The 139,201-nt window shown below is 47.2% G+C and overlaps 16 protein-coding genes across 18 annotated transcripts; 7 read left to right on the top strand and 9 right to left on the bottom strand.

Moving 5' to 3' along the window:
- Positions 1-19,766: 19,766 nt before the first annotated feature.
- Positions 19,767-20,989, bottom strand: LOC128731391 (stromal cell-derived factor 2). The gene is made up of 4 exons (XM_053824507.1): positions 20,914-20,989; positions 20,479-20,677; positions 20,285-20,412; positions 19,767-20,216 (listed from the first exon to the last, which is right to left on the bottom strand). The coding sequence occupies exons 1-4, from the start codon at positions 20,987-20,989 to the stop codon at positions 19,954-19,956; spliced, it is 666 nt and encodes a 221-aa protein (XP_053680482.1). The 3' UTR covers positions 19,767-19,953.
- Positions 20,990-37,838: 16,849 nt separating this feature from the next.
- Positions 37,839-49,785, top strand: LOC128722135 (chitin synthase chs-2). 2 transcript variants are annotated; one of them, XM_053815972.1, is made up of 9 exons: positions 37,839-37,945; positions 42,453-42,982; positions 43,049-44,263; positions 44,347-44,937; positions 45,000-46,324; positions 47,038-47,214; positions 48,597-48,800; positions 48,884-49,246; positions 49,315-49,785. In XM_053815972.1, exons 1-9 carry the CDS (start codon positions 37,839-37,841, stop codon positions 49,537-49,539), a joined length of 4,737 nt encoding a protein of 1,578 aa, XP_053671947.1. In that variant the 3' UTR covers positions 49,540-49,785. The 2 variants fall into 2 exon arrangements, with proteins under 2 accessions (XP_053671947.1, XP_053671946.1); XM_053815971.1 differs by lacking the exon at positions 47,038-47,214 and adding an exon at positions 46,395-46,571.
- Positions 49,786-50,731: 946 nt separating this feature from the next.
- Positions 50,732-55,852, bottom strand: LOC128730650 (ubiquitin domain-containing protein 1). The gene is made up of 4 exons (XM_053823725.1): positions 54,954-55,852; positions 52,493-52,888; positions 52,320-52,423; positions 50,732-51,755 (listed from the first exon to the last, which is right to left on the bottom strand). Exons 1-4 carry the CDS (start codon positions 55,030-55,032, stop codon positions 51,600-51,602), a joined length of 735 nt encoding a protein of 244 aa, XP_053679700.1. The 5' UTR covers positions 55,033-55,852; the 3' UTR covers positions 50,732-51,599.
- A 1,133-nt stretch (positions 55,853-56,985) lies between these two features.
- Positions 56,986-58,713, top strand: LOC128730949 (transport and Golgi organization protein 11). Its single transcript, XM_053824041.1, has 3 exons — positions 56,986-57,295; positions 57,523-57,838; positions 57,921-58,713. Exons 1-3 carry the CDS (start codon positions 57,043-57,045, stop codon positions 58,135-58,137), a joined length of 786 nt encoding a protein of 261 aa, XP_053680016.1. The 5' UTR covers positions 56,986-57,042; the 3' UTR covers positions 58,138-58,713.
- Positions 58,714-59,282: 569 nt separating this feature from the next.
- LOC128730320 (26S proteasome non-ATPase regulatory subunit 1) lies at positions 59,283-62,504 on the top strand. The gene has a single exon (XM_053823362.1). The coding sequence runs from the start codon at positions 59,283-59,285 to the stop codon at positions 62,400-62,402; it is 3,120 nt and encodes a 1,039-aa protein (XP_053679337.1). The 3' UTR covers positions 62,403-62,504.
- A 25-nt stretch (positions 62,505-62,529) lies between these two features.
- Positions 62,530-64,151, bottom strand: LOC128732183 (cytochrome c oxidase assembly protein COX15 homolog). Its single transcript, XM_053825352.1, has 4 exons — positions 63,987-64,151; positions 63,771-63,915; positions 63,459-63,591; positions 62,530-63,385 (listed from the first exon to the last, which is right to left on the bottom strand). The coding sequence occupies exons 1-4, from the start codon at positions 64,149-64,151 to the stop codon at positions 62,530-62,532; spliced, it is 1,299 nt and encodes a 432-aa protein (XP_053681327.1).
- Positions 64,152-64,758: 607 nt separating this feature from the next.
- Positions 64,759-66,235, top strand: LOC128720609 (uncharacterized). Its single transcript, XM_053814288.1, has 2 exons — positions 64,759-64,804; positions 64,873-66,235. Exons 1-2 carry the CDS (start codon positions 64,781-64,783, stop codon positions 66,220-66,222), a joined length of 1,374 nt encoding a protein of 457 aa, XP_053670263.1. The 5' UTR covers positions 64,759-64,780; the 3' UTR covers positions 66,223-66,235.
- Positions 66,236-67,680: 1,445 nt separating this feature from the next.
- On the bottom strand, positions 67,681-68,823 carry LOC128730281 (fatty acid hydroxylase domain-containing protein 2-like). The gene is made up of 3 exons (XM_053823322.1): positions 68,682-68,823; positions 67,925-68,561; positions 67,681-67,828 (listed from the first exon to the last, which is right to left on the bottom strand). The coding sequence occupies exons 1-3, from the start codon at positions 68,821-68,823 to the stop codon at positions 67,681-67,683; spliced, it is 927 nt and encodes a 308-aa protein (XP_053679297.1).
- Positions 68,824-69,337: 514 nt separating this feature from the next.
- Positions 69,338-71,742, bottom strand: LOC128730271 (fatty acid hydroxylase domain-containing protein 2-like). Its single transcript, XM_053823312.1, has 3 exons — positions 71,592-71,742; positions 70,326-70,962; positions 69,338-69,479 (listed from the first exon to the last, which is right to left on the bottom strand). Exons 1-3 carry the CDS (start codon positions 71,740-71,742, stop codon positions 69,338-69,340), a joined length of 930 nt encoding a protein of 309 aa, XP_053679287.1.
- Positions 71,743-73,961: 2,219 nt separating this feature from the next.
- LOC128731544 (fatty acid hydroxylase domain-containing protein 2-like) lies at positions 73,962-77,573 on the bottom strand. The gene is made up of 3 exons (XM_053824669.1): positions 77,459-77,573; positions 76,692-77,328; positions 73,962-74,591 (listed from the first exon to the last, which is right to left on the bottom strand). Exons 1-3 carry the CDS (start codon positions 77,571-77,573, stop codon positions 74,450-74,452), a joined length of 894 nt encoding a protein of 297 aa, XP_053680644.1. The 3' UTR covers positions 73,962-74,449.
- Positions 77,574-78,849: 1,276 nt separating this feature from the next.
- LOC128731545 (fatty acid hydroxylase domain-containing protein 2-like) lies at positions 78,850-79,735 on the bottom strand. The gene is made up of 2 exons (XM_053824670.1): positions 79,621-79,735; positions 78,850-79,490 (listed from the first exon to the last, which is right to left on the bottom strand). The coding sequence occupies exons 1-2, from the start codon at positions 79,733-79,735 to the stop codon at positions 78,850-78,852; spliced, it is 756 nt and encodes a 251-aa protein (XP_053680645.1).
- Positions 79,736-83,535: 3,800 nt separating this feature from the next.
- Positions 83,536-84,498, bottom strand: LOC128730261 (fatty acid hydroxylase domain-containing protein 2-like). The gene is made up of 2 exons (XM_053823300.1): positions 84,345-84,498; positions 83,536-84,176 (listed from the first exon to the last, which is right to left on the bottom strand). The coding sequence occupies exons 1-2, from the start codon at positions 84,496-84,498 to the stop codon at positions 83,536-83,538; spliced, it is 795 nt and encodes a 264-aa protein (XP_053679275.1).
- Positions 84,499-87,033: 2,535 nt separating this feature from the next.
- On the bottom strand, positions 87,034-88,442 carry LOC128731387 (fatty acid hydroxylase domain-containing protein 2-like). Its single transcript, XM_053824503.1, has 4 exons — positions 88,317-88,442; positions 88,045-88,220; positions 87,490-87,941; positions 87,034-87,421 (listed from the first exon to the last, which is right to left on the bottom strand). Exons 1-4 carry the CDS (start codon positions 88,411-88,413, stop codon positions 87,280-87,282), a joined length of 867 nt encoding a protein of 288 aa, XP_053680478.1. The 5' UTR covers positions 88,414-88,442; the 3' UTR covers positions 87,034-87,279.
- Positions 88,443-90,927: 2,485 nt separating this feature from the next.
- On the top strand, positions 90,928-92,300 carry LOC128730775 (tubulin alpha chain-like). Its single transcript, XM_053823854.1, has 2 exons — positions 90,928-92,149; positions 92,221-92,300. The coding sequence occupies exons 1-2, from the start codon at positions 90,973-90,975 to the stop codon at positions 92,298-92,300; spliced, it is 1,257 nt and encodes a 418-aa protein (XP_053679829.1). The 5' UTR covers positions 90,928-90,972.
- A 116-nt stretch (positions 92,301-92,416) lies between these two features.
- LOC128720512 (uncharacterized) lies at positions 92,417-96,289 on the top strand. Of its 2 annotated transcripts, XR_008410766.1 has the most exons (4): positions 92,417-92,740; positions 95,465-95,516; positions 95,693-96,033; positions 96,141-96,289. XR_008410766.1 is itself a non-coding variant. In XM_053814186.1 (3 exons), exons 1-3 carry the CDS (start codon positions 92,417-92,419, stop codon positions 95,914-95,916), a joined length of 600 nt encoding a protein of 199 aa, XP_053670161.1. In that variant the 3' UTR covers positions 95,917-96,289. The 2 variants fall into 2 exon arrangements, 1 of the variants encoding a protein (XP_053670161.1); XM_053814186.1 differs by having other exon boundaries at positions 95,693-96,289.
- A 30,411-nt stretch (positions 96,290-126,700) lies between these two features.
- On the top strand, positions 126,701-127,499 carry LOC128731158 (uncharacterized protein DDB_G0271670-like). The gene is made up of 2 exons (XM_053824256.1): positions 126,701-126,813; positions 126,885-127,499. The coding sequence occupies exons 1-2, from the start codon at positions 126,763-126,765 to the stop codon at positions 127,362-127,364; spliced, it is 531 nt and encodes a 176-aa protein (XP_053680231.1). The 5' UTR covers positions 126,701-126,762; the 3' UTR covers positions 127,365-127,499.
- Positions 127,500-139,201: the final 11,702 nt, after the last annotated feature.

Raw genomic sequence — 139,201 nt, 5'->3', positions numbered from 1 at the left:
GCGGAAGAGAAACGTAAACATGAAGAAAAAATTGGAAAGATCGGAAGACATAAAATAGAGCGATGATTAGAAGAAAAGACAGAATGAAACACGTACATCAGTTAGAACGGCAGTAGATCGATGGAGGCGCCTGGTGTTGAGAATGAATCAGTCGCTAATTGACGTTTTTCGCTGATGAAACGTGATGAAACTTATTGCCTGTCGATTGAGTACGAACAGCGGAGTCTTATTTCAGGTGTTTCGATTTCAGCGAAACAGGCAAAAGAGATGAACATTCGAGATTAGTTTCTTCTTTGAAGAAACGTGTGTGATGTGCAGCGTTCACCGGAGATGATTATGTAATAGATATTATTAAAGGTGTAATTTGGAATATCTTCGTGTATGAGCGTGTGTTGTTGGTTGTAAAATTAAGAGTACATAGTTGGTGCCATTTCGTGCGCACTCGTACACGCTTGTGACATTGAATTGCCCTCTTGGTTCAAAACCGAAACACTCGGCACATATTTATGCTAACATAGAAAAAACGAACAAAACTTTTCGTCGCTCGAAGGGAAAAGAAACGTTGAAAATGCAATTTTCTTTTTGAATAGTTCAAACTTAATCAGATGCCAATTGTTCGATCCTGAAAGAAAAGAGAATCCGAAAATAATCGAAAGAGAAGAAACAGAAACCAAACAACAAAGAGAAGAAAATACAAAACGATTAGATTAGAATTTCAGTTCCACAAGTTTTGATAACTTTTTGTGGATAAGAAAACTACAAAGTTTAAATAGTAAAATCTAAAAGGAAATTTTACCAAGCAAAAACAAACATCATCTGGCAAAAGAGAGGAAAAAAAAAAACATTCATTCGCGAAAACCAACAGATAAGTGAAAACGAAATCATTCGCTCAATCTAAATGTGAACCTTTAATGGGACCAGCATGGTGCCAATAGTCAACACGACAAATAAATATAAACGTACATGGCACAGAAAAAGATGAGCCATTGGAGAATATTATTTACACAGAATCTAAATAAGTCATACGTAACATGAGATTGAAAGCAAAAGATCGTAACTAAAAGTGCATGAAGGTAAGAGTATCAAGTAGATAAATGCAGAAAATGTACACATCGATGCGGACTTGTATGTGCAATTTTCTAAGGCACAGCCAGTTTATATGGTGCTTATGTCTCTTAAAGACATTCTGAATATGTTGTAGATTTATGCACGCAGTAGAGAAACACAAATGTAGAGAAATAAATAACAACATATTGTGCAAGTGCTCACGATAACTTAGATATATATGACAGTAAGAAATGTAACAGACTTTATTGGAAAAACGCTTCCAATTTCCCATGGCAAGAACATAATGGTAAGGTACTTTTCTGAACCATACACATCAGCTTAATACGAAAAATCTTAGCAACAATCCTGCAAATACGTAAACAAAATAACACAAATAATATGATCCCCAGAGCGTCCTGAAACACAATAATAAGATCTTAGTTTAAGAATCACAATTCAATCTAAAATAGATAGACCAGTACAGACTTAATCGAAAACTTAAATATCAAATTATGTAAACGATTTGGGTAGGCAATCAATTATTTAATATCTTTTAACATCTATCCAGTAGAGCTCAATTGTCAGAGAGTTTGTCAATTTATTTGCCATTTATTATTCAATTTATCACAACCCCGATTAAATTCTTAAAAAAGAATATATCTATATAACACAGATAAGTAATGTTTGATTGGAATCAAAATAAGATGATAAACACACAGTAACATTCCTTATAATAAGACAGATCTACCATATATAATATATAATCAATATGTAATGCAATTCGATTGTGCGAATTGTTGGAGTATATATATACAACTGATGTGTTTAACAATAGATTTAGATACCAAAGAAGCTAACACACAGCACACAGAACACGTATTTATAGCTGCGGTTTTAGATGCAACAAAAACGTTTCATATTCATGCATGCATGTCAACCACTCCATCGATACTGAAGCTCACTCACCTGGAAAAGAAAGAAAAATTGTGGTTAGTAAACTATAACAATAATTTACTTATTTTTGTTTATGCTAGCTATCTTACGAGAGGCAATTACAATATCAGGTTCATATATGGGTCGAACTTAAAACGTACAACGAAATGCGCTGAAAGAATAGATCGCACAGAAACGGCGGATTTCCAATGAAGCGAAAGACATTGGCGTGACAGCTCGATAGCTCCAAACAAAACGTACCACTCCAAGGATTACGCCAACCGAAGGATAAACGGCGCAACAGTACCGCTGGATGAGGCAGACGTAAAAATAGCCATTAAACTAGTTTCACATGACAAGTGACATGGGAAACAATAGCATCGCTATCAAACGGGAATTATTTGCACCATTAAACACACCGCTGTTGTAAGGACTGATACACGGACCGTCAAACGAATGGCTGTTGGATCGGGAATCAAAAATAAATGTTGCACAGACACAATCGCTTATTTTTCATTTAAATGAACGCAAAAAAAACCATCCCCCAGGCTTTGGATTATGAGAATGAACAGAAAACGGTATGTTTTGTTAGAATACCACCGGTACGCGACGTGAAGGAACAACGCTCCTCGACGAGAAAGAGATTGAATAGCAATTTTATTATAAGTAACCGTCTTTCGCACCTGAGCGCCATGATCATCAGGCGGAAGGTTCCATCCCAACACCATTCCATGCCTTCAATCAACGGACCATTCATAGCACCGCCCGGAAGCGCGCCATGGAAAACCAGTTTGCTCGGGCGGAAATCTGGAAACTGCAAAATAAGTTTCATTAACTAAAGGGCGAATGAGAGAACGAGACAGGTGGAGAATGTAACGAAATATGAGAAGCAGAATAATAATAATAACAGGGCTTCAGGGCTACGGCCAAGCACCAGGCAAAAACAGCGCAAAGCGAGGCTTCCAATTTCCCTTGGTGCGGCATTTGTGAGCCACTCGATGCCACGGCAGAATCAGCGGAATCATTTGCATATCCCTCTTTCGCCACTAAATAACCATTCGCACGAAAGTCTGGCAAGGATCGACGAAGGGGGCTGTATCACAACGTAGACTCTCTGCATATAACGTGATCGAAAGAAAATATGTGAAGCGCGATAAATTGAATTTTTCGCACCTGAGTCTATGGTGAGGTTTCAGGAAATTCCAGCCAACGGGAATGATCAAACGAATTGCGAAAACATTCGTCAGCGTTAAAGCGAGTATGCTTGAATGGAATGGTTTGCAAAAATAAAACTTCACTTTCAATACCTTTATTCAAAGTATATTCGAACCGGATCAACACCCAGGTGGTGTAAGGTAAACTGAAAAATACGAAAGAACTTAAGTGGTGGCTATAGCTCTCTGTAAAACGTTCCGCCGATACTACGTTCATATGATGAATGACTCCGCTGGATGACGTTGACTGATCAACAATCGAAAATTGAATCGCATTTAGAAGGACTCGCTATGGGGCGGCATTAATAAATTATACAAACAGTCACCCGTTCCACCGTCGGAGTTTGTACAAAATTTGGTTCCTTCCGGCTTCGGCACGATCGATGGATCATTAAAACTTATCACCGATTTCTTGTTGAATAGGTCCACTCTCGGCCCACGTATTTATTCCACGAAACAGTGAGCGAAAGCTGCGGTGATGGGCAAAGTTTGACAAGGCGCAAGTTTTATGCCATTAGTTACTCAATGGGTTTAAACACTGAAGCCACATTGGGCACTATGGTGATGAAACAAGAAGGACGTTATATAATAGCTCGTTGTACAGCTGTCGGTAATTGTGAAGCGATTCAATGAATTTCTAGCCTTCGATCGATCTTATGTGGCATAAAGTCTCGCAAAATTAATAAACACGCGCACACGTGAGAAAATGTTTGTATTTAAGTTGATGGACTAAATATGAATTAAATCCCTATAATCGATCGGCAACCGGTGCGAGCACAAACTTGCGTCAAAGAATCGGTGAAATATTAGGAAACCTAACCATTGAAATTTGCCCAATTCCGGAGTGCGAATATGCGAAGGATAATAAATTCGCCGACTAACCTTCGCCCGCCTCGGTCTAAGTGGATCATTTTTCGTAATCTCATTTTAAACTTTTCCCTATTGTTCCCTGGGTTCCATTGGTTCGTTAGGCCCAGGTTCAGTTCGGTCGAGCGAATCAGCAGCAAAAACTAAAACCTAATAAACCCAGGATCGATGAAGCCATGCTCGGTCCTTCTCATACCGATCCGGGCTTCCCGAGGACCTTCGGCCTAAAATACCGAACATTCAGATTGTGTCACGTCCGATTTTGCAACGAAACGATTTCTGCCATGTCGCTTCCACACCGGTTCCGGGACCCGGCATCTCAAGACGCCAATCGAGCCGAACGATGCAAAGCGATGTTGTAACGATTTTTGGCCTTTTGGGCCGTTACTCCACCTTTCGCCGGGGGACCACTTCCGGTGCCGAACGGACGCGGGAAGAGGAATTACACCAGTAACCTTGTGGTGGTATGCATCCTGACCATTTCATCGCGTTCCACGTCGCAGGGTCCTCTGTTCCGGATGGAAGGATCGCGTCCGGAATGGGTCGAACGTTGTCACGGGCATGAGAGTGAGGACTACGGCCAAAAGAAAACCTTTTGATACTGACATTGACATTTTGAAGGCGCCACAAAGCTCAAGGATATTGAAGACACGATATCGTTAATGATGAAGCTGAAGCTCAAAGAGTGACACGCCATTCAAGGCCACTGCGGTAAAAGAAAATATATGTGCCCATAGAAGTTGGTTGTGTTTGGTTTTAGTAAAACATTTCCCTCAAATTCTCTAAATATGTAAACAAATTCTCACTATGGCACACACAAACGTCCAATATCAAATTGCAATCGAAACAAATAAGCACCCGTTTGGGGGCAGCTTTCGTTTTGGGGCTAATTTGCAAATGAATAACTCCGAAGGATATTGGGCATCGTTTGCGGATCGCGCCGGAACGACCAAAACACTGTGCCAAAACTTTGGTGGCTCTCGGTGGCGCCTCCCAAACATGGCTCGAGTCCTGGCGATCGGCCAATTACGAGCAACTGTTGAGCACCACTACACCACGCGAAAGCAAGCTCGAGTGCGTACTTGTTAGATTTTATGGGTCAAGGGCGATAAAATTAGCAATGTGCCGCCATGCCGGCTACTACCGGCTGCGACGAATTTGCTATGACTAGTGGCACTGCTGGCGAAGGTCGTTGGATTTTTTGCCATCATGACGTTACGTTTTATTTTCGTTCGACTCTGCTGTTACGAGGAGAATGTTCCGCATTTTGTTATATATAGTTTCAAACAAATATATTTCGGGATGCTAGAGCTAAAGTTGCACATTTCTGTGATTTGTTTTGAAATCGTTAACTGATGATATGAGAAACGATTGAATGACTTATTGAAATTATAGATATTAATAGTTGACATCCATGAAAACATTATTTATTTTCAATTGGAATTCTTAGCCCAGCATAAATAGTACTATAGTATGAAATTATGCGGCAGATATAACGTTAATTATCACGAACCGCCACATTTCTTCTTCATACCAATATAAGCTTGGTTTAGTAGCATAACCTGCAAGAAAAGCTACCTTTAAAGCAAAATCCCTACAAAGAAGATGCATAAGACTAGCGAATGTCACGTACAAAAAGGCTTCGCTCCTGAGTAAATCATTACCGTTTTTAACCATTTTAAATAAAACGCAAAAAATACGACCTAAATAAACAAAAACACGCCATACACTCTGCTTTAAACGTACGGTGTGGTTGAATGAGTTTCGTGCAGACCCAGTAAAATAAATTTGTTGATATTAGAGCAAAATGAGCAAAAGGAAGAAGTAAAAACACACAACGAATGAAATACCGCCATCTTTGCCCATCTGCCCGCAGCTCTTCGCGTCCACAATGCGGCACATTTATGCCGTCAAACCGATGGAAGTTTATCTGCTAACCATCAGCAGCAGAAACAGCATCAACGGGAGCAGTTTTTAGCCTTCTTTTACCTTTTTTTTATGGCAAACTCTCCCCACAGCTTCAACAGCCCACAGTGGAGAAAGCGAGAGAGAAAAAACTGAGCGAAAAAAAAAACAACATAAAAATCAACGACCAAGCTGCTCCAAGCGAAGTAATTTTCACCATTTTGTAGGAATACTCCAGCATAATCCTTTTTCCGTTTTATGAGTTTTTCCCACCCCACAGCGCAGTAGAGAAGGTTTGTGGAGTTTTCTACTGAAAACAAAACAACATCACCCCACCAATCACCATGGCAACGCAACGGTGCCTAGCGTGATTTGGCTTCACGCTGCGCCGCGTGATGGTAGGAAAAACGAGAAGCAGAAAAAAGAATCACCTTTTCACCGGAAAACCTCAGCACTCTGCTATGCGGGCTCTCTGGCCTGGGGTCGGTAGAATCGGTTGACTAAGGTCACGTTTTGTAACATCAGTCTCAATTAAATTAGGATTAGCGAGAATCAGCCCCGGCTCACGACGCACACCAGGGGGCCCTCGAAGTTGTTGGGCTCGTACGCTTGCTGACAATACACAGACAATTATGTTGCGTGGTGATAAAATTCAATTTCACTCGAACTCTAGAGCGCGAAGGTACTCTCCAGAAGTTTTCGAAACGAAACATGCCCGGCTCCAGCGTCGAAAGCTAGCTGAGGGTACGTTGTTTGGTGATTTTGGGTCGCACACGCCACCATCGCATGGTTTGTGCTGGGTTTTTAGGTGTGGTCTGTGGCCGTAGGGGCTTCGTCAGAAACATAATTAACTCCATTGCGACAGGTAATGCATTCATTTACGCTGATTCAATTACACGAGACGAGATCGATCGGAGCCTGCCGGAGGCATGGTTTCAGCAAAGCGAATATTTTTCGCCAAACAACCTTACACGTTGAGCGTCTTCTACCGAAGATTGGAGTGAATTTCGAAGAACATCAGATACCACGTGACGGATGTTGATGGTGAAAAGTTGGGTAGAGTATTCCACACTTTTTTTAATCTCCCATGCCCATAGGAGAGGACACGATGAATTTTAGGAATTTTCTTTTCAATTAAAAAAAACAGCCATGTCATTCGTAAACATCCCGAAACGATGATGTTCAATGATTGAAATTATCGGCTGACTCATGGTGCTCAGCGAATTGGGAAATATACTTGTTTTTCATTACCAACACGAAGACGCTCTGCGTTGTGTAACGCTGTGTGTGCGGGTGGGTACGCTTCCGAACGATTTTTTTTTCCGGTTCGGGCAAAGACAGCTCAATCCCCAACACGTTATGTATCACCGTTCGGCACCAGGGATCCGTGTCGCGTAAGAAGACAAATTGAGCGAAGATTGAAGGCAACCGGGAAAGGTCTACCGCTCGATCCGTTGGCCGAGTTTGGTGATTGTTAAGATCTTCCCTGCTCAAGTACCAACGCAATCAGTTTGAGCCGTAAAACCTACACGTGTGTTTGCTGACAAAAAAAAGGGACCCATCTTGGTGTACAACAAACAAGGCAATTCGCTACACGGACCATCGACGCACGTCGACAGGCAAATTGTGTAACGAATGCGCGAATGGTTGATGGCCCCTAAAACCACCCGGCAGGCGCAAATATGTCGTTTCCAAGCCGAAGCCGGAAACCGGAGAAGGCGGCTCCACCGAAGAACAAGTGAAAATTAATGACACACGAATCTTGACATGATTAATTGCACTTGCGAAAGACATGATGACAGCAATTCGAGTGGCATGTTGGAAACAAGCAATCAATAGCGCACGGGAATGCTGCCGTAATGGCGTACGATGGCGGTGGAAGGATGACGCCGGAACAAGCGAAATCCCAAGCGACCGTGCCGGTGCTGGCAAATGGTGATGAGTGTGGGAAGCTTTTGCTCACATCCTCCCACTCTAGGGTCGCTGGCTAACGACGATGGGCGCTTCTTTGGCGCGTCCTGGACGCTGGGTGGCATCGCGAAGTGGAGAATTTTCGCTTTCTTTTCCACCCGCATTTCGGATCTCGAAGATAGATGATAACAACGTGCCAGGGTGGCGTATTTCGTTGGTCAAAATGCATTCTTCGATCATATTCAAAAAGATTTCGCCAAAGATTTCATTTATACGAGATTGGAAACTGAAAAAAATCAAGCAAACTCAACTTTATAAAGAGCAATTAAAAAATTCTTATGCTATTGCGTCACAGCGCAAAAAAATGCCTTAAATCTTTAAGCTGGAAAACGCTTCAAATGCGAACTTGCTGCGTAGCTAACGACGGCTACACCCGCTTACAGTGGAAGGTGTCACCGGTTGCCCTTTGCAAGTTGAAGCGAATTTGCGGTTTCGTAAGCACCACTTGCGAAATCCTTACGACTTTCAGCCACATCAAGCGGTCGACATTGCGATGACGTTGGCAGACTTTTCGCTCCACTCCTTGGTGAGGGTGAAAAAAAATAATGTAAAAATACATCATCACCCGCACGGGAAGAAGCCCAACTCATGGATGGGGGATTTCGCCGGCCCTGATTATCATGCGCACGAAAATCAGCCGCCATTACCGCCACGTGTCCTTCGGCTCGCTACCCATTGCTCATCTTCAAGGATAAACCCTCGGCGACTGGGAGGGAAGTAAAAGAGCAGGACAGGAAAACGCGAGAAGGAAGAAACTAATGTCTTGCCTCGAACAAACACTCCTCCGCTGGAGGGAGCATTCCGGGAAGAGTGTTCCAACGCGTTGAGTAGCGAGTTCCAAGCACCAAAGCTGCAGGATCGTCCAGGGACAGGCACACACGCAACCACGCAGCCGTTAATGCCACACATGAATAAGCAGCACCGTGTGTATTTTTCCTTGCACCCCTGCCTGACTGATGCTCATTTTCACCCAACCTAAGCCACTCGGAAAGCCCACGCGCAGGCTTCGAACTCGTCATCGAACGACGTGGTGGTGGCGTATCAAAACAACCGCGTCCTCTTATCCTTGGCGCAATGCGAGCTTGATGGTTTCCGGGAGCAAGGACAAACAGGAATAAAAACGACCTCATCCATGATAATAAAATACGACATTGCACAATGAGGCAGGAATACGCCGTGGTGGCACGGGAAGGAGCAGCACGAGACCGAAACCATTCGCTGCGGGAAAGATGGAACGGTTTTCTTCGAGGAAAAGCTCTCACGTAATTTCCCGCACCCTTTGCGAGCCCTCCCACGGGCCACAAAACGGATGGATAGCGGGAAATCTTTCTCCTGCTGGGGGCAACAGCAACAACGCGATCCCAAGGCCTCTCGGAACCATTGTTCCAGACGATTGCTGCGCGGCACCGAGCGGCACCAAAAGTCATTAAGTGACGCAATTAACGATAAACGAGAACCGGCCACTTGGGGGAACGTACTTCACCGGAAGTGTCCAATCGTGGGAAGGATGTTTTCCTCCCACTTCAAGGCCCGGATGACGTTCGCACGCAGTGGGTTGGGTTGCGTTTAAAGTTCGACCGTGCGAAGGGATGTCGTAAGCATTTAAAGGCGCACCCTCTTAACGACAACTGCGTGAGGGGAGAAGAAAAAGGCCACCCATACGAGCTTATTGATTCTCTATTGATTGCTCGTGCCAATTTATTGATGTGTTTTTTCTTTCTTCTTCTGACAATGCTATTCTCGCACGAGCAAAACGGGAAACTTTTATGGGGCTATTGTTTTTTCTTTACGTAAAACCCCCCCATTTAAAGTCCTCTAAACACAAAAACGTAAAAAGGAGGAAAAGGGCGCATAAGGACGCATATGCGAGACATCGCCAGGACTCGCAGGAAATGGTGTTTAGTTGTTCAATCGATAAAACAACCGCTTCCCCAAACTGATACTATTCCCGCACGGGATATTCAGCACGTATCGATGGCATGTGCCACCTACGGAACCTGGAACCAGCGACAAACGCGTAGAAAGTAGCTATCGATTGGCCCCATTTGTACACTACACTATGCAGCCTTAAGGCCACAACGTGAGGCAAGAAGGGTCGCATGTGTGCAGGAAAAGAAGAACGGGAAGTCATCTTTTTCCCCGCATGGGGGAGCTTTACGTTTTCGAGTAAACATTCGTGGCCTGCCCTTGGAATCGCATATCGAAGCGGAGTGAGCAAACGATCGAAGCGATGTATCGCTGGAATGGCGAAAGTTTGTCATCCTCGTACGTGAGCGGGTGGTTTACTTGGCGCGCTCCACGGTGCCCACGATTTCCGTCCGGATTGGTTGCAATCCACACGAAACGCGAACGAAACGGCCACACAAGGCTCGTCTCGTGGACGATCGCTCTAAAACGGAAGTAACTTATCGAACGCGCCACCAGTTCGCCAGTGTATGGCATCGGCACGGGTCCCGCGGGCGAGTGAGCAAGGTGAGATTAAAGGCCACGGGCACGACCCAACCCATCGCACGTCCGGCAAAATGTCCTTCGTGGGAAAATGGGAAACTTTTCTCATCGACCGCTCAGCTCCTGCACCTGCCCCCAGTTCGTTCACTACTTCCAACGCCGAACGTTAGGCCGGGCCCTCGAAAAGCTGCAGAATGGCACCTTCTTTTTTGTCCCGCTTTGGCCCTTTTGCTTTCTAGATCACTCCACACGAGCCAAGGGCAGCGGAACTTGGCGACGGGAAAGCGCTACCGGTTGAAGGAAAAAGTAATTTTCTCACAGCGAAGATGGACCCCGGGATGGCATCATCGAACGGAGCAGAAAATTATCTCACGTACGAACGGACGGAGGCATGCGGCAAAAGCCCACGAAGAACGCGCCACCATCGACGGAAGCCGGGAAGGAAAAGAACGCGACCCTAAGGATCGGAGCAGCACAACGGAACACTCAGCAGGATGTGTCCGCGCGCCTCAGTGGAGAGGAAAATTTGCGAAGGTATTCATTTCAGTGGCTTTGCGCGGAAACAACACCCACACAAACACACACGGCGACAACATACACGCGCAACACGACCTCCGGAAAAACGGTGACAACTACACGGTGACCCTCCTCTCCTACCGACGGAAGCGGATGAGGTTGGGCCGAAGATCAGAACTAGGTCAGCGTGATAACTCGCACGTTCCTGTAGTTTGTCGCAGCCGGGGCTCTCAAGAGGCGCAGGGAAAAAGGAACAATTTCTTTCCGAAGTTGGGCCGTGTTCTTATGGCGTCGTAACTAGCAGAAGGATACACGCAAGTGGATCAGAATGTGTTAGCATCGACCCAACTTTAGTGATTTCATCGGCTTCAGCTAGCCAACGCCGGTGTCATTCCGATCAAAGTGGATTCGGCAAACTTGAGCTATCACTGTGGTTATCATTTCATAGCGAACTGTTATCCTTGCATATATGAACGCATTAGATATATAAACATGTGACAAATCAAACTGAAGGATGTCTACTGGAAAACTTGCAAACATCAATTTATTTTCGCCAGAAGCACATGACGAGCGTACGCCGATAGTAAAGCGATATCGATTTAAGAACACTTCAGTATTCTTTTCAGTTTTGTTTTTTTTTGGCTCCTGAAACGGTTATAAAAGATGGCCAAATACAACCTCCTGCACACTCGCGCCATCGTAATAGCTTCGAGCGTGCCATTATCGTAACCATAATCGTACCCATAATGGGAGCAGTTTAACCACAAAGCTTCGTCCTTACCCGTCTTATTCACAATGTGATAAGATAAACCTACATCCTGCTGTGTTGCTACCGCGTAATGTTTCACAGTAAGGGGCCTTCTTCCAAGGAATCCGACCAGGACCTTGCGTATAATGTGCAGTGCATTCGATAGATGAGATAAAACGTTGAATTCGTTTATCGGATTTTTAGCGGAGTGGCACGTAAATTATAACATTACAGTAAATACCACTTATGCTTTTATCTTTCAGATTACATTTTAGACATATCATTCCACAAGAGCCAAATTATTGTGCTGATAGAATCGCCCAAATCGACTTTATTTCTAATCATGTAGTAAACATTCCTAACACCACCGCTGGCGGTGTTAGTTTAACGACCACTATTCCGTCCGTGATTTTTGTGCATGCTTATTTCACACCTTCCGACGTAATGGTAAACAACCAAAGCCATCGTGATTGGCCTTCGCTGGGCGAATGTCTAAATTGTGGTGCTAACGTCTTGAGCAAATAGTGAGCGGCTCAACAAAATCCATAATCGTGGGAAGCAGGTTTACTGAATGACATCTTATTTCCCGTGTCGTATTGAAATACTCCGATGGTAAATCAACAAAGTAATGCAAGTGAAGATCAACAAAAATTCAAACATCATTTTTATTGTAAAAAAAATACATCTTTTTTAAAACACATTGCTCGCGTACATAGCTCCCAGTAAAACCCCCAAAACCGCAGGTATTGTGAGCAGGTCTAATTAATAACGACATAATTTACGACATTCTTTTCAGCGTCTAGTGACAGGAAAAACCCCACACTAATTACCATCAACAATTTATGCCAGCAATGTTGCCCATTGGAGACCTTTTTGGGTGTTTTTTTTTCTGCATGCGTAGGCTTCATCCTTCAGTTCGCTCAGCACATTACTCTTCGTTAAGATCGATTCAAACCGTAAGCCGTAATATCCGTCCTGTTTAGCACGTCGTGGTAATGCAACGCGCCGGTTCCGGATCGCGTCATTTCCCAATAGGACGCATTTTTCTCCCACATACCAACACTTTTTACAACGGCCCTTCAGTGCGGAAAACGCCCAACACCGTGTGACGTCCGCGTGGAAGGTTGATGGGAGCTTTTTTTTTTATATCATCCTTTTATACCCTTACCCAAAATTCAACGTCTTTTCGCAACCCCAGAACGCAAAGCCCACGGCTTAAGGGAGCGCCGGCAGGATGGAACGCAAAGGTGTGGAAAGGTGAAATACGGATAATAAAAACGGTTATCCTTTAATATTGTCGTTTCTCACGGTGTTGTATGCTGATTTTATTGTGCCCACGCTACCCTCTCGTTTTACTCTCAGGGTCAAAGTTTTGTCTTGCCGTCCAGTTAGCTCACCTATAGTGAGTGTATTTTATGTAGCTTCTGTACCCTAGCGATAAGCCGTCCCTCATCCGGACTGAAAGGATGAGCTTTATAGGATTGGTCGTGATTTTATTTTTGCTGCTGTTGCTGTTGCTGCGAGTTTTAACTTCCACTAGGTCAGCGCAACGGTGGTCGGTGGCGGCGTGGTAAAAACTCATTAAAATTTGATGAAAATCGTCCACACAAGATAGCACCTAACCCCGGTGGCGTATGGTTTTACGACACAAAAAAGGACCAAGGCTCCACCGCACTTAAGCTGCTGACGACAGGCTGACACCCGAGTGTTTGGGCTCGGTTTTTGGGAAGCTACCGGTGGTAAAAGCTCGAGATTTGAATTTTGCTACGGGTTTCATTTTGATCGAAGACCGAAACACGAAACCCCAAAGCATTCGAGCCCCACAACCGGACGCATCAAATATACATCAAACAGATATGGCTGCTTCCGTGAAGGCACGCATCGGAACCTAATTAATACGACTCGTGGAACTTTTCTTGATGGAGGCGCCTGGTAGCTGGTACCGAACACGAATGTTGCTGGATATCTATCGTGTTGCGTATCGAATGCCGTAAACTAGCTGCCTTGAAACGGAATAAAACTGCTCATCATGCTCGGACAGCATTATTCGATTGGCAGCGCTTGGTAACCATTTCTCAAGGGACAGTCGAAAATCTGAACTCAGCTTGAGCGGTCAGTGAGAGTGATCAAATAAACTGGATACTAACCCTGCCCAACAAATAGCAAAAAAAAATTTAACTCATATAATGAAGCCAACGTGAGGTCGAGAGTTTTTTCTTTCATTACATATATACTCAAAGCATCCAGATAAAGCACGAAGAATCGGCAGAAAAAGAGCTCAAAGGGATGGGAGGGAAAAAAGAAAGATAAGTACGAGCAAACAAAAGCGGAAAAGATGAAAACTCCCAACCTGTGGGGACGCTGTAAAAAGAACGCAATAAATATTCATTAGCCATCGAAGCGGCGCCATCGTTCGGTACTTAAAACGTAATCGAATTAATAAAAGCCCCTTCAACAGCCACGGCACACTACGATCGATGCTGTCATCATTAGCATGGTGTCGGCGTGGCAAAGCACATCCGCAAACCGACAAGAAATGTTTGCTGCCATACGACATCGCGCCAGAAAGGCAAAACGCCCGCGGAAAACCCGTGCGCATCCTTGCGAAGGGCGGAAACCAACGCGACATTTCGCGTTCGCATTGCCAATGCGCTTGTTGCGCTCCGCGATTCCGGCCACGATTGCCACGAGGAATGGCGATGCGGAAGGCGATACGAGAGAATGTGAATCTATTCCGTCTTTTCGCCGCATTTACATAATACCTTCGGATTGAAAATTATCTTCCACCGCGCAAACAAACCAGAAAAAAAAAGGTTGTGGGTGTGTATGTCCTCCATTTGCCACCGCTACGGCATGCGGGAGGTTACGTAATCCGGAGCAACACGAGGTTTGTGCTTTGTGTGGTGTGCAGTAATCGAGTGTGTGTGTGTGTGTGTGTGTGTGTGTGTGTGTGTGTGTGTGTACCTTCTTCCGGGATAGCCGAGATTGTAGCAGGTGAAGGAAGAAGAACAAGAAGCGAAAAAAGAACGCCACAATACATGTCAAACACGTCGAACGTTCGAACGAAAATCAAATCGTAAACGCACACATGCAACGTGAAGGCATGCCCGGCCAGCGACAGCGTAGAAAGCAAAGGACCAAGCGGAAAGGATACCCGCTCGCACAAAAGCTCGCTGTGTGCGTGCCGTTGTTTATGGTTGGACTTATATTGTGTTTTGTGCTGTGCGATCCTGCTGGTTTACTCAAGCTCTTCCGTTCACATCTGTTTCGTAACAGATAAGCGCCCGCTCCTGGGGCTGCCCGTTCAAGAGCGCCGCAGGAGCGATGGTTCCGGAAAGAGAAAAGCAAATATGCATACGGCGAGCGGGCACGGAAGCACTTCCAGCAAACATTACAGTGCGGCCGGATGGAGTGGAGCTACTCGAGAAAATGCTCAAGACCCGACAATAGGCCGCCCATGGGTGGGGGAAGGGGAGAAGGGTGAAGAAAGCCAGCAATTCGTAGCCGCAGTCAACATGGGGGAGAACGATGGAGCGCCTTCGTCGATCGATGACGCTCCCCCCCAGGAGGTCCTTATCGGTGGCCTTGGATTTGGGTTTTTGATTAGGTGCGCGAGAGAGCAGCTCGGAGAGCGACGAACGACATATATGTTGCCAGCTGGACCGTGTTTCTTGTGGCAGCAAGATGGAAAAAAAAATGCATTCCCAATGAAAACATGCAACAGAAGAGCGAGCGCGCTCTCGTTGAAGACGTTATCGAACGCACGAACACAACGACACACAGGCCATTTCCGCTTGTCGTCCTTAGCTCTTCGAAAGCTGCCCGTCCGGAGAGGACGAGCATCGGTTGCGCGTGTGGGGTTCGCTCCACACCATTTTGCTCACCAACATTAGCAGAATGCAGCGTATATACATTCGCTGTTTGGCCAAGTGTTTATACCGCAAGTCTGTTGTCCTCTCCCAGGATCCGCTCGAGTCGGAGACTATGGTTGCGTACGGTCAAATCGTTCGGTGGAAAATGGGAAAACCGATTGCTTTGCTGTCAGCTGTCACCATTCCCATGGGAGGTGCAGGAAACGTGTGTACGTGCACAAATCATTCTATGTTGGACCGCTGGACGTGTGTTTGAATGTTTAATGAGAGTGCCTTCAGAGGAGGTCGAGAAGGAGAGATACAATCGTAATAGCATATTGAAATCATCAGTATGGAAAATTTTAATAAGGTTATTTCATGGTTAAGTGACAGAAAATTATGTAATTCTGGTCGATAACGTGCGACATAACGTCGCTTCCACATTCACAGTCTTATTAGCCTGACCGAATGTGCCTTCGTTTACAGAGAACGAGAAACACATTAACTTGATGTGTTAAGTTACGATAAGCCTTTGTGCACGAGGTTGCACGCTTCAATAAAATAAATTCCAAACACCATTAATGTTGGGCTCAATACAATTCCTTGTTACTCATACGTAACTCGCAACAATCGACACACGTATTGAAAGTTATTAGAGCAGAATGTTATCTTTCTTATACCTTTTCATTTGTATTTTTAGCATCACTCATTAGCACTAGCCTAAACTCAAGATGTGGATTTGTTTCCAACACCAATCGACACCATGCATGTTAATTGATTGATTGATTTTATTTATATTTCTCAGACGTAAACTAATTTGATGCCTAACATGTGATAAATTGTTTGGTAGCAGGTTTTGATGACAAAACAAGAATGAAGCAGTTCATATTTTCAGCCAAGGTGTTAGCTGGCTCTAATGAAATGCTAAAATTATATTGCATAGTGAACGCATTGTGCAGAAATATAAATAAATGCTTGATTTATTTTTCGTAAGAAAAATTAACACCAAAACGCGCGAATAAGCTCGTTCGCATGGATTATACAAAGATAAGAAGGTCCTTCAAAACTTGTTAGAGACTGTAAGCATACGTGTACGTAAATATGGAAACTTAACTCAAACGTCGGAAAGCTCTCCAAAAGCTCTTCCTCCATGTGGTGGCCTTGCGCACAGTTGGAAAGACCGTGGAAACGATTTCCCACTCTGGGGACGAGGTGGGACATTATTTGTGTCACATTCCAGCAGGAAATGCGCCGGTATTTGTGTTAAGCGTCTTAGGTGTGGGCAAAAATGACGACGTGCTTGTTTTTATCCAAGTCTTTCTTCTCTTCGCAGGCATGTTCGGGGCACGAGAAGAGAGAACGACGAAATGAGCATGAGAAGAGAAAATGAAACCCGTTCTCTACGAACGGATTGTCTCTGGCTGAGAGAAAGTTTTATTAACTCCACTATCATTAACCATCGACTATGTATAAAGGTTTTATCCGATTTAATAACACTACTTACTTCTGTTGTATGATATTTTGCTTTTGATATCACAGAACAGTTCTTTTTACTAATTCAATTACATTGTTTTAGAGCATATGTTACGAAACCGGGGCTTTTTCATACAAAGTTTACAGCAATGCTAACCCTGTATCTTTTTACCTATTTGGCCCGCACTTTCTCTCGTCCAGTGTAGCTTTAACCGGGTTCTCTCTTCTTTTCTGCTATTGTTCTCTCTTTTTCTTTCTCTCTCTCACTCGTTTTCTCTATGTCAGATGTACATAATAGCTCAGGTGCGTATCGTTTCCCTATACCAAAATGAAATAAGAAACAACAATCCCGTGCTAATGCTGCCATTCCTTGGGAGGTATAAAACGAGTAACCATAATTGGTAGAAATGGCATCACCTGACGAGAGCGGGCACGCAAAATTGAAACAGTTAACTAAATGGTTTATTTGTAACCGAGCCCGTATTAATGAACTCATTAAACTTTCCCGGGTTCCGGTGGCAATGTCAACTAGAAGGAATTGCGGCAAAAGAAGCTTGACCTTGCTGCATTAATGCAACGCACTTTCGGGACTTACATTTTCTGTTTGGTGCGATTTCCGCCGAAGACGGGGTGAACCGGAGCGTGTTGGTGTGAAGAACACGGCACAGCTTTGCGGGTACAAAAACACTACTTCCCGTTTTTTTTTCAGGGCACTTCCCGCACTAATCTGCCTTCACAGTCGCACTCTAGGCCACGCGTACCACACCACAGCTGCTGCTTGATTGGTTTGTTATTGCACACGCTTGGAATTCACTACGCCACCGGCCCAACAGAGGCACCTCGTTTGACGTTCTTTCTATCGTTTCAGCAGAAATTGTACACCGAACCCAAAACCGAACTGAACAGCAACATAAAAATACCTCCGCCTACTTTGGAGCAGCGTCCGGTCCGGCCGGTCGGGTATTTAGCGTTAGGTGGATGGGATTTTTCGGTAAGGGTACTTTCGCACAATCAACACTTCAACGATTTATATGCGCAACAACGTGTTTGAGAAAGGGACAAAAAATCTAGCGACCAAAGTTTCGTCAAAAACGGTAAAATTCGACACTGCAAACTAGCGTGGTTTGCCGTGAGTTGGCTGTAATGCGATACAATTCCTTGGCGTAGGCTAAATGTACATTCGCGGTGGATAGATTTCTTTACATCATCTTCATAACATCGGGATCCGGGATCGGGAAAAATCGATACCTTCCCGCTGTCAAACACTCGCACACCTCACGCACATACACCCGACCGTACAGAAATGGCTCCTTCCTGCCACGGAGCTGCTCTCGCACACCAAACCCGCCCACCGCACAAACGCGCCCTCGTGGACACAAGCGTCGATCTGCACGTACCCCACACAGCGAATGAGAAACAGAAGCAATCCTAGTGCCAGTGGCACATTACAATGAACTAACGGAGGAATCCGTACAATGGCTCGGTAGCAGCTGTTCAAGAGCCACAACGCGTCGCAATTGGGCAGCACCCAACCAGCCACGGGTAAAGGATAATTAATCAATGTAACGCGAGAGTGTGTCAAACCAACACTTCGATTCAGCAGGTTTTCTTCAGCACGACGCTTCGGATGCTTCTTACCGGGGACACAAGACACACAATTGGATCGTCGGGTACGAGCACAACCACACAGTACACCACAAGTTCGCGAACTTTAACGCCAAGAAATGCAGCTCTGTTGCACGATGAGCCAAGTGCTTATTCAGTATATGATGGATAGATGCTAGCAATTATATCTCCCTGTTGAGGGCGGACTTCAGCGCAGCCCTCCGGAAGCGAACGCTTGTGAACCAAATCGTGTCTCAAATGCAACTGAGAGATTTTCGACACGCTATCCAAGAGCGGTCGATGTTGGCTCCCCAGCATAAGCGCATTGAGAGAAGCCACTCTCCGATTTCAGATCCAGCGGTGAGAGCGAAACGATGGATCGAATCAAAACAACCGGAATGGTTTGACTGATAAGAAAAAAAAGCAACTGAAAGTGGTGCTGAAGCAAGAAGAGCTTTCGTGGAATTAGCGGGTGTGTGATATCAAATTATTTCTAAATATTTTATCAACAATATTGCCACCCATCAAGCGTGCCATTATGTACCTTTTGTATTGGAGAAGTTTTACTTCAATCATTTTTCTTTTACTCGGTGGCTACCGCTGCTAGTAGCTGCCGTGGTATAGTAATCTAATATAGTCGCGAACGTAAGTCAGCCGTTCTTGAGCGTTATCCAGTGTTCCATAAAGTATATATGCTTCACTGGTGGCACAAGAATGGTTTGTACGTCATTAAGTTCGATCGTCTAGACAGATATATTGACCGGCGTATGCATACCTGGCCATAAGCCAGTATGCCAAAGCATGTGTTTTTCAAGGTTATTACTTATGCATATGCTCTTGTTGCAAAGAGGTTTGATATTTTGGATGAATTCCAAGGTGCACACCCACCTAGACTGCTCGTGTCTGATCAGTGTGCCAACACGCAGATTTGGATATAGACAACAATCCAACGATTCGGTCATCTGCAGAGCTTTTTTCTGGTACCTTCCGTTCACTAAGTTAAATGGTTGTTTTTAGTAGAACGTTGGTATAACGTAGGTAGTCAATTGTCATCATGTTTATATTTTTTATGAAAATTTACATCCGAATTATATAAGGTACTGCTGCTTTAAAAAGATTTAGTTTAAATCGACATGGCAAATTTGTAAGCTGTAAAACGTAGAATAAAAATGATTTTGTTGTATTGAGATGTTGTATTTTGCACAGTATTCATTGTTTCGAACCTACACAATCGTCTGTTGGACAATAACTTCGTGTAGTCCGGTTGTTTGCGTTAAAACGTATCATCCTTGATTGAGCTATTTCAATATTGCGTTAGGCTGGCCACAATAAATAATAATCGGTCATGCAATATGCATTATTATCCTCCTACCGCTCACAGCTCGGTATGCACTCGAGCACCACTATCCTTCTCCGTCGGATGGATGAAGAGCCCTTCAGCAGCGACCCATTCCGTGCCAGAGTAAGGATTCGGAATACCAACCACTTCCATCTGACCATTGATTGGCCGTCCAAAGGTACGCCCGGACACGCCAAGATACATGTCGGTATCGGTGTGCTGAAACCGGACAGGGTTCGCTCGCTGCCAACTGTCGCCCGAGCAAATTAACAGCCAGTGATCTCCAGAATCTCCCTCACCTAACAAAGAGCAACTTTATGCATTACATCGGCTCGAAAATTTTAAATTAACACTTTCAACCACCTACCTCGCTCATCACCATAGGCTGAAATCTCTTGGTTACCAGACAGCGGACTCTGGAAATGATGGGAATGAAGGTTTTTGTTCGTAGCTAGATGGTGCAGTCGAATAGTATCTCCACATTTAATTGGCTCTCTGTAATGGATAAATAGGTACTCGTAAATTTTTAAGGCTGACAAACTTCTTCATTCAGCGATTTACCCTCGATCACAATGTTTGCCTGTGGCAGCCTTCACTGCCCAATGGCTGTTAACATCTTCCTGCAGTTCCGTGGCGGTAACCGACTGTTGACCCGAACCCGTTCCATATTTTACATCATGCGAATGTAATCGCACCTTGTAGTCAGTATTGAGCAGTTTCAGTACTGTACCACATGTTACATATCGATTATTCCGGGCGGCTAAAAGATTGAACAAACGCTTAGATATATCGCGAAATGCCGACGTTTTGCGTCCTCGATATCACTGACGTGGTCGTTAGTGGCATAGAGCTGCTGGCACCGGCAAACTAGACTTTGTTTCTACCATGATCCAACACATGCACAAACACCACGCATGCACGGCGACCAATCACAGCCGACCAGCACAGCAGCATAGCAAAACAAAACTTTGCATCGAATCATCGAGGGCAACTTACCTACAACAAAATCCAATGAACACACTAAACTGAAGATCAAGACTAGAAATGCAATTGTGCTGCTATGGAGAGTCATTTTTGTGGATCTAGTATGATAAAGGCTTTTCAGAACAGCTAGCAGAACAGCTTAGAACCTTAGTCGAACAGGAACTGCGATTATGCTTCTCGCGGGCGTATGAATGGTGTGACTCTTAGACCGCTTTCATACTTATTGAGCTTCTTCTTCTGTTTTCTATTAAAGAGTTGTTTAGAATCAATTTGATGATATATATATAATCGCTAATAACTTGGCCAACATAAAATACCGACCGAAACACACACAAACTTTGGCATGACAAATGTCAGAAACCTCAAACGTCAGGTTTGATGACGTTAGCAAACTTAGATCTATATGTACATAACATATAGAAATGTACGGCCAAAGAACCATTCATCGAATGTGTAATTGTTACACAGGAATTTGTGCATTGTTCACAAAATTGAATAAAACAAAAAAAATTACAAAGCGTGAATATACTCTTCTACATTTAAATATTTTTTGTTGGTTATTCACTGGCTCTTTAAAATCAAATTCGTTATTACCACGTGTTACAGTGGGGTGACTCAGTGAAACAGACTGATTTTGAAATTTGCTCATGGATAGGTTTTCGATGTATTTAATATGCCTAAAAATTAATATTATTTTATTGCATTCACGTGAAATGCAACATATTATAAGACTTAGCTTTACAAAAATCATGCTTCAGAGCTTCTATAGTCAAATTTAATTGCATGCTATGGGTGACCTCGTGTGTGGGTGAAACTAGCCCTTTCCATCAGGAATATATGGATACCAGTTAAAGCAAAGGACTGCAATCTGTATGATCTATGATTTAAAAAATAGAAGAAAAAAACAATTCAATCAACTGAATTGGTTTTGTACTCATTCATTTTGATGGGCTGACCAATTACTTGTAATGAAAAGAAGTGTAGATATAAGCTATTTTCGCTATTGTTCGAGCAAACATCAATTCAAAAATATCTTTGAAATAGTCTTATGCTCTGATTGTACTATTATGTATATTTCCATTAGCCCGTATTGTATTGAATCATCACCCGGAGCTCGAATGATACCAATCAAATCATATCCAAGCAAAATTAGCAAAAGTGTCCTTCGGGTTTCGTTGGGCTAATTTCAATGAATCACGATAGTGTGTGAGTTCCGTGTGCGATGAGTGCACCAAAGGCACTTTGATCAGCTGCTGATAAGTCACGGAAACACCAGCAATACCCCAACGTAACTATTAACCGTCTTCAAGGATGCACCGTCGAAGAATAAGCGTGAATCACACACTACCACCCAAAGAAAGGGTTACCACCGTAATTGCATATCGAAGTGCACTCGCACACGTGCCCATTGCCCATGCTGCAGACAGTCTTCAGCAGCATCGATCGCATCGATTGCACCAGCGATTCAAACGATCACCAGCACCAACTCGCTCTTTCTTACGCCACGCAGCCTGCGTGCATTTGGGGCCACAACAGGTTTTACTCACCAACACATCGGCGTCCGGTGATCGCGCCAAGACAACGAACTCGCCCCACGATCGCTCTGCCGCTGCAGCCAGCGTTTCACTCGCGAACAGAAAGATTTCAACGACCAGTTCCCAGCGAACCCTGGTCGCATGCTGTCGCGTCGTTTGGCGGTGGCTCGTACTCGTTCAGGCAAAGTGGCCTTTCCTTTAAGCGGGACCGTGCAGTGGCTTTGCCAGCGCCGTACGCAGTGTGAGTGCGTTTTTCTCCTCAAACCGGGGACGATCGGGGATTGAGGTTTCACTTCGACGATCACTTTCCATCTCAAGCTCCGGGAGATAGCTCTAAGCGCCGTATCACTGCGCTTCGACTCGGCAAAAAGTGTTTGAAGCAGTGTGCAAGCGATGAGTGGCTGCCGGAGGTGATGGTGATGGTACTGTGAAGACGACGATTTGTTAAAACTTGCGATTCCAGTCCATCCAGTTCTGATGCGCTGCCTGGTGCTCTCTTGAAATGTCAAAGCCTTCACCTTTTCGGCTCGGTATACACTCGGCGGAACTGCGGTGGATGCTTTCGAAGTGGATTTCGCGGCCCTAACTTGATGCTTGTTGCCGCGAGTCAAGCAACAGCATTTAGAAAAAAATGAAACCGTACACTACTAAGTACATTTGGGGAGAATTGGTGTCGAGAAAGGAAGCAATCACAGCTCGTTGAAGATGGATACCGAGGCGAATGCGAACTCTCGGCAGCGAAACGAAACACTCAGAATCATGTGAAGAAATCTATAGTGGACAAGTTTTGTTTGAAATATATGGAGAAATATTCGGAATGCGACTGATCGCGCATGGTGAAAGTGTGGTGGCTTGTGAGTTGTGTAAGCGAATCAAGTTTTTGTACGTTTGCTCGCGACGAAAAGACCGAAAATAGAAACCCAGCTCCGACTCGATCAGGGTATAGTTCAATCATGATCAGCCGTAATCAGTAGGATGCAATGCGAGCAGCCGTTAATGCCATCTGCTGCTCATTTTTTTCCTTCAGCAGAGCTTTCGCAACACAAAAAATCGCTCTCCTCAATACAGACGAATCAACAATATTCCTCAGGGATAAGATCCATGGACGGTGATCGTGGTGACAGAAAGCTCGTTTCTTCATTAGTCATTCTAGCGACTCCGCACCAAATGGGACAAACATTTGGGGGTGGCTCGTAAAGCACGGTGGGCTGGCCACGCACAAGCTGAACGCGTGTGTGGGTGCGTCTGCCCGAGAATGTGGTCGTAATTAAGCTTTATTTTTTCGATGCCTACGTTGTGTGTCTTGAATGCTACCTTCAGCCGCCGCTGCTGCTACGGTATGCCACCGTTACATGGCATGGTTGCTTGTTTGATCGTCTGGTGCCCCGATCGAGCCGAGCTGGAGTCGAGCGAACCTGGCTTGGTGACCGATCTATGCTGGCATTCGAGTGTATGCGTGAAGAAGTACCCTACGATCACCGAAGGTCTCTGAGGGCTGCTACATAATGTCTTCTCCCTCAAGTACTGGCTCGGCGTGATGTTGGTAGTAGTTTGCGCGATGCATTTTGGTGCACTTTTGATTAAACGTCATCGGTATCAGATGAAGCAAATGCAGTTTTTTGTGTTAAAAATTCGGCGGTAGTATTTCACCACGTTGCGCGATGAACTGTAGATCACCAGCTATATATAATAACAATTTTACCATAAAATATATTTATTTTGTTATGGTGTTTAAAATTTGAGTGAGCTGGCTTAAAAACATTTATTTTTTTATTTTATTATTATTTTTTAATTATAAAAATGTTTGTTTGCTCGGGTGGGTGAAAGGTAGTACGTCAACCGAACGCGCGTCGTCGAGGATTGTCCATGTTGCGTAAGATAACGGGTGAGCGAGAAGAGTGAGAAGACCGAAAGAAAAATCATCAACCCCCGAAGATCAGTGTCTACTGTTGTTTGGCATTGTGGCATTGGATATCAGCGACAGCCCCAGCCGTCGCAGTGAAACGCCAAAAGGGCAACCCAAAGTCTACGCTGCCTAAGGTAGGAGAGCTCAACCTTTGATTGGAGCCCGTTGCTAGGTGAGTAATGTTCACTGCCACTATGATATTTTGTACGGTATATTAAGATCATTCGTAAATGATTTTCTTTATTCAAAACGTAATTGTCAACATTCGTTAGCTGTAATTATGAAGAAGGAAATGCAAATCATGTTTAGCGGGTTATTTAATAACCAACGCGTTATAACTGATTATATGAGTTTTAATATCAGCATCATGAATGTATTCATTATCAGTGTCGTAAGACACGAAAGTAAACAAAAATAAAACAAGAGCGTGAAATGAGGGAAGTCCATTCACGCTGCATGCTCGCGGTTTGAGGCGCTTGACAAATTTTGCAAAGCCGAAACGTAACCGCGCCATGAAGCATGCTTTTACGTTTGAAAGCAAAAGCAAAAGAAAAACGATGTCTAGCCAGCTAGCGGTTGTCTGTTCGGTGGGTGATTTTGTTGTTGCATTTTCACCCGTGGTAGCTTAACATGGCGTTTCGTTCAACACGTTACGATAAAATTATGCTTGTTTTTGGTGTACGAGCTTGTACCGTGTCGGGCCTATTTGAGGCGTTGCTTAATCTAGCTTCTGACTACCACTCAAAGCTTTATCTAATCGTATTAAACGATTCGAATCAAAGTGTAGAGAATAGAATTAGCAAACACTGTGCTACATTGGCTTGATAAATTTTGAAGCAATCAAAGTTCAATAGACTAAAGACGCGACCAATCCAAGGTCGTTCACTTAAGCTCCCTCAATCAGTTCTGCAGCTCTTCATAGCGCTTGGGGCGTTTAAGCAACTTTCGAACACCACTCTAACGATCCGTCTCTAACATGTACAGCTTGCATATGTCCCAACATCCTTCCATGATCGACAGAACAGAACCACAGCCAGCGCTACCGCAGCGAGCTGGCAAAACAATATCGCGTATTGTCTTCCGTAGGGCAACTTTTCCTCCTTCGGCCGGCGCGAAACGTTGGCCAATCCGCTCGTGAACGGATGTGGATTTTCCGGTGGAAACCCATAATTGCTTCGTTCCGTTTCTTTTCCCTTTTGCAATAGGCCAACCATAAGCGCTGTTGCACTAGGCCAATTGCAGCGCCTCTACGAGCGCACGCCCTACATGACCAATGCACACCACTGCAGGACATATGCTCGCCACACACTTGAACCACGCGCGCTTATAGCCAAGTACACGTACGTACAATTGCGCGCGTTTCTGTAGCATGCAGTGCATTTTTTCTCTTCACTTTTCCGAACGAAAATCGCTGAGAAAATCGAGCCCCACATCGATGGAGCCCCAAACGATCCGCGACCACGCCAACGAGGAGTTCCAGCGTTGGTGGCTGGTGTTGTCTCGCATGTCTTGCGCCAATCAGAACGCGATCAACCTCAACCATACGGTTTTTCCTTTGTTCGCTCCGGTTGCGCCGGATCGCGCTTAAATGGCGTGATTTTTATTGTTTCTGGTTCACGCAAACGAGTTCGCCGTTGGGCAGCAGCAAACCAAAAAAAAAACAAGCGCCTCGGACAAGAAACCGTCAGAATGTCAAACGCACGGAATCGGTGGCTTGGTCGTGTATTTGAACGCACTTCGACCGACCCCCGGGCGGTAGCCTTCGAAATTCGACACGTTTGGGTGGAGCTTGGGGTGTTCGTAAGCAGCGGTGGTTTTATGTCCCTTACCGACCAGGCTCCTTCGGCCCTGCTCCTAAGTTCCCTTCTAAGTTGCTGCTGTTTTTTGATTTTTTTTGTTTCACAAAGGTGGGCTATGTTTTGTATATCGCACCGATCGACGGTGTAAACGGTTTTGCGGTGAAGTGAAACCCATGCGGGCTAAAGAATTTTATTAATTCAACGTCCTTCTTATTCGCGATCACACCCAAATGTTTATAAGAGAATCCCTCAGTGCTAAGGGTGCTTTCAAATGGATTACGGTCGACCAACTTTGGATTAGTTTGAGCGAACAGAAAACTCAGAACGGATGGATTTGCTAATGGGTTAACAAACATGTTGGAAGCACAAAAAATATTGCCTATTTGGGAATGAAAAAATATTCTCGAAGTCCCCTTGAAGGAGAATCGTTAACACTGAGTGTATCAGCAAACAAATAAATTACTCATTTATCAACGATGCACGAATAACAAGCGTATGTCGATGGTTTTTTCACTGGTGCTGTGGGATTTCACATTATATTTTGAAGATCCCTAATTTCATATAAAGTTTGTGTAACCACTCATGTCGTTGAGCCAACCCCCCCATCAAACAATTGTAGCCCGATGGAGCTGAAATTATACCGCATACACTAGCTGGATGAATGGTTGTCTACTCGACGACCAATAAAACGGAGACCTTCATTGTCCTCCCTGCACCGTTAGCAAACTGCACCGGTGCCCGTGAAAAACGCCGAAAGAGAAAAGCAGTCCCAATAGCAGCATATCCGCCTGAATTGCGGCACGGCGAAAGAAAGGAAATTTCTTTCTTCTCACCTCGTCGGAGCGCAATTACGAGTAATAGGGGGCGTCGGTTTCGGGGCCACAGAGACAGGCAGATGCTGGCTAATGCGTGCGAGAGTTGAGCGTTAAAAATGGTCCGCTAAAAACACCCCCCACAAACTCACTCGAAAAGCGCCGAAAAGTGGCAAGGCTTTTCATCGATCATTTTCGTGCGCATAGAAAGTGATCATTTTCACTTACGGGCGGCCGTGGAAGCTGCAGGCATCGCAGAACGAAGTTTTGCATCAATGAATCGCTTTTCCTTCTGGCCTGCGATGACGTTCGAGTGACCGGTGAACCTCTGCGCGCGGCACATGAAAGCTTTAATAGCCACGGCTTGCAATCGGAAGTCCTTACCTCTGCAAATTGCACACCCTTAAAACGTACCCCCTCGTGCGTTGCAGCCTTGACGGCGTATGTGGGCGTGTATGCGTATTGAAGCTTTGCAAACGTGAGCTTTCCCGAGCCATAAGAAACCGTCTCAAGTCAGTTAACCAAGCCTCTGAAGCAGCACCGACTGCAACGCACGCAAGGCAGGCGAACCCGCTAATCGCATGGGTGAATTTTGGGTTTAAAAATTAAAAGCTTGCTTGGAAACTTTCCTTCCTAGGGCAAGGTAAGGGAAACCCATCACCGTACCAGGATGTTTTTTTTTCGTCGCACACGTTGAGAGGAAAACACACAGACGGAACCAGCCCGTACCGTATGGGTTATTTCACTCGCAAGTAGGCCAAGTTTTCGACGATCGAAAGGCATCCCAGCTAGCCCGGTATGCGTGTGTGTGTGTGTGTATGTGCCCGTTAGCCGTTCCGTGGTAAAGATTTGAAAAGTGAAAATCATTTCACGGATCGCAGCTGGCAGCAAGCAAAAGAGGACCACAACCGGTGCGAAACATACCAAAAGGGGGAGACGGCAAAACGATGAACCTGCACGGGGCGGATACATAAGAAAGTGGCGAAGATGGCGAAGCGAAAATGATGCAGATCGTCGACCTGGCGAGATGAGGCAGCAACACGGTTCAAAGGCAAACAAAAGTGAAAACGATGAAAAGTTAGATAAAATTCAGTGGTCAAGGAGTTATGAACGCTGGTGACACCAGATAAGGCGCCGGCATGTTGAGTGTGTTGAGTAATCGTGCAAATAAAGCGCAGACAACAAAAAACAGCTGCTGCTTTTGAGAAATAAGCCCGGATACGATCACTCACACAACACAGAATAAAATGGATCACAATCAGCCATAATGGTTCCGTTTCATGAAAAATCTCAATGAAGGTTTCCAACTCGTAAGATACAGCTCTTCAATATTCCGGGAGCGGTTTTCAAGTTTATTGATTGATCAACATCTCGTTGGGATGCTCATAACGTGGAGCATTGGGTGTTTTACAAAAGAAAACGATTCACCTTTACTGCCCCAGATGGTTGATGAAAAGAACTTTTGTTTCACCACAAGGCACGGAAGAGAAATGCTACCAAAAATAATGCTTTTAATAGTTGCTGAGGCATACGCTAAGTCAGTCAAAGCTTGAACGCGTAACGTGTAAGAAGTGGTTTAGCAAAGGTGTGTTTTATTTTGTACAATTTTAACCATAGAATTATGGGGGAGATATGTAGCAAAACAACGTTGAGTATTTAGTATTTTCTAGTGTCTGTCTACCATACAATTGGGCAAAAAATGAAATAATGTGCCCCACTATTCCAGTAAATAGTTAATCCATAACCCATTTATTGATAAATGTCACCAAAAAATATACGCTCTTCTCTACAAAGTCATAGTGACGGCACAAGCCGGAAAATCTGTAAACATAAAGGCCACAAAAAAAAGGCTTATAGCATAAAACGCTGAAAAGACCCACCCAAGATGAAGAAACAGCGCGTGCACGCGCTTTCACGCTGCTTTCCCTTCGGATCGGTGCGCGGGATGAAAAAAAAACCCGGAGGCCCAAAACAAAAGAAAACTGCTGCAATCCCGCAATTACTATCGGTTAGAAATAACAATACGCGGTGATTAGCACGCCCAAGAGGCGCCCTGGATGCGCACGAGAAGATCGTTCCCCGATCGCGCAGGAGGCGGACCCATTGGTTTTGATTGAGGAGAAAATTTTCACCTAATAAAGTGGCTTTTTTTCATTTACAGTTTTTGCTTACGCATGTAAGCAGGCTAGGTAGTTAACCGTAGAGTTGAAGGGCTATTCCGTCGTTGGAAAAAGAAACAAAATGTGTGGTATATAATTATACCAGCCACACAATGGCCGTGCATCGTAGGATCGTAAGGGAGAAAATTCTGAACCAAATATCAGCCCCTCTACGTTCGATTTGTCATTATGTAGGCTATGTTGGCCCACGCAATTCACCGCCGAACTTCTGCAACCACGTTGAGAACACTTTTAATTGGGTGGCCCTTCGGTCTGTGGGAGACTCAACGGAACAACGGATGAAAAATATTCAAATTCCCAAGCCCACAGAAACCGCCAGCGGTCATCTTTCCACGAACGGGACACATGTCGTGCGAAGGGCCATTAATCACTCGCCCGTAGTCAGCGCAAGAGGTTCACACATTTGTCTCGATGGCACTGGCACTTGGGGTTCGCGGATTAACCCGGTCGTATCGGTGCTATTCTCACGGTATGATATAATTCGTACCTTATGGATGTGCTGCGAAATCACCAAGCTACCAGAGCTAAGAAAGACCTACTGCGTTTCGTTGTGGATTTGTAGCAAACGCATGACTGCAGTTGATGGTTCGGTTGAGGATTTTTTAAAAGAAACTTATCATTTGTGGTGATAAGCTCGTTTGCAGACAATAACTAGCTTCACTCGCGAAGGAAGCTTTCCTTCCTTCGAAGGTAGCTTTCAGACTCTCGCCAGCAGCGAAACGTGACAGCGTGAGACAAAACTCGGCAAAAACTCACCCTTCGAGGTCAGTCTGTAATGTGGCCAATCATTTGTGGCCACCTCGGGACGGTTGTGCAGCATTGCTTTGCGTCCAATCGGTTTGACCCCACCCAAAACATGTCCCACTGACCTGAACCTCCACATTCGAGCCCCTCAGGCTCAAATATTCGATCCGTTCCATCGACATTTCGTTTCGGTGCCCCTTTACTGTGGCCTTCACGGGCCGCATCGTGTGAGCAGCATGCGAAGGGTGGTGGCTTTCGATCGTTTTTGTCGGCATCGAGTACCGCGACGGTTAAACAAAAAAAAAAGAAACAACGAAAAACAGCCCACCCCGATGTCAAGCTCTCGCAAAAGAATAAGCTCTTGACCGTCGGGAAAGTCGAAGAAAGACGCACTACCGTGGGGCCACACAATGATGGGCGATCCGGAACGGTTTGGGCGCTGTGGCGGACAGTGTGGTCCACAAGAATCGCATGGTGCGTTGCGCAATGCCGAAAATAAAATGCTGCCGAACATTAGGCTGCTTGGGGTCTGCGTGGATGAGAAAGAGAGGCCACCGTTTGTTTTGCGTGTCATTTGCGTGCCACAGCGGCAGAGATTGGATGTTAGATTGTGTTTTTCTTCTTCGCTGCTGCTGCTGAAGGAGGTACCATTATTGATGGAAGCAAACTGGAAGGTGACCAAAACGCTAATAACCATTACGGTAGCACGGTGTGTCTGTTCTCCACCGATGGACAATGACGTTGCACGACCTTGCCCGTTGCGGACCAGCTCCGAAAGCTGGTGAATGGTGGGTGTATGGAAAATTTTATTCAAATGCCCAAACCACGCGCGCCGAAGCTTCTATTAATGAGTGCACACTCAACAGCGATGAGTATTTTTGCACTAAGCCCAATTGTGTAGGTAAATGTGCTTTTTGTGTTCACCTCTGAGCTCCGGCACTATCGTAAGGACGCTTTGGGTGAAAAGTATAACAAGAACACCAAGGGCAGCAAATTAGAAACCAATTTCCACCCCATTGAAGAGCCGCTTGGGAGATGGTGTGAAGAAAAATTCACCCTCGCGTTAAAACTTCTATTTTGCATACTTTCTCTTATGCTGATTCTCTATTAAGCGGATGCATTATCTGAACGTTCATTCACTGGAAATGCGAGAAAAACAACACCAAACGGCTGCTCACCATGTGTTTTTGCACATTCAATTATTTAAAATCCAAATAAGCACTCTAACAGATGAATGGGGGTGCCTCTATACGGCGTGTATCATTAAAACATTGCGCGCATTTTAAGATGCATTCGGAAGGCGTGGACTTGGACTTGGAGGTTGGTCAACTCGTGCAGGTGCATAAATGGAAATGCACCCGTTGGCCAAAGTAGCAACTCGTTTGTGGTAAATCGAACGAGAGCTTGTTTCAGGATTTTCTAGGCGCAAACTGTTGCAAGTATGGAGGCGAATACCGGGGATACAAACAACTCGAGGCTTTGTGCTTCCGCAGCGAGCACATTTGTTCAAGGAGCATTAAAAAACAACAGCTCCAACTCCTGTTTAAAGGCACCCGTAGAAGGGAAACTTTCTCTGAAACACCGGTCTTTTCCGGGCGTTATTTGAACGCCATTTTCTCCAAACTACCTTCATCATTCATTTCACCTTAAGATCCCGCTTATCGCCTCTGTAATTAGCTTGTGTCTGTGCCGTACCGCACTTCGCTTTCGTTCGGAACGATCGACTTTTGCTTTCGGTCGCCATGTTCTCCATTCAGGAAACCAACCCGTGTCCGACCACCGAAAGCCTCATTACGAAATCCGATCAAATCCCACACGCCAAGGTTGCTGATATTTGAAGATGGCGATCCGCCATGTTACGGCTCTCGGGCTGGGAAAACAGGTTCACCATCGAAGGCTGGGCGGGAATCAGGTGGCCCTGGAGCTATCGCATCTTCGGTGGACTTGATCGCGACATGGCGCGATTTTTGCGCCGAGCTCGGTGGTTCAAATTTTCGACCGTATCGATGTTCCATCTTCAACGTGCGATGGAACGACATTTTGTCTCGCTGACGGTACCACAGATCGCAAAACGATAGTGAAATGGCAAATGGAAGGGTGCTCTGTTTCAAACGTTACGCCGCAAATCGGTACGAATGATGCATGGGTCTCGCACTTAGCCACCGGCAGCTTGTAAGGTCCTCGCTAATGATCTTCGCACCGCGTGCAGTCTTAACGATCGCCGATACGACGTCAGATAACGGTGTGATGGGAGGTGTAGCAAAAAAAAATAATGAAAGCAAACAAATCACGAACGCCGTTACCGCCATCCTTGACCCACATGGTCGAGAGGATCCGGCTTCTCTGTTCCTAGCTGAGACGAGCCAAGCGTTCCGGTTCGTCCACCCGGTGTGTGGCTGTTGGTGTAATGTTACCGAAACAATGTGTTACAGTAACGTGCAGTCACTTCTAACGGTAACCAAACGAACAATGCGCTGATCATCGCGCGTCATCGTAGATGAACGCGTTCCTTACGGTTCCGTAGATCAGCTCGCGAGAATGCAGGACAGTTGAATCATTAGGGAAAGGCCAATTAGGAGATTGACTCAACAGGGACGGCCAACCAGCAGCAGGAACTAACATCAAGCGAACCCTTTCTAATGACGGCCGCTACAAACGTCGAGTGGTCCTTGAAGTGAGACGCATTGTTGGTCACCTTTTCTAGATAGCAACGCCATGACGCAACTCGATCGCTCGCTGATCGTGCACCACGATCGAAAGAGAGCACGCCGAATTCGGTTATGTTTGCAAAAATCCTTTAGAGGCATTACATCACCGCTTTCACAAGCTTGCAAAATTTTTCACTGCTTATCCCGACCATTCGCTTGGAGAGCACTCCCACTGAAGGGATTGACCGCTCCATGCCCCCGTAGTTCGCTTCCTGTGGGCGTACCGAGTCGAGTCGCCAGCACCCGAAAACTACTTTCGAAAGGCAGCTAGTCCTGCGCTGCTGCGGTTGAGTCAAATGGAGCAATGCTCTCGCACGATCACTGACGCCAGCGTTTGCCCAACCTGGCCGCGCCTGGCCAGCTGTCGGAAAACGGGGTGGACAGAAGAAAAGAAAAAATAAATAAAATAAACGAACACTACCCCCCACCGGCTAGGGTAGCACCCCCACTGCCGGGCGGGTGGTAAAGCTTCGAAGGAAAGAAAAAGTTGTCTCGTTTATCGCTTTCGAGGGCGATCGGAACGATGCGAAACGAAAAATGGCTCTGCACTCGGGGCCGCAAAAAAAAAAAACCGCCAAGTCCGGGCGAAGCTAGAAAACTGGTTTGACCACTCTGAAGTGGAGTGAGGAAATCCATCCAGCACACGCCCGCTCGGTCGCTCGGTTGCAGCACTTCTTGTCTGCAGCTTTTTCCTGCCCTGCAAAACCGCCCCAAAGCCCCAAGAAAACCAGGTGGTTCCGTGGCTAGTGTCCTCACTACTACTGGCGTGGGTTTTGGTTCACTAGCAATGCGCTTTGGGGTCAGTTTTATGGAGCTTTGTGTGGGATAACAGTTCCTTTGAGTTGATATGTTACAGTTATTACCAATAGCGCTACACAGCTGCTGAAGGACAACCAAAAGTGAACCGTAAACTGAACGGTCCTGTTCATGGGATTTTTGTTCTCGTCATGAAAATATGAACCAGATATTCTGGTAAATGATGCGGTACTTATCAAGATTCAAAACTTATTTCCACTGAAATACCGCCCAACAGTAGGCGTGGAACGATCGCCATGTGTACGTGGCGTCGAGTGGCATTTTCCTCAGCTCGGGGCCATCGGTGTAGATCGCATGATCAAAATGCACTCGGATGAGTGTGAGGAAGAGGAACGACTATAAGCCGCCAGCACGCTGGAAATCGTGCCCATCAAACTGCGCTTTTATGAGCCATCCACGATCCGAAGCTGCCATCCCGGAAGGCATCATTCCGTATGCGACCGGAGTGTGCTTTTCTATTTGCTCTAACCCAAAACCCCACAACAAGCTGCATGATGCCGACATCAGGGTTGACATTTCAGCCGACACCTTTTGATGGGAAGTTTGTCGTCGTCGTCGTCGTCGTTTTCGTCGAACGATCACGGCAGTTTAATGACGTCGTTCTGACGACGGTTTTATTTAATCCGAAACGATGTCCGGACATTTCGTGCCGCAAATGATTGTGACAGTTGAAGTTTACCACGGCGTTTGGGTGCGTTTCAACTGCAAACGCACCCTTGTTGCTAGGGCAGCCTTTTTGCCAACAAAGAAACCAGTTCGGTGGGTATGAACTGGCAAACAACAATTCGCATCTGTTGAAGCCATTGCCTTCGCGAGGAGAGGCAATTCTTCCCGACGACGACGATGTAGCTGAACGGCCCAGAACCTCCACCAGGCTGGGTGTTCACGCAACGACGGCGAAAGCTAGCAGCCACCGGAGCGTGCAGACCACAAGACAAGGTCGTCTGCAGCACTTGGGACTCGATCTTGCGCATGGTGCACACCGAAGCGTGACGTGGAGCAGCAGCTCACTCACACCGGCGCGAGACTGACCGGTGATGGGAAAAAAAGGGAGAGTATGCGGCGAAGCTTTTCCGAGTGCGCTCCATTTGCAGCCATTTGCAAGCTGACAGTAGACTGGAATGCATTGCTGATTAATGGATTCGTTTCCATAGTAGTTAGCATTTGGATGAGACGGCAAGCTATTTGCTATTTGTACATCCTTTCCCTTGATCCGCAGGAACGGTAGTAACAAAAGCCCTCTTCCAAAAAAAAAAGGAAGCCCTCTTCCAAAGCCACATTCCGGTTTACTTAAACACTACAGTCGTTCGTTGGTTCCTGCATTCCATCTACCCTAGCTCTCTCACACCCCCCGACAATGCTATCGAAATCGAAAGTCAGCATCAATCCTGCGACTGCTGCACACATACACCGGTCCGGTGGGGCTCGTAAGCGGTTCACGATAAACGCACCCCGTGCAATGTGGAACCCTCGTCGTAAAGTTGAAGCAGGCCACCAACCAGCGAGACGTGGCACCATTTTAATTGACCCAACCCGTTTGGCTGCATATTGATCCGTTCTTCCTATGGGGCGGTCGCCGCCTGCTAGGCAAAAGGGACGCAGAACGGCCTGAGAGGGGCGAGGAAAAAGTAAAACCGCAGCAAACTAAATTATACCGGCCGTTCTCTTAGTCGGTTAGCGAAAAGCGTGAATTGGAGAGCAAAAAAAAAGCAGCAGAAGAATGTTAACTATACACACCAAATAAGAAGCGAGAGAGAGAGAGAAAAAAAAAGAACCATCGATCGACATCGATCGAGTACCCCACCTTTTGCCTTTAAGTGGATTGTCGAGGTGGTTGCGAGGTTGAAACACCCTCGTTGCGATCGCTTTTGTGTGGACCTCTTGGAGGAGGTACCGGTGTGGTGGAACGATCAAGGGATCAAGAAGCTGAAACAGGGAAGTTGGCTGTACGGCGCATGATCACTATAATTCTTGCCCTCAACCCAACGACTGAGCTGGGGGTGGGGGCATTCTCAAAGCAAGCTCCACCTAGTGGACGATGGACCCTAGTGTTGGGTTTTTATTACTTGTGAATACCGGCACCAACAATTTATGTTGCGCTTGGGCGTAGATCTGCGATAGGCGCACGTTGGCAAACCGCACCGTACGCGAGATTAATGGCTTAAGCCACATTCAAGACACATTCCGAGGGAGTGAAACGCACTCGATGCAAGCAGCAAGTAAATCCAACAGCTAAAAAGCCCACAAACTTGGGCGGATTCTACAGCATTAATCGTGTGAAGCGGAGCAGTGTCCATCGTACGCACAGCCATCGGTGAAGGTCAGCTCGGAGTTTACTGACATTTAGCGAGCAGGGTCTGTGCAGGAACGAGGACTCCCGACAAACGAACAGGAGTGTCTGTTCTGGAAAGGGAAGTTCAATGGCTTGGTTTAGCTTGGCCCCAAACACCAACCAAAGGTGCAAACGCTAGGAAGAACGATCCTGCAGGAAAGCTTTCCGGCCGTTCACTTTTAACTCACACCCTCTGTTGCGAGGGCTGTACTCGACGTTCCGCGAGAAAGGAGGAAGTTTAGCACGGGCGTTGTTCTGTCGGTTCGACCGGTTCTGTTGCCGTTTTGTTGATCGATATAAATCAAAACGCCCGCGTACAGGGGACTCGTTAGGTGCAGACCGATGGGGAGTCGATTTAATGGCACAAAAACGTTTTGGTTGGGAGCAAAAGTTTCTCCACTATTTGTTCTTTCAATCAACACATTCAATTCAACGTTACAGTGTTTGGTATAACTTGGGGTAAACCTTCGTTCGTGAAACGATTAGCAGGATGCTATAAATCAAATGGTACGCTACCGGCAATCTAGCTAGCACACGCTTTACAACGAATGCTTGTAAAAGATTCCACGAGGAACCAACCACAGCTTCCCAGCAGATTGCTTCAATATCGTTCATACCGGAGTTCAAGTTCGGAACATCGCGAGCAAACGGAACCGACCCAAAAGTTCTCAATCTCATAATTGGTCGATTTTTTCCATTTAATTCGGAAGTAGGAAGTCGGCACGGTTCCTGCCATTGTGTGGGCAGAGGTTTTTCCTGGTCGAAAAACAACAAACTCGCTCCTACGATCACCCTTCGAAGTGTATGAATTATTAATACGCCAACTCGAGCCCCTAGTGGCCGCCGGATTTTTGGAGGTACTCCCGAGAGCAACGAACGAAACAAGACGATGGCTGACCTGTGCGCTAATGTCGATCAATTGTGGTGTTAGAAAGGGAGCCGACAACGCTTCGCAGCGCGTTAGGTGCGAAACGCGCGTTCGCGTGGGAGTTGCCTGTCAATCTGGCACAAGTATAGACGAATCTATGGCCGTCCTGTTCAGCAGCGTGGACGTGAGTCACAGTTTGCAATGAGCAGAACACTTACGCTTCTTGGAGGCTGAGAAGTGAAACAGCGTGCTAAGGATAGCCTTTTTCATTACCAGCTTTAAGGGAGCTTTTATCGCGATCGCGAGCTGTTGCAAACTATTTCTAGCCCGGAGGGGTTCGGTTTTATCCATTCACCTAGCACAGGACTCGAGCGAGTCAGAAGTAAAGCGTGCTTTTTTGTTTGGTTGCTGGCACGGAACTAGATTTATTGAAAGTCATTCAACGTCCACTCCCGTCGGCCAGAGGTGTGGCCAATTGAAAGGAAACCTCAGCTGGATTATGCTATCCAAATTTGAACGCGTGTTGTTTTTTTTTTCCTTCTTGGCATGAGCGCTATATAAAGCGTCGAGGTGTTATGATTTCATTTCGAACGGTACCCACACCTGGGATGTTGAAATTGGGACGAGGTAATGGCAACGGTTTATCGAAATGACCAATGGCTTCTTTCGGTACCTAATGGACTATGACTATGTTTTGGATCGCGTGGACCGCCTCAAATTATGACAGCCAAAAATTTTAAATTTATTTTAATTTGCCTCCACCAAAAACACGATCAACCGGTTTAGCGTGCTAGCCTGAGGTTTGCCTCTGCAGGAAGTGGCGACCCTTTTGCATGCTGCAGGGTACCGCCTCGTCGAAGATATACGATACGTGGCGTGTATGAGCGCTACCTGACCGATCGTCGTAACCTTGACGAGAGTGAAAAACCTTTACACCAGAGAAACCGGACGTTCTCGAATATCCACCGCTCGGTTGGTCTTCTGTCGTGTATTTTCTCCATTCTTCAACAAAATACTAGCACGACGACTACCACGAGTTAGGTTGTGCGCGGTTTGTCTTCAGCCGTCCGACTCCTCAGGCTTAAATGTCACCGGTTTGACCAGTTACCTCCATGTGGGCATTGTTTCCGTTCCGTCGTGTTTTAAGATCTGCGTGTAGCTGAAAGCACCAACAAATAACCCTCTAATAATCTAATTTGACATTTGTTGTATCTTTACAGAGGCTTAAGCCGAGAAGATGTCTGCTATCAGACATCGACCTCTGGCAAACGGTCCCAACGAGAGTGACGATAATTTTTCCGATGACGAAAGCACACCCTTGACGCACGACATCTATGGAGGAAGGTAAGAAAGCACAGTATTCGATAATAAGTAGCCATCGAATTAAAAATTTGCCCCCTGAAGTGCTCGTGAATGAAAGCAAAAAAGTAGGGGTTCGTCGCTTCTTGCAGCATTGAAGTCTCTCGTTTTGCTCGCATGTTTCTTTCCTTTTTTCCTATGGTGGAAGGTGAGAAAGCACTACATTTGATAATGAGTAATTATCGAAATGAAAACTACCCACTAAAGTAGCCCGTGAATGGAAGACAAAAAGAAGGGTTTCTCGCTTATTGTAGCATTGAAGTCTCTCGTTGCTTATGCTCGCAAATGCCCGTGAGCTCGCGCGCGTAATGGTACGGCACGCTAGCTTTCTCCTCACGTATCGACTGTCACGCGCTATCGATGGAAGAAGCTAGCCATTCAATCCACCTTCGCTTGCCCATGCATAATGGATTCGACCTTGTTTGTTGGATTGCGGGTTTGTTTTGCTGCGATAGCCCCACTCTGGTACTGACCGTGGCCAAACGGGTGCCATTCGCAAACATTTAGTACTCCCGATGGAGCGAGCGTGGTGCATGTGTGTAATTTATGCAGCATTACCAACGATCGCACCGTGTCAGAAGTACACGCGACGGATTTTCGGGAATCCGGCCGAACGAATCGTTGCTACCAAGCGGACCAAAGTGTGTCACAACCCGGATCTTAAGTGGTTTTGCTAGGTTACACGCAGCACTATTCACCGACAAACCTTGACGCCGATCACCGACAGATCTCTCCGGCGGTGGCTTATCTTTAGATTTTGCACAAAGCTCGATAGCATCGTATCTCCCATTGAAGAAGCTCGGATGCGGCTTCGATCATGCATCGTTTGCAGCGGCAATTATTGCACGCCACCGTTCTGAGAAAAAAGTCCACGCCACGAGGGTTTAGCATCGGGCTAGCGCGAGTCGATGTGCCCCGGGGGAAGGGATGCATTAAACAACAATTATGCAGCCCGGTGGAGACTGTGGAGCCGTTCCATCGCCGGGCATCCGTGGGACAGCATAAACATCATCATTTGGAGCGACAGCGTGCCGTCGCCGTGTGGTGGGGAGCGCGATCTTGCGGGCAAAGTGTCTGTGCAACGAAGGAAGATTGCGTCTGAAGATGGTTATGCAATTACGTGGAGGTAGCTTGGGTCTGTTGTTGCTTCACCACGCGCGTCACCTGGCCGCGGTAACACTCACAACCCGACCGATCGACCGACTGTCTGTAGCTGACTGCAAAAACACCACACTAGCACCGCCAAGCAGTGGCATTAGCTGGGCCAAAAATTGATGGACCACGTTGGCCGTACTCCTACACCCAAAGAAGCTTCAGTGTCGCGTTCGTTTGCAACACCGCCAATTGCGATGCACCTCACCAGACGCACCACCGACGCAGGGAATGGCATTTGACTGGCATAGTTTTCTTCTGCCACCACGGAAGCTTTTGCGAAGAATGATGGGCAAATGCTTGGCGTAGTGTATTCGTGTGCGCACGGTGTTAAATGGTTGTAAACAAATTTTTGCTTCGTAGCTTTTGCGATGCCACCCGCCATCAATGCGGCATAAGTGGCGCTCGCATGCAAACATAAGCTCATAACATGGCGTGTGGGTCGTACAATTGTGTGTACTTTTTTTTTGTTCGATCATTTCTTCCCTCTGCAGCTAAGGTCTAACAGACACGTGTAATCTATTGAATGATGTTTTACACACGTGCAAATTGGTAACGTCGCTGGTGATACAACAAGTGGACGCAATTGATTTAAATTTTTTTGTTAAGTCTAGGAACTAAAGCCACTCAGAACCTTGTTCAAAAAAACCATGGAATGACAGAATGTTGGACAGTAAATATCTGCAACTGGTGTTTAATTAAGCGCTTGCAGAATAGTCGACATTTTTGGTTAAATGTGTTTCCTGCTCGTACACCCCTTTCCACTGGCAGTGATTCAAAACGACCGTCATCTCATGCCGGCTCCATAGCAGGACATGCGAATTACTGCGTTTGGCAAGCGGAAGCGTTGCGGGTATTAGCTTTCGTTAGCAACATTTTGCCACATTTTTTTTTTCACTCCCATCAACCCACCCGATTGCATCGAATGTGCAGCAAATTTGGTTACGTTACGTACCCGGCCACCGGGACCGCTTTGATCGACTAACCGAGACTAGCGACCGAGCGGTTACGATCGCTACGAGCATAATAGAAAATCTCGATCACCCTTCAATCGCTCCGCTTGCACCGGATTTGGCTCGGGTGGTAAAAATTGAATGGAATGAAATCGTTAGAAATTTAATCCGCTTCATACACGCCGCTCCGACTAAACACCTGCAACAAGCCGCGGCAGATGAAGGTTTTATGCAACGCCGGGATGGTGGAAAATGGTTTGCATCGTGCATTGGGCAAGAGCCCTCGTACGCAGGTACGAGCTAAATGTCTCGCCGAAAAACATGGACCAATTTTCGAAAGGTTTGATACAAATCGACGATCATTCCGTGTGCCGAGGTGTGCCGAGGAAAAATTCGAATGTATCCGCGTTTGGCGAAGCGTTGCGAACCGGCAGCACTGTGCGGAACAGCCGAATACGTGAGCGATACTTCCTGATTGTGATGCCGAGAATATCACACACAAAAATGCAAGAAAACAACCCGTTGCGGTAGTACACAAATTCCCTTCCCTCAGAGCCTATTTCACGGCGTGAACGGATGATGAACGCGCCGGGAAAGCATGTTGTGCACATTTCACCAGCTGCAATTGGCGGAGAAATCGCCAACACTTGAGGCATCGTGAAGGGTCCGCATTGCGCATACGTACCAAGGCATTATCCCCCAGCGTGATCGTGATCCCTAGTGGGCCAATGGCGCACGTGAAGCATTCAACACACACACACACAACATTTTTCCTAAGCGGTATTTTTCCTCTAGACCCGTCAATCAGCATAGTTTAGCTTCGAAATTCGACGAAAAAAAAAAGCAGATGCACCGATTCGATCGCACTCTCACTATCGGATGCTACGAGCGGCACGTGTTCGAGATGTTTGCTGGCCCCAGCTAGGGTGGCGTACAAGGATCGCAGTAGCTGATAGCTGGTGTGTTATTTTGTTGCTTTTGTACTGTTTGGAAGGTGCGTTTGTTCGTTGTTGCGTTGTTTTTTTTTTGTTGCTTCTTCTCTCTCACTTTTGGTCACCCACCGAAACGGTGCGATTCGAACGCCCCAATGGACAATGGTGGTATGGCGTGCCGGACCAATCAGCACCCCCTTGCCAACTGGAACCGGCCAAGCTAAACCGCCGTCACGCGAAAGACGCGCTCAGTCCGGCTCATCCATCGGCGTCGGAAGCAACGGTGGTGCCCTTCGGTGCGCAAAATTCGGTACCAGCGCCAGTGCTCATGTGTGACCAGTGCAGTGCAGTAGAGTGTTGAGCAGAAGCGCCAGAAGACCGTTTCGAGGGGCTTAGAAAAGGACTAATATTTATCTAAAGCTGTGCCCGAGAGTGACGGTGCCGATGAAGCACCCCGTGATATCCGTGCCGGATTGGTTGCATTCAATGTTTCGTTGACGTTTAGCCATCACTTCATTGGTGTGTCCTTAAGCATCGAGCAAAGATGTACCGTAAAGTGAGCAATCCAACGACAGGTGCTGCAACAGCAGCGACAACCAGTAGCAGCAACAGCAATGGCACCGGGACGGCCATGAACGGCATAGCCCTACCGGGTGTGCCCAAACCGCAGCGAAATGGTGCAGAACCGAGCAACTACATCAGCTACCAGAGCCATCACTACTGCCGAGTCGCCAACGATGACGACGAGGAAGAATATCTCATGTACGCTCGAACGTAATCGATCCTAAATCATCGTGTGGGACGATGCCTTTATCAATTGGTGGCTGTTTTGGGGGGTGGTTTTGATTGAAAAATCGTACGCATACCATAGGCAACTTTCACTTCTATTCGCTACCGTAACGGGGCTGGACGAGTAGCGCCGTGTTGGTTCACATATTCGTAAAGCTGTAAATGAAAGTGATTTACAATAACGTGCCGACGGTGCGTGGAAATCTGCGATGGTGCGATATGTCTGTTCGGACAAAGTGTCCCAAATGATTTATTGATTTTTATTCCAACAAAATGGTATCTTGAGCGAGATGAGGCGATTGAATATCTTAATCATGACAAAACGATTTTGCTGTAATATGATTTGAATCAAGTTGATAGATATTGTTGAGTTCGCATGAAGTTCGCTGAAATTCACTATTATTACATTCCATCGTTAGAGTTTTTTTCACGAATATATATGGAGTATAAAAGTAGCCGAATAAACAAACAATGATGGACTATAACACCAAAATTCTGGTGGCCTCGTAGCGTAGCCACCAGCGCATGAAACCAACCGTGACCAAACCTTTCCTACTTCAATGTCTAGTGTACCATGCTCTATACTTTAAGGCGTCTGCAAATTAATAAACATGAACACCCCAGGCTTCTATTAATTCTCACTTACATCTTCGCATTCCGTTGCAGTCAACGTACCGTGCAGGAAACGAAAGGATGGGACGTCTTCCGGGATCCTCCTATCAAGGAGGATACGGGCTCGATGGCGGACCAGGCCTGCCTGGATTTAACGATCAAAATCCTAAAGATATTTGCCTACCTCTTCACGTTCATCATCGTGCTGCTGGGTGGCGTGGTAGCGAAAGGATGCGTACTATTTATGTCCTCGCAGTTACGCCGCGATCGCAAGATCACCTACTGCAATCGGGACCTGGCGCGAGATAAGTCGTTCATCGTTTCGTTGCCAGAAGAGGAACGGATAGCATGGATGTGGGCGCTGATGATAGCGTTCGCCGTACCGGAGATTGGCACCTTCATCCGTTCGACTCGTATCTGCTTCTTCAAGTCGATGAAGAAACCACTCAAGTCGCACTTCCTGCTGGTCTTTCTGATGGAATCGTTCCACACGATTGGGCTGGTGTTGCTGTTCTTCGTTGTGCTGCCGGAAGTTGATTCGGTAAAGGGCGCCATGTTGACAAACTGTTTGTGCGTTATCCCAGGTACGTGTGTCGCAAATGAACTACGCCAACACCAGTAGCTAATGCTCTTTCCCGATTCTATTGAAGGTATGTTGGGGCTATTTTCGCGCACCAACAAGGAAGGCAAACGGGCGGTGAAAACGATCGTTGATCTTGCCGCGATCGCCGCTCAAATTACTGGCTTTGTCGTTTGGCCGTTGCTCGAAAACCGTCCCGTCTTGTGGTTGATCCCGATATCAGCGCTCCTGACGTCCTGCGGCTGGTGGGAGAACTACGTTTCGCCCCAGAGTCCGTTTTCGTTCGTACGCTCTTTGGGTCGCGTGAAGGAAGACCTCAAGCAAACGCGCTACTTCACCTATATGTTCCTGTCGGTTTGGAAGATCCTGCTGCTGTTCTGCTTCGTTACAGTGATACTGTTCGTGCGCGGTGATGAGGTAGCGAACCTTTTCTCGCTCTTCGGTGCAGGTTACGGACCGCACAAGATCGTGGTGGAAGAGGTCGCTCTGCCGTTTAGTTCTGCTCTGCCAGATTTGGTCGAAGCGTCCCAGGCCGTAGACACGATTGACATCGAAGCGGCCTACAACACGGTCACGTACGTGCTCATTATCCAGATTTTGGCCGCCTACCTTTGCTACATCTTTGGCAAGTTCGCGTGTAAGATCCTGATCCAGGGATTCAGCTACGCGTTCCCGGTCAATCTTACCGTACCGGTTGCCATTTCGCTGCTGATTGCGGCCTGCGGAATTCGCAACGACGACCCATGCTTCTTCCATGGCTCCATTCCGGACTATCTGTTCTTTGAGAGCCCTCCCGTGTTTCGACTGAACGACTTTGCATCGCGCCAGATGGCGTGGGCTTGGTTATTGTGGTTACTTTCGCAGACCTGGATCACGCTGCACATCTGGACGCCCAAGTGCGAGCGTCTCGCCAACACCGAGAAGCTGTTCGTGACGCCAATGTACAACGCGCTGCTGATTGATCAGTCGATGGCGATGAACCGTCGGCGAGACGATCAGGCCGACGTGAAGACGGAGGATCTGGCCGAGATCGAGAAGGAAAAGGGCGACGAGTACTACGAAACCATCTCGGTGCACACGGACGGGTCCGCTTTGCCAAGACCAAGTGTCAAGTCTTCCGATCACATCACGCGCATATACGCCTGCGCTACGCTTTGGCATGAAACGAAGGAAGAGATGATGGTGTTCCTGAAGTCGATCATGCGAATGGATGAGGACCAATGTGCGCGTCGTGTGGCGCAAAAGTACCTGCGTATCGTGGATCCGGATTATTACGAGTTCGAAAGTAAGTATCTCGCACGTTATTGACAGATAGAGCGGCAAAATATAATAAATGATAACTTATCAACTTTTGCTTTCGGTTTACAGCACACATCTTTTTCGATGACGCGTTCGAAATTTCCGACCACAGTGACGACGACATCCAGTGTAACCGGTTTGTGAAAATTCTTGTCGACACCATCGACGAGGCCGCTTCGGAGGTGCACCAGACCAATATTCGTTTGCGACCACCGAAAAAGTACCCAACGCCCTACGGTGGACGTCTGGTGTGGACATTGCCCGGTAAAACGAAGATGATTGCGCATCTGAAGGATAAGGATCGCATCCGTCACCGTAAGCGCTGGTCTCAGGTGATGTACATGTACTACTTGCTCGGCCACCGGCTGATGGAGCTACCCATTTCCGTCGATCGCAAAGAGGTGATGGCGGAGAACACCTACCTACTGACGTTGGACGGTGACATCGATTTTAACCCGAGTGCAGTGACGCTGCTGATCGATTTGATGAAGAAAAACAAGAATCTGGGAGCCGCGTGCGGTCGTATTCATCCCATCGGTTCAGGACCAATGGTGTGGTACCAGAAGTTTGAGTACGCTATCGGCCATTGGCTGCAGAAGGCGACTGAGCACATGATTGGTTGTGTACTTTGTAGCCCTGGATGCTTTTCGCTGTTCAGAGGTAGGGTTTGGCGCGACCTCAAAGATGTCCAGTGTACTAATATGGCTTTGTTTCATTTGCAGGAAAAGGCCTGATGGACGACAACGTGATGCGTAAGTACACGACCCGTTCGGATGAAGCACGGCACTACGTTCAGTACGATCAGGGTGAGGATCGTTGGTTGTGTACGCTACTACTGCAGCGAGGTTATCGTGTCGAATATTCCGCCGCATCCGACGCCTATACACACTGCCCGGAGGGTTTCAACGAGTTCTACAACCAACGTCGCCGATGGGTCCCATCCACGATCGCCAACATTATGGACCTGCTCATGGACTACAAGCGCACGATCAAGATCAACGACAACATTTCGCTGCTGTACATTTTCTACCAGATGATGTTGATGGGTGGCACGATCCTTGGCCCAGGAACGATCTTTCTTATGTTGGTGGGAGCGTTCGTGGCCGCCTTTAAGATCGACAATTGGACCTCGTTCTATTACAACATCATACCGATACTGCTGTTCATGCTGGTGTGCTTTACGTGCAAGTCTAACATCCAGCTGCTGGTGGCGCAGATACTCTCTACGGTTTACGCACTCATAATGATGGCGGTCATCGTCGGTACAGCGTTGCAGCTTGGCGAGGACGGCATCGGTTCACCGTCGGCCATTTTCTTGATTGCAATGACAGGGTCATTCTTTATAGCAGCCTGTTTGCATCCCCAGGAGTTTTGGTGTATTGCATCTGGCATTATCTACCTCCTTTCGATTCCTTCAATGTATCTGCTGCTGATTCTGTACTCGATCATCAACCTGAACGTCGTCTCCTGGGGCACTCGGGAGGTTGTCGCGAAGAAAACGAAAAAAGAGTTGGAACAAGAGAAGAAGGAAGCGGAGGAAGCCGCCAAGCGAGTCAAGCAAAAGTCGCTGCTCGGCTTCCTTCAAGGTGGTGTTGGAAATGGTTCCGACGAGGAAGGTTCGATTGACATATCGATTGCGGGACTTTTCCGGTGCCTGCTCTGTACGCACGGGAAAACTACCGACGAAAAAGCGCAACTCATCCACATTGCCGACGCGCTAGATGCGATCACGAAGAAGATAGAAAACCTAGAGAAGCACATCGACCCGCACGGACATCATACGCGCAAACGCACAGCTTCGGCTGGTTCGAAGGATCACCATTTGGGCTCGGTGGCGGAGGACACCGAAGACGACGATGAGGACGAGGAATCGGAGACTTCGACGCTGCAGCGCGACGAGCGTGACTTCCTCACTAACCCGTATTGGATCGAGGACCCGGATTTGAAGAAGGGCGAGGTGGACTTTATTTCCAGCACAGAGATCCAGTTCTGGAAGGACCTTATCGACAAGTACCTATATCCGATCGATCAGAACAAGGAAGAACAGGTTCGTTGTCATTGTGCATGATGCAGCAACAATGTAACGTTTAATTGAACGCTTTTTTACTTCATTACAGGCACGTATTGCGCACGATCTCAAGGAATTGCGCGACTCTGCTGTTTTTGGGTTCATCATGATCAATGCACTGTTTGTGCTGATCGTTTTCTTGCTACAGCTCAACAAGGACAACATCCACGTGAAGTGGCCGTTGGGTGTTAAAACTAACATAACCTATGATGAAGCCACGCAAGAGGTAAACTCCTGGAGACACCGGTGCGTTCACTATAGCGAGCTGTTTGTTTTGGCATGCAGGAATCAAAAGCTGAAGAAAGCAGATGGCAAAACCATCCCACGCAACGCTATAGATCCACCGGGTGTCTCCATTCGGGACACTTTTCTAATGTTTAGTCTTGTTTTGTTTCGTTTTATTTTTTCTCTTTTACCACCATTACCTTATTACCTACTTGTTCGGACTGCGCGTGGATACTCGAAAACCAAACACCCGACACCCGCAAACTGCCTCACAATTCAAGAAATTTTCAACACACTATCACCTTTTCGGCCCACGACTCAAAACCAAAATTGAAACGCGAACGTACGCCTCAAACGCAACCACATAACAACGTAAAACATCGCATTTGCTCAATATGCTGCAACTGACAACAACGAATCGATCACAAATGCCGCCTCGAACAACATGCACATACCAATATATCCAGGCGAGAATAGCGGTCGATCTGAAAGAACTGCGTAACAAGTCAGTGTTTGCGTTCTTCATGTTCAACGCACTGTTCGTCCTGATCGTGTTCTTGCTGCAGTTGAACAAAGACAAGCTGCACATCATTTGGCCGCTGGGCGTTAAAACGAACATTACCTATGACGAAGTGACAGCCGAGGTTTGCAATTAGAATACTCTCATGTTCTTCCATGTTTTACTGCATTTTTTTGTTTTCTGTTGTATGTTCCATGTGTTCCGTTTCCTGGTGATCCTATTAAAATTGCATTTTCGTTTCATCAAATCACGCCCTTTCCTGAGGAAACATGGAAACAGCGTTTTTGTTTTGTTCCTGTTTTAATGTTTGTGTCCCCTTTTTCCCATTCCCGGCATTCCCGCCCACGGTTATGGTGAATGTGTTTTTGTTTCTTCTTATCTTCTAAACCAACACCACGGTGTTAAAGGAAACAATTTCTCTCCCCCTTTTCTGCTGGACCTAACCTCACGAGGAGGAGTGGAGTGATTTGCGAAATCTTCGCTACCACGGGCCAAATAACTGAACCATGGATTAATTTGTTGGAAAATGACAACTTATTTCCTAACTCCTGGGCGCATGTTTTTTTTTCTTCTTATCTGTTTTTTTATTTCTCTTCCAATTTAAAACTAAACGGTAAAATATGTGATTAACATTAAATTTTAATGATTTTTTGTACGTACCTTATCATCCAAAATGTTCTCCATCAGTTACTATTTAGGATTTTTCTACTCTTTTCAAAAAGAACAATTTTTAAATTTTGCAAAGAAAACGTCAATAGAAAAGTACTTAAAATCATATCAATCAAGATTAGAAGCATCGAATTAAAATTGAAATCCATCGGCGTAAAAATGGAGAAGACATTACTCATGAAGTGAACTAAGACTGCATTTATTTGCAGTACATAAAATACCCTTTAAAGTCTTCGTTTCTAATCTTTCTACAAGATTTAACATTACGAATGAAATAATGGAAACAAATGTGCATGTACTTCACTCTGTCAAGGTGCCATTTAAACAGCATGGCTTAAGAAAAAACCCAATTCTTCTTACCCCGGAAACCCTTAAACTGACTACTTCTGGACGAGCGATTCTGAATTAAAAAAGCTATAATGACAACCTGACGCTTGGTTTATCGTACTACAATTGCATGGCTATGTCTTGCATGGACGCAAAAAAATCACTTACGAAATACAATTCTGCCAAAAATTCAACCCCTTCTCTCCTCTCCCTATTTCCATTCCCTATCACCTCCCAATGAAATCCCTCTCCCAATGAATGATAACCAATCTGTTTTGTGCTAACTCACATTTCAAGATGTTCAAATTGAAGGACATTTTGATTTTTCCTCTCCTTCCGTAAAATTCCTGGGAAATATCCTACTTTCACAACCTCAAAATATTTGGCACAAAGTGTGATAACAGCTCAAAAAAAAATCTCAATAACCCAATCGACATAACAAATCGTGTGAATAAAAATGTTACTCCCAGACAAGAGCTTTCCTAATGCATGTTTGCCCTTGTTCTACAGGTACACATCTCCAAGGAATATCTTCAACTGGAACCGATCGGTTTGGTGTTTGTGTTCTTCTTCGCTCTGATTCTGATCATTCAGTTTGTGGCAATGATGTTCCATCGCTTCGGTACGCTGTCGCACATCTTGGCTTCAACTGAGCTCAACTGGGCTTGCAACAAGAAACCGGAGGAGCTTTCGCAAGATGCTCTCATAGATAAGGTACGCAAATAACCCCCAAATGTCACCGTTTCCAGCAAGCTTTAGAACAGAGATGCATTCTGTACACATATTTCTTTTTACAGCACGCTGTTGAAATAGTGAAAAATCTACAACGACTGCAAGGCATCGACGGAGATTACGACAACGATTCTGGAAGTGGTCCGGATCGCATTGCACGACGTCGAACGATTCAGAACCTTGAAAAAGCACGGCAACCAAGGCGCCAGATTGGCACGCTTGATGTGGCGTTCAAAAAGCGTTTCCTTAAGCTGACGGCAGATGAGAACAATACAGCAACACCGATCCTTACCCGCCGGATGACGATGCGCCGTGAAACGATACGCGCGCTGGAGGTGCGTAAAAATTCCGTCATGGCCGAACGGCGCAAATCGCAGATGCAAACGCTCGGTGCCAACAACGAGTACGGGATCACCGGTGTACCGAATGTAAGTTAAGATCAACCAGCATCCGATCGGAGAGATGGAAAAGTTCTAATACCATTTATACCATCTAGGGAAATAACAATGCACCGGCGCGACCGACACGCACGTCCAATGCCGGCGTTAGCGTTAAGGACATCTTTAACGTGAACGGTGGTCCTGGTGGGGAAATTTATGGCGTGACTGGACAGGTCAACCAAGCCTACGAACCGGTGATTGAAGATGACGACCGCAACTCACTGCGGATGCAGCCGCGGAACCAAGTAACATGGGGCAACAATGGCAACGCACGGTTGTGAGAATTGCAAGAACTTCACGAATTTGAGACTTATACTGACTTTCGGCGATGTGGACCATTCAGTCCAAATCAGATATCAGAGGCGTGTGTACAACGCGCACTAGCACTACCTGCGAACGAATGAGTGCATATGCATAGCGTAGCGTATACACTACGAGCTAAGTGTGATTGTTGCGAAGAATAATTTATAGACTCGATATTATGTTAAGGTAATGTGTGCAAAAGTTGTGAGACGAATGAGAGAGAATCGCTCAATGATGATAAGGAAAGGAAAAATGGTTACACTATGTTTGCCAATCGTCCAGCCGAATGTCTAGACTACTCTAGCTTATTCGATTGCCTAGGCTGTCTAAAATACAGGCAAAAATAACAAATTTCCATCATCCCCGTTCAATATTTGAGAGTCTTATATAGAACACAGAAAACAATTATAAAAGTTAGACTTGTAGTTGCAACATCACAAATACTACCACTAAATACTCATCGACGTAGAACAATTTATAGCATGTCAGGAAGCAGACGATGACAATAGATCGTCACAACGCCCATCTACTGCCTCATATTTGGATGGTAACTCGTTCCGAACCATCACTGCCTTACATCTCGTCAAAAAAAAGACATACGTCCGGCAACTATGTATACATGGCTGCTCGATGATCGGAAAGATGGGTTATTTATTTAATTGCTATCGTTGAAGAACTTACTAAGCGTGATGGTAAGTAATACAAAACAACGACAAAACCTTCGCACTGCCACGGGGTCCGCCAACGCACCGAGTAAGGGAATGCGTTCAAAATTAATGCGATTTCTTTGTAAATACGAACTACGCGCTCCCAGCCCGGTTTACTCAGCCTTGAACTTAAAGCGTGTGCTTTACTTCACTTTGCCCTTATAATAATTTACTATTCGAATATTTTGTCTTTTGTAACTTTGCATTAAAAAAAAACAAAACTCGATAGTAAACGTAATGGAACTCGATTGTGATGTTTACAGAAAATCGTACTCTTCAATAAAATTGATAGACTTATTTTTACATGTTTTATAAAATGGTAACCATTTTCTACGTTTGGTTGGAAAGAATACAAGTTGTAATTTACTCAAATAAAACGAACAAGAAACAAATGTTTCGGATATATTAAATCGTAATAGAAGATCAACGACGCCATAGAAGCTCAACGGTTCAAATTAAATAGTTGCTGTTATCTCCAAATATATTTTTGTTTAGCTCATTCATAAATGTATATGTATAGCCTGCCTGTTGGTAAAATTAATAACTATCAGTTCGCTTAAAGTAAACCTTGTTAATATCAATATTTATCCTCCACTAATGACGCTCACATACAAGTAGTATTGCATTTGCGCTAGTGGTGTACTGTTGCACTTGGTTTCCAATAGTTTGCAAATTTTGCACGTGCTGACATAAAAGCACATTGACTTTTCTTTTTCGAATGCGGCGCCACATCCGCCACGGGATACTCATGATTACAAGCCATCCAACGGAGCATTCGGACTGCAATTCTTTTTAGATCCCTTTTATCAATTTTGCGTGTCTGCCTGCACTGTTTAGCAAATAAAAAATAATAATGGAAACGCATCTAGTATTTGCACTCCGAGTGTTGGATCCCAGTAGATTTTGATTGTTTTCTAATCGTGCGGATTAGTATTGCGTTCCGGGGTTGGTTCTATGAGTAATTACGTTCATGCCTTTATATAATGTGTGTAGATGTATATATGCGGTCAAGTATATATGTATCAACGTAATGTGTGTACAGTGCATCCGAACAGGATGCTTTTGTAGCAGCATTTCCTAGCAATAACATTTAATCTACATTTTTCTTCACGCATTTTCTGGCATTGCTTCGCCAACGCTTCCAACAGTAGCGGTAGTAGTAACACTACTACAGCCACCCTTGTTGGAACGACAAACGGGTGCAATGCGACCGATAAGATACAGGATTTGTTTACAGATTTCGCGCACTGGTCGCATGCTAGAAAGAAGCACCCAATGCCGCTGTGTATGGTGGATGTGCCTCCGCGCCATCTATCTAACGATACCGCCGGCTAGCTGATGGCTAGTGACGATTGCTTCTCAGTATTTACAATGACCTGCACAATGTATCCGGGCTGTATGTGGGCCTCATCGATGTGCATTTTATCACCTAACAATTTACCACCGTAGAACCATCGCTGAGTAAATGCATCGATTCCCTCCTGAGCCTACATTGCCCGTGAAAGTCGTGCCCAAACACACGCCACAAGGTTGTTGGTCGTTTCCGATTTGTGACACAAATGCGAGGCGTGGAAGGCACAGGATACAAGATACAGGATAACAGGTGGAACGGCGTATCCCATGAGCGGAATCCGGGCACAGTATTAACGGCGACAGTTAATGAAGGGTACACACGCGATCGTAGAGTGAGCCCCAGACACAGTTATCGTTCGTCGAAAGTCACCGGTACAGATGCAACGGAAGCAATTGATTTCAGACGGGGGCACGACAGACCAGCGGGCGCATTGGAGGAAAGGAGTAGATAAAGACAATGGTGAAGAATTAATTATTGACCAGCATGGTGGAATAAAAGGTTATGGTGAGCTTTAAGGGAGAGAAAATCGATAACTCAGTTTGGAGTCACGAAACGAAAACGTAAGCGGAACTAGCCATGGAAACTAATGCTTTTACTGCTGTCAAATTGTGTCAAATAATAACTGTGCATATGAAATTTGAGTAGAGACAGAATGGTACAGACATGATGTAAGGAAAGGAATTGGATGAATGCTTACCTGAAGTTTCTTTTTACATTGCCCAATAGTGTCTTTAGAATAAACTGGTAGCCTAACATCTGTACATGTCGATGATAGGCGAAGTTTTAGGGTCACTTCAGTACCTAGAGGAGTGTGAGAGATATTGCATAATTAAACACTTCGCTAGGTCGGACTGTCATGGCCAAACTTACCACCATCAACTGGTTCCGAGTATTCGGCTGGTGAGTCACACCCGTAATCTTCCTTAACAACATTGACAGGATATGATAAGCAGTAGATTGGTAATTTATACTGTGAGCCAAGTTCGTCGTAACACTCTGTGAGGTATCCGTTGGGGACCGAAATGTTGGCACCATCCAGTATCGCTTGGGCAAGCTGAAAGTCGAGCGCCTCAGCAGCACTGGTAGCCGCCCGCAACGCGTCCCAAATCTCCTTCCGTCCCTCGAAAGCGGGAGCAGTATCCCAGAATTCATCTCGTTTGCTTCTTAGCTGCCCTTCCGTTAATGGCACTTCCGATTTCCAGCGTATTGTCTCGTGGCAGAGTGGATGATTTTTGCGCTGAACACCGACATAGCTGGATGTCGTTCCTGATTGAGAATCAAGAAACAAGAGAGTCGAAATGATAAAGGAGGATGTATTCTGGGCAAATCCGCGAAAATGTAGCATTTGAATATGTAGCATTTAAAACACACTTATTTAAAATGATCTTATATATTGAAATGATGCAGCCTCAACAGCTCAACATAGAAGAGAAAAATAGTTCAATATCTAGCCATAGCCAAAGTCACCGCACGTCGCTATGATTTCTTCGCCAAGTTGTAACCCTCATTCCAATTAGTGCTAACCGAATCGTAATAATGATCAATTACGTTTCAATTAAGTAATAAAATGGGTTGCATTTTCTCAAGTATTTGCTTGCGTCAGTTACATCCTACACGATGAGCGCCAATTTATTGTGTTATCAATAAAACGATAAGAGATTAGTACACAAAATGCTAACGATTCTTCAATACAGTCTCTATCAGCCCCAACCCCTAAGGATACGACATTCGTCGAACTTTTCGTCAAAATTTCAACACACTGAATGAACAGTAAATTTTCCATGCAGCATTTCTTCATAAACTTATAATTATTTAACGTCTAGTACTTAGGTTTGTATTGATTATCTACAGGACATTACCAAGTAAAAAAATGTCTACAGCCGAGAAACAAACGCAGCAAAACACAAATAAAACACCTAGCTACTCATTCCAGTGGGAATCACCCACATTCACGCTGATGATCAATGTTTACATAAATCATTTTCATGCGCCGGCTAACATCAGCCAGGCTGGTTTACATTGCTATCAGGGACATGCTTATCAATCATTTCCCATCAGCCATGGGAACAGACTATTCGTGTCAAACGATTTGGAGTAAATACCGCAAAAGGGACAAAAATACACATGGATGGTGTGCCTGTCCCTTGAAGCTCATTTACGAAGCTGACCTTTCGTTAATCGTTTCCTGAAAGATTTTAGACTGAAAAAATAAGCGTAGACCACTGTCTATTTGTATGACTCTACTAGCCGCATTAACGATCTCACCCACATGCACAAAATACGCAAATTTATACGCGCCCACCGCTCCTACTTTTGCATACTTCGACCTTCTCGCGCGCTCTATCTCTCACACTCTTTCTATATATATATTTCTCTTTTTCTCAGGCTCTCTCGTCCATGCCCTCTTCGATCTTTTAAAATGTGTCATTCAAGCACATTGCGGCTAGCTGCTGAACTAATAACAAAAATAGCACACCCATAGTGGCCCGCCAGTACTACCAGCTAGCAGCGAATGGCATCGAAACGCTCGCAGCGTAGCCGCGATATAAATGATTGAAACAAGTGTTTGAAGGACGCTGCGTCGCGAACGCACCAGCGACATTAGCGGGGTGGAGTAAAAGTGGTTTCCTTACCGCACAACCAGCTCAGAGCTACGCATTCCATTCCAGAGAGTGGCTCTATCACCTGGTGGCATATTACTAAGCGAAACCAGCTACTTTCGATCGAGCAAGCCAACAGAACGGCCGTTCTCCTTGCAGGGTAGGGAAAATTTACATCTCTAGCCGAGCATCATTCCTTTACGGGTCGCGTTTCGCGATCGAATGCGGTACTGCAAAGCGTGTTAGCAAAAATAGTGTAGCGGCGTGTATGGTTTAACCATTCACGGCATGCAGTAATGGAACGGACCTGCGTCGGAACGGATGCGTTACACTGAGCAGTCCAAAACGGAACGCAACGTGCCGCTGTCGAAACGTGGCTTGCTTCCCTCCAATCTTGGGCGACTGATACGGACGGCTTCCCTGTTGCACCCTTGCTTGTGGCAAATGAATATTTACACCCGGCGGCTTTACCCAAGCCTTAGCCAGACCGTATCGTGACACGGGACAGACTGCCTCTTTTCTAATGACGATTCAGTGGCGATGTGAATAATATGCAAATCCGGAATTTCCAACTTGGCTGAAACCAAACGACGAATGTTGTGATCGACACGGCGATAAATTTGAGAGGGTGCTGTATGCCAGCGAAGCTTTAAGACGTAGACAGTATGCGTTTCCAATCGATGCTGATTTTCTACAACCTACAACGAAACGACAAGAACCCTGCTACCTACCCGTAACTGGTCGGGAAACATTATTTGATCCAGTGTCCAGCGTTTCATCGTTCCGGTTGATGCCGATGCAGTTACCCATTACGATAGCCTTTGCCTTTGGTGTAAGAGTGTAGTTTTTTGTTGTGTCTGGTTTGTTACCTCGACGGTGTGTATGAGGTGTGTCCTATGAGTAGCAACTTGCTGATCGCGTTGCTGTATCGTTAAACTCCTCCGATACTCTGTATATGATCCCTGGGATTGATTTCCGCTTCCTTCGACGTGCGCGATCGGCGCTCGTTGAGCTCGAGCGGTTTGGTAAACGTTTATTCACAGCTTTTAGCTCCCTGAATTGGGCCGAATGAAATCCTTCAGTTTCCTCGTAGCAATGGCGTGTGCCAAAACGGCAACGGTTTCAGCTGATCAGTTTCGAGCCTGATATTGCTCGGGCTTGATCAATATACTACTTTGTTCTAGCTGTGCGTGAGTATTCACATTTCCTTCCGGCTAACGCGTGCACAAGGTCGGATCCTTGTGCCGGTTTATGCGCGGCTCGCTTTACGGTGATTCCGCGAGCGAGGCAGCAAAGGATTACACTGTTTCTGACGAACCTGCCCGTCGCTGCGGGCATCGAATGCATTCACAAAATAAAGACAACTTGTTTCACTCATTTTAATGCACCGTTCATAACAAATCACTACTGCGGCGGAGGTATTTTGCAAACAGTGCGCCTTTCGAGGCACAGCGTGTGTGGTGCGCCGCGGTAACAGAGTACAAACAGGGATCAAAGCAGATAGCCCAGCTTTTCGGGTGCGGGTTCGTTATTTACGTGCGCTTTTTTGACACTCGGGTCTTTCTCGCACGGCGATTACGACACGGTTAGTTGCGGATGTTTCACGAGGGCGTGCAAGAGGAGGTGGACGGGTGAAGAAAACGGACGACCGGACGGGTGGGTGAGGAAGGGCAATGAAAATGAACCGAAACGAAACGAACCAAGTAAAATATCACCGCACGATCAAAGCCACTACTACGGCAGGAAGGCGAACGAGAGCGCAGCGTTCGGGCGTATTAGCTCCTCCATCATCATCGACGTCTTCGTTTCCTTATTTTGCAACCAGCACCACCGTCGGCTGACATGCTCAATCGTCAGGCACGTAGCAAATGCGATGTTGCTACCATATTTTCCGACCGACCGGATGACCGACGAAATGCCACCGTTGCCGTGTATCACGAGGTACGCGCTAGGTACTCCCTTCTGCTACTAGGCTTCACGCAACGCCGTTCTACTGCACCGAGAAAAGGCAATGATGATGATGGCTCGCTGTGCCAAGCAAAACAGGGAAGCTGGTGATGAGGTACATGCAGCAAGCAAAAAGCGGGTCTTGCGAACGCGAGGTACACTTCACTTGGGTTCGTCGCGAGTAGAGCACCTGCTATTCACGCACGGCACTGCACTTTTTCACAAACACGACAACCGAGTACATGCGGAAAATGTATTTAATAAGAACGCACAATAATTTGCTGCTGCCTGCTTGTCGAACTTTACAACCTATCGTTTTCCTGTATTTCCTTGCGATGTCCGTGAGCCCGTTTGACAGTTAATCGTTATGTTTTTCCCACCACCGTAACGTAACGACGGCTGTCAGTGCTACCTTTCTAAGCCATAAGCAAGCCTAGATTTTTGCGCGCGATAGCGTTTCATTCCGGTAAGTTCTGCGTTCAAAATTTGCATGTTGAAAATTGTCGCTAATTAATAGCTTTACTTTTTTGCCAAATTTACCTGTGCACAAATCTGTAAGCAGCTATAACAAATTAGCGTTACCCTGCAAGTAATTTTGCTTGCTGCAGCTGTCACTGGCATTGTCATTGTCGAAACGCTTAGAAAAAAGAAGCAAAATAGTGAAAAATATTCATGTTCGCGCAACAAAAAGAATACTGAAAACATTATTCAATACGACGAAAAAAGCATTCGAGATCCACGACCATAGCTGTGCCGTGGTACTGCTTCATGTTCCAACGGTGTAGTAAGGTTCGGCGGTGTACACTACTTTAAAAATAGTTTCGCAGCGAGCTTCATCAAGTGCCCATCGGAATCTGCACTATCGTGTACAAAATGGCACGTTCGATAAGTCCTGGAGGCTACGGAAACTACGAAGACGATTCAATGTTTCAAAATGCGGCCTATGCCCATGATATCAGCGAACAGATGCGTGTTCCGAAACGGATTCGTGCAACTGGAGATTATTACGATGATCAGGATCTGCTGCCGAATGGGAACGGTGAAATTAATTCCTGGAACTATCACAACAAAATCGATATGAACGTTCCGGATCGTATCGTGGTGCTCGGACAAGATCAGCATTTGGGTAAGCCTTACTGGTTCGCTGATGAGGCGTTATGCAGAGGAAGTGACGAAATTATGGCCATTTGTTTCTTGCGTACTAACGTCTAGCATGAATCAGTTATCGTCTTCAAATAACATTTAAAATTCATTCTCGTCATACTAACATACATCCCCTCCATATGCACATTTTTACTTTCTCTGCGTACGAACACTGCGAATGGTATCTAATTGTACCAGTTCTCACATCAGGCACCAAATCGGCCCCCCGCGAGATTATGCTGGAGAATTCTATCTTACCAAAGGATCCCGGATTCGTGCGCGTCTCGACACCACCGCGAGTAATAACACTTTCGGAACATCACTTTCCCTCGGCTTGGGAGGAGCCGGAAGAGAATGCCAAAGATAACAACCAGGAGGATACGTACGGGCCACCTTCATTAGAGTCGGTCGAAGATCCTAACAGCAGTAATGCTTACTTTTCGAAGCCATCTTTCTCGCATGGCAGGGAGCATACCAAACGTTCTGCTTTTGCAAAGACAAACAATGAACTCACCTTAACAAGAAGGTAACAATTAATCCACAGTTGTCTAGTATTTTGCCATAACGCTTTAAGCAATTTTTTATTTTTGAAATATTTGTATTTTTAGCATGCGCGATGAAACACCAACATTTGGTGGCAGTGTTGAAAATTTGACACCTTCGGAGGAACTTACAAACCTGCGGCGCCAGGTGGCAAAAATAAATCGCCGACTTTTATCGATTGAGATAGAATCCGTGCAGAGGCAGCAGCGTGAAAAGATCATCTGTTGCGTCGGAATGGCGTATCTCCTTTTCAAAACATTCATGTGGCTAAGCCGGAAGTAAGTCTAGGTTGCAATCAGTGCAATATATTTCTACGGTAGCCATTCACGTGCCACCGGTAAGCTTGGGTGCATAATGTAACTATTCCATAAACTGGAACAAGCACAAGCATTAATTCGACGAAACGTGTTGGTCATTTAATGGAATGGTGCGTTGAATGAGACTAGGTCTTTGGTACTACAAAACTGCTCGCATTAATGAAATGATTTAATGTTGCTTCGGAGATAGTTGTTCTTCTTTTATGTGAATATACGAAAAGCTGTGTGATGAGGTGTTGGTAGTGAGAATGCGAAATAGAATCAGGATTAAGTTATGGGGCTAAAACATGATTTTTCCGAAGGATGAAAAACTAAAGTATTTTCATAAGTGTGCTAGTTGGTTAGATTTCCCATTTCAATTTCTTCAGCAGTAGGAATTACATTTAGTATTTTTTACAATTTTCTACCTTATTTTGATCATGATGGTTTTGTATCAATGATAAATGATTTCTTTTAGGATATTTTATAAAACTTATTCACGTGACCGATATGATAAAACAAAACTCACATGTAATGTAGCATCCAAATTTGCATAAAATATATGAACATCGTTAAGTTACGAAAGTGTGTAATATTATTATTCTATGACTTGAAAAATAGCGCAAGTTTTCTGATTGATGTCAATAAGTAAAACAAATATTACATAAAATAAAGGTCGGCCAGTTCAAGTTTCCTTTCTAGGCCGTTGAAGGAGAACAGTAACCGAATCCTTATAGGGTTGACTTTTGAATCGAAATGTGATATTTATTCTGCTTAGATATACAGCGCACAGAATAGAACATGAGTCCAAACCTGCTTGGTTACAATTAATGGGGTCGGTTTATTTTATTCAACATCCCTAGTTAAACCTAGATAACTAAAATACTTTGCGATCAAATGATTACTGGCATTAGTCATAGATTTGAATGACGCTCGAATCCTGTGCTGTCAGTAACAACAAATGTCAAAACGCACGAAAAAAGGTGTTTGATCATTTGTCAGACTAAACATTTTTGTGAAAGTCATCGGCGACGATATTGCTTGGATTGGAGTACATTTCATTGTTAGTGTTTGCCTGTGAGCAGTAATATTATTTGGCTAACAAAGTTACAATAAACGATACGTACGAAAATGGTGAACATCACCTCGGCCGCCGGCATCATATGCCTGTTGGATGAACCCGTCACGGAGCTAAAGGTATTTGCCCTAAACAAGCTAAACATGATTGTGGGTGAATTTTGGCCGGAAATCTCCGAAGCGGCCGAAAAGATCGAAATGCTGCACGAGGACAAGAGCTTCTCTCATCATGAGTTAGCGGCACTAGTTGCCTCAAAAGTCTACTACCACCTGGGCTCGTTTGAGGATTCCCTAACGTACGCTCTGGGAGCTGGAGATCTGTTCGATGTGAACGCTCGCAACGAGTACGTGGATACGATTATTGCCAAGTGTATTGATCACTACACCCAGCTGCGTGTGGCGTTGGTAGAGGCCCAAGAGAACAACCTGGTTGCAAAACCAATTGACGCCCGGTTAGAGGCGATCGTGAATCGTATGATCCAGCGCTGTCTCGAGGATGGTCAGTACAAGCAGGCGCTTGGCATTGCGCTCGAAACTCGTCGTATGGATATCGTCGAATCGTCGATCATGAAGGCGGATGATGTGCCCGGTATGCTGGCGTACGCGTTCCAGGTCACGATGGGATTCATCCAAAACCGAGCTTTCCGCAATACGGTCCTACGTTGTTTGGTGGAGCTGTACCGAAACGCGGGTGTTCCGGACTACGTGAACATGTGTCAGTGTCTGATCTTCCTCGAAGATCCTTTGGCTGTGGCCGAAGTTCTCGATGGGCTCACAAAGGAAAACGAATCCTCCGTCCTGATGGCGTACCAGATTGCGTTCGATCTGTACGAATCGGCCACCCAGCAGTACCTCGGTCAGGTTCTGCAAGCGCTCAAAGCTACCGCTCCGATTCCTTCAGCATTGATTTCAAACTTCAAACCACAAGGCACTACGTCAACTGACGCTACGACTGAGTCCGTAGAACCGAAAACGGAACGGACGCTTGAGAGCCTCAACGAGGCCGAAAAAGTTCACCAGAAGAACATTGAAAAGCTAGCGAGTATTCTTTCAGGTGAAGTCACCATTGAGCTGCAACTGCAGTTCCTGATTCGCAGCAACCATGCCGATTTGCAAATTCTCCGTGGAACAAAGGAATCAGTTCGGCTCTCGATCTGCCATACGGCAACGGTCATCGCAAATACGTTCATGCACAGTGGCACCACCAGCGACCAGTTCCTGCGAGACAATCTCGAATGGTTGGCCAGGGCAACGAACTGGGCAAAACTTACTGCGACCGCATCGCTAGGTGTCATTCATCGTGGACACGAAACGGATTCGTTGGCACTGATGCAGAGCTATCTTCCCAAGGAAAGTGGTCCCAGCTCGGGATATTCGGAGGGCGGTGGTCTGTATGCGCTCGGTTTGATTCACGCCAACCATGGCGCTAACATCATCGACTATCTGCTGCAGCAGCTGAAGGACGCCCAAAACGAAAACGTTCGCCATGGTGGATGCCTTGGGCTTGGATTGGCCGCCATGGGCACTCACCGGCAGGACGTGTACGAGCAGCTTAAGTTTAACCTCTACCAAGACGACGCAGTCACCGGTGAAGCGGCCGGCATTGCCATGGGAATGCTAATGCTTGGCTCGAAGCATGCGCAAGCCATCGAGGATATGGTATCCTACGCGCAGGAAACGCAGCACGAAAAGATTCTTCGCGGTTTGGCGGTGGGCATTTCGTTGACGATGTACGCTAGGCTGGAAGAGGCAGATGCGCTAGTGGCGTCCCTGTCGAATGATAAGGATCCAGTGTTGCGTCGTAGCGGTATGTACACAATCGCAATGGCGTATTGTGGAACGGGCAATAATCAGGCCATTCGGAAATTGCTCCATGTTGCTGTCAGCGACGTAAATGACGATGTACGTCGTGCAGCAGTAACCGCCATCGGATTTATTCTGTTCCGCTCACCGGAACAGTGCCCTTCGGTGGTATCATTGCTGGCAGAATCTTACAATCCGCACGTACGGTATGGTGCAGCCATGGCGCTTGGTATCGCCTGCGCCGGGACGGGTTCACGCGAAGCGATTGCTCTACTCGAGCCAATGGCCAAATTTGACCCGGTTAACTTCGTTCGCCAGGGTGCACTGATTGCGTCGGCCATGATCCTGATTCAGCATACCGATCAGACCTGTCCCAAGGTAACTTTCTTCAGACAGCTGTACACCCAGGTAATCACCAACAAGCACGAGGATGTGATGGCGAAATTTGGCGCGATTCTGGCGCAGGGCATCATCGATGCCGGTGGTCGCAACGTTACGGTTAGCTTGCAATCCCGCACGGGACACACCAACCTACAGGCCGTTGTGGGAATGCTCCTATTCACCCAGTACTGGTACTGGTTCCCGCTGTCGCACTGTCTCTCGTTGGCCTTCACTCCTACGTGTATCATCGCGCTGAACTCCGATCTGAAGATGCCGAAGATCGATTTCAAGTCTGCCGCACGTCCTTCATTGTATGCATATCCTGCTCCGTTGGAGGAGAAGAAGCGCGAAGAAAGGGAGAAGGTTACTACGGCCGTACTGTCGATTGCAGCCCGTGCCAAACGTCGAGAGGGTGATAAGAAGAAGGACTCAAAGGATAGTTCAGCTACTGCATCGTCCGCCACTCCAGCGGCCGATATCAAGATGGAGGTCGATGAGGAAGCGGTTAGTGGTAAAGACGATACGGCAAAGACGAAGGAGGAACCGAAATCTTCCACTGCCGCTTCTACTACGCCCGTGAAGGAGGAATCAAAGAAGAAGGATAAATCAGGCAGCTCTGGTGTTGGTTCGCCCGCACCTTCAACTGCTGCCGGAGAGGATTCGGCGGCGTCTAGCTCCGGTGGCACGGACAAGGCAACGGATAAGGCAACAACTGCGAGCAAAACTCCCAAGGAGCCGGAACCCAGTTTTGAAATCCTGGCTAATCCGGCCCGTGTGATGCGCCAACAGTTGAAGGTTATCAGCATCGCCGAAGGAACGCCCTACACCCCGTTGAAGGATGTCACTATTGGTGGAATCATCATGATGAATCATACGTCAGGTGGTGATCAGGTGCTGGTCGAACCCGTTGCTGCTTGCGGTCCTAAAAACGATGATCTAAAAGAGCCAGATGCTCCGGAACCGTTCGAGTATGTGGAAGATGATGCCTAAAACAAAACGCTTAAAATAATACTAGCGTTTGATTGAATGTTCTATGTGTTCGGGTTTGTAACTATTGTGTTTCGATATATGAAGCATAAATAAAGAAGTCTAAAAAACTTAACTAGTACGCTGTAATTTATTTGGGTAATCGCTTCACAAGTTTGAGCTCATGTGTCAGCCAAATAGCAAGCGATAGTAATATTAAAGAACCGGATTGATGACTAGCGGCTAGAGGGACGGGTACGTATGTAAGAAGTGTCGTTATGCCAAGAGCAACCTGCAGCCATCCCATAGCTGCAACGGCAGTCGCAGCTTTGTAAGCGCGTGGCGGAAGCAGTCGCCTGCGTGAGATTAGAAACATGCCGGTGATGAGCGTTAAGGTCGCGGTTCCCAGTACGCGATGGTCGAATTGGACGGTGGTAGGGTTTTCGGTAAAATTGCGTAACGTCGGGGAAAGAGCCAAAATGTCGCTCGGTATCCAACGATCAGCCATCTTCGGGAAGGAATTATAAATCAAACCTGCGTCGAGTCCAGCAACGAATGCTCCGGACAAAGCAGTAAAGAAAACGGCCGCTTTCGTAGCGTGCGCAAGACCTTTAAAACGGAACGTAGCAGCAGGAATATTGCCAATTAGTTTCTGTGCTGGGAGTAGCTTGTCTAGTGCGGACCATAAGAATAACGAATACAAAACAAAGGCGAATCCAAGGTGAGAGGCCAAACGATACTGTGATACGCGCGGTACGTCGCTTTCTTGGTGAAATCGGTCTTCTAGGCCTGATTTTACCATATACCAACCCATTAAACCCTGTATTCCGATCAGGGTACCGAAAGCAAGCACACGAGTTTTCATCGCCTTGTTAAAATATCCTTTACTCCAAAAGTAGACCGCGGGTATCGCGAAGAACGCTCCTATCGCCCGACCCCACATGCGATGCCCGTATTCCATGAACCAGATCAATTTAAACTCCTGGAGCGTTATGTCTTGGTTTTTGCTACAACAGAAACAATAGAACATACATATGAGTAAATGCACCTGCGTGCAATGATGAGTTTGCAAAAGCGTACAGTTTAAATTCGGGAAATTGTTGATAGCGGTTGAATTCCTCACGCCATTCTGCGTCCGTCCTGGGCATTTTCTCTCCCAGTAGTTTCCACGTGACCATTGATAATCCGGATTCTGTGAGTCGGGTAACTCCACCTGGGCCGATGTGCATAAATACGGATTAAAGTAAGTCATAGTTTGTTTTTGAACTTTTGCCTCTTAGTCGTGCATCGGTGCTCCCTTCAGAGAGGAAATTTATTTCCCAGTCATTTTTACAATTTCCTCCATTACAATGCACACACAATGGACGACGAATTCATAGTACACAATCCCACCTAGAACGACGGCGACGAAGACCATTCCGCTGCATCCGAGTAGCCAGTATCCTACGGATTTGCTGCCCTTTTCAGATACAGATGTTTTGGTGCAGTAACGACTGATGGGAGTGCGGAATGTTCTGCATATCGTTAGCAGGCTTTGCTATAAGTCGAAAAATCCTCGATAATATTAGTCTCACAAGCAGCATGCTACTAGCACTGATGTTAGAATACCTTTGTTGTATCACGAACGGTAAATCCCCTTAAAGTAGGTTTGACTAGCAGTGATTCAGTAACGATTGATCTGACGGGGCTTATTGTTTTAAACGCGGAACATTTGCTTAAACTACTGGTAGCACTTCGACCAGCGCACGTGGTTAAGCGTAAACAGTTGAACATTTTATATAAAATACTTTTGTGAATCAGTTTAAGGTAGCTTAACTTATTACTGTGGAAAAACTCACTTTCATGTTAAAATGTTGCGAAATGTTTTCATTCTACAGCACCGGTTTTTCTTTACGTCAAATTTGACGCAGCAAATGTACAGTACAGCTTACGCAATGCTAGACACTTGAGTTTTGTTAAAATATGCATAATTTTTATGAATTATATTCTGCAAAAAATTACTCTTTTGATGGTAAATTATCACTAACCATAAAAGAAAATATAAAATTGGTTAAAATTGAAATCTGCTAAAAAATTGTTGATCTTATAACGTAAAACAGCAAAAATGGAATCTCTAATTGGCCCTCCAAATACTTGTTCATATCACTTGCAAAAACTTAAACAGACTATTTTATAGCCTTGATTTTATAGAAACATATGGAAAATGGTTTATTTTTTGAATTTAATGTTATTTGAAATTTGATATTTAATTTACCAAAATTTTGTCATTTAACGCCTTTATTAAATATGTGTCATTTTGACTCACCTTTTTCCGGTAACACAATTGAATCTTCCGACCGGCTTGTTGATTACACTATCAGTTGAATTACGATTAGAGGCAGAATCACTAAAAAATCCCGAAGATGAGCACCAACACTGGAAGCAACGTAAGTATAGCCATTTTTTATCTATGTACTCTCTGTCCAACATCTACCTAATGAAACTATTTCTGCAGAGCGTCACTTTGCTAGACTGCCATTGCTATAGGGTGAACTCGGAATCGGGAACATTCTTGGCCTATGTAACGAAGCATAAGAATGCGCTTATCGATTCAGTTAAACTGCTGCCGAAAGAGGAAGCCACGTACGAAGTTGAACATGCGCTAAACTTCATGCAACACTACATGCATCTGGAGGATGATGGCTTGGTTGATAAACCTCATTCTAACCACCGAGTCCTGATCGATCGAAGAAAGTCGCTGTTTGAAATCCTGCTGGATCTGCACTCGGCTATGCGGGCCACATGTGTAGGCTTTAATTTGTTCTTCTATGGCGATAATCCGATTACGTGCGATTTCATCAAGCTGCTGCTGCAATTCCCCTCATTTTCATCTCGCGATGGCGACCAACTGGCATTGAACAATGAAATACCACTGCAAATGGCTTACTGCACCATGATTGTGTTCGATTCAAGCGATCTTGAATCGGCTAGCGATCGTCTTGCGCTCGCCTGGTCCACTAACAACGCGCCTTGGGCCATTCGTAACGTGTTGGTACAGGAAACTGTGAAAGAAGAGTTCTTGCTGCTCGTTAAATCCAAACTGAAGCCATTCACCGACAGCCAGAAGCAACTTCTACGAGATTCGTTGGTTAAGGCGCTTGAGGCAGCTAAGAGCTTTGGTGCTATGTTGACCCAAAATGTGTCTGACGCTAGCGACATCAAGCCAACACTTGCCTTCATTCCTGGTGTTCAATATCTGCTCTCGGGTGAAACCACACCCTACCAACCAAGTCCGATTGTGGCCGTCGACGTTTTTCGCACAGCTAAGGAAGCTGTATCGCTGGCAAATAGCAACAACGGGGGCTCCGTGTCGGTCTGGACCGAAGAGCTTTCACTAATGTTCGAGGTTGCCTACGGGCTACGCAGCCAAACGGTGTGGGTAAACAGCTATGCTGAGCTTAACCCAGAATGTCCTTACACCTTCCGTAAGGACGACTTCTGTTACGGCTCAGACTATGCCGTTTGTGAGAAGAAAGTGAAGCTGGTTTTTGCACCAACAAAGACCACGCCATCGAACTGCCTGGAAACTAATCGGGCTGCGATCAAAAGTCTAGGCACGTATGTGGCCGATACGCGCAGCTACAGGGGCAATACGGTGCAGATCAAAAACGGTATCCATTATGAGACCATCTCTTCGCCGGCAGATGTGGAAGCGTACGGTAGCACTCATCGGCTGGCAATTGTCGACAACTTCTGGGATACGTACGTGTCTCTCGATGTGATTGATCGACGACTTCTTTTAGATACGGTGCACAACCAGCGCAAAGTGATTTGCATTCCATTCGGCGTTACGTTTGCCAATTGAATCTCGCACATTCCAGTGGGTCGTAAGGGCTCGATGATATTTTTGTATTGCTTTTCTGAATAAAGTGTTTGCATTTTTGTTATATGCTATATGTTTGTCAATTCGTTTGTACTACCACGACGTACTGCGCAGTTTGTTTTTTAGGCCGATACTTTCTATTTCGGTCAGCTAATAGTTTTTGTCGAACATAATCGTTTTAAATGGCCTAATTGCATGCGGTAATAATGGGCTCCAAAGAGTGCGGCATGCAGGAAAGAATATAATTAATGGAGTGTCAAGGTGACCATCTACCTTCATTTTTAGTTGAACATCTTGCAAAGGCTACAAATCAGATTTGAAATTTGGGTTCGATCAACGACGATGATCGTAAGTGTACATACGAAGCCACGGATATTATACTCAATGTTTATGCCTTATGTTATATACCTTCTTTTGCCAGCTTATATAATTAATTTAATTATGTGGATGTTGTACATTAGATTGAAAAATACAATAGGACACAACTGCTTCGTTTTTGAGTTTAAGATTTCATAAAATACATAAGGAAGTCAAATCAGCACAACTTAAATTAGAAACATCTATCTCTCCAAATACAGATTTCACCTTTCACTTGAAGTGGCTAATAATAGCTTTAACCCTTGTAAACCATTATATCTTTGTTGCAGGCTGTGCTACTGCCATTCATCATCTTATTGCCTGATTTATTTCTCCTTGATCATGTTTTTGTCTTATTGATTCAATATTCAGAAATTTTATACGTTATGCTACTCATTACCATCTCGTTCCATTGGATAATGCTCGCTTCACACGTGTAGTGCAAGCTAGTTTGTAAAGCTACGCTGTTTGGTCTGAGCAAGCGTTAAACGTGCACAAACGTGGCGTAAGTGTGAATATGTCGTAACATTTGAAAATTAACTATTTTTTATGATCCGTAATGATTTTTTGTTCGTTCGATTTTCAGCTAAATCCATTCATCAGACTGAACCGTTTTGGGACCATCAATTTTTTACACATGTAGGCAAGGTGTTAAATTTTACAGTAACACAATGAAACTTTCAGCCAACGTCCCAACGTCGGTCTATAGTTAAACGTTGCCCATCGATGTGGCAACGGATAGCATGATGTGACGGTTCACTCAACATAAACTTCGGCAATAAAATACGGCATTGAACGTTTTTCTCATTACCTTGTGCACTACGGTGCATAGGATTAGGGATTCAGGGTCTTCAGTGGTGAAATTCACGACGGTTTACTTAATTAGACGACAGAATTACTTAATGGATTTACAACGAAATTTATATATTTTGTTTTTTGTTTCATTCATACTTTTTGAGACTATAACTTTGGCAGATTGTAGCTCTAGATGCTTAATTAATACGCCCTATTTTCTTAATATGCACGGCTGACGAGTTTCTTTATGCACCTGATCCATTTGTTTCTACATCTCCTATTGATGGTTTACTGCTCTTTATCTGGTATCCATTCTCGCGCTGATTGGAGAGTTAAAAGCCGATGGTGCCGCCGAAATTGCTTTTTCTTGAGAAATTCATTCGCAGTACCGTGAACAAGGTCCCACAGTCCGAAGTTGCCGAAACACTGGTTGAAGCTGTGTCGTGAGAACATCACAAAGGGAGCAACAATATAAGCACTTGCACTCGAAATAGCGATCATTCGCCTATTCAAATTCGTCTCGCCTACTTACTTGAGATGATGGTAGTCATGGAACTCGGAGCTCGCCAGAAACGGCAAATGGTAGTCCGAGTGGTCCGCTAGCGTGTCGATCATCACGTACGAGAACCAGATCATTATCGTGAACACGTGACTTCGCATGATGATCGGTCCGACGTACACCGGAAGCAGATCGCTGATGACAAATTCGACAGGATGCGAGTACATAGCGGCCAGTGCCACAGGTGAACTCCACTCGTGATGCTGCTTGTGAAAGTGTCGGTACACGTGGCGATTGTGCAGTAATCGATGGGTATAGTAGTAGGCGATCTCCCAACATATGATGCACACCAGCATGTCCTGCACGATGGTGAAAGGCGTGGGCAACACCCGTACGGGCGGGACTTCCGCCGTGACAAACTTACGACTGTGGAACACTAGATAGCTTGTGGGCACGCCGAACAAGAACTGGTTGCGCAGCACAGTCAGGACGAGACGTTTGAAGCGATCCCACGGGAGAGGCTCGTTGGTGCCGGGTTGGATTTTATACTTCCGCAGGCATTGCGGCCTTCCGGTCAAATCCATCGCGACAAACAACATTCCGACGATCCAAAAGAATGTGTATGTATACGTTGTGAGGAACCAAACGTACAGCACGTCGGGATCATCGCCTGGTGTTATAATTTTCAAATAACGATAAGAAACAAAAACACCCCAGGTTTGAATAATGAAACGGTTAAAGCAGATTCAAGAAACTCCATACTTCAGCAAACCACACAATCACTATTTACCGATAACATCGAGTAGTTGGTTCCACTTGCGTTCGACAAAGTTGGAGCCAACCGTTGGAGATAGTGCATCAAACGTTGATATATTTCCATTGTTCAACGATGCCATTCCGAGGTTGGCATCCAACGAAAGCTGAGGCTCCATATTGTTGTTACCCCGAAAATCACACCTCGGAAGTACAACAGCTTCTTCGATAGTATTATCACTGATACTCCAAACTACGATCACTTTGCGGAGCTTTGCGAATGCTGGTTCAAAGATCGGTCTACAACCGACGTTGCCGTTGACAGTACTGCCCGAGGTTAGATATGATATATTTTCCGAAAGTATGAGATATCTATAACACATCCTTCTGTATCTCTTTTACTCTCTCTTTTTCTTTGCTGGGAGTTTACAGCTTCAAGCATCAGCAATTTTGACCTACCCCATAATATGTTCGTGAACGATAAGTAAAAAAAAAAGAAAAACTTTCAGTGAACTCAACCATGATTTAAAGTCATTACGTCACGTTGTTGATTTCATGGTCATAAAATAATCATATCCATTTTTGGACTGTCGCGATAAAACAGTGTTCATATCCACCGGTACATAAAGTGCCATTGAGCATATAGTTTCTCAAGCCATAAATCATTGCGGAACACGTCCTTTTTAAGTGAGTTTATTTTGTTGGAACAAGCTCTCTTGCGGATTTTAGGCTAAAAATTCGGTAGTGTCGCTGATACTGTTTCTTGCGCCGGAATTCACTATTTGTTCCATGCAGCCGATCGCACCATCCATAGTTTCCATAACATTGGTTGAAACTGAAATGGTGGAAGAAGCAGGACAAAAGATGAAGACTCGATCGATAATTAATGCTAAAATAGTATTTTATCTAATATCGTTAATCATAATATCATAATCGTTTTAAAAATGACAGCAAATGTTTTTACTTTCATTTCTCGCCAAGTCGCTATCACCACTTATTCGTAACTTGAATTGACGGTAGCTTTCACAACTTGGTTGGGAAAAGTAATTAAAATTCATTACATACAACTGTCTTGTGTAAATCATTTGAGTGTTTTCAACCGCAAAACGCAACGGAATAAATAACTACTCTCTCATGTTATCATGTACTTTACAAGCTAGTTTTCTCCACTGGATTTCCTATCAGTGCTTCAAAGCATGTCTGTTTATTAAGCGAAATTTTATGCCCGCGGAGACAAGCGTTGAGTCTATAGCTTTTATTAGTTAGCTTTCGATTTGTAAGAAATGGCTCAAAATTGAGTCAACATGTTTCAACAAACTTGATAATAGGATTGGCACTGCTTGAGATACAAAATTATTAGCTTGAAGCTCCAGAGACTAAATGTAACCCAAAGCAAAGAAGTTTTGATTTATTTTGGTTCAGTGCATCACAAATGCATCGGAACGACCCTATACCTTTCTTCCGAAATAAATGCAAATCATGATAAATAATGCTCAACGGAAAAATGTTACGCAACAGAATTTGAATGATGGTGTTGTCGGCATGACCACAACCAGGGGTACAATACATTTTTCATTCCCTTGATTATCAGAAAGGTCGTAGTTTTATATTTCAAAACTATCTTTTGCATTACTAACACTAAATCCTGTTTGATGAATGTAAAAATATTACAGCAACTTACGTCATATGGTGGAAATCGTGTGATTCCGAGCTTCCTAGAAACGGTAGATGGTAACCGGAATGATCCCCCAGCGTGTCCCACATTACAAAAGTGAGCCAAAGGGCGAGTGTGAACACGTGGCACTTCATAATGGCTGGTCCCAGGTACACCGGCAGCAGATCACTGACGACGAACTCGAACGGATGCGCGTACATGGCCGACCAAGCGACTGGAGCTTTCCACTCGTGGTGCTTCTTGTGTATATGCTTGTACAGGAAGCTGGAGTGCAGCAGGCGATGCGTATAGTAGAAGCCGACTTCCCAGGCGATGATGCACACCACCATGTCGCGCAGGACTATGTCCAGTGTGGGGAGAACGCGCACGTCCGGTAGGACATCTGTGATAAGTTTGCGCGCGTGATACGAACAGTATGTCGTCGGAACACCATACACCAGCTGATTGTAGGCAACTGTTCGGATGAGCTGCTTGCAGCGTTGCCAATCGAGTGGTTCGTTCGTACCGGGTTGGGTTTTGTATTTGCGCATGTACCGAGGCCAATTCGTCAAATCCATCAACACGAATAGACCTCCTAGGATCCAGAACAGACCGTACGAGTACAGCATCAAGTACCACACGTACAGGTTGTCGGGATTATCTCCTACGTACGATATCAGTCATAAAAAGAAAATAATGAGAATGATAAAACATGCCTGAGCAAAAAATGCTGCATGCTAGTGGTGCGAACTGATACTATACTGAACGCTGAACGATATACTGAACGCTGATAGGTCTCACTTTTCGCCTCGATCGCAACGATCGTGGTCGAACAATAGTTTCGTTACATGATTACGTGATCGTTACATTTCACCGTCTGAATATGTCCTGTAACTTTTTCGTCGGTTGGAACGTGCGAATACAATTAAGGACATTTCAAGGAAATCCATGAACAGCTGTGCATTACTGAGGTTATTTATATGATAGGTTTTGTGTAAAATTTAGGTAAAATGCAGTGCTTCACTCTATTTTTCAGCAGATGGTTCCGATAGCTTTTAAAATTTAGTATGCACCTAGGCAAAGCAGAAACACAAACGGTTTGATTAAGTGCTAATGAAACACCAAGGCTGCTTGCGGATGAGTGAAGAATCATTCAAAAACTGAACATAAACAACTCATAATTTGAAATATGTAGAAAACCAAATAGTACTCTTGTATAAGTGCAAAACAATCTATTAGATGGTAGAAAAATGGTGACAGGTTGTTGGTGCGTGTAAATTTGATTTGACATACCGATGATATCTAGCAGTTTGTTCCATTTATTTTCAATCAAACGATGCGGTACAAACGGTTCATGATTTAGCAAATCTTCAAAACGTGATTCTACGGACAGATTCACTGAAGACACTCCGTTAACAGAAAATGTTTCGTTCATGTTGTTCATTTCGATTCCGTTTTCAATTCGATGATATTAATATTAAACAGCACACCGCATTATCAGTCTCTATGCACTCTTCGTCAACTCGAACGTCACAGCACACACACACAGCACACGCCGTATTCCGCACGACTTAATGGACTTGCACCCGTCCACGTGTTCGAAGAGAAGTTACTCTAACGGTGGCTTTCGGTAGACTCAAATTTGAATACCGCCAGCAGACGCGTTTTGAGGCGAATGTGTTGAATGCCTCTCTTTCAAGGTGCACGGGAGAGTCTCAATTTTGAATCGGAACGCGTTGGAGTTTCTCATTTCAATTTTCCAAAGCGCGCGCCAGATGAAAGAGTCAAAGCCGAAAGCTTGTAATTAAGCCCATTACAACCGAGGACCTTGACAGATTGTATACGTCTATCTCCAACACGATGAGTGCATTATGCATTGGTTCGCTTGGACTCAAAGTCGTTCGGCCCAACCAACCCCTACCGGATTAAAAGCTTAGGTGTGAAATCTCTGAGGAACAGAGTGTACGTGTTGGGTAATGGAGTTTTATATACGTCGTACAGGCACCGTTTTGATGATCAATTTACTGTTTGTGGCATGAGAGCTAAGTGTGCAGTTTTTTTCCGGTTAATTATGGTTTTGACTCAGTTTTTGTTTTGTAATTTCAAAGTACGTATGCTTTTTTATGTTTTGTACAAATATTTGTTTTTTATTTACTTTTGGTGTTTAGTGCAAATATTAAATAAAAAAGATTAAACAAAAAATAATGCCATATAGTCCTGTATTCTTTAGTTCCACCCTATTCACGAGCTTAAAGCTTCTAATTGGAAAGCTTATGCATAGCGTCCCGAATGTAACGCATTCAGCATGTAACGCTAGTAACGGTTGCTAGATTATAATGATTGATTTTTAGACTAAGTCTTTTAAAACAGCTTTTTTTATGTTATCTTTGTCTGTGAATTCAATTAGATTACTTAGAATAGTCTATGACCAGTAGTTTCATAAAGTTCTATCTTAATTGTCCGCCCATTTGCAGGATAATCGTTAGGTGGCCATAAACTTTAGAACCAGCTTAGAACTTTTGACGAAAATACTGCTCAAAAATAAGATTTGGTATCAAGAACCTCTGTCAAAATTTGCAACCATGTGTTCTCAAGCAGTTTTAAAAGTTCGTTAACATTCCTGAAACAATTTGCGATGCAGACCGTTTCGTTTATCGCAGCGTTCGGCTTCAAAGACCACTTTGAAGCATAAGCGTTGGAAGAATATTCCAAAAAATGCAACTCGAACAGTAATTATTTAAGCGTGAATGTGATTTGAAGGGGCATTTCTTGTTAGGAAAATTATATGATTTGATATGACTTAGCAGCAATTTTGTAAAAACAAAAACTTTGCAATTTGCATGAAATTAACTCGATCTTTGGAGGCGGCGAAGCAGAAACTGAAGGCAAAGTGTTTGTTCAATCACGAAAAAAGTTGCACGGAGCTTCGAATTCTTTTTTATTTGTTATATTTTTTTCTTTCTACAGGTGACACAACAAATAGCACACTTTCTTTATTACAGCTTTCTTATCAGAGTATGTTCCGCTTATGAACTGTACCTACGTAAGTACATGTGTAAGTGCACCGTAGAAAGCACCACGTTGAAATCGTTGATGTGTTAAGCCTTAGCGCGATCGAATATTTTAAGACGTAGAACAGGACTTAAAGCAAAACAAACCTTCAAGCGAAACAAAAAAGCATTATAACTATATAACCACTCAAAGTACCTACCGTTCGGGTTTACGTACAATTCCCTATTATCATCCATCTCCCGGATCATTCGGATATAGCTTCGAGGTTAACGAGCAGTAAACAGGGGTTTTCAAATTAAACCGACTCGGAAAACGCTCGTCATTGCACTTCATTACCGCGAGTATTTTCTAGCTACACTCGCAGTCTTTCTACAAGTGTCCATTTGTCCCACATACGAAACGATTTGAAGCTAGCGTTTATGAATATGTGATTTTTTGTGTGCATATGCTCAATTTAATGCGGCATGATTTATTTTTAGCTCCACTTTTGTGGAAAAAACTCTGTCAACTGTTGATTAATGAAAATGTTACCGGGCTAATGAATTCATTGGCGGTGTGGAAGAAGTAAACAAAAAAAAATCGTGACACGATCAAGATTAAACAATCGTCAATCAGAGCGAAATAAATTCGTGTTAGGGCTTTGGGGTGGGATATTTGATTTGCTTATTTATTGATTGGTACGATTACTTCGTTACATATCCTTGTGCCCATCTAGCACCGCAGCATCGTAGCCATTTTGCTACGCCCTGTTGTGGTATCGCGTACCCACTGATCACCCGCCGTTGGTTAGTGCAAGCCTAACCGATATTCCTACCGCAGCTTACCGCTAGTTTAAAATCAGTTCCTCAGACAAAGAATGGGTAATGGTAATACTATTCCGTAATACTACATCCATGCATGCGAACCGCGGCGCTACCGGGTTACGCACTATAAGCGCGTCCGCAGTTACCGGCCGATGGCAACTGCATGATTGATTAGATATTAAGTATGCCCATTTGGAGTCGACTCAGACACGCACGTGGGAGCCGCAGTCCCGTCCGGCGAACCTTGGTGGTCGCCGCCATCGCCGTCGCCGTCGTCATTGCGCAGATCGATTCGGAGGTTTCCTGTCATCCTCGACGTCCGGGATGTCCGCTGCGCTAGTGCTCCGGTACGAGCTCGCGGGCCGACTTGAAGCTGAAGATGCGATGGTGCCGCTGGTATTGCTTCTTCTTGCGAAACTCGCTATCGGTACCGTGCAGACCGTCCCACCAGCCAAACAGTCCGTAACACTGATTGAACCTGTGGCCGTCCGATTGTCACGGGTGAATTGTTTGGATGTTCGCCAAATTAGAGAAACCGACGGACGCAACCGAGAAACAAAAAACCGATCAGCAATTCCGTCGATCGATGGCACATGAAAGAAATAAAGGGGAGAACAAGAAAGAAAGAGATGGAGAAAAAAGAGATGGAGAAAAAAGAAATACAAAAAAAAAATCGTAATTAGAAAGTGACCCGCGATTAGAGCTGCCCGGTGGCATCTTCACATCAGTGATCTAACGATTACGAAGCGTATGCGTGCGGTGGTTGCTGAACTGTTGCGATCGTGTGTCACGCCGTAAGGCTTCTGTGGATGCGTAGCGTGAAGCATCAAGGCTCATCGAATGCCACCGGTGGTGGCCTTGCGGTCTACTTCAGGACGGGGCACCGGCTATAGCCGAGCTACACGACGAGTTGCCAAATCGATGTTTCCGCCAAGGAATTGATCGCTGCTTGATCGTTGGGTAAAAAGGGTTAAAGGGACGAGTTTTGGGGGCTCATTTTCATTCGGCTGTTTTGGCTGGTGTTATGCAACCGAGCTGCTATTGCTGCTGTTCCCCCAGCGGCCCGTACAGGAGTGACCTTATGCTTCTTTCTCTCCGACGAACCCTTGTGGAGGTTAACCGGTTCGAGCATGCAGGTGGTGGGTGGAAAGCCGCATAGATGTTTTCGGTGGAATGCTCTGGGCTTGGAAGATACCAGGGCACAAGGATAGCCTAGTCGGGGAGTGCTATCGACAATAAATCGTCCAACCGCAGCGCCGTGTGCGTAGAGGTCTAGGCGATTGACTTGGCATCTGAAACGTTTCAGCCGAGGGCCGAGCGAGATTAGCCTGCCGGCGTTCGCACGAGAGGTTGACGTGACTGAAGCGGTGTTATTAGGGTGCACGCATGTTCCAACATTGTGCGGATCGTTGGTTATCGATGAAAAAATGTTTATATATAACCGTTTCTAAATGCCATGGTATCCAGCGGTCAAGGTCCGATCACTGGCTCTTTGGATGGTTACACGTTGAAGTCTCCTCCAGAGGAGTGGAGAGTTAAAGAAACTAACTGGATTTAGAGGCTGATTGTTAGGAAACAACCAGCAGTATCATCGTGGTATTGTAATAATTCAGTATCTTATTTCTCGAATGCGAGTGTTCAGAAAAAAAAACGAAGCAAATATAGTGTTTCTACTTTTTAAAATTCGCTACACTTGCTTCCAGGATGTTCGCTTTTTTTGGGGATCATATCGGACACAGCGTTCGATGACTTGTGTAACCTTGAAATCCTACACAGATGGCTTATGGATTATATGTGTGAGCGAGTTTTATGTAAATGGATCTATCGTTCGAAAATTCTGGAGGCGGAAAAGCCTTTACTTTCTGCTCAGGTGGCATGGGACGAGTTTGGTTTTTTTTACACAGAAACTTTCGTTGTTTTATGCATATTTTAATCTTCCGATTTCGTTTTGTGCTTCTTTCGAATCGTTCTGCATTCTTCAGCAACGTTCAAGCAGACAGAATCAGAAACCAAAAAGCGGATCGTGGTAAGCATCGTTGGCAGCAGTGTGAAGCTATATTCATGTATGACACTTTGCCGATGAAACGTCCGTTCATAAATGTTTACGAGGAGGACGAGTTTTTGAAAATATTTAGCATCTTAGAACGTGCTCTTTCGAGATCGTGGTGCAGCAGGTTTCTATAAATAGCATTTATTGCATCTTAAGCATCCGGAAGATTTGCCGAAGGCTGAAGGACACCAAAAGCAGAATGGGAACATTGAACGTTCATCACGGTTGCCAATGTCCTGCTGCTTGGAATTGCTGAATTGGCGTTGCAATCAAGTTTCGAACAAGGACAATAAGAAGGTTTGGAAGTTAGAGCACAGACAAAAAAAGCAAAAAGTTGACCGCTTTTACCAAACCGGGCGGTCGCCTTAATCAGCTTCGGCCGTTGATTAAATGCCCAAAGTTCCCAAGGTTAGGATCGCTTAGACCGGCCCATTCACTTTCGGGTCGCCTGGAACGGGTTTTCCGGCGGTTCGCGTCAGAGAAGTGATTTACCAAGCCTTCGAGCGGTGCGCTCTGTGACCGACTTACTTGAGGTGGTGGAAGTCGTGCATCTCGGAGCTGCTCAACACTGGCAAGTGGTACCCCGAGTGGTCCACCAGCGTTTCCATCATGACGAACGAGAACCAGATGACCATCGTGAACACATGGCAGGTCATAATGGCAGGTCCGACGAACACCGGAAGCTGACCACTGACGAGAAACTCGAACGGATGCACGTACAGGGCCGCCCAAGCAATCGGTGCAGACCACTCGTGGTGCTTCTTGTGAACGCGTTTGTAAAAGAAGCTCGTATGCAGCAACCGGTGGCTGTAGTAGGAGATGATCTCCCAGGCAACAATGCACACCATAATGTCCCGTACTATGATGTACGGTGATGGTAGCACGCGCGGGTCTGGGATCTTCATGACGGTGAGCTTTCGTGCGTATAACGACAGATAGGATGTTGGCAATCCATACACGAGCTGGTTGTAGGCAACGGTTTTCACCAGGTTCTTCAGCTTTGCCCAATCGAGCGGTTCGTTGACGCCCGGTTGGTTTTTGAATTTGCGCAAAAACTGCGGCTTATTGATGACATCCATCAGCACGAACAACCCGCCGACAATCCAGAAGAACCCGTACGTGTACGCGGTCAGGAACCACATGTACAGCGTGTCGGTATCATCACCTTCCAGGACACACCCAATAGTAGAACATACCCAGGAATAGAAAAGCAGATATATCCAAGGTTAGGGCACAACCAGGACGTTGTTTCAAAATTTCACTTATGCATCACTAACGTGACACAGCTACCGTACCGATCACATCCAAGAAGGCGTTCCACTGTCGCTCGATCAAACTAACACTGGGAGCTGAGAACTCCTCAAACGGCAAACGCGTTACGTTCCCCGCAAACTCAAGGATCGTATCCATGATTGCGTCTATTTGCTCGGTTGATCAATGTCTCCAAGGAAAGGACATCACAACAAAAGTGAGTAGAACTCTGAGAAATGCGAGAAAGATAAGCTAACGAGCATTACCCTCGAAGCGGTGCACTGCTTTTGGTATCTTGCGCTTGACTGAAGTTTTCTTTTATGTGATCCGCGCGATACTCCGGTCTGACCATGAATTGGCTCAAGTGATGCACTCCGTAAATCATCTAATACTGCGATGTGTGGTCAGTGGGCTCATCTGTGTGGCGGTTTTTGCGAATGGAAGATTTTTTGTCAATCCTCAGTTCCTTCGAATCGCGTTTGTTCACCCGCGCTTCGTGCTGGTTTGATATTCAAATTTAAACAAGTTCCTAAGGATAGCGGTTCTTTGCGGATGAGGAAATGTCTTCGTGATCGATAAATTGATGGAGAGTTTGATTTGACATTTCATTTTGAACAATGTTCAAGGTTGTTTTAGCAAAATGGCAGCGACAGAACGTGTCATTCACAACGCCACCTCCAACAAAGATAAAAGCACCCCTGGCACATCCGTTGTGAGTGCAGTCGGTGTGGATCTGCTCATAAAATTGGTCGTGTTTTACACGTACTGAAGAATCAGTGGGGTGAAGCGATTTTGGGGGCTGTCGGAGTATAGTAAAAATAGTTTCCGGTACACCAAATGGAGCGTGACGTGTCTTAGGACAACTTTCTCGTCGATAACTGAGAATGTTAGATTATAGAAGGATTGTCGGTGACAGAGTAGGAACATGTGTTGCTGATTACAGACTGGTATAGCTTTGTTCCAACAACCATATCCAGTCTCATAGTGCCTTTCTAATGCTACGCTTACGCACGATATTATTAAAATTGAGCTTGGTGGTGATAATGATTGTAAGATGCCACTAGGATCATTATAAACATAGCTGTAGCGATTAAAATACGCGTCGGAACTATGTGTTCACGCAAACACAAAGCTCACCGGAACACGCATCACGCAACCAAGGTGTTGATAGTCACTGGTACTAGCTCTGTTACTAGCCGTGCTAGGCAGAACTGATGGTGAAGTGTGACTTTTCGTAGCTAATTCTGAGGCGTAAATATTGATCACCAACGCTTCGGTTGCACGTTAGCTGATGGCCCATCAGTTTAACGCCAATTCCGAGGACTCGGTGGCCTTTGGGATTAGCACAAATTCACAGAACAACGGCCGCGTACGCATCGTTAGCACTCACGCGTGAAACGGTTCCCCGCGAGGAAGCGTTGCACTTGGCTTGCACTTACTTGAGGTGATGAAAGTCGTGCATCTCGGAGCTGCCCAACACCGGCAAATGGTACCCCGAGTGGTCCACCAGCGTGTCCATCATGACGAACGTGAACCAAATGACAATCGTGAACACATGGCAGGTCATAATTGCAGGTCCGACGTACACCGGAAGCAGATCACTGATGACAAATTCGAACGGATGCGCGTACATGGCCGCCCAAGCGACCGGTGCAGACCACTCGTGATGCTTCTTATGCACGCGTTTGTAAAAGAAGCTCGAATGCAGCAACCGGTGGCTATAGTAGAAGGTGATCTCCCACGCCACAATGCACACCATAACGTCCCGTACTATGATGTACGGCGATGGTAGCACGCGCGGGTCTGGGATCTCCATGGCGGTGAGCTTGCGCGCGTGGAATGACAGATAGGATGTTGGCAATCCATACACGAGCTGGTTGTAGGCAACGGTTTTCACCAGGTTCTTCAGCTTTGCCCAATCGAGCGGTTCGTTGACGCCCGGTTGGTTTTTGAATTTGCGCAAAAACTGCGGCTTATTGATGACATCCATCAGCACGAACAACCCGCCGACAATCCAGAAGAACCCGTACGTGTACGCGGTCAGGAACCACATGTACAGCGTGTCGGTATCATCACCTTCCAGGACACACCCAATAGTAGAACATACCCAGGAATAGAAAAGCAAATATATCCAAGGTTAGGGCACAACCAGGATGTTGTTTCAAAATTTCACTTATGCATCACTAACGTGACACAGCTACCGTACCGATCACATCCAAGAAGGCGTTCCACTGTCGCTCGATCAAACTAACACTGGGAGCTGAGAACTCCTCCAACGGCAAACGCGTTACGTTCCCCGCAAACTCAAGGATCGTATCCATGATTGCGTCTATTTGTGCGTTTGATCAATGTTTCCACGGCAAGGACGACACAGCAAAAGTGAGCAAAACTGCGAGCCAAATGCGAGCGAGATAAGCTAGCGAGCATTACCCGCGAAGCGGTGCGCTGCTGTTGGTGTCTTGCGCTCAACTGAAGCCTTCCTCCATGGTCGCAGCCGCGCGATACTCCAGTCCGGCCGTCAATTGGCTCAAGTGGCGCACTCTGCGAATCATCTAACGCTGCGCCGTGTGGTCAGTGGGCTCATTTGGATGGCGGTTTACGACTCCATTCGTTAGTCGCTCGTATGGGAGATTTTTTGTCGATCCTCGGTTCGTCTTTGTTCACACGCACTTCGTGCTGGTTTGGTAGTCAAATTTTAACACATTCCGAAGGTTGGTGGTCCTTTGCGGATGTGGAAATTTCTTTGTGATCGATACATTGATTGAGGGTTTCAGCTGGAGAGGTTGCGAACATTTCCGTGCAAGGTTGTGTAAGGAAAATGGCAGTGATAGAACGCGTTTTTCGTAACGCCACTTACAGCAAAGATAAAAGCACCCCTGGCACATCCGTTTTGAGTGCAGTCGGTGTGAATCTGCTCATAAACTTGGTCGTATTTTACACGTACTCTAGAATCAGTGAGGTAAAGCGATTTTGGCGGCTATCGGAGTATAGTAAAAATAGTTTCCGGTGCACCAAACGGAGCGTGACGTGTCCTAGGACACCTGTTTAAACGATAACTGAGACTGTTAGATTGTTGAAGGATTGTCTGAGAAACGAGTAGGAACATGTGTTGCTGATTACGGACTTGTTCTTTAAAAAAAAAATTAAATTAAATTGATTGCATCGCTTCCGTCATCAGTGTGATTCGAATGAAGTGCTATTATTCCTCACACAACGCCAATGTTTTAGAAAACTTGTCATCCTGTGGACATGTTTAGATTTGCGAGGACATGTTTGAAATTATCTTATTCACTGTCGCGCAAAACAATGACCAGGCCGAGGTCTAGCTCTAATACGTGTTGACGAGATGCTGGAGGCATGACATTCAAATTCCCTTTCTATTGTTGTCCACCAGGGGATCAAGTCCCCTCCAAAGTGCATGGATGCATGCCTTTACCTCTCGGTTTCGAAGTAAAAATTAAAAATAACCACAGTAGACCAAAAACACCGGTCTAACCCACGAACAAGGCCCGAACAGCGACAACTTCACCAGGCGAAAGGTGAATAAGTTGCATTTGGTCTGTGGAACGAAGGCCCACCGCCGACCTTAGGAATTAAGCGGAGCATTGTTTCAGCCTCCACGCTGGGCTTGCCGCACCAGTTGACGTTAAACTTGCACCCTCATGACAACAGCGCATACATATCTGAACGCTATCTTTTCTTCACAGGTCGTCACAGTTGGTCAAGGTTGCTACGGCCACCGGAAGATCAACGTTGGCGTAGTCGGTTCATAGTAATCGTCGTGCATCTCCAATCGTGTTTGCAAAAGGACACCGTGTTGTTAGAAATTTAGAGATATATTTAGCCACCCGGTGGTCTCGAATCGGGCGGTGCTGTTCCGTGCAGCTCCATTAATCCTTGACCAACGCGAAAGCGACAGATTTGAGAGTGAAACGGTGACCGCTGGTGTTTGCCCAACACCGGCAACCCCAGTTACTATGATGTAACGCACCAATCAATCAAGTGACATGAGCCACATTTTTCTCCACGACCCTTAAGCAGACGCGTTAATTCGCACGGGAGGGCTATCGAGGGTTGTCAAGCCGTTACCCGTTACGCGGACGGTCTTTCAACGCCCGAAGTGTTAATGGGCGGGCTACTACTTCCTCGAAAAAGTCCTGACCTTGGTGCGGTTCTTAGTTTATTTTTTCCACAATATTGATTTGTCACATCAGGCGTTAATTTAGCTGGTGAGAGGTCGCGTAGGATTGCCGGTCCACGGATCAAATAAGCCACACGCGTTTCATTTTCGTAAGAAACTGGTTCTGGCGGGATTAATGCGTAGCCTTTTCGTCTAGCGTCTCGTAGCCTACGATAGCGAAGGTTTTGTTTTCTTTCTTCGCGGGTTCCGTGTTTTCATTTTCAATTATCAGAGGCTTCGCGAAGAAAATGATGAATATTCAAGTTTTTAAACAAATTACCGTCCAAATAGTTGCTGATCAAATAGTGTTTCAATGAAAACATCAATCAGTGAGTATAATATTAGCTTGATCTTTGGTAAATATTCAACAACGGTTGGATCAAGCGCAATTTTAAACAACACGAGTTTTAAAAGAATATTTGTTTGAAATTTGTTGCAAATATGTAAACGTAAATTTGTGTTATATATTCTCAATATCAAATGTTCCTATATTAATTTAAGTATGGAACAGGTTGGCTTAAATTTACTGCATTAAAATTTGATTGCTGTGGAAAAATTTATGATCGAATATTAGCAATCTGATGCGAGAAGCATAACATAAATTTTCGGCATTGATTTTTCGGTAATTTTCAATACTTAATATCTACCGGGGTCTTGCCGATCGTTGTAAAAAAAGATAGTTGCCATATAAAATAGACCAATGTCTAAACATCGGTAAAGTTTTACGGCTTCTCATGCAATTAAAGCACCTTTTGGTCGGTCATGCGGAGCCTGATTTAACGCTTTCTTGGGCTCTGATAAATTCAGAGTTACGTTGTAATCCGTCCATTCGCGCGTCTTCTGTCGTAATGGGAAAATGAGGGCAAAATTTGGTAGATATTTGTTCCCGCAACCATATCCAGCCACAGCGTGGCTTTCTAATGCTACGCTCACGCACTATAATATTCAAATTGAGCTAGTATTGTATTGCCAAACAGTCCTTGATCGCTCAGCGGTGGATAAGTAAGTGATTAATCTACGATTAATCTGCGTTGATTGGCGATCATATAGCCAATATTAACGATAGTAAGATGCTACCAGTTTAAATATAAATAAAGCCGTAACGGCTAAAACACTCCTAAATAATATCACTTGATATCGTTTGATTTTAACACGATGACCCAACACAAATCACCATTATGTAACACTCCGAAATGATTATTCACAAGCTTGCACGCCGCGAGTTGTATACAATCTTGGATACAATTTTTTTCAAAAATTACTCCGAAGTAAAAAGAAGGGCGAACTGCAGGCGTCTCCTTCTAGCTGCCTTGTAATATGATCCGTTGCATCACCATCTGAAGGCATTATCTGAAGTAGATAATACATCAAAGTCCATTCTATCTTCACAATAACCGAACACGTTTACTGGGCGCTAATCCGTTGGGAATCACATGGCAGGACGTTTGAAGTGAAAATTGATGAAGCAACACTTTGCATAATGCGGTAATTTCCCATGATGGGACATTATTGGGTGTTTGGTCGCCTGTTTGGTTATTAATAATCGAAGATTGATCGTTCTACGCGTTCTGTAGATGCACATCGCGTTTGCGTCATGCACCACGCGCAGAAACGATGTGTATTCGCGCAAACACAAAGCTCACCGGAACACGCTTCACGCAACCAAGGTGTTGATAGTCACTGGTACTAGCCCTGTTACTAGCCGTGCTAGGCAGAACTGATGGTGAAGTGTGACTTTTCGTAGCTAATTCTGAGGCGTAAATATTGATCACCATCGCTTCGGTTGCACGTTAGCTGATGGCCCATCAGTTTAGCGCCAATTCCGAGGACTCGGTGGCCTTTGGGATTAGCACAAATTCACAGAACAACGGCCGCATACGCATCGTTAGCACTCACGCGTGAAACGGTTCCCCGCGAGGAAGCGTTGCACTTGGCTTGCACTTACTTGAGGTGATGAAAGTCGTGCATCTCGGAGCTGCCCAACACCGGCAAATGGTACCCCGAGTGGTCCACCAGCGTGTCCATCATGACGAACGTGAACCACACCACAAACGTCAACACGTGGCTGCTCATGAGCGCTGGTCCCAGGTACACCGGAAGTAGATCGCTGACGACGAACTCGAACGGATGCGCATACATGGCCGCCCAAGCAACTGGTGCTGACCACTGGTGGTGCTTCTTGTGGACGCGTTTGTAGAAAAAGCTCGAATGCAGCATCCGATGCGTGTAATAGAACGCAACCTCCCACACGAGGATGCACACCAGCACGTCACGGAACACGGTCCCGAGCGCAGGCAGTACACGTGGATTCGGTGGTTCAAAGAACACGATCCGGCGCATCAGAAAACCGAAGTAACTCGTCGGTACACCGTACATTAGCTGGTTACGCAGGACCACCTTCACGAGCCGCCAGCAACGGTGCCACTCGAGCGGTTCATTGGCACCCGGCTGGTTCTTGAACTTCCGCAGCGCCCGCGGCCAGTTGGTCAGATCCATCAGCACGAACAGCCCACCGACGAGCCAGAAAAAGGAGTACGTGTACACCGTCAGGAAGCCCACGTAGAGTGTCATGTTGTCGTCACCTTGAAAGACACGGAAAGCGAGAGCAGCAGCAAATGCCGAAAAGGTCCCCAAAAACCAGCGCCACGCGAGCTCGGACGTGTGTCAACCGGAGTCCGGCGTTAGGTACCGGCGTTAGGTAACCAACGGATGACGCCACGCCGACCACGACCGAAGCGACCCAACCCTACCGATGCGATCGAGAAAACCGTTCCACGTTTGATTGAACCACAGCACCAACGGCGACGCACCATCGTTATCGCCGACCGGGAGCTCTGAGACGCCCGCAAGCGAAACGTTGGCCGTGGCGTTGGCCAGCCACGGTGGCACGGTCGAGTGGTTCATTCGGCTGCGTTTGCTGGTTGCTCGCAGGCGCTAATCAAGTCCGTCTCTGGCTAACAGCCGTGCGTTCGATCGAAAATGACACGTCCAGCGTCTAGGACGATCGGCGATAAACTGACTGCGTACGGTCGCACTGGGCACGATAAAGAGTCCACGCGCGCGACGCATCCGCGAGCACCCAAGCCTGGCAAATGGGGGTCTGTCGAAAAGCATCACACCGAAAGCTTCGCCTATCTGCCGGTGGTGCGTGTATGCATAAGAGCCCGCAGCCTCCCTCGGCCATCTTGCCCCTGCCGTCACCAAACCAGGACCCTACATCGGGGTCGGTTGGTTTCGGGGCAAGTGTCATCGGTGGCATCGCTTCCATGCGTCTAGCAATCGGAATCCGCGGAATATTTGCATACCCAAAATGTGTGGAATATCAATGACTTGACTCGAATGTGTGCGAATCGTGGCCGGCCCGCCTGTGGCGGTTAAGGACACGGCCGGTTGCGCGGCGTTCGTGAGCCACGGGGACCCAAATACCCAAACAAGCCGGTCCCGGTGCGGCCCACTGGGAAGCTGAGCCGGATCGTTGACTTAGTGTTGTTGAGTGAAACAATATTTGGACATCGTCACCGGGACACCAACGTTCGTGGTTGCTTTGTTGAAGGATGGAAAGCTCTTCGGTCGTGTGTGTTTGTGTACTGGATCGAGCCAGTGCCAGAGTGTTTTGCCGGTGGTAAAAATGGCCCATTCCTTTTGACATGATGGCCAGGATCGGCGATTTGGTTCGTGATCGCGATCGCGAAGGTCAGCGGAATGAGCAAGTGGGTTTTTGGGTACACGTTCGAGATGGTCTTCCCTGTCTAGTCTGTGACTAGTGAGGCGGACGGTTTTGACGCAGTGCTGATTAGTTTGGTTATCGGTTGAGTTGATCTTCGCACGCCAGCGTCGCTGCTGGTTAGCGATGATGCTGCGGCAGCATGTTGCAAACATGTTGATGGGTATGTTTTATTTGTCATTTGAAGGGGTTTGAGATTCAATCGACTGAATCGGCCGAAACCGCACGTTAATTGTTTTCGAGTTCGCTTTGATCGTCACCCGTTTGAGTGTGTGTGTTGTTGATGGGTTTTTAAATGAGCATGGCTCAATACAATTCACCGAAATTTCGGATGTAAACAACGTTCACACTAGGGCGGTAAAAGGATCAAGAATTCAAGGAAAATCTCAACGTCGTTTTTGAAAATAAATTGCCTAGATCATTAAATAGAAATAGTAGCCGAAAGGTTACAATATAGCAATTCGTTATGCAAAAAAAATTATACTCATCGTTATAAAAAAAACTAAAATCTATAGCTGCAAACTCATCTGAAAATCCCATTTACGCAAATAAAAATGGGTAACGTTTTTTCAATTTGAGTCCTTTCATTTTTTTTACTAATGTTTAAACAAACACATAAAACATTTTTTTAATTGTTTTTGGTCTTTCACAGGATTTATATCACTTGGTTTTTCACAGGATGCCGAGGTTTGATCTAAAATGTATTATTAATGCAAAATAAAAGAATGGCGAGTTTGCTGAATAAAATAGAATTAATATGTAAATATAATCGCAAAACAAAATCTTCGCAAAAATTCTGCTCTTCAAATCCTTTGAGAATATTGCATTCGCAAGATAGTCGCTCCCATGACGTGGGAAACAATAAAATAGCTCTTAAATAAAACGGCTCGGATCTGCTGCTTTCCAGTCGGTGTCGGTGCCATTTACAGCTAACAAAACCCCAAAAAAAGAAAACAAAAGGAAAAATCTAAAAAAAAAAACATTCGTCGCTTGTAGCAATTTCCAAACGTTCAAACCTGTTTATCTGTGGGTTTGACCGTGGCCCACGACTATGCAAGCTGGAAGGGGATAATCGTGTAGAAACCACAACAATCACAATCGTGGAAGGGGAGATTACACTCTAAACGACCAAAACCGTCCACCGATTGTATCACAAATGGAGGCAAAATTCAAAGGAGTGTAGCCTAATGGCACAAAATGCACCGCCAGAGATTCTCGTGTGCTAAAAATGCACGACGCACTGCAGGACATGACAGAATCGTCACCAAAACGATCATAAATTTAAACGCATTAAAAGCCGCTTAAACGATAATTGCTTTATACGCCGGCCATAAAATACCTCCACCGAGTGCTTCCGATCCCATCGAGCAGCGACCAAGCTGCTTGGTGCCTTTCTGAAGGCGTCGTCAAACAAAAGGTCGTGGAACAGACAGAGGGCAATGCTGCGTGTAATTTCTTTCCAATCATCCATCATCGACGTTGGCCAACCGCGTGTTATAATACATCCGAACGAAAGGAAGGTCTTCCATTCTCATCTCTCTATGCCGTCGTGGCTTCATTGGAGGTTGACCCGCGTCAGTCATTGGCGATGGTAATGATCGTCTAACGATGATGCTCCAAGGAAAGGAAAAGTCGAACAACGGCAAACAACCAACACTCGCAGCGAAGGCAGCGAAGAAGAAGAAGCCAAACACCGATTTCGATTTGTAGTGCGAAATTTTGTACTCGTTTGCTTTTTTTATTGCGTGCGCATTTCCGCTCGCTGCTGTGCCTCCTCGTGGTACAGCGTGTATCGGCGATTGCTCTAATTTATCTACAAACATTGTGTGCAGCGAATGTGATGCAAATGGTGTGATAAGTATGGCCTTACAGATATAGGTCACCCCTGTTTGCGAACCCCATGCCAGGACGTACGAAGGCCAAGGTCGTGGATCGCGAGGCGCAGTCGACTTGTTGGACGCTCACTTGTCCGGTACGAGCTCCCGAGCGGACTGGAAGCCAATGATGCGGTGGTGCCGTTGGAACTGACGGCGTTTTCGGAACTCCGAGTCGGTGCCATGAAACCAATCCATCCATCCGTACAATCCAAAGCACTGGTTGAACCTGTCGGAAGAAGCCGGACATCAGAACCTGAGCAAAAAAAGGAAGTCTCTCCAAAGGTTGTCACTCACTTGAGGTGATGATAGTCGTGCGATTCCGGGCTCGAAAGGAATGGTAAGTGATAACCGCAGTGATCCAGCACCGTGTCCACCATTACGAACGCGAACCAGAGGGCGGTTGTCGCCACGTGGCACTTCATGACGGCTGGACCCGCGAACACCGGCAACAGATCACTGATGACGTACTCAAACGGATGTGCGTACATCGCCGCCAGGGCTACAGGCGCGGTAAACTCGTGATGTTTTTTGTGGACGCGCTTGTAGAAGAAGCTCGAGTGTAGCAACCGATGGCTGTAGTAAAAGGTGATCTCCCACAGTGTGATGCACACGGCAAAATCTCGAGCGATCGTCAGCGCGGACGGAAGTGCTCTCGGTGGTGGGACGCCATTTCTGCTGAAGCTGAACGCAACGTACGCTGTTGGGATGCCGATGATGGTTTGGTTGAAGAGTAGCGTCTTCACTAGCTGCACGATCGGTAAAGAACCGGGAGAAAAAGCACACACACACACGCGCGATTAGTAGACGATCATCACTCACGATCGGAGATTCTAAGTGCCCATTGCGTACCTTTGTAAATTTGGCCCAATCCAGCGGTTCGTTCATGCCGGGCTGGTTTTTGTATTTGCGCATAAACTTGGGCCATTCGGTGAGATCCATCAGCACAAACAGTCCACCCAGCAGCCAGTAGATGGCGTTCGTGTACAGCGTCAGTACCCAAACGTACAGCGTCTCCTGATCATCGCCTTCACGCCAGCCACCACGTTGAGGAGAACCATTTTGTTTTGTATTTAGCACACACATCGGCACCTTTTTCGACACAACACCGCGTCCTTACTTACCGATTGTGTCCAACAGGGCGTCCCATCGCTCGACGAACCATTCCCGGCTGCTGTTACTGTACGCTAGTGCCAAGGGCGTAGGCTCGTAGAAGTCCATTCTGAGCGGGCTCCGTCCGTGTACTGAGTGGTTCGGTGAGCTTCGAGCCGTTCGCGCCCAAAATCCTGCTCCGTTTGGTGCTTGCTGTCTGCCACGAGGCTCAACGCGCAATAGCACCGTGTCAGGTGAAATGGCGAGTACCTAGTCACGGCATGGTGTGAAGTCCGCACGCACGTGCACATCCCGTTCCGTCCGCGTTCTGCCTCACCAGGGCGAGCCTCGAAGTGCGCCGCAAGGTGGGAGAATAATCAAGTTCACACCTCAAGATCGCACGCAAACGGGCTTGTATGTTCGCAAGAGAGCGTACTTGCGTTAATGAGGCAATTGAGCGATGAGGAACGCGGCCGACGATGGTGTCCCGTGAAAAACGGCCAGTTGCGCCAGTGCGCGATACCGTGTTGTGTGCGTGTGTGATTGCGCATCTCCACGCGCCGCCGTCTAGCGAGGTAGGATGCCACACATGCGCCCTTTCCCGGCACAATATTATTAGCGCATTGTTTGCTTTTGTAGCGCAATTAATGCTACCGAAGCACAGATGCCCCAACGATACATCATCAGCCAGGAGGGGATTTTGTTCGGTTCGGTTATGCGAATATTCACGCGAAAGCTCCTTCGGGGAGTACCGTTGAAAAGAGAGGATCGAGCTTTTGGAAGGGGTTTGTTTTGACCGGAATTTCCTGCAGTGTGACCTTCGCACCCAAAGCGCGCTGTTTGCGATACGTGTTGGAGTGCTGATAATGGTTAGGATAATGCTCCTCTCGTTTCGCAAGATGATAAAATATTTTGTGGTGCGTTTCTCTCTCTCTGTCCCGATGGATGCCACAGCCTATGGTGTCCTATGTAACCGTGAATTCACTCTCGTTTTTCTAGCTTTTGCTCTTTCCACCTGTGCTTTTAAGCTTTCGCGAGTTAGCGTCGCGAACCTTTCCCGAAACGGGTTTGGATGGTGTGACGCAATTGCGTTAGATATCGGTGGCTTAGATTGGGGTTGCGCATGGATGGTCACGAATTTGAGGAAAATTGATTGATAGCTCGGAGATACTGCACACGGCAACCATTTGGTACCAGGTGTGCGGAATAATTCGCCCGGTGATTTTTTTGGTTGATTGTGACTCTCCACAATGGCACAGCAAGCAATAAAAACCGGCATAAGGAATTACTCATTTTCGATAGTCGTGTTTGTTAACTGCTATCGGGGACTTCTGGTTAAGTTGCCAAATTTGGTTCTATGGTGGATGGTAAAAAGTTGAAATAGGAGCTCAATACTTTTATTGCTAATTCCACGTTTCCGTAAGATAGTTTTTGTGGTTCTTAGAAGCGAAAAGGTATCTGTCTGATACATTTGACCAAGAAATCATGAGCTTCTACGACTCTACGGTTTTGCTTTTTGATTGCCATCGTAGGCCAAAAACAGGTTTGATCTGTGCAAAATTTAAGCATAGAACTGCTTTAATGGGAGAAAAAACAGGCTTTCCGAATATTCTATAATTTATGCACGAATTTTAAATTTAGCAAACATCGTTCGGGCAAGAAACTATTCGTGCTAGGCAACAAATTTATACATTCAAAAATTGCGATAGCTAAAAAAATCCAAATACATGTTTCAAACATGCACGTTTAGGTCTTCTATTTAGCGCAATTTTCAAGAGCTTTAAGCATGATTTGCTCCTACTCTTCATTTACTTCCTGGATTCCGTTTTATTGTTATCCCTTCCCTCTTTAAAATGCCATTTTTCATGGCTATCAAACATATTGTTCGCCTTCACCATGGTTCATTGTTTGTGGTTCACAGTAGATTTTACATCTATTCCTAATAGCGTGCTTTGTTATCTGTGGCATATGAGCGATCGTGATTTTAGCACGAAACCTGGTAGTAAGATGTAATGTGCGCTCTGTCGCACTTACGATCATTTTCTTACGACTCACATCTAAGCAATGAGCACTTTTTTACCTAAATCTTCTTCACAACCAGGCAATAAACATCAAAAGACTTGAATGCCGTACCAACGTAAAAAACGTAAGCGACGAACCCGACCAACCCTTAGAACTCCGTTAAAAGAATCCACTCTTCTACCGCACGAATAACCAGTCCTTGTCATACTTTAACACCTATTTTCAGCCACGCACCGGTTGACCGCAGGCATCGAAGTAGACATTGACCCGAGCCGATGACAACGGAGCATGCTATGACGACTGCGGCGACACTGACAGTGACGTATTGTTTGCATTTCGGCACGAAACCGGTTTCTAAATTTTTTGTGCATTTCTACATATTTGCAAGCGGGTGTGTGAGAGAAAAACATTCAAAACCAGCGATACAAATTGCTAGCTGCATCGACACAAGAAAAGAGAGTGGAAGTTTTCCTGACGCGGCCACTGCGATGGCCAAAAGTGTATGATAACCGTGGGGATGGAAGAATAGGGCGTCTCCATCAGTTGTTGGGTTTCGTTGGGTTAATCGAATCACTCACTTCTCTTCTTTGCTTGTTTCATTTCTCGTCCATCGACTCAAAACAGCGTGAAATCATTCAACTACACGTGGGCCAAGCCGGTGTTCAGATGGCTAGTGCTTGCTGGGAGCTGTACTGCCTCGAGCACGGCATCTACCCGGACGGTAAGTTCTGCGATTGCTCCATCTACGAGGACTGTAGTGCGTTCTTCCGTTGCGACCGGTCAGGCCAATGCGTGCCACGTGTGCTACTGCTCGACCTGGAGCCGGCGGTTGTGGATGAAATCCGCATCGGTGCGTACCGTGAGTTGTTCCATCCCAGCACGATGTTGACAGGATGTGAAGACGCAGCCAGCAACTTTGGCCGTGGCCACTACCGGCTTGGTCAGGCGATAATCGAACCGGCATTGGATCGAATTCGAAGGATGACCGAACAGTGCTCATCCCTGCAGGGATTCATGATGTTCCACAGCGTCGGAGGTGGAACTGGAGCTGGGTTAGGTACGTTGATGCTTGAGCGGCTCGGAGAAGACTACGGCAAGGCATCTCGCATGGAGTTCGACATCTTTCCCTCACCGAAAGTGTCACCTGTTATCGTGGAACCGTACAATGCCGTGTTGGCTTCGCACGTTGCCATGGAGCACAGCGACTGCACGTTTCTGCTCGACAACGAAGCGCTGTACGATGTGTGTGATCGCAACCTGAACGTTCCGGAACCGACCTACACCAACCTGAACCGGTTGATCGCGCAAGCTGTTTCGTGCATTACCGCTTCGTTGCGCTTCTCCGGTGCTATTAACGTCGATCTGCTCGAGTTCCAGACCAACTTGGTGCCATATCCGAGGATCCATTATCCGCTTGTTACGTACGCGCCTTTGGTGCCGGGTTGTACAGCTCAGCATGAACAACCTACCACCAGTCAGCTGACGTACGAGTGCTTTGAACCGGCCAATCAGCTGGTTAAGTGCGATCCTCGATCGGGTCGGTATATGTCCTGCTGCCTGCTGTACCGAGGTGCCATCTCACCGATCGAGATCAACCGTTCGCTGCAGGAACTGCGTGAAAACCGCTCGATTCGGTTCGTTGACTGGTGCCCAACTGGGTTCAAGATCGGCATCAATCACCAGGCGCCGATCGCGGTACCGGGCGCCGATCTAGCCAAGACTGATCTGGCTTGTTGCATGCTATCGAACAACACCGCCATCAAGGCACCCTGGTTGCGGATCGCCAACAGCTACCAGAGCATGTACGATAAGAAGGCATTTTTGTGTCATTTTCTCGACGAAGGTAGGATCGTAGGATCGTAGGAGACAATTTGAGAGACACGAAACTGAATGCATCCACGCAATCACCCGCAGGTCTTGAAGAGCGCGATCTTGCTGACGCGATCGAGAACATTCGCACGCTCATCCACGATTACGAGGAAATTGAAAAATAACCGCACCAGCGCCATTACCGGCACGGATGCAACGGTCGGCATTGTGTGAGGTGTGCCTAGAGCGGCTTGCTTTTAAAGCTCGGTGCTCGTCGCCAAGGCTGCATCAAACCCTTACCATGTGGCGATGGCGCGTAGTGTTTGCGGTACTTGTCGTGGTGACCTTAACCGACCCACCGGCAGCTTTGGCCATCTGTACGGCGTCTGTTCCGTCCGATCAGATCGCTGGCTGTGCGTTTAACCCGCTTCTGCTGCTGGTCGAACGGTCCGGTTGGGTGTTGTCGAGACAGAACTGTGGTGAAACTGTCGGTCCGGAAGCGTTTGAGGTACCACCGGTTGTGTACTATGACTACGCTGAGCCAGACCATCTGTACACGGTGGCGCTCGTGGAGGACACCGGCCACGGTCGGTTCTATCTGCAGTGGCTCGTCGCGAACATCCCGGTAAGTAGGCAAAGGAAGGCAGACGTTCGATTCGATTTGCGTCATCACGGAAGACGTAAAACCACCGAATGACCGATCGTTGTTCCGGGAACGGTCCTCTATCGGTTGAGTTGCAAACTGAGCCGCGGGATGAAGGAGCGCCATTTAAGGGTGGCGTTTTTTTTGTTGTTGTGGTTTGTTCTGCTGGCGAACCTTCGCAACGCTAGGTACTTGCGCAAACGAAGCGAAGATCATCCCTCTCGGTGTGGTGTGCGCGTGTTGTTGGTTTTGTGAGACCGTAGCTCACCGACAGGGCGTCGTTGTGACATCAAACTGACGAACCGTAAGCGGACCGGTCATGTTGCCGAAAAAATACCGTGTTTAATGACCTGCCGAATGTGCCGCACCGTTGATTGGGAGCCGATGTTGGCCGTTGTCGGTGACCACACGTGGTCACACGCGTGTTGTGTTGCGTTCCGAAATTGAAATTAAAACCGCAAACTTTCCGCCCGCCGCGTCACGAGCATCGCTTGTGTAACCGGTTGTCGTTTTGCCGCCTGTTGACGGTGGCATTATGCTGCGTGCCATTGTCCTATGAGGTCAAACATTTGCAGAAGCATTTAGATGGCAGCGGGTTTATGGGTTTATGTATATTTTTTGGAAGAATAATGCAACAATAGATTTAGCTTGAGAGTCAGACAATTCTCTTGTGACCAGAAATCATCCTCAGTTCGTATCGTGGCCACGCGTGGCTTTGGTTTCACGACGAATGCGAAGCTGTCGATGAATTTCGCACGTCAAGAAATGCTAATTCGTTTAAAGGTCTTCAATGTAGCCCCCGGGGTGGTTTAACTTTTTTCTTATCCCAGCTCAGCTTCCGTCTTCGGCTCGCTGCAATTTTCCAAAGATTAACCATCTATTATCGTTTGACCGGCTGCTGAGGCTGGCTTTTTTCAAGCTCATCTGCCAGTTGTGCCGCAAGGCGTAGCTTCACGGAACGATCGCGTCATCGCGTCTCCAGAATAGGTGTACGACGCAAATTGTCTACAATCAAGATGCCGCACTGTCCAAACAATGGCGCGAACCTCGTGAACAAACACTGGCACTATTTTGCTTTCACGCGCTCATCGATTTGGCGCGAAAAAATAGGCAAAGATGGTCATAGATCGGTGGTTTAGTCGCACACGAAAAATTCGTATCGTAGCATGATTTTGCAGGCGAAAATGTGCTCCGTTTGTTGCTGGGTGGTAACGAAAGCTAAGAACAAATTGAAATTGGTTTGGCATTCACGATGACCTTCAACTTGAGCTCTCAAAAATCGGACTCATCGATGAGGTCTGGTCTTGTATCGCAGTTATGAGAGCAGATTTTTTTCGAGGCCCTTCGAATCCATCTTTGCCTCCAGAGCATTGTGTGACGCAGGCAAGAAGAAGCGTAGCAACAACATTAAACTCAGCACCTTTGCGTGAATCTTGTAATTATAGCACTCGATCATGCTGTGGCGCGGATGATGTTGATCTTCTTCGAGGAGCAAGATCGACATTTTCAGTTTGATGTGTGTACTTCATGATCGAATCGAGATTACTGCGTCTGTCTCATTTGAGTTGTGCATTCAATTTTGGTCCTGTAAAACGGGTCGTGCGTTTTCAAATTTGACGGTTGAATCGCTGCTGAATATTATCATTATTTTTTTCTTCGTGTGTTTGTTTTCTGCCCGTCTACTTCACGTACCACTCGACACGGCTATTGGCGTCATTCGCAAGTGTCAGTAGGCCTGTGGCCTCACCTTTACCTACAGGTAACTTCCGGTCGGTTGGATAGGGGAAACGTTTCCGTGACACTTTGGCATGGTTTTGATTTGGCGTCAAGTGGCTTCAACCCGGTGGGGCGAACACCGGTGGTTGCTGCTCTTTTTATACGGATGACGATAGCAGTGTTGTGTTTTTTTGTGAGAACATCTTTCGTTAAACGCGAAACGTAAATATTTGCTGATACACTTGTTGGCACCGTAATGGAATGAGGAACTTTAACGTTACGGGATGTGAAAGCTGTGTTGAATTGTATTTGTGCTTTATTTGTGTGCCAATTGTGTATTGGCATTCAAAAAAGGACATAATTGTTAGGGACAAACGTTTAGATTTGGTAAATAATACCTCAAACACATCTATGATTATATTTATATGAATCTGGAAAGTAATTTGGTCTTATTGCTAGGAGTTGTCATTTGCTTTGGTTAAGATTCTAAATTAATATATTACAATATAATGACAAGCATGTTGCACAATCGGCAATTATATGTGAACTTATTGTTACAACCTCTGGTCTCAAGGGCTTGAAAAAACTTTTACTTGGGAATAATTTTAATAATTGACGAGTATTTTGAAGCGAAAACCGTTGCATTAAACCATTATTCATTGCCGCTTGATATTCGTTATTTGAAAACCATGCTTGCGTCTAACAAGGCCAATAAACTGTTATACATACCATTTGAATCTGTTCTAACTGAGCTATTTTCATAGCGCCTGAAAGTATGCAATTGTTTTGTTTTAGTACAGTTTCAAATTACTTTAGAACACTCAGTAAAAACCTCATCATGTTTTATTGAAATCAAACGATTTACCACTGAGAAAGTCTGCGTTTTACTCAGTTTTAGGAAGGAAAAGGAACGTAATGTGAAATTGAACATAAATATTAATCGTTTAGTTATTGTTTTGATCGTTTCCTCGTTATATTCTTATTTTGCAGGGCTCATCCCTTGTGAACGGCATGACGTACATGGACGGCGACACGATCGCAGGTAACTCTTTGCGTGTTTCTCATTGACATCTTTGTTTCCTTTGTCACTAAATCTGCACATTTTCCGCTTCCACCTCGATGCGCAACCCATCGGCTACATTGTTGCTAACGAATGATTTGATCCAAGTCGTGTTGCCTCGCTAATGCTTGAACTTGTTTCTCTTTGCGCTAATGCAGATTATCTATCTCTCGTGCCGCGATCTGCCGATGACGATGCTGGCGTACTTGATGGCCAGCCGACACGCTACGGATTCTATCTGTACGAACAGGTTTACGGTACGGTCTATCCCTCGATGCCGAATACCCGGCAGGACTTCGATTTGGACGGCTGGATCGGCACGATCTATCCCGCGGGGGCTTTGTGCGGTCCGGTGGCTTCGATCGGATTCGGCACTCCGTAAGCATGGTAGATTCCGCACGTTTAAGGCAGCCCTTCAATTGTATGCCCTATCAAACGCCAATCTTCAGCCGCAAGTACCACTTACGTTCCATGTCCGTCTGGTGGGGCGTATTTGGAAGTAAGTCCTTCGAAATAGTAATCCAGGAGTAGTGATCGCGAGTACTGGACGCTTTTTACCTTCATCTAGTGGAAGTATATTGGACTGATTTTATTTACTATCCCCAGCGAAAGAAATGGTAACACTAGATAGTGCCCACAACCCGGGGTGTATCTCGATTGGCGCAATTTATTCGACCATCTGATTCATAATTTACGTACGTGTAACGCCGGGCGGAACATGTATCGAACACACGCGATTACTAGGAAAGCAAGGAAACAGCAACGAAAAACTCACTCGCACACACTCGCTAAATAAAATTCATGATCGAACCCCACCATTTTTAGTCGTTCAAAATTCCAAACCCTCCAAATTTTCCTCAAGCCATTCGTGTGGGTTTCGGAACCGTTGCCCACGCCACGTCGTTCTGCCTTTCCACACAGCAAAAGGACACCAATAGCCGGTACCATGCGCACCATCGTTGTTGTCACCCTTCTGGTCTTTATCGTCAAGTACGCGCCTCTCAGTGCGTTCATCAGATATCGGCACTAAAGGACCGATGAAGGTGTAAAAAGCCAACAGGAAAACAGTTCCAAAGCTTCACTGCACTGTCCAGCCGGTGCTTCGAATAAGCGAGGGTTGATCTTTCACTCTTTCTGTCTCTCTCTCTCTCTCTCTCTCGTCTGGCTACACCTTGATCGCAATAACAGTTGTCAACATTATTTCCGTGCCAGTCGCATAAGTTTGTGACCGGCCGAGCTCGAAGCCACGCGGGACGGTTGTCAGCGAGTTGTCGCATAAAAACCGGGACAGGGCAGATAAGATGCGGATTGGAAATGGTCAGCGTCGGTGCGTCGGTGCAATCGGGCGCATGTTCCAAACAATGCCATTAAATCTTAGCCCAATCGAACCGGGAACGCGACAGGTCCGGGTGGAGTTCCGTTGGCGCGTAATCCTTCGGCGCACAATGCCACCGGGTCCGCGAGTCCTGGGCGCGATCGCGTCCGTCCGAATGCCGTGCGAGTGACAGTAATTGCGTGAGCGCTCGCAATGAAGTCATTTCCATCTGCAGCACGTGCTCGGAAGCCCGCGCGGGCCCGTTTTTCGCGCGCCAGGTTCCATGGAGGCGCACGTTCATGCGATCGTACGCCTTCGACATGAGCCAGTGGATTATCATCTGCCGATGGTGCGATGGCCAGCGCAGAGACAGTGAAATAATATCGAGACACTCTTCCGAGCGCGAAACAAACAAAAAAAGTAATGGAACGAAAAAAGAAGACAGCAGCGCCGGGCCTTGATGCGAATTTTGTGCGCGAACGATTTGACGTAATTGATGATTAGCGCAACGGTGCGCCCGGTGCAGTGATGGGAAAAAGCTGTTCGCTGTTCGCTGTATCGCGGTGATTTGATTTCTTATCTCAAATAGCCGTGGCGCGGAGCAAAGGTAGAACTGGCCGACGGAGTCTGGGGGCTTAGTTTTTGTGCGTTTCCAGGCCGGATCGAGCGGTGCGCGAATACTGCTAATAAAAGCAATAATAAAGAGTGAAATTCACTATCGTGTAATGGTCGCGCGGCTTATCGGATCACCCGGGATGTTGCGACAATGTGTTGAGCAGGAAATGGAACAATTTTATTTGAACTTTGAGCAGTTCGATTCGTGCTGCTTTTTTGGGCATTTTTTGTTGTCAATTTCCCGCTGATAGTATTCCATGGTCAAAGTAATTTGTTTCCACTTTTTATTGGAACTGGACTGACTTGATTTCCAGTATCTTGAATCCGATATGTGGTCGTCTCATGAAGCTTTTTCATTAAATGTTAATAATTCGAGAACAGGATGACACATGGAGTAGTTCCTGGAATCCTTTCGTTTCTGCAAACTCTACAGTTGTGCTTCAAGTCGTCAACTAATTGGTCGCATTCGCGGCTTCAACACGCCCGCACTCTAGCCCATAATTCAGAGGTGACCTCCGTGAGCTTTGATCACTTATTTTTTTATCCCCTCGCAGTGGGATTCAGCGGAATGATTCAACATCCAAACCTAAGCCAGTGGGTGACCTTCGCGATTCAGGCAATAAAATGGCTCCACCATGTGTTTCGCACCTTCTTTTTGGTGGCACGAGCACTGAAACCATGAAGTTCCATTGTAAACGTGCCAAGAGCCTGCCTTCAAACGCTCAGAATTGGCGCCATCCGCCTTCTCAGGGCTTGTTGCGGAATCTACCTTCCTTCCGGCGGACAGGTGGCACCGCGAGGTCCTCCTGACGGGGGTTTTTTATGTCGAACAGCACAGAAGAGGGCGCTTTATGGCACGATTTGGTAGCGACTGATAAGCGGTCACCACTTGCGGACGTCAATGCTGATCAACGGATAGCTGCTACCGGGTGAGCAGTGCGCTCGAATGCTGCGTAATTAGCACGGCTTGCTCGGTCGTGAGCGATGCAGGAGACCACCTCTTTAAATGACCGCATCTTGAACCACACGTCGTGGCTTGTGCGTGGAGAGCAACCTGCCAGCCATTCCCATCCATCACATCACTCGGGTATGCTCATGAAGCTGCCGTTCGGTCGTCATCACCCTCGAAGCATGAAGTTCTGCTGTCGGTCTCTCGAATGGTTGATGTTTGCAACACGCAAATGAACGATGACCGGTGTAACGTGAAGATCGGATGTTTTCTCAACCGACAACCGGTGGCTTTAGCGGTGGCCAGTGTTTGCTCCTTTCTCCTTTCTTTCGAGTGGCAAAATTATTCGGCACTTGAAGATCCATCTTGTCGGGAGGCATTTGTTTTCTTCTCCTCCTTTTCTTTCACTTATTTGCTTCGCTTTTACGTGTTCTTCTCCTCCGCCACTCGGTTGTCGATCTTCGCCGTTGATTTGAGCGGCCCAAAGGGGCCCCATTTCATTCATGTGAGTTGTGTAGCCTCTTCAGCTCGTAGGACACGCGCAAGTGCACCACGACCGCTGTGTGACATTCGAGTGCATGAGATTGTGCCCGTTTGCCACACAAAACCCCGTTGGAGCGGTCGGACAATGTTTTCGTAGAGCAAACCCACCGACGGCATCAGCCCGGCGTATCATGCGCGATGCTTTTCCAGCTGATCGCCTTTATAACGACCCATAAATCATCGTCGTGATTTTGAAGATTTAATTTGCATTCACCAACGGCAGTTTGCTGCCCGAAATGGCCCGTAACGATCGTGTTCGTTTAGGACATCGTTCGAAACCTCCCACGGAGTGGATCAGAAACGGGCTCTCGGTACGTGAGAACCACAGCCCATCCCGAAGGGTGCACCGGTTAAGAACTTAATTTGATTTCTGCAATCAAGACAATCCCACCGGGCGAGTGCTTAAAGGTTGGCCAAAGGACGAGCAGGTCGCTTGCGGCTTAATGAAGACATAAACCCTACGGACCCTCAGGACGAGCTGTGGACGCGGTTTGTTATCCGCCTTCTCCGCTCGTTGGATATGTGATTTAAAGTAACAAAAACAAAAGCCCTAATGATCGCCAGGATTGCGCACAAAATAAAGAAACTCACTTGAATGGCGCCCTGGGTCCGAGCAAATCCCGCGGGTGCACGGACGGATCAAAGGTTCGGGCGAAAAAAAGGGATACCGTATCATTGCGGCTAATCGAATGCCCGCCGGTTGTGTGCAGTCACATTTTTGTAAGCGTTATTTAAGCGGAAAATTATAATGAATTTTCTCCGATCGGCTCGCGCATAATATCGTATCATTTGTTCGACCGGCGAACCGGCCCGGGAGCGGGACCGGAGTCCGGGGTCGGGTGGGGTGCGGTGCGGGTAATTCGTTTGATCGCAGCCCGTTCATTATGCAACGAGGTATGTAATTTAGCTCGCGCGAGCGCAGTCAGTGCAGAATCAACCAGTTTGTTTGATAACGCGCTGGACCCCCGGCTCTTTGCGGTCCTTGGGAGGGGGTTGAGAGAGAGAGAGAGAGAGAGAGTGGGGGGGAGTGATAGTGGTGGTGGGTGACGGTGACGGCTGTTACTGTCCGACTTATCATTAAGGAAAATGGGAGCAAAAGTGCCGAACGATCGATCGGTAACGGACGGTAAGGATTGTCATTATCCCTGGGTAGTTCATCAGTTGCGAAGGTGGGCTGGAGGGGCTGGAGGTGTAGCAGAATGGGGGGAATGTCACGAGGCACAGGATACACTAATCGAACGCCGAGCGTGGAGTAGAACGACGGTTAAAGTGTCAGCCTACACGGTGAGTTTGTGAGCAATTGATCATAACTGGCACTTGTTGGTTTTGGTACATGGAAATAGGCGTTGGAGAGAGAAAAAAAACAACGATAACATAAGCTTTGAATGGAAATTTAACAAGATGGTAAAGTAATTACAAAAAGTTAATACATTTTCATTGGATATAAAATAGTGCAGCTTCATTTTGTTCATGAGAAAAGCGTTATAATTGAAATTTATTTATTCCCTACTGTCAAAAAATGTTCTTCATAGTGTAGCGTAGAAGTGAAGTGACATGAATAAGCGTTTTTTGGATAAATGTGAAAGCTTTTATGTGGCTCAATGAACATGTGCTACAATGAACAGATTATGCTTCCTTTAACATTGTGGTAATTCGTGGTGATTTGTTCCAACTTCGCTGTACGCTCGCGTAGTTTGATCGATGAAGCAGAAGAGAGAGAGAGAGAGAGAGAGAGAGAGAGAAATAAAAAAATAACAAAATGGTGAAGGCACGGCATCGATTTAATTTCTCCTTAAAGCCCGGCCCGAATCAGACGCAGGAAAAAGCGCATCGTCCGAGAGCTGCATCGTCGCCTTCAAGCCGTTAAGCATAACGGAACGATGCTCGGTACGAATGCACCAGGATGGCAGGGGATTTATGTCCCGTGCGAGGCTCAATTAACATGCTCATACTCACGACCTGACGCCCCCTCGCACTTTCCTCACTCCTTTTCCCACTCTTTACCAGTCCCACCCCCAACTCTTTCCCCAACGCACCTTCGATCCTTCCGGTCGCGAAACCAACCCGCAAACCATGTACTGTTCTGTCCTGTTTCTAGACAACAACATGGCCACCGTAATTTCGTTCCGTTTCGCACACCGTAAGGTCCTGGTGGGGGTGGGGGGAAACGGACTAGGGGGCTGTTGTTTGTGTGCATTATGCTTCGGGTTTGAGTTTCCACTCCGCTTTCGAAAAGCTCCGCTTGCGAGACTCGCTGCAATCGTTGTGCCACATGCATGCTGTGTTGCAGCAGCAGCAAGCACAAAAAGAAGCGAACTGAAAAATATATATATATTTATATACATCGCTGCATCGCCTACGCGACCGTGTATACCGGGCAGCACGCCGCTCTGGCCACGTCCTCTAGCACTTCAGCCAGTCCTTGATGTCACGTATGCTCGCCTCCCACCCTTAGGACCCGCGCTCGCGCGTGGCTCTGAGCCGCGCGGATTTATGAATGAAATCTTGACTCATTCGCTTGCTTCGTGAGGCGCTTTAGTGGGATGGCGAGGTGACCTAGCCTGTCGCTTGGCCCGTCGCTTCTAGTAGCGGGTTAGCGTCGCTAAAAATTGTGCATAGTGCGCGTGTGTGTGTGGCTGTGTGAGGGTTGTTTTCAAAGCCGTCACTCTGACGGGGCCGGTTCGTTCGTTTTATGAATGGTTGCGCGACGAGCGGACTTGTTGTTTGTTGCGAAGGAGTTTCCGCACACAGAAAATCCTTCCAACATGAGGCTCGATCGATCGAGCAGCGATTTGACCACTGTTTGGCGTTTCAAAACAACTTCAGTTTGTTACGTTGCCATTCAAAAGCTGCGGCTGTGCCGACTGCACAACATGAGGCAGTGTTTTATTGGCAGCACACCAAAGGGGGGTCTTTTAAAGGTTGAATGTATGCTTTCCGCGAGGATCGGGAGGTTTTGCTTTGTTTTGCCGATTGCTGCGAGCCAATTAATCATACCGGTTGGTGTTGGTTTGGTGAGGCCTCCCTCACGAAGACAATTATTGTAAGGCTTGGCACAACCTGGGCTGGTACCCCAAACGAGGCGCCTTTTTCGTTCTCGATCTTTTTTCTGGCGCGCACAATTTTACGCTGGCATTGAGGGTGGTTTATTATACGAAGTGTTGGGTTTGTAAAACGAAATAAAGCAACTAAGCACACATACACTGCGCACACCACCACAATTTTGTACGTATGTGTGTGTGTGTGTGTGTGTGTGTGTGCATGTTTGTCTTATAATCCATCTCACCCTCCCTGGCTGTCCGTGACGCCGTGTCGCGATTTGGGGTCGTATGGAACGTAGTCTGCGTTGATTGTGGAGCCGAAGAGCGAGCGGGAGTAAAGAGGGGCGGCGGGGGGGGACCTAGGTGGAAGAGACGGGGGAGTTAATTTCATTCATAAAACGAACCAAAGATGAAACCAGCACCAGCAGGGCTGATGGTGGTGGAGACATCCGAGAACCAGTTCCTTAAGCTCTTGCCAGTCCTTAAAGTTTTGGGGTCGGATGTAGTCGTTCCGGTGGAAAGGAGTGAGAAAGGGAAGGGAAGGGATGGGAAGGGAAGGGAAGGAAGGAAGGGTAGGTGGGTGGGGGAGGCACATGGGGAGGGCGTTAGCGTTTGGGCACGTCGGATTATGTTGCTCAAGGGGTGACGTTGCTGGTACAGCGTTTCGTGTTGCTTTTTTCTCTCTCTCTCTCTCTCGCTCTCGCTCTCGCTTTCCTTGTCGAGTCAACTTTACTAACGAACTACAGGTCGCTATGGAGCCTCTTTCGGATGGCAATGAGCCTGGCCTGAGCGTTTCACATCCACTTGGTGACCTCGCGAGCGGTTCGTTATGCGCGGTACGATTTACTTTAAATTCTCTCATTGCCTAAGCGCTCTTTTGAGCTTTCTTTTTGCATTGCGCACACGAAATCTTGGCCACCATGACAACGCATCTGGCTTTTTGAAGGATTTTTATTCAGTTTTATTCGTTTTTCTAGAATGCGCATCGGTAAATAACACATTTGTGCTTAGTTATAAAACGTTTTAAAAAAAAATGCTTTGAATATAGTCTCAAAGTTCAAGGCCACCCGGAAAAGCGATTGCGAATAGTTTGACGGTTATAAAAGCTGTTGTTTATTTGCAACGTACATCAATAACAACTAGTCACCGTACGAGAATAAAACGTTCCGATTTATAGTTGACATAAAATCCTCGTACAATGTTTCCCGCCTTTGAGAGCCGTATTTCATCAACATAATCGGGAGGGTTTTATTCGTCGCAACGAGTCGAATTGAATTGTCCCCGTACGGATATTGTCGCCTGTTTTATGTGCGTTTGCTCGTGCCGGATCCGATTTGGTTGTAGAACGTTTTAAAAATCGTTAAGCAATATAATGCATCCCACATGGCACCGGATTTGTTAACCACCGAACGTTACATGGCCGATTTAACGTCCCGAAAATGGCCCAACAATGATATTTTCACTTCGTTTGATGGTACGAATCCATGCACGGACAAACATCATCCGCCATTTTTATGTGCGAGTATAAAAAGGCACCAGCAACTTGTCTGTGCCAATTTGCTGCGAGTGCCGGTGACATTTCGACACCGATAAGTAAGTGCATCACATAAAAAAACCCAGCATTGCGCAAGTGCGAAAAAAAAAGCTTCAAAAAGAAATGGTTTCCGAGCGCCACGGCGCGGCAGGTCGAAATAAAAACCTTGCCTGACGCGGGGGAGACTTTCAGCGCGTTTTACGATCCTGTTTAGCCAAGATGGTCATTTTTTTACGGCCCGGCAGCTTCACCAAGCGCAAAACACCTCACGCGTTGGAAGGGCGGAAGCTTCCCTCGTAAAAGAGTCACTTTTAATCGAAGGACACCGGGCTGAAGGAGGTTGAATTAATTTCCATTACGCTTCGCCCACCAGCGCCCGGTGAAGCATTTTTCCACCATTTTTATATGCATTCGACACCACTCCGACCGGTGGGTGGGTTTCGGGAGGACCAAAAAGCAATCCACGTGCGATGATTTACCGCCCTTCGGTTCCAGCCCTTGGAGTCGAAATTAGCATTTGAAAATGTCAAATCGCTTCAACGCCCCACGTCTGAAGGGCGTGCAAAAAAGGGTTGTAAATGGTGTGGCATTCGCAAACCGAGGGTTTCGCACCTTTTCTAGCTTTCCGGCACGGTCCTGCGTCCTCCATTGGGCTGTGTCACGCTGTTTGGAGTCCGCGCTCAATAATACCTATTATATTAGGCAATTAAGTTCACCGATTCGCGTTTGCTGGCGAGGTAAATGAGCACCATGAAATATGGAAGCAATGAACTAGACTTAAACGGTCAACGGCACGCCCGCACCAGGCCCAGGATGCACCCGGAACTCGGATGGGATGCGACGGCACGGACGTTCAAAAATATATCCTCGACAATTTATGTTGATCGCGCATCGTTCGTACGCAACCATCCACGATCGCAAGTCAGAACCAGCGCACGATGGGCGGCCACGATGACGATTGCGACGTCTCTGAGCGCGCGCGCGCGTGCGCCACACTTTCGTTAATTCAATTCAATTTTTATGACGCTCGTAATGCGGCAAAAGGGCCACAGGATGGAGCCCTTTTGCCCATCCGATCGCACCACGCCGACCGATCCACAGGATTAGCCTCTTGTCGCTGGCTGTGGGGCTTTTAATTTAAGCACATTGTCTTGGGGGCACATTTCCACAAACTCCCTGGCCGAGGAGGAACCGATCGTCCCGACCGTCGGTTTGTGGTCCCTTGACACGGTGAGACCCCGTTAGATTTCCCCCCAGGATGCTTTATCGCCCGATTGGCCGGTCCGGTCGACGACGTGCATCGAATCGGAGACACCCGCCGGTAATTGGATAATGCTGCGGCTCGGCTCGTTTATTAAACTCGATAATTGTGCTTTTTCATTCCGGGTGCCCTCCCATCGCACCCACCCGCGATGGGATGACATATGTAGACGAAAGTGAACGGCTCAGGCCCTCGATCTCTCGTTCGTATGTGTGTGAGGATCGCGATCGTACGGATGCGGTGGAAATCACGCCGCCTTTGGAGCGTTTTCTGCCGCTGGGCTGGCCGTTCTGGCAAGAACCCCTTGCGAGAGGGAATGTTTAAGAAATGACAGTGCTTTACGTTCGGCGACGGAAGGGCTCGAACAAAAAAAGGGACCAGCTTCGGTTTGCCCCCGGAGGGACCGAAACGGTGGGCTTTCTCGGTGCACGGGCTAAAGCGAAAATGCAGCTGTAGCCCATAAACATGATTGGGAATTATAACGAGTATCACATCTTCATCATCATCAGGGCTCGGTTGCCGTTTTGCTGCATTAACCCACCGTTCGGCGAGGGACAATACGGTCGAAGGCTTAAATCCTTGGCGAGGTTTTTTCATTCGCGACTGCTTTGCAGGACGAAGTGAGCTGCGTCGGTACGATTGCCGGCGGGCGGCCATTGCTGCCATTTATCTCTGTTTCGCGCTTTAATGTGATTTACTCGCAAGCGCAGGGAATTAATTAAACCAACCGATCGAGCGGCTGCGAGCAGGAGGACGGTGGTGACGTTTGGTTGCATCCCAACTATCCCGAGGGCTTCCTGGATAGTGGTGTGTGAGAGTGCGTCATTCTCCCGACAAACTCGCGAATCGATCGCATTGGCAGGCTTGGTGTGCGTTAGCTTCTCTCTCGCCTCGATCAGATGCGCAAACGTATTCCCGGACACAAATTTGAATATTAAAATCTCCCTCCACCGGGTGCGAACTGATTAATCAGCGCTTGCGTAATGTGCCGTGGGCGCTATTTAATTGCCACCCGCGGAAGCTCGTCCGATTGCTCATCGTGGCGCTTCCGAGAAGCTGTGCGCGCCTGCTCGCTTCTGGCACCGGAAGTATGGCTTTAATTTCGTGCAAACGGCGATAAATTGTCGTGTCACATTTCAACCCTTGACAGGTCGGCCGGGTTGTGAGTGAAGAGGTTTGACTCATCCTCGCGTAAGCTCACATGGCTGCGCTGAGTAATCGGGCGCGTTTCGCGCGAATAGAGCTTAGCCCATTGGACTGCGAATGAGCACGTGTCTGCTTCAAGGATCGTTGAGATTTGGTGCGGGCTTCGTTGGCAAGCGCTTGTTCTAAGCGCGCTCTCAAACGCGCGTGTATGTGTGTGTGTGCTTTTTTGTTCACCTCATCTTCAACAAGCACCTTTTTGTGGAGTGTTGCGCGAGATTTACGAACAGCACCATTCATAACCGTTAATCATTAGACGTTCCGAGTAGATCCCGTGCTCGAAGTTCCAGATTCTATTTTGCGCGCAACTTTACCCACGGGGGGCGTCCATCAGCGTTGAGCTTTTTGAGGATTATTTGCAGTGGCCCAAAGCTCGCAATTTTTGCCTCTACACGCAAGGATGACTCGACAGCGCGGTTTCGGCTAGGTCGAGTGGCCATTCGCGTGGCCAAAGATGGCCATTCAAAGCGTGCGATTAAGCAGCGGGATGGCTGCGATCGTCTGCAAGCCCACACACGTACACGTCGCGGGTTTCTCGTGGGGTGGCCACGAGGATCCACGGTGGTGTTGCGCCATCCGGGACCACGGCGTGCAACAGATGATTGACGGCACGCGCGAGCGCGCGCTCGCGTGGACGCCCACTAGCTTTCGAGACGGGCACACAGCGGGACCGCCGGAGTTGGAGTCGTCTGGGGCGTTATTTGGGGCGTTTGTTGTGTCGTGGCCAACCCGTGCCTGTGGAAGATGAGCCCCCACGAGCGACGAGTTTTGAATGGTGCGTATCGAATCCAATTTGGGCGGAAAGTGTGTTTTAATTGGATCCATAAGTTAAGGTGTCCCCTTGGATGAATCCCCCAATGCAACGATGCATTTCGTTCCGTTCATCGATAGGCAATCGATCGTCGATCGGATGGCGATGGAGTGTCTGTGTGTGTATGGCTCTTCACCTTCTCTTGCTTGCTTGCTTTGATGCGCACGCGGGTGCGTTTTCGAAAACCGCCCCCGGAGGAATGAGCATGACGAATCGATGAAATGTCCTGCGGCAACGGTTGCACGGTAGCGGCAGCGTTTCGAACAGCCACAAAGCGGTGCTGCTAGGTGATGCTAATTTTTCACCTTCCTTCCGCGATGCTTTCGTTGTTTTACGTTTCGTTTTACACGCTCCTTCAATTCCGCCATCGTTTCCGCCAAGCAAACGGCGAGTCTCGTCAGATTTTTGCCGCACGTTTTTTTTTCTTTTTGCAGCCAAACTCGTGCCCCAACAACTGCCTGCTTGTAGGGGTGATCTTAAGAGGCTGCCCAAAAATGGCAAACTTCACACTTGGGCTTTAGGAGAGCGTTCTGTGGGCTACCGAACGGGACCGCTGTAATCGGCCCACGCCTTGCACCGCCAGATGGCGCTGCCAAAAACGTGACAGCTTTGGCGTTCCCGGAGTTTTCCACCACCCAAGCTTCCAGTGCGCGAACGTCGCAGGATTTATCGCTCCAGGGGCTTCTTTTTTTGTTGCGCGAATTGGACTTCCACTCCGAGGCAAGGGTGGCACGCGAAATTAATTATAACAATATCTTTTTATTGCAGTTTGGCAGCCCCCGAGGGGCCTTCGCGGGTACGCCGAGATGGAAAGTGTTTTTCTTTTGTTTTCGCGTCTCGGCACACGACGGCGGGTTGGTGTTAGTGTGTAGCAAAAAAAAAAACAAAAGTAACACAGCATCCGCAGCACGGCTGCACATTTTACAGCAACACGACACTCGGAACTCCGTGCACGCAGAAAAGGGCCGAGGCGAATGCAGCCGCAGTTTTATGAGCAGTATAAATAGAGCGCCCGATGCGTGGGTTTTCGGGCGCACGGGTTTCGCATTGGGACCAGGCCGCCATTGCGGACGTTTGTGGTTTGCGTGAGCGAACGGTGCATGTGGCTGGTTGGGCTTTGGCGAAGGAAATGACACCACCGGAGCAGCGAGTTGCATTCGCAACCCCAGCACCGAACCCGGAAGGAGGAGGAGCTTCTAGCCCGGGGACGGACATAATAATAATTTTTTGACACACCTTTATTGTGTTTCTCAACACCCGAGAAGGTGGTGGTGGTGGTTGTGGCTGGTGCACCATGTGGAGCTCCGACATTTGTCGTCGGTTTTGGTGCTGAACGCCATTGCAGAACGTAGCCCGGTTTTGGTGGGGTTGGAAGGCTCGTGTTGATTTTATTCACAATTCATTGTGCACGTTCGTCGCCGTCGTTCGCTTGCTGCAACGTCTCGGTTGGGGAGCTTTACAGAACGAAAAAAATCGAAAAAAAAATCGTTAAAAAGAAGGATGTGGCCACACGATCGAGCCGAACGATCGAGCCAAGAACCAAACCCCAACAGGCGTGAAGGGCGTTTGGGGACGGCAGTTTGAGTGTCGTTGTTTATATTTATCACTCACTTGCTCACGAGCGAGCAGGCGATCGAGGACTAAATGGCACGATCGAGTGGCATTCGTTATCGGCCGTAATATTCATGATCATGCGCATTATCTGGCGGCTCACCAGCTCGGTGCGTATCGTTTGATCGAAAATGACAATGTTCAACCTTGAGGTTTTTTGTTTCGAAACCCAGCCAGCCAGCGCTGGGTTTTGTACGTCGTCGATTATCGGGCCATCTTTTAACGGCGCATTAAATAAGTTCCGCCAGGATTGGTGGCGTCTGGTGCTGGTGTTGGTTGGTGGGAAACGTGGCACCATATCACTCGTCCTGCGGGCGCCGTACGCCGTTGGAGACGTGTATCGAATATTTACAACGTACATGATGCATACTTCGCGTGAATTGAGTAATGCGCGCATAACGAGCTGATGAACGCTCAAAATGATACGATTGTGAAGGGAAAGCGCAAAGTGACTTGGAGCAAACAAAAAAAAAAAGGATACGTTCCAAAGCACGGCTCAAAAGCTCTAACGATGAAACGCGAGCAAACATGCCATGCTCGGGAAACGCTGGAACGGCAAGCCAAGACTTATGAATGGACCAAACGATCCATTCACGTGAAGACAACGAGACTGACTTGCAAATCTGCCGCACGTCGAGTGCCGCAAACCAGTGACGAAGGATTGTCATGCCGGTGGTTTTTGCTTTTCCCGACGGCGTGTTGAATCAATTTTTTCGCTCAATTACTGTCAAACAATGTTAGAGCCAATATGGTAAATGAGGCAGCAAATGGCAAACGGACCCACAAATCGACTCTAACGAGAACGGTGTGTTGAGCTGATGTTACCGGTCAATACAGCGGTCCGGTTGGGTCAGAATTTGGCCGCCGTCGGCAGAATCGTGACTCTATCGTGGTGTTTCGTGTCGAACGAACGCGCAACCGTTCTATGTTCGTTCGACCGTTCATGCCGGCAGGATTAGGTAGCATGATTAATGGAAGTAGCATTATTATAGCGGTGACTGTTATTTCACCAGACGGGTGCTTTGTCGAGAGCCAACCGAAAACGCGATGCACGTCCATCACCGACAGAGCGCTGATGACGGTGATCGTCAGCATGCAACGTCCCTTCCAGGTTCGTCGCTTGTGATTGAAGTCTTTTGATTCGCGAGCGTGAATGCTTAGCGATTGCTTGAGTGGTTTGCTTATTTTTTCTGCTGCAAATCCCCGAATTCGAAACTTTTAGCACCACCGCCTCGCGGATCACGTTGTGACTGCTTCTCGTCGCCATTTTACAGCGTCCTTCGGGGTGGCTTCGTGCGCTAATAACATAAATAAACGACCGGAAATGACACGTACACCGGGGCTCGTTTTTCTTCCCGCGACACGGCGGTACGAGGCCTTGCCGCCTGAGGAGAAACGAACCGGGACAGGATTGAGTTTCGTTCCTTCATCTTTGTCGATTTGTGCACGCCGAACGCCGGGCGGGCGTACCATACTCGAGCACCAGCAGCGTATCGTTTTTGCCTCGACGAGATTTATTGTAATTATATGCACGCAGGGGGACAATTAACTTTTTCCTACCCGCTCGAACGGGGTGGGACGGTTCCATGAGCGATTGAAACGTCGCGGATGCGCGCCTCGTGGCCTCATTTTTTATACCATCTGTTCCGCGTGCGTTTGATGCGACGGTTTGATGAAGCCGAGGATGCAAGAGTAGCAGGAAGGCGGAAGATACGATAGAGATCGGTGAAGCATTTGCATAAATCGATGAAATCCACGCTCACGTTTCATAAGCGGCCGGTTAGGAGAAAAAAAAATTTGTTGAATAAAACCGCGCAACGATCGGGGGAGAATGGCCAAAACCGAATTACGGCATTTTGTACACTTTTTCGTTGCATTTTACGCTCCTCATAAAGCGAGCCGTTTATGATTATTACAGTGCGCATTGCACGATGCAATAAACACCGTTCAACGTTAGAAGCGCTTGTTCTGATGCTCGGTCAGTAAATGGTCAGTCTTCCTTCTATCCCAAACCGGTCCAAAGGATCGTTGAAAATTTCTCACGTAAATTACCATTCGTAAAGCTTCGCCTCGCTCGCGGGTAGGCCGCAGTTGTAACCTCATTTTCGAATGCGCGCTGACCACTAAACTGGGGGCGTGTTGCCGGCGTTAGCATCGATGGTCTCACGGCCCGTGTGTCGTTTCGGGACCATGTTTCCCATGACGCCCAAACAATGCGTGAGCCCCACCGTCGGTAAGTAAGTAGCTTCATTTTACACCCGAATTTCCGCGCACCCAAGAAAGGGGCGTTTTTGGAACGTCTCGATGGAACGGAAACGAACGACAGCGGGGTAGCGCAAAAGCGTGTCCAATGCACTGCGCTCATGCTCGATTGCCATCATTGCGGTGGGACACAACGTGGCTGGAAAAGGCTCGAAAGCTCTTGCAGCATCTTGGCACGAATGCACCAGTCTCACTGGTCTCCGTGAAGCCGAGGCCACCAGCGACCGACCGGTGGATGAAGTGGCAGGATGTACGATTTCGGCACCCGGAAAACAAGAGCTGAAGGGGAAAATAAACAAAGTTTAAAAACCTTCGACTACCGACCGCGGAACGGGATGACCCTCGCGGTGCCTCTCGACATTGCGCCTTTCCAAGCACCGATGGGAAGCAGCGATCGAAACGGGGAAAAACGGGGAAAGACAAAAAAATGTTGTGCTCGAAGTACTTGAGCAAATCGGGTTTAGAAAGAACCGCCATTCAATCAACGCGGGTCGTCTTAAGTGCCAGCTGCTCGAACCGAACACCGACAGCCAAATGAGCCAGCGAAGGAGAGAGAGAGAGAGAGAGAGAGAGAGAAAGGCAAGACAACAGACGCTCGTAAAAAAACTGTTATTGTTGATAATTTCCCAAGCTGTTTACATCATCGGCGGCTGTTAATAGGTTATTTCCTATTATACGATCCACCACTGGCCGGGTTGCGGTGTCCTTCTGGTTTTCTTGTTTCTGTGAAATGGATTGGCATCACCCATTTACCGTGACCAAGAGCCTCTTGAAGCCGGGCCATTGCACTACGAGACCTTCTTTGGCCACGAGTGCATACGAAAGAAGCGCCATTTAAATATACGCGATCACTCGCACAACTGGCAATGCAACTGGGCACGTTTTTTGTTCACGTTTATGGACAAAAAAAAAATGACTAGTGTATCGTAAATTAATCAAACATGTGTTGAAACACCCTGAAACCATGTCGCAAAATATCATCCATTAGCGTTCGTTTTGGCGGATGTTTTTCATTGGAATTATGCTCAAATCCCACCCTCTTGGTAGCGCGTGGAAATTTGTTGATCATCAAAATCAACCTTCTATAACTCTTTTTGGTGTTTTTGCGTTTTGAGCCAACGCTCGACCACAGTGTGCGATCGAGTCCGTCCCCTTAGTGGACAGGTTAATTTACATTCTTCCAGTGAACCGAAGCGCACGGGCTGAGGGAACCAACCCCAAGAGGGATACTTCTTGGTGGACGATCTTGAAGCACCTTCGCCGCCGGCGTCAGCCCCATCTGCGCCGTTGAAGCGTTTAACTTTAAATTATGCGCACATGAGTAATTTCGAAATTTATTGGTATAATTTAAATTTTCAATTGTTCTATGGATGGCCATTAATCATTGTCAATTGCATCATTAGAAGCTGGCGCTGGACAGGTTTTAACGCCGCAGCCATCGAGCGAAAGCCATCGAGATGCGGCTGATGGGCGCGCTGATTTGTGATGCACCGCAGAGCGAGGCCAGCCTTGGCGTCCTCGGACCTCGGAGCCATGGTTCGCCTTTCGGTGTCAAGCCCACCTGACCTCAGGGCGACGGAACGCGCACTGTATCGTGGCTGGACCTCCTGAAGTAGGCCGATTAGCAAGCCGCACGGTGCATTGTTTTTTGTTTTGAGCCACCAAAACGGGAACCCCTCGAAAGGACTCCGGGCTCCACTTGATGCCTGCGTCGGGGTGCGGTGGCGTGTGAACTCCTTTCGCTTTGTTTCTCGAACCGTTCCACTCGGCTGGGCACGTCCTCGGCTCGCAAATCACCCCGATCCGGTGGCGATGATTTCCGATGTCAAGTGGAAGCCGGGCCGAAAATTGATTATGGTAATATTATGTGAGAAACGGCCCGACTGCGGCCGATGAAGCGTGAAAGTACCGTGACCGGTGCTCGTTGCGCTTGGGCGCGCACGCACCCCTTTTGGGGTGGGTGACTTGAAATCGATCCACTTGAGGTGAGACAATGCGCGTGACCAACCTGATCGTGCCTTGACACTTGCTATTTTGTCTCTCGGTGCCACGAGACGGGGTTTTAGCTTTAATTTGGCACACGAGACCGATCGTGTGCAAAATGAGCATGACATTTATGGGCTGTTGCAGGTGAAGCTCGCCTAGTGTCTTTGCCGCTGTTCCTTAATGAGGTCCTTCTCTCGGTGCAGTGTGGCGGGAAATAAGCCATCTTGGATGGTTCCGAGAGCGAGCAACCGAACGGCGGCAAATTAAGCGTTGTAAAACACGCTTGTCTACAGCACTTAGCACGCGGGCAAGAGAATGAGTGTACTTGTTCGTTGGCATCGTGCTCTGGGAAGATGTGATGATCAGCATAAAAAGTACACACACACTCGCACCACGTTCTGAGTGTTGCAAGCAGGTTCACGCGGCGCAGGTGCGTCCGCGGTTCGTTGAAGAGCGATCCTCAGGGAAAGAGGACGGATTTTATGTGCGAAATTATGACCGCACGATCGGCGCCGTTGGCTGGGTGTTTGTCAACGGGTTTTGCCACCCCTTTTGGTTGTCCTTAAAAGGAAGAACTATGCGTGGCATGAGACGCTTCGAGGAAAGGGACGATTCTAGCCATCCATTTTTATCGCCAGCTCCGCTAGCAATGGCAGAAGGAGTGGCCCAGATGTTGATGGTGGTGTGTTCGTGCAGATAATGGTAATGGAGCTAGCGAGGTAGAGACAGACAAATAAGGACATGGCGTCAGTAAATTGATCGCCTGGTGTGGGATATCGTGTAAATGCTTCGCGGGGCAGCCAACAACCTGTCGCAGGGAGGCGTGTTTGTAGTCTGGGCGTGCCGTAGAATTGGACAGGGTTTATGTACACTGCGAGGGATGGGGTTTGTGTGCATGTTCAATTACAAAATGTAATTTAATAACTTTAGGCTACCCATTAGACTTGTGATACACTTAACTCGAACGATCTGAGGGTGTTTTAAATGCTACAGGAAGTTATTAAATCACTGTTAATGCAAATTAATATGAGCATATGCAGAATGTAGTAGAATCCTTGAGGGAATGAATGGTTTTCTCACAAAATGTTAAATGTTGATTCTTTGATTTGTTGTAAGTTTTTTGAATGGTCAATAATTAAGTCACTTTGGAAAGGCCCTAAGATAAACATGCTTTTGTGAACAAAATAGAAAGATGCGACATAAAACACGCAACATAAAAAATGTCTTAATTTTGAAGATGAAATTTTGGATAATAACACTATTAATCAACTACTATCACCATTTCGGCGTATCTTAATTACACCAATAGCACCAATGCATACATTAAATCCCTTTGCGTCGATTCGAGAGCAGCATCGATTTGCCTGGACCCTTCCCAAACGCCCCAAACATGCGTCCACCAGGCGGATGCGATAATTCTCCCAAGATAACGCGAGGGCACGTCCAGAATGCGTTTCTTCTTGTCGGTATGTGTCGCTGTTTGGAGTCACTCGTCCTACCCAAAACTCCCATCAAACGTAACCCACCGTACGCACGGCACGGGGCCAGCTCGATCTGTTCAATCTGCTGCTCGCTGGAGGAGTCCATGTCCACACGCAGTCCGCAGATGAGGATGGCCTCTCGGCCCGAAACCACACCACAGCGAGAGACACCGAGAATCGAGGTCGTGACCCGGACCCGGACGAGTGCGCTACCGGGTGGACATTATTTTACAAGAAAATATTGTCAAAGCCGTCAAGGTTGGGGGCTTTTTATTTATTTATTTATTTGCATAATTATGTACGTTATCGGGCTGCCATTTCCGATTTTCTGCCACAACGGTACGGCCGTCGTCGTCCTCATCGTTGTTGGAGTCCGTTCGTCGTGATCGCGACCGTGAAGGAGTGTTGAAAGTTATTGAGCAGCTCGGTACGCCTCCCGGCTTCATCCAGGGTCCATTTTGCTTCGGGCATGGGGTCATGTTTTTCCATTGACTTATCGCTCCGGTCCGAACCATCGAACGGGCAATCGTTGGAGTCGTGGCCTCCGATCAGCCCTTTTTTCCCTTCGGGCTCGAGGTTCTCAACTCCGCTCGATAAAGTTCAGCGTGCAGCTGGTTCTAGATGGGGTGGCTTTCGATGCTGCACGGCTCGCGGATGTCCGCGCAAGAAATCTGCATCTCGAAACGGTACACCTCCACCGTACGGTGGGCGTCCCGAAAGGAGGACCTTTTTTTTGCACCGGACGTGCAGTTGCCGCTGCCCAGGCGGTCCAAGTGGATTGTACAATTTATTCACCGAACCAGCGCAGGCGCAGTCCGGCCCGGCACGGGGCTAGTTGTGTAAAAAATGATGTTTTATCACGATTCCAATTCCGCGAAAGCTAATTGATAATTGCGCGTTTGACAAATTGAGCCGCGAGAGCCCATTGGGGTCCCTTTTAAGGGAGCAATGTTTTGATGGTTCCGATGGTGGTTCTGAACAAATCGAACGCTCGTTGAGGTCACGATGCGGGATGCATTGAGCTATGATGCAACCGAATGCATGATGCATGGACGCGGCATCGGCATGGTTGCTATTCCATTGACCAAATGGAAGTGCCGCTTTTGGTCGTGTGGGGTTTCGGTTTTACATATTTGATGTTGCCTGAACCCACCGAAGGCAGTGAATAGATGAATAAAGTGCTTGCGGCCGTGATTTAGAATGATGGACTCGTACAAACGATGTTTTCGTGTGTGTTAACAAACAGGGCAAGATTAATCGCAAAAAAAGCGGTGCGTGATTGGCGAGCGAGCGATTGGCTGAAGCATAAATCAGCATGCGAGTTAGATCGAACGAATGGCTCGGGATTTGGAAAGCTTTATTGAAACCATTCCAGAAAACGACACATTCGCTGTAATTGCTCGCCCCCTCCCAGAAGAACGTGTACGTGCGCGATCCGCCCCCGGGAAGGGAGTTGAGGATTTTTCCCAACAGCAATAAAACGACCGCAAAACGAAATGAAGCTGCTCGTCAGGGGTCCGCACAAATCTTCTTCCGCTCTCAAACACGGACGCCAGAGTCCTCGCCCCGGGGCGATCCATCGTGAAGGCAATCTGTCAAAACTAAATAGAGGGAGAAAATAACCGATCGCAACCCATGCACGCCACATATCCTCGAGCGGCTCATGGGGTTTCTGGCCGGCGCGGAAAGGATGCCTCTGGGAAGCGGACTTTGCCTTCATGCGCCCGCCGGCATTGTGCGGTTGAATTATTTATTTATGCGCCCTGCGCGCTTCACCTTGCCGCTACGGGAATCACTTTATTAGCGTGCACTTTGGCGCTCATCCTCGGGCTTCGGGGTCTGTGTCTTAAGCGTCCGGGCCGTCGGGTGCTTTGGAGCCCGATTTTTGCCCGCCTGTACCACCCTGGCCGCAACAATGGACGCGGTCAAACGGTCATCATCATCATCATCATCGTCGTCGTCGGCGGCATCGTGGCGCATCCTCAGGATCCAGGGATCCCGGGTCCCGATGCCCGTTGACGAAAAATGAGCACCCAGCACCAAAAGGACGGCACACGACTCGACTCGCGGCGGACTCGCACGCTGGCCTGTGGATAAGTCATAATTCACCCAAACACCACGCCGCACCTTAGACGGGCATCGTTCGGCGTGCCGCATGATCGCATATGATCGCTGTCTCTCGCGCGCGCGCGCTCGCGCCAGCATCTTTTCGCCCGGAGCCATGAAATCGGAATCGGATATGACATATGACCTTACCCGGGAGGGTCTCGTGGCGCACGGGACGCCCGGCAATCGCGTTTTGCACCAAAACGGCCACACGGCGTCCCTGGGGCGGAAAAGCGCACGTTTCTTGCGTGCCGTGTGGTGGCGAGGACGAAGATGCGATCCTCCCGCGCATTCCCGGGACCGTGAAGTGATTTTTCAATATCACACAACCAACCGCTCGGGCAACTGGGGGTGAGGCAATTTAATGAAAATGATCCCTCGAGGAAAAGGCACTGGATCACTGACGTTGCCAAACGGTGCACTGTGGGGGTTGGCCGTAACGAGAGTTTAGCCGATGTTGGTGATGAATAAAAATTACAAAAGTTAAGATCGGAATGGGTTTAATGTATTGTAAAATGCGCGTTGCTTTCCTAAGCTGCTGAGTCAACTTTGCAAGGAATTTTCCGTCGCTTGGAGCTATTTTAACCCATTTCAAACCCCACTGTGCCGGGAAATTCTGCTCACCATTCCGCGTAAAGCGTTCCGATCGATAGCAAAACCTCCGCCAGTGATGCCACACGACCGATCGAGCCCGCCAGATCACATGTGTAATTATATAACATTTATTTTTCGCGCATTATCCTTCGCTGTACCCCGTGGTGCATCGTTGTAGCTTTGTTTGCTCATCAATCCATCACGGGATCCCGCACCGAGGTGGATTATCATGAGGCCCGTTTAGTTGTGAGCCTTCCGCGTTGCTGCGTTCCGCGATTCGCGATGAGGACGGCATTTGGCGGAAAGGATGCACGTGACCCCATTAACCGGTGCCCTGGCAGACAACCGCCGGGCGTCGTTTATAATTTGCCATCCGTTGGCGGTTCGTCTAAAAACAAACACCGTCGTGGTCGCCGACGTGGCCGGTTTTTTGGGAAGCACCGCGAAATTGCACCGTGATGCGCTTTCGCTGGGTTGCACGTTTGGCGTGGGTGGGTGTGTGTTTTGTGTTGTTCGCTGACCACGCGTTAGAGGGACGATCCCGTGCCCAGCGGGTAGTTAGCGGGCTTAGAAGCGATTTATCCGCACACGTTCCGTGCGGTTGAAGCGTGTGAAAAGGCGTGAAATTAGTTTCAAACCAGCCGTAAATAAACAAACCATTAGGCGGTATAATGACGGCTTGGAGGGTGGAAATGTAGTGGGGGCCGGAAAATGGTTAATTGGTACGTGGAAAGTGCACAGATCAGCGTGTAGTTTTTTTTTATAAAAGGATTGATGGATCGCGTTTAAAAATTGTGCGAATCATTTCGCCCCCCAAATGTTGTGAGAATCTTTTGAAACTTACCAGGAAGATGAAAGCAGTGATTAGATGCAGGTTTTCAGACAATTCTAAGGAGCGGCTGTTAAAAGAGAGATGCACTGTAAATCATTCTAGTACTGTCGGCCATTTTACGAGCCTGCAATAGCAACACAATGTAGCATTAATACGCCAAACCAGCGTCGTGGAACAGCGGGGAAAAAACCGCGATTCGGACGTCGACGAGCGACGGCTATATGCCTTTAATAAATAAATAAATAAAGCAACAAACGATTGCCATCCGCTTCGCCGGGACAACGGTTGGTGTGAGAACGGCTTTACACTAAAACTATGCCCCAATCCGATCCGTCGCTTCTATGGGGCACACCCTTAAATGCGAGCTCGCCCGGCGCGAGAAGGCATCGTTGGGCCAAGCCGAGCCATTATATCAACCGGAAATTGTTGTCAAATCAAATTACAATATTTTATGTCTGATATTCCTCACCACTTTCTGCCTCCTGCACGGGACTGAACGCTACGACGCTGCAGACCGGGAAGTTGATAGCAAAAGAAAACGACGACGGCGACGACGACGACGATGACGACGATGACGACGATGATGATGCTGACGGGAATAAATGGGACGCGCAGCATGCGAATCAAATAAAATGTCCAAAGGTAACAGGCACGGTACAAACGTGGAAGGAAGCTGGGCGCGAAAGGCACGAATAAAGAAAGGAAACAAGTATGTGTGAACAAAAGTCACAATATTCACGGTCTCCGTATCATAACGACCGCAAACGGCACGCCAGCATAAAATGATGTTTCCTTATAAATTTTTTTTTCGGGTTGTTCCCCGATCTGAATGGTGAATTATTAATGATTGTGGTTGCCTTCTCTCACTCGTCTTTTGCGCTCTTCCCACCCCCACCCGTTCATCAAACACCTCGATTCCGGTCCCCAAATTGGCAACGCCCGGTTCGTCGCTTGCTGCCGAGTTCGAGAATCGGTCGAGTCTTTCGTTTCGCTCGATGAGTCAGCGGGTTCTCTGGCATGGAAGGAGGCTGCCATTTGCCGTATCCTATCTTGATCGGTCGTCAGTCGATCACCCAATGCTCGGTTTCGTGATCCTGCGTGCTCGGTGCTAGAGGTCCATTACCCGAGCGCTCCATCGATCGCGATCATTAAGATCTTCAACACCTCGTGGTGATTTGGAATTGCGATCACGCAGCAGCGGAGGCTACCACTGCCTAAGGAGGCGTGGTAGTTCATTCTCCCACCGACAGTGGCTTCCTGTTTGCAGCCGATCCAACCATCGGAAGGACTGCCAACGCGTGCATCGTCGATCGGCGTGCAGCGGCATCGAATGGCACCGAAAGTGCGATGTAATGCTGCCAATTAGCGGATCCGCGGATGGGAAATGATCGGTCGAAAAATGCACGCTCTCGCAAGGGCTCGGAATGCAGCACGACCATGCACGGCCATTAAGCTACCAGGCTGATCGGTGCAGCAGCCCATTCGCGCCAAGTTGCGATCTTTATCGCCACAATCTCTCTATCGCTGAAGGAGAGATGCACGCATTGATGTACTTTTCGATCGTGGTCTCGGTATCGTAGCTCGTTCCAAGATCGATTAGCACACGCAACTGCGTTTTGGGATAAAGATCTTAAAAACGCTCATTAGGAAATCAATCAATCAATTATCGCAATTATGATATTTCAACAACGGCTGAAATGAATAATTACCGCGTTCGTTGTGAGCGTTGTGTTTTTTCTCTCTCTCTCTCTCTCTCTCTCTCCCCATCCCCCAGGGCCTCGTGAAAGGGTTCCGCGCTGACGAACGTACCCTAATGGACTTGTTTCGAACTGGCTCGTCAATTCCCACACCCTGTTCGCTTGGTTGTTAGCTAGGTTGCGGGTTACCTAGGTTGCGAGAAAGGACAGCCGAACAAACTCTTACGCCCCGGGTACGACAACCGTTTGGGACCGAAATGAGCCGCAGCCCATCGCCAACTCCTGAATCGATCACTGAGGCGGCCCCAGGGCGGCTTCGGCTGAAGGCTTCTTGCCGTGACCGGGCCGCGCTAATTAGCGTACCGTGGAGGATCGCTTTGAAAGGCATCAATCATCGTTTCGGGACCCGGAGATGGACAAACCACCTGACCAAGGGCTGCGGCCCTTGGCTATTTTTCGGAGCCCGCCTTCTTGAGGCCGGGCCGAGATTTGCCGCGCCTTCGGAGTGTTGTATGATGAAAAATTTTAATTAATTTCTACCGGACCGCTGTCTCGCGTTAGCGTTTCACGCTAACCTGTCGCAGGCGAGCTCTCTCCGGTGCGGGGAACCGGATTACATGCACGGACAGGCGCATTAGGACGGTGTTATCTGATTTGTGCATAATTTTATTGGCCGTACACCCGTGGCTAGTGTCCGCTCGAAGGAGGAAGGATTATCGAGCCAGTGTAACTGACACCTCGCATTTAGAGCAAATGGGGTTAGTCCCCGAGCAATTAATCGGATCGGGATGTGAGTCCCCGAATCATTGATGAAATAACGCGTGCCAAAGCACTCTCGGAACGGGAGTCGGGTTTATTTTTAAATTGAATATCGTGCGTGCTTTAAATTGAACTTGAACCTGCCCAGATGGATTGCTCATCGGTGCGAAGATTCCTTACGGTAAACATTCATTTTTTAACGTCCTTTCCGTTGGCTAACATCGCGATATTCATCGGCGGCAAGTGAGCGGCCAAACGGTACAGCAAATGGAATGCATTCGTTTTGCTGCACTTCCACATTCGCCACAAACCGGGAGCCAAACATAGTATTCCTAATCTAGCCGAGATCGCAAGGCTCGCAAGGCTCGGTTTGGTAGAAATCGGCACAATAAATCATCCGAAACGATCCCGTCCCGTGCCCAGCCGGTCAGTTATAAATGCAATCTGCACAGTTTTGTATCGCCTTGCACCACGGCCGGTGGCTGCTGCTACCGGTTGTACCGAGTTTCGGTGAGCCTCGACCTGCCGCATTCATTAATATGCACCGGCTAATGACGCACAGCGGACGGTGGAATGACAACTTTGTAGCCGCACGCGTGTAAATCTATCAACCTGTCAATATTCATAACGAACTGTTCAATCTTTTCGGGTGACCCGGCTGCATCGGATGACACTTTCCTGGCAAACTGTCCCAGGAACGCAGCACCATCAAGCCTCTATTGAGGACTCGCTGGAAGGGAGCGAAAGATTGATTACCGAATGGCTGGGAGAAATGCGCTTGGAAACGAAATTCGTTCCGTTTGTGCGTGCGGATCCAATCGCGGTGGAAAAATGGGCTTACTCAGCTCACACGGGCCGGTTGCGGTGAGATGCATCTTATATGGTCTTATCTGGCCGAAGGCTACCAAAGAGACTCGAGCACCGGGGTCTGGGATCCTTGGTTCTGTTGCTTCATGCGGTTAAAAGGGGGCCACACGTTGTCTTAATTCCACCATGGACACCCGCGAGGCATGCCGTAGACATGCGCTTCGGATGTCAATTACTTTTCATTTCGGACACGTGGACACACCGGGTGCGCTTGCGAGGGCTCGGAGAACGATGCGTTAAAATTTGTGGCCCGCAGGCGACACTCGCGCGGACCATCGCGTGGAACTGGTTTCGGATCGGTTGATTTGCTGGGGATGTAAATTAAGGGCGAATACTATGCGGGACCCCATCGTATGAGCGAGCGAGCCACCATAAAGTTGTGACACTTAAGCGATTATTACGAGCTCGGGCGCATGTCGCAGACGGTGTAATTTCGGAGATATTTATTTAGCATTATGGCGGTTTGAAGCTTTGGGAGGGAAAAATTAATTACTATTTTGCGATACACGTCCTGAGGAGAGAGAGAGAGAGAGAAAAAAGAGATGAAATCACGGCTTAGAAATGATGTAAACAACCAAACTGTCAGTCGAAAATAATCTCCTATTTAAAGACCCGGGTTTTATTTTAGATAACTGCTGCACCGGTTATTGACATCACTATTGTACCTTCTGCGGATGTTCAGGAAACATGTGAAATGAACATTTTAGTCGAAAAAAGCTCAGACCCATACGGACTGTAAAACACGTGGTGGCCTAGCACCGTCATGCGAGCAGGCTTCATTTACTCTCCCGGCGTCTATTTTCGCTCCAGAAACGCTTTGCTATTAATACATGAAGTCAATTACACAAATTACATCCTGTTTCAAAGCGGGCCCGGAAGCTCGGCTTGTGTCACGTTTCGGAGTCGTACTCGGGTGTTCGGAATGTTCGAGTGTTTATTTTCGTGGTTCATTGCAAGGCTGCCTGCGAAAAGGACACGTCTGAGAGGACACTCCCGGCCACGCTGACGTTTAAGGATCGCGTGCTTTACACGGAACACTCAACCGGGCACGTGACGACGCCCGGATGCCACATCATCCTGCACGGGTCCTGCCGGTTCATTCGCCGATGACGTCAATCGGTCAACGCGTGTGCTCGTGGAAAGGACACGGCACTGCAGTGTGCTACACGTTCCGTGCAGGTGTTCAACAGGCGCTCTCGTAAATTGCATCCTTCCTGCCACCGGACGGTGTCACACGGTTGGTGGTTAGCCTTGCCTCACGGTCAGGGTTTCGCGGTATGCCAAGTGCAACGTCTACCATGTGTGTGTGTGTGTGTGTCTGCAAGGCGATTTTGTGGCGAGAAGGGTTGCTCGGTAAAGGGCGACGCAAACTCTACAGAACCGGGGCCGAGCCCAATAGTGTGTGGGTTCATTCATAAAATTTGAGCCACCGATGGAGCCACCGGTGTTTGTGCGGGTGCTGAGCCTTTCTCGAGCATACCCTTGCGAACCACTACACGCTCACAGCACACCGAATGACGTCAATAAAATGGCCGCCAGCCTCTCGGAAAATAAGGCGCGTGCACAAAATGGAAACGCAACACGTAGGGCGTAGGGCGCACGTCTAGAACGTACGAGAACCGTACCGGTAGCGGCAACTGGTAAGAATGAAATATTGATTTTCCCCCGGCCGTGGGAGCTAAACCGTGGCCGCACCTATACAGGCGTGTCGTCAAGGTCATTGCTACTTGTTGATATGTGCGGCTCGGAACCGCAAAAGCTTTCCGCACGCACACACACAGCCAGCGAAACCGACCGCCGCAGGACGAGACTGCGCAAAGCGGACCCAAGTTCAGGGATGTATTTTCCAGGACGCGTTCCGGCCGGCCAGCCAGCTGGTGTAGTGCCCGCGTGCGTGCACGTGTGTTCGGGCAAAGCCCGTGACGTCAGTAGACCCTTGCTTTCGCCACGTTCAGAAAGGCGTGCAAATTACACGCAATTATCCGGCCCGTTTTGGCGGGTTGCAATCGAGCGCCGGAAGTACGTCAGCTGCCTGAGCGATTGGTTTTCTGTTTTGGGGGAAGCTAAAAATACCCAGTCAGATTGCGGAAAACTGTACGGCGATACGTTTCCGTGGTCGCTTTTTCTTGTGAGTTGCGGTTTTCCCCCCCACGGGGGGAATCGATTTCCCAACATCCCAAATGCGGCCTCCTGACGCACTCGCTGAGTGCAATTAACCATGGAGGCACGGACGCACACGTGCCCACGGGGAGCGAGAAAAAAATGGGTAGACAGTGAGAACGGAAAAGTAATTAATTTTCTTCCGCACTCAGATGCGCAGAGATAATTGTAGGGTTGTGTGTGTCTTCGGAGCCCTTCGCTGGGCCAAGCTGAGATTGAAGAGTGCGTTAATCAACGATTAAATGGCTGCCCTTGAGGCGCTGGTGACGATAAGATGATTGCCAGTGCAATTTTGTAAAATCTCGCCTTGATTGCACTCGAAAGAGCAGTTGAGCAGCTAAGCACTTGGAAGCTTTGAATTTATTTTTCACCGTTCTTCTGTCGCTTCAGCAAAGGCTACCGTTGCAGATGCACCTACGCGTTTCGTTAATGAAATGCACAAACATTGAAGGCCGTGCTGTCGATCGACTTTCGCTGATGATCAGCGATGATCAGCGTCATGCGGAGTGAGCTAACAAGCAATCTAATTTACTGCGTGACGTTTTTTTTTGTGTCTGTTAATAATTCGGGCATTTGGGGTCCATAAAGCAAGGTTTTATTATCGACGAGAAACAAAAAACTCGCCCCCAGCCCGATGTGCAGATGAAGCCAACTCATCGGCACCCCTATATCGGGGAAGCCTGTCGTAAAGCGAGCGGATTTTGATTAAACGAGAGCAAGGAAACAAAAAGAGAAGCACAACGAAATGAAATTAATGTAAAACAACCGGGACAGGCCGTCGGTTGAATGTGCTTATTAAAAATCATTTTACACCCATTGAACGTCCCGTCGTGGGGCCGATTGTCGTCTCTCGCTTTTATGATCCAGCTTGTTGTCCCGCTGGTTTCTGAGGCCGGTTGGATCGGGAACTAGAAGGCATTCCAGTGCCATTCCGACAGTGGGCTGGGCCTATCTATTTCGCACTTTCGATCCGGCAGAAGCTGGCGCACGTTAATCGGTGCTCGAAATTGATTGGCCGAGTGCATCGATAGAATATGCAAAGTGGCGTTGTAAAGCTACGTTTGTCTTGGCCTTCTTCAATTCCATTGTGATGAGCAGTCAATCGGCAACTTCTTCTGCTGCACCCAGGCTCGTGGTTATCTGAAAGAAGAGCTTACCTCCCAACAAAAAAAAATACCCCCAAAAACAAACAAGCTTTCCACCAACGAGCCTCTCAGGAGGAGGTCCGGACGGGTCCTTTCGCGGTCGCGATTGTGCCGCAGCAATAAACAGCTAGACGCCTTGAAACAATTCGTTAGCACCGCAGGTAGCCCAATGAAATAAAAAACCAACAACAAATGTTGCGACATAAAGTCAACCCGCCCCTGGATCCACTTCCCGGCGTTGGGCTAAGGACACCCCACTGAGCGGAACGGGCTCGCGGTTCGGCCCGGAACAGCTTATCAGTGACCTCTCTTGTTCGCGGCGACGCGATCGCGCACCGATTACGTGCCGAGTGCCAGAATCAGCAGTTTTATGAAAAATTTCAGCTCATTTAAAGCCAATTAAAAACGGTCAAATTGTGTTATTAGCCGGCCTGATTCACGTCCGGCCAGCGGAGACGAGAATCGCAGGCAAAAGCAGGCGGGAAAACCTGGGTCCCGGTCCCAGAGATTGAGATCGCGTGACGGCACACAGACCGGGTCTATCGTGATCGCGATCAGTTGATCGAGCGGTCGTTGTTTCAACGGATAGAGTCGGCTTGGAGGGCTTTGCTCAAGCGAACATTGTCGCTTTTGTTTCCGTTTTAGGGTGAGATGAAAGCCGAAAGGGTCAAAAGGGCCGCCAAGGGACAGTTCGGCTTATCTGCGGAGATCAATAGTCAAGTTTGGGTTCGAGCGATCGACCAAAAAAAAAAAACACGCTCCAACGGGGTTGGGTTCGATGAGTCCGGCACGTTACAAGATAACCCTTCGATTATTTGCTCCACTCAAGGGACGATTTCCATGTCCCAAGCGAACCGAGCGAACCCCACGAGGTGCGAGCGAGCTTAATTTGGTCGTAACAAGCTCGGCAGCCCGCGTTTCGGCGTGTTATGGCGCGGTACCGGGCGCGTTATGCACGTCCCGGCTAATTATGACATAATTTATGACTTGTTGCGGTTTGCAGCTAACGATCGAGGTGTGTTCCGTTTGCTGTGGCAATCAATACGGCCGAATAATCAACACACCTGCACGGACGCCACACGGACCCGCGCGGATTATCGAGAACCGACCCGTCGTTCAGGACGGCGCTGCCAAATAGCTGTCGAGCGATCGTCAAGCGATCGCGGGTGATGTTTGGGTGGACGTGATCCTGGAGCATGGTTTGGCTGCGCAGGAAGATGCAACGGCGCGCGTGCGCAGGATCGGGTCGGGTAAAACATCGCCTAAATTTGCATACTAATCGGCGGCGTAATTAGATGACGAAATGTTAATGAACCCCGCGGGATGCCTCCAGCCCCGAACTGGGCCCGGTTTCGGCTGGTTTCGACTGGCGGTGGATAAGGGAGACAGCAACACACACACACACACGAAAAAAAGCGGTCAAACTCGTACTGCGCCCGCGTTATCGGTTGTTACCGGCGATAACTGCCGTTGTTGTCCGTTGTTTTATTGGGATTTTGGTGATCATCGAAAATATTTCGATCGGTGATCGAGGCGGGCTCGGCCTAGCGGGTGACGAGTGTCTCTCGTGCCGCTGTTGCAGCCGTCTCCTTTGATTCCAATACGGTGCCGTGGGCTCGGAACGGCCATACCCGGCACTGGTTGTATTTTATATCGGTATAATTACGCAAAATCGGCCAGCAAATGCGTGTTTTCGGCCGTGCTTCAGGCTGGAAGTTATCGTTATCGTTTGTTTCGGCGGGTTTCTTCTGCCCCTTCTAGGCGCTCCTGCATCGCTAGCGTCCCAAAGGTGCCCGGTAGAGGGAAGAAACCCGAAACAGGGCGGCAGCGTTATTTGGGGAATATTTTACTCCCGCCCGGCCGGGCCAGGAGAAATTCCGGCGCGTCATTAGATACGTTAGTTTAGGATGCCGGCCCCAGGGCGATGACAGCGGGCTGTCGATTTTATGCGGCGGGCATCCATGCACCATGGCACCGTGCATCAGTTGCATCGTGGGGTTGATTAAATTTACGATGCACTTCGTTTGTTTTAGTGGCGGAAAATGGCAGCGAACTTTATGCGACTGCAGCCGGTCCGCTAAACGAGCCACAATTTACTGGCGCATACTGTACGACGGGGGTAAATATCACGAAATATTTGATTTTATTAGCGACACACTTGCGGTTCGGCGTTGTTTCCGTCAACGTGCCGGTGTTTTGTACTGCTGGTTTTGGTGTTTGCTCTCCACGTGCAAGCCTGTCAGTGGAGCAAGCTGGTGGTGGTTTAAAATTTGCAATCATTAGCGCACGCGGTCGAAAACGCCGGACGGTTGCTTTTGCCCGCGTGCTGTTTAATCAGGTGATTTGGGGGAGTAAAATGCAGTCCATAAAATGCCCTTCGATCTACTGAGTCACATTCAATGGTGCATGAGCAACGTTACACGACAGGAACTGCGGCACGACTGTGACAAAATAAAATGCATCGTACAGTGATATCGTTGGTGGTTTTGGTGGGAGTTTGCTGTTTGGTAACCATTAATTGCGTCAATTTGAAGTAGCATTCCAATAAGCATGAAATGTTTTACTTTTCGTTTTGAAGGCTCTGTCTGCCGATGCTCTTTCAATTGCGGAGTTAAGAGCTCAAATCTTGGAGCAACGCATTCAGCAACGTTTGGCAACAACTACCGCTAGTACCACACCGGCTTCGACTAGTGCATCAACCAGCAGCAGCAGCAGCAGCAGTTCTTCATCGTCCACGGCTACGTCTAGCACTTCTAGTGACTCTTCTTCAACTGCTGCTTCATCTGACGCTGCTACCACAAATTCAACTGAAGCCACCACAGCTGCCTCGGATTCTTCTTCAACTGCATCCACAGATGCATCTTCAACTTCATCCTCAACTGCATCAACAGCTGCATCTTCTTCAGAGTCTTCTACTGCTTCGTCCACATCTTCCACGTCGGCCGATTCTACCACGAGCTCTACAACGCAAAGCGTCGAAGACAAACTGATTGCAGAGTATCGTGACCAAGTGCGCCAGCAGGCAATCGAGCGAGCGCTGGCAAGAGCACGCGGTTAAGCATTTGAATGATTTTGATTAATTGAGGCTAATTTCTTTCTACAAATGGATTAAAGATACTACACCCATGTTACAATTTGCTCTAAAGAGAAAACCAAAAAAACGCATAAAACGAATGTTTTATTTAAACCTCAACGGTAGCCTTGAACATTGCTTTTCGAATGAAAAAAAAACTCAGTGCTGTGGAAGAATCCCTTTCTATCTCTTGGAATCCGCTTCGCCAAAACTGCATTCGCAACAAGAAACCCCACAACGAAAAGTGCACAAGATATGCTTTTCAAACGAAATCGAAACATCGCTCCAAGCGACAGGACACTTGCACTTGCCCGATCGGAGCATGATTACGGTATTACCAGCGAGCACGGGAAAGAATGGAAACCTTTACCCAAAAGCCAAAGCCCCGTCTCACTGCACAGCCCTTTCGCGAAGGAGAAAATCTCCCTACGCCATGGTGCGCACGGAGCGATACACGGATGATACGCGCCGAGGTTCGCCGAGAAACACGGTGAAGTGAATTTTAATGAATATTATTTATGTACGTTGTTTTTATTTATACACATTTTAAACACAGAAATCAACATCGTATATGCAAATAATAAATAATCATAAAATGAGTAACGAAAATTGTTCTCGTTTCAGCGACGTTTGCTGCGTTCTCGGTGCGATTTCGCTTACGTGGTGCTCCATTCCGCGTCCGAATGTGCATTTTTCGCCGTCTCAATGCCGGTTCCAGGTCCCGTTCGAGTGGTTCTCGTGTTGGTTCGACGAGTGCACTTAACGATCGCTTCTCGCGCGCTTTCCGATGGATGTGTCGTTTGTGTGTTCCCGATGCCGATTGCCTGGGCACACCCGGAACCCATGGGTTCAGGGATGTGGCTCACCTTTATCCTTTTCTTCTCGTCGAGCTGGACCCGAACGAAGGAGATGCGCCACCGTTTCGTTATGAAACGGTACAAATAATAGTACAAATAACGTGGCAGGCCAGCGCCGAATGCGCAATAAATCAAATCCACAGCATAATGCCTCGTGCAGGTCGTGGTGCCGAGCGGTGCATTTAACGCGCGGATTAGCCGTTAACGGTGCCACGAAAATCACCGACATGCTGGTTGTGGTTTTGCACCACGGTAAGGACCATCAAACTGGTCGACTTAAAGCTTCGGTCGATCGGTTGGCTTTGTAGAGTGAAACCTACGATGGTCGGTGCCTGTTTTCCGTTCAATTAACAACGCATTATTCCGTTTGCGTTTGCTTGCACAATCGTGGCTTTACGCGTATTCGAAACGCAAGCTGAATTAAGCGACTGAAACAATTGTATGCAAATTAATTAGTCCTCGCGTCATTCGCGCTCCCTTTCGCGTCACTGCAACGCACCGTCTCGCGGATGTATTCGAGGTGTCGAGCGAGTTGGATGTTTCACGACCGTCTTTTTTTTTGCTTCTTCCCTCTTTGCGCGTTAAGCCGTTCGATCGGTTTCACTCAAACGGGGAAGGCATTTATGTCGTAAGAAAAATTTATGACATCACGTAAAAAGGATCAACCGGGAACGTGTTAAGAGCGGTATATGCACGCGCGTTTAATGAAACCCTCGCTTTTCTGGCTGTCTCGTGCCGAGGGACCGCGATTGAGTTGTCGTTCGTATGTAACCCTCGGATTGAGTGCATCGACTACCTTTTTTTGGTGCATCACCCGAGTGGAAAAGCGATTGAGATCAGTACAAGGATATTTCGATTCCGAACGTACATGCACTTACCTTATTCGTTGAGGTTAGAAAACGTGTGATGAAATAAGATAGAAATTTATTTCGGATCGTTTATTAAATGCACAAAAAAACAAACAAAAGAAATACCACACCCAAGTATCTAGGAATCCCGCGTAGGGAAAACAAAATTCCATTCGTCTCGACCACGGGCCAGTGAGGTGTAAGGTTCGATTGATTTTTGTGGGTCTCTCGTTTCCTCCCAGGTTAATCACGACTCAGAACTGACGAATAAAAACAATGGCAACAGCACGCCATGGTTAAAAAAAACCTCTCCAAACCATGGAAACGACGATCGGAGAAAGAACGATCCATCCCGGAAAAGGGAGAACCGAAGCCGTTAGTAGCAGAGTGGCCTGGAAAGATTGGCCAATAAAATGATTACCTTAAGACACGGATTAGTGACGGATGTCACTCAATCGGCTGGCAGGTACGGTGCAGGCGATGCTCGCGACGCGCCGAAGAAGAAGCCACCAAACCGTAGCGCGCCATCGAGGAGCTTAACTTTAATACAGATATCAAGTTCCACGATGGGGAGCTTTCACGCGCCGCGTACCAAACAGCCGTTGATTTCGTGTGCCCGTGTGATCGGCCCCGATGCCATGTTCTGTTGACCGGCCAGAGGCCGGACACTGACATCGTTTCTTAAGCCATCAAGACTTCGACTTCATCGACGGCGAGTGAAACGTCACGTGAGAAGAGACATGGCGACACGTAAACGGTGGTTTGTGGATGCAGTTCTGTGGGTGATTTTGGGATTATGTGGAGTAGAAAAACTGCCAAGGATACTATATGATTTTTGAATCATTTTTTATTTTTTCCAATAATGATCATGTTCAATTCACAGTCAGCTTAAGTGAAAAGGATTAACACAAGCATTTTTTTAGGGTTAAAAACGCCACCAATAGAAAGTTCACGTGCTACAGCTTAATTGAATGATAATGTCTACATCCGTGCGTTAGAAAAAAATGAGCGCTACTGAAACCCGACATTAACGAAAACCCATCCGTTTGCCCACCCGATCGGGACCCGCTTACAACATAATTACGGAATAGAAAGCACCAACAAAACCGTCCGTGGGTGATTGCCGATCGGTGCAATCGGTGCGAGACTAATGGGTGCAAAATTCTGCACGACTCCTTCGAACCTCCGCGTGGCCCATTTGCTACCGGTTTCCGCGCGATCGCTACCTGGGACGGAGAAATGTACGCGCCCTTCGGCGGGCCAATTAAAACCACCCGGTGCCCCGGTGCCGGTGGTGGCGTGCGCTAGAACTAGAAATAAATTTTTGCAATCAACGAACGCGAAAATGTCTCCCGCCCGCTGAGATGGTCGTGCGTAGCGACGGTAGCGCCGCGATGCGGGGTCTAGTTTGTAACATAAATTAATGAACCGATTTCCACGGCCCCCGGTGGCTTTCCCGGTCCCGTAACGAGTCCCGACCCAGGCGTCCCGTGGTCCACCGTCCACCGCACCGGGAGATCGATTCGCACTCATTGCCTCCCGGATCGCTGATAAATGCAGCTTAATTTAATCGAATTACTTGACCGCACCTCCTTCTGGCAGCGTCACGAATGCGCCCGAAGGCGGCAGGTCGGCGTCGTACAGTTTGCTGTTCTTATTTTATCGTTTTTCCATTGGGCCCTTTTACCACCCTACCGGTGTATGTGTGGCGTGAAAATATTTCGCCCCAACGAGCTGCACTCACGAAGGGTGCGTATTACTTTGTGGATGATGAAATTTAAACGCGTACAAATTAAGTTTCGTGCGTAAGTGGAAATGGAATGGAAATGAAAAAAAAATCCATCCTTTCCATCGGTGGGGGAATTTTGAGGGCAAACACCCCGGAGTGGGTGTGATGTTTTATTTTCTTTTCCCGCATTTTTTTCCATCCCATCACGCTCCCATTCGCATGGAAGTTGGGCGTAAATCTTTGCACCCGTCGAAACCAAACGGAAGCATCCCAAAAGCCGGTGCACCTTCGGTGTCAAAAAAGTGTCGCAAATGCGCGCCACCCTTCCCATCGAGGGGCACTAAAACTGCACTATTTTACTGCATCTTTTTTTTCTCATTCACTCTGCTTCCTCTTCTCCGCGACCAGCGATGATTTATGGGCGGGCATACGAGAGCTGACACCGCGACCGAGGGTCGATGAGGTTCGATGGGGCAATAATTCATCGCGCTAGTTGCACCACTTGCCGGGTGTGCACATGCAACGTGGAATGCATCCAATGGTCCAGTGTTCGCCACGGCCTCGAGGGGGTGTTAATAGGTCCGAGCGGGCAAGGACGCATCCCGACGATCGATGCATCGCTGGATGAAGTCAAATGGCCCGTGTACCCGGGCAGCTAATGAAATTGGATGCTGCCAGCAGCATTACGCGAATGCAGCTACCGAATGCAGCGCGAATTCGAGCGGCTGCTCCAAAAAATGTTAATCAATTCGCGCCTTCATGAAACCGTGCGCAAAAAAGAAAGAAAACTTGCGTTTTGTTTGAAATAATTCGCATTGATGCACACTATAAATATGCCGCTGCTTCACCAAACGCACACTCACTCACGAAAGTATGCAAATAATAATTTATCAATTCGAAATGCATCCCGTGCATGCAAGGGTTTAAACGCGATAACGAAAAAGGAAGGCAGCGAGCACAAGCTACAATGAAGAGGAGAAAAAAAGAAGAAACACAATCTCAGCCATGCATGTCGATAGGAAATTTGTTTTGTTCCGTCCTGTCGCGAAACTTTTCAACTTTTATTGCGATGCCCATTATTTGCAACACTTTGTTCGGCCTCCCGGATCGTTGCCCGCTTTCCATCGTCTCGCAACCCCGACAACACGGACTGGAAACAATCGCAAACCGCTAAGCTATCGCAGCTTCAACCGATGATCGTGTGCATAAGGAGTATTCGTTCCGTCCTCGCGAATCCCTGGCCGTCTTTATTTTTTTTTTTTTTTGCCATTGCTCTTCCCATTTTTGTTTGTTTGAAAAATGAACGCTCCGTTTCTGAATCCGCTCAAGGCGCACCAGAGGCTCGCATTTTCAGCCGTCCCTTTCGCGCGGTAATAAATATGTCCGGAATTGTAGCAGTCATTGGCACTACGTTTTCACTTTGCTAGTCGCTGCTGGAGTCCGGGAGGACGCAACGAACTGCGTTCCTTTTTTTTTATTATATCGCCGGCTCCAGCAGCCACAGCTTGTCCTTGGCAAACAGGGCCCCAAGCGGGCTTCCAGCGTGCTTTCCAGGAGCAGGCTCAATTCCGGCTTCTTGAGCAGCGCTCGAAATATGCTACCGGTAACGCCGGCCTTCACTGAGGTTGCCCAGAACTCGTCCACAACCGTGGCCATGCGGGATAAAACAAATAGCAGCTCGCGAAACAATCCTCAACCGGGGGCCGGATCGTAAGGACCTCTCAAGAGAAACGCGCGCACACTAAAAAAAAACACGATCAACTGCAGCAACAAGCGAGAAATCCAGAGATCAAGCGGGCAGTGCATTGGCGAGTTGTGAGGCTGATTCGCAAATGCAATAAATTTAGCATATTTCCGTTCCGATTGTACATCACCCGTTCCGCGGGTCGGTGGTTCATCTCGCTCGCTCGCACACGCACGTCCAGCCGGAGCTTCCTTGGAGTTTCTGAGGCCACCGTCTCGGCTGGGTCTTCTCGCACGGGGCCAGCACGTCAGGGCAGTTCGTTTAATTTGCGACTTCTGTTTCATTGCCCCAGCCACCGTGGTCCCTTCTCGGTGCAGACAGATGAAAGATCGATCGATCGATCGGGTTTTGCCGGCCGTTAGTGTGTTTTGGCGTGTGGCGGCAAATTGGTTACACCATCTTACACCCTTTCCCATCCGGTTGAGTCGGTCCCGGGTTTCGCTACCGGACCAACCGGCAGGGTGTCCAGGATGTCCCGTTTGAGTACATCTTTTTTTTCCCCCCAGTTCGCTTCCTCGCGACGAAGCGATAAAAGCCGTTTTGTGTTTATTTTTGAGCTACAAGCAAACTTCACGTGACAAGCCAATTATTGGCACGGACAGTGAGTGCGACTGTGTGCGTGTGTGAGTCGCTTGGTGTGCGGAATGTTATTAAAATATGTTCAAAATCGAACGCATTTCCCGTCTGCGGGTACGCGTGAGCCATCCGATAGGCGCGCGAAACATCATCGCGAGTTTGAAATGAAGAGCAAAAGCTTGTTTGCGGACAGTTTTCCTTCAGCAACCGGTGTACATAAAACACGCTCTTAACGCTCTTAAGCGAGAAAAAATAAACGAACGATCGCTCACAATAGCACCACACCAAACGCCAGCACGACGCGGTCCACCGAGAACAAGCGAGTGCTCATAAATTTTCGCTCATTTGGAACTTTCAGACCGGTCCGAATATGTTTTCCGAACGCACGCTCCGGGAAGGGGGTTGACTTTCGGTGCAACATAATGCTGCTAATGGGGTTGGCTTCCCGTGCGTCCGCTGGCCACCCAAACCAGCGCGTTATGAACCGACCCCTTTGCAGGTCGTTAATTTGTGGATCCTCGTAATCCCACCATTACGCCGGGGTCGAATGGGTGACAAAACGAACCTATTCTATCGCCGGTCCCGACCGCGATCGTTTCGAACCGGCGTAAAATGGGCATTCTTTCAGCGAGAGCTTCCTTGAATGGTCGAAAAACGAGACCGTTCGCCGACCCGTGTACCGGAGCGGGCTTTAAATTTTGGGGTAATTGAATGAAGAACTTCCCTGCACCCATCGAAAGTAGGGAACCTCGAATATGACATTTACGGTCGCGGTAAATTATGCCCGCTTCGTTCAGGGTGCGCTCCATTGTCCTTGGCTTTTGGGTGATGATGCTCAGCGCGACCAGTTGGTTTTCGAGTGTTTTGATTGCACCGATGGGCTCCTTAGTGTGGATGCGGTAAAGGGCTTTGGTTAGGCTTGCCTCGGAAACCACTCATCGTTCGCTTGAGCCCAGTGAAAACTCAAGCGTGAGAATGCAACCCCCGGTGGCATGGTGACACTTTGGAAAAATAATATTAGCTTATTTGAACATCTCTGTTGAGGTTAAAGTCGCTATCCATATCACGCTGGGTCTAGGGCTCGCTTTCCTACTGCGAGGACTCGATCTTCGCGGTTGTGCGTTCGTACGATTGGACGTTAATTTTGATTACAGCACACTCGCTGGCTCGCAGCAAATGACCGGCATGGTAAGAAGAAAAAAAAATGCACCATACCGTGCTGCTCCCTTCACGAACGATCGTCTCAAACGTCGCGATCACGGTGTTCTCTCGCTTCTCTTACGTGCGCGCGCTTTTTTTTTTTTTTTACGGCCCCCTTTTATGTCTTCTCTCCTTTTTTCACACCTTCCGTGCGGGCCTTTCTCTGCGTTCTCATACGGATTCGGTTTCGAATTCGCCCGTTTTGCCGTCGCAAGCCGCGGACCGTGTAGCATCGCACACACGCACGGCGTCGGGGGTGCTATCGAATAGTTGAAACGTCCCGAACCGCCCTCCAGCCTGCCCGACCGATCGAAAACCATCCGGAGCCGGGATGCGCGACCACACGCGCGACAAAAGCCCGCCGATCCCAGGCGCATCATCTAACGAACGCACTCGTGAACGGGATGGCCGGGTGAGGAAGCGGTGTGGCGGCGGCGGCGGGGTGGGAAGGGGATCAAAAGGCCAGCATAATGGCGAGACGGTGGTGGTCAACATAATACCGAAAACCATAGCGCTCATGAGAACCACTTTCCGGACGGCGAAACAACAAATTATTATCATCTGAATATGCTCGGGTCGGTCAGCTTTGGGTAGAAAAAAAAAAACAACCCTTCCAAGTGGGGGCTTCTTTTTCTCGATTTTATCCCGCCTCGTGTTGCTTCCCGCGTCGCCTATTGTTCGAGGATCACCTCCTCCCCGGGCTCCATGGTGTTAGTACGGAAATCAAATGATGTAAGCCTGGCATTTGTGGCAAAAACCATAAATTTAATTGGTCTACGGCGGGCAAAACTCGAACCAAGCGTCGAACTCGAGGTAGGATGAGCTGAGAGTCGAGGTTCCTTTCTCAAAGATGCCACCCGCACCGGTGCCGTGTGCATCATTATGCAAGCAGAAAACAATGGCGTGTTTGTTTGCATTAGGTGTGGTTGTGTTCGTTTGGCCCCTTAAATTAATTTAGATGCTAATGCTGACACGATCGAATTAGGGTGGGTACGTTTGGCAGCGAACGTTTCAATTAAACGCGCATCGAGGGCTTTTAACGTCCTGTGTGGTTTGACGGCACGTTTGCAAAATTTTCCATTATGTGCAGGTTTTTTTTTCCCCCACAAACTTTATGATATCGCTTAATCTGACTGCTTTATGCATGACGGTGCACCGTTGCGATCGCACCGCAAAGCGCACTCTTTATGCAACGCAAACAAAGTTCCCGCCTGATGCCGAATCTGGAACGAGATTCTCGTATATTAAGGGCGGATCGGAAAAGAAGTATGCGCCAATGTTGACCTACCGTCAAGCGATCGATGCAGCAAAGCCACGCGCGTTGGGCAATGGATCGAACAGAGTTGTAGACGCGCACAAAAAAAAAAACAGGAAAAGCTTATCAAACCACAACCAAAACGCGCTCCATTTGCATTCGAATGATGCGTTCGTGGTGCGGGAGGATGATGGCATCGTGCACAGTGCGAGCTGTATGGATTCACGGAAGGTTTTGTTCGTTGGTTCAACTCCAAGCCCCCGAAAGCCCGGCTGGTTTGGTACGCGAGCATGAGGGCGGAGAAAACAAGGCCCGTAAATCGATCCCGTTCGATGTCATCGCGTTAGCCGATATCTGAAATCTACGTCGATGTCGGCGGGTGATAATGCGGATCACGGCGATAATCTGCTCATCCGGCGGGTCTCACCGATGGCGACGTTCAGCCGGATGACGGAGCGAGTCGAGGCCACGAGCGCGAAGAAATATATGTTAAACATATAATTTAAGAGCGGGAAAGCATGCGATGGCACTAAAACTGTCCCTAAATCTCAGCGTCCGGTCCGAAACCTCGCGGGCACGCTAGCGGGTGGAATTTAAGCGTCAAGCTGACAACTGGTGCTGGGTGGAGCCTTGATTTGCACATCGAACGCGATGAGTCACACAGATCACAGCCTTTTAGTCACCATCTGACTAACGTGTGGCTGCAAAGCATCCCACCCTAAAAATTCCACTAGGGTTAGAATTTTAATTGCTAAAAACGGTGCGCCTTCTTTGAATTTGCATTCTGCTGGGAAAGGTTCCTTTTGCTCACAGCTGCAGATTGCGCCTACGGAAAGCACATCGAAAGCATACAAAATGGATTAGTGTTTCTTTTTTCCAAACCAAATCACTGCATCAATTCGCACATGATCAAACATATCTCCCACATTCTTTCTCGAAGGCGTTCGGCGTGCATGTGTTACGCCTCGATAGCGCTGATGCATCAATTAAGACATTAAGGCACTCCGACGAATCCGCATTAAGGCACGCGTGCCCTCTCGCTCGCTCGCACTCGATCGTATCGCAGCACGCTTCACGGCCAGCCGGCGAGATGCGCCCGGTCGCAAATGGATCCTGCGCGGCAGATGCAAAATATTATCTTTCCATGTATAATTAATCTCCGGTGAGATAAATTAATTTATATCAATTACACGGCAGCAGCGGGCCGAAAGTGCATCGGGGCCGCACGGCACACGCGCGGATTGCCGAGATTTAAAAGCGTGTGCGCGAAGGGCACGCACACGAACATGTGTTACGGATTTTTCCCGGGGGTTGATGCTGCGCCGGAACTGCCCTGAACGCGGCCCGAGTGCGCGTGATTGCGAACTTCGAACTGTCGTGCGTTTGGAGTCGGTACCGCGGACAGATCCGCCAAAAAAAAAAGGGCCCGTTTATTTTGTGCACAAGATCACGCGAAAAAGGCGACGATCAGAAACGCATCGTTGTCCTGCCGTCGCAAAAGCGCTGCACGCAGCGACAGCGGCAGTGCTGCGAATGCTCGATCAATTATTTTCCCTCCTCGCTCATTATATTTCACACCGCTGTTTTAAGATATGAATTATAGATAAGCAATCGCGACGATGCGAATTTATCGCACCCCGGCGTCGACCGGCGTCTGCCCGCGTGTCTGTGGTGCGTAAATGCGGGCGTGGTGTGGTATGCAATGGGCAAGGATCGTCTCGCGTTGTGTCGCAAATCTGGCGTGTTGGACAGTGGGCATTTCACACGAAAAAATAACTCACAAAAACGATTGAAACTTTGAAGGTGCTAGTTGTACTGACATGTAAAATTAGACACTTTTTCCCTGTATCAAAAGCCGCCTAGCAAGGATCGAGAAGAACGTTGTTTCTATGTAACTGAAATAAATTCATTAATACGGGCATTTAAAGCACGTAATAATTACAATCTTAGCCGACAGTTAGCGACTTGACCGCCTACTGTGAGATGAGACACACCATTCGTACACACAAACATAAATGCAATGGCGGACGTGTTAAGCTTATAAAAAAAAGAGTAGCCATGATCGTTGCCACGCCGCATGACCACAGGTAGCAGGCGATTCATTTTCGCGTGACAAAATTTATTTAATTTTAATAGCTTCTGTTTCGTTCCAAATCAAATAATGATTATCGTGGGGCGCGATCGTCGTCTGTGCCGGGTGGAAAGCTGGGTAGGAAGCTACCGAAACGTGCTCGCGATCAGCACACGTCGAAGCAGGAGTTGGAACTGGCGGTCGAAACCGGAGTGAGAAGTCGCCTGGCGCGTTAATGGCGCGCAACTGGTGGATGGCCATTGGCGCGAATCGACGGCCGCAGAAGTAATCTTGACAGGTCCGATCGAGCCCGGGCGATTTCGAGTGCGATCGAGGGCGAACGATGGGAGTTTCGAGGGCGCGACCGGCCGATAGTCATCGATAGGGTTTTAATCGTTCCGCCCGTGCACGGCTTGAGGGTGGACCTTTATTTTTCAATTTAATTGCGTTAATGAATTGCTCGTCCGTGCGTTTTATGGGCTTGACCGGGGCGTTTTCTTGCCCTTTCTGCTTGGGGAGCGTTGTTCGCGAAGACGATTTGCGATCGTGATCTCGAAAATCGATCGTGAATTTGGTCCGAAAGCGCGACACTGGGCGGTGCGATTGAATCAGAATGAGTGACATGCACGCAACGAAGCGAACCAGCGTTATGCTAAGGGTAAGCAAAATCGTCGATAATGTATGTTATGTTTTCGTTTCGACGCAATGCGAAGAAATCAGTGTATTTTTCTACTGTGCTTTAAGAAATGCGGGCTATAATAAAGCGTGGCGTGGCTCAAACTTTGACCAAATCGAAAAAAAGAAATTATTGTTTTCGATCTTTTTTTGATGTGCTTAAAATTGGACTAAACCGGCTGGATTTAGCTTTAATATTCGCAAGGATTATTGCATCATTTCCAAACTAATGCTCCAATAAATCAACGGAATGCATTAATTTCATTGTAGCCTTCCACCGCGATAGAGATAAATGGAGCCTTAAACAAAGCACAATTAGAAAATCAAACACAAACCCGCGCCGGAAACCGACCCAAAGGGCGGAACCACCGAAACCCACAATTAACGCGCAGCGGGAAAATTACTTGCGGGACAATTTTTTTCTTCTCCCCCAAACCAAAATCAGCTCGGGTGGCACCGCGATCGGGGTCAATTGGGCACGGGTTCATTTGACGCTCATTTATCATTCCCAACCGATCCGCCAGGCTCCATTAGCGATGGTTCGAAGGAAACGGGCTGGAACGAGTCTCTAACTAACGATCCGCTTTCGGTTTCTGCCGATCGGTCATGCAATCGATTTTGGGTGAGGCTCGCGCACCGAATGTGTGGATAGCACCCTTTTTTCTTGATGGATGCGATAATTGCCACGCATTCACGCGCATCGGATCGATGGTGTGAGCATTAATGTGGCTAATTGAATTTAGTCGGCCTGATGCTTTCGGTCTCGATCCTCGTTAGCGCGGGAAACGAACGAGCCTGTCTTGGAATAGGGCTGAGGAAAGATGATCTGACCAATCGTACCCTTAGCCCAAAGAATTAGACCACCGG

This window comes from Anopheles nili, chromosome 2 (assembly GCF_943737925.1).
Source record: "Anopheles nili chromosome 2, idAnoNiliSN_F5_01, whole genome shotgun sequence".
Taxonomy (NCBI): Eukaryota; Metazoa; Arthropoda; class Insecta; order Diptera; family Culicidae; genus Anopheles; species Anopheles nili.
Note: the sequence above shows the minus strand (reverse complement) of the source record. Positions and strands in the feature narration are given on the sequence as shown.

Excerpts from the sequence above, each read along its gene's own strand:
- LOC128731391 (XM_053824507.1), bottom strand. The coding sequence starts at position 20,989 with ATGACTCTCCATAGCAGCACAATTGCATTTCTAGTCTTGATCTTCAGT. Across the intron at positions 20,413-20,478 it reads GGCAAACATTGTGATCGAGG|AGAGCCAATTAAATGTGGAG; the intron begins GTAAATCGCTGA and ends TATCCATTACAG. Across the intron at positions 20,217-20,284 it reads AGCCTATGGTGATGAGCGAG|GTGAGGGAGATTCTGGAGAT; the intron begins GTAGGTGGTTGA and ends GCTCTTTGTTAG.
- LOC128722135 (XM_053815972.1), top strand. The coding sequence starts at position 37,839 with ATGTCTGCTATCAGACATCGACCTCTGGCAAACGGTCCCAACGAGAGT. Across the intron at positions 46,325-47,037 it reads ATCAGAACAAGGAAGAACAG|GCGAGAATAGCGGTCGATCT; the intron begins GTTCGTTGTCAT and ends CAATATATCCAG. Across the intron at positions 49,247-49,314 it reads GGATCACCGGTGTACCGAAT|GGAAATAACAATGCACCGGC; the intron begins GTAAGTTAAGAT and ends TATACCATCTAG.
- LOC128730650 (XM_053823725.1), bottom strand. The coding sequence starts at position 55,032 with ATGGGTAACTGCATCGGCATCAACCGGAACGATGAAACGCTGGACACT. Across the intron at positions 52,424-52,492 it reads CTCGGAACCAGTTGATGGTG|GTACTGAAGTGACCCTAAAA; the intron begins GTAAGTTTGGCC and ends ACACTCCTCTAG. Across the intron at positions 51,756-52,319 it reads AATGTAAAAAGAAACTTCAG|GCTCAGGAGGGAATCGATGC; the intron begins GTAAGCATTCAT and ends CGGGCAATGTAG.
- LOC128730949 (XM_053824041.1), top strand. The coding sequence starts at position 57,043 with ATGGCACGTTCGATAAGTCCTGGAGGCTACGGAAACTACGAAGACGAT. Across the intron at positions 57,296-57,522 it reads CGGACAAGATCAGCATTTGG|GCACCAAATCGGCCCCCCGC; the intron begins GTAAGCCTTACT and ends TTCTCACATCAG. Across the intron at positions 57,839-57,920 it reads GAACTCACCTTAACAAGAAG|CATGCGCGATGAAACACCAA; the intron begins GTAACAATTAAT and ends TTGTATTTTTAG.
- LOC128730320 (XM_053823362.1), top strand. The coding sequence starts at position 59,283 with ATGGTGAACATCACCTCGGCCGCCGGCATCATATGCCTGTTGGATGAA.
- LOC128732183 (XM_053825352.1), bottom strand. The coding sequence starts at position 64,151 with ATGTTCAACTGTTTACGCTTAACCACGTGCGCTGGTCGAAGTGCTACC. Across the intron at positions 63,592-63,770 it reads CTTCGTCGCCGTCGTTCTAG|GTGGAGTTACCCGACTCACA; the intron begins GTGGGATTGTGT and ends ACATCGGCCCAG. Across the intron at positions 63,386-63,458 it reads CAATTTCCCGAATTTAAACT|CAAAAACCAAGACATAACGC; the intron begins GTACGCTTTTGC and ends TTTCTGTTGTAG.
- LOC128720609 (XM_053814288.1), top strand. The coding sequence starts at position 64,781 with ATGAGCACCAACACTGGAAGCAAC. Across the intron at positions 64,805-64,872 it reads GCACCAACACTGGAAGCAAC|AGCGTCACTTTGCTAGACTG; the intron begins GTAAGTATAGCC and ends CTATTTCTGCAG.
- LOC128730281 (XM_053823322.1), bottom strand. The coding sequence starts at position 68,823 with ATGGAGCCTCAGCTTTCGTTGGATGCCAACCTCGGAATGGCATCGTTG. Across the intron at positions 68,562-68,681 it reads CCAACTACTCGATGTTATCG|GCGATGATCCCGACGTGCTG; the intron begins GTAAATAGTGAT and ends TTATAACACCAG. Across the intron at positions 67,829-67,924 it reads CATGACTACCATCATCTCAA|CTTCAACCAGTGTTTCGGCA; the intron begins GTAAGTAGGCGA and ends CTCACGACACAG.
- LOC128730271 (XM_053823312.1), bottom strand. The coding sequence starts at position 71,742 with ATGAACAACATGAACGAAACATTTTCTGTTAACGGAGTGTCTTCAGTG. Across the intron at positions 70,963-71,591 it reads CAAACTGCTAGATATCATCG|GAGATAATCCCGACAACCTG; the intron begins GTATGTCAAATC and ends TATCGTACGTAG. Across the intron at positions 69,480-70,325 it reads CACGATTTCCACCATATGAC|TTTCAACCAATGTTATGGAA; the intron begins GTAAGTTGCTGT and ends CCACCATTTCAG.
- LOC128731544 (XM_053824669.1), bottom strand. The coding sequence starts at position 77,573 with ATGGATACGATCCTTGAGTTTGCGGGGAACGTAACGCGTTTGCCGTTT. Across the intron at positions 77,329-77,458 it reads CGCCTTCTTGGATGTGATCG|GTGATGATACCGACACGCTG; the intron begins GTACGGTAGCTG and ends GTGTCCTGGAAG. Across the intron at positions 74,592-76,691 it reads CACGACTTCCACCACCTCAA|GTTCAATCAGTGTTACGGAC; the intron begins GTAAGTCGGTCA and ends GGACGGCCACAG.
- LOC128731545 (XM_053824670.1), bottom strand. The coding sequence starts at position 79,735 with ATGGATACGATCCTTGAGTTTGCGGGGAACGTAACGCGTTTGCCGTTG. Across the intron at positions 79,491-79,620 it reads CGCCTTCTTGGATGTGATCG|GTGATGATACCGACACGCTG; the intron begins GTACGGTAGCTG and ends GTGTCCTGGAAG.
- LOC128730261 (XM_053823300.1), bottom strand. The coding sequence starts at position 84,498 with ATGAACCACTCGACCGTGCCACCGTGGCTGGCCAACGCCACGGCCAAC. Across the intron at positions 84,177-84,344 it reads CGGTTTTCTCGATCGCATCG|GTGACGACAACATGACACTC; the intron begins GTAGGGTTGGGT and ends GTGTCTTTCAAG.
- LOC128731387 (XM_053824503.1), bottom strand. The coding sequence starts at position 88,413 with ATGGACTTCTACGAGCCTACGCCCTTGGCACTAGCGTACAGTAACAGC. Across the intron at positions 87,942-88,044 it reads ATTGGGCCAAATTTACAAAG|CTAGTGAAGACGCTACTCTT; the intron begins GTACGCAATGGG and ends CCGATCGTGCAG. Across the intron at positions 87,422-87,489 it reads CACGACTATCATCACCTCAA|GTTCAACCAGTGCTTTGGAT; the intron begins GTGAGTGACAAC and ends TTCTTCCGACAG.
- LOC128730775 (XM_053823854.1), top strand. The coding sequence starts at position 90,973 with ATGGCTAGTGCTTGCTGGGAGCTGTACTGCCTCGAGCACGGCATCTAC. Across the intron at positions 92,150-92,220 it reads GTGTCATTTTCTCGACGAAG|GTCTTGAAGAGCGCGATCTT; the intron begins GTAGGATCGTAG and ends AATCACCCGCAG.
- LOC128720512 (XM_053814186.1), top strand. The coding sequence starts at position 92,417 with ATGTGGCGATGGCGCGTAGTGTTTGCGGTACTTGTCGTGGTGACCTTA. Across the intron at positions 92,741-95,464 it reads GGCTCGTCGCGAACATCCCG|GGCTCATCCCTTGTGAACGG; the intron begins GTAAGTAGGCAA and ends CTTATTTTGCAG. Across the intron at positions 95,517-95,692 it reads GGACGGCGACACGATCGCAG|ATTATCTATCTCTCGTGCCG; the intron begins GTAACTCTTTGC and ends GCGCTAATGCAG.
- LOC128731158 (XM_053824256.1), top strand. The coding sequence starts at position 126,763 with ATGCATCGTACAGTGATATCGTTGGTGGTTTTGGTGGGAGTTTGCTGT. Across the intron at positions 126,814-126,884 it reads TGGTGGGAGTTTGCTGTTTG|GCTCTGTCTGCCGATGCTCT; the intron begins GTAACCATTAAT and ends TTCGTTTTGAAG.